The sequence below is a fragment of the Drosophila montana genome, unplaced genomic scaffold (genome assembly GCF_035044405.1).
Source record: "Drosophila montana isolate Dmon_TW-CO22-7 unplaced genomic scaffold, ASM3504440v1 contig_384_1, whole genome shotgun sequence".
In the NCBI taxonomy this organism is placed as follows: domain Eukaryota; kingdom Metazoa; phylum Arthropoda; class Insecta; order Diptera; family Drosophilidae; genus Drosophila; species Drosophila montana.
The window spans coordinates 88,364-217,690 of record NW_026998721.1 but is presented as its reverse complement, the minus strand read 5'-3'; the positions used below and the strand labels follow the sequence as shown (position 1 = coordinate 217,690).

General features: G+C 39.8%; 1 protein-coding gene and 1 long non-coding RNA gene across 5 annotated transcripts; one reads left to right on the top strand and one right to left on the bottom strand.

Moving 5' to 3' along the window:
• Positions 1-7,666: 7,666 nt before the first annotated feature.
• Positions 7,667-120,958, bottom strand: LOC135438812 (uncharacterized). Its single transcript, XR_010437938.1, has 4 exons — positions 120,834-120,958; positions 119,634-119,795; positions 66,808-66,937; positions 7,667-7,924 (listed from the first exon to the last, which is right to left on the bottom strand). It is a non-coding gene; the product is annotated as an uncharacterized LOC135438812 (long non-coding RNA).
• LOC135438811 (uncharacterized) lies at positions 56,046-62,134 on the top strand. 4 transcript variants are annotated; one of them, XM_064697294.1, is made up of 2 exons: positions 56,046-57,622; positions 61,497-61,717. In XM_064697294.1, the coding sequence occupies exons 1-2, from the start codon at positions 56,675-56,677 to the stop codon at positions 61,578-61,580; spliced, it is 1,032 nt and encodes a 343-aa protein (XP_064553364.1). In that variant the 5' UTR covers positions 56,046-56,674; the 3' UTR covers positions 61,581-61,717. The 4 variants fall into 4 exon arrangements, with proteins under 4 accessions (XP_064553364.1, XP_064553363.1, XP_064553360.1 ...); XM_064697293.1 differs by having other exon boundaries at positions 56,046-57,634; XM_064697290.1 differs by lacking the exon at positions 56,046-57,622 and adding an exon at positions 57,641-61,036.
• Positions 120,959-129,327: the final 8,369 nt, after the last annotated feature.

Sequence of the window (129,327 nt, the reverse complement as noted above, 5' to 3'; positions counted from 1 at the left end):
AAAGTGAAAGTGAGTGGACGCGTCTCGATCGTCGCTCCTGCTGTCCTTTGTCGTGGGCCGCTGCGCCGGCAGGGAAAGCAAGGCGATGATGTGCAATCCATTGGCGAAGTGGTTGTGCACACGTGGACACCCACGTTCACCCACGCGCTGCGCAAGCGGCGGATGCCAGGGTGCGCTAAGCCAGAGACGACAACATGAGCACACTGAAAGACGCAGGTGGCACGACTGGTGGTGCACCTGCAAGACCGGGATGGTGAACACGAGAACGGACCGAGCCCGGGCACTCACCTGGATGACGGGGTGACGGCGCGGACCAACTGATCGTATATATCCAATCCTAAGCCTCGTTCAAGTAAGTTGAGCACTTTTTTTTGGTGGATTTAGCATGGCGACACTGTTTATGCTCAAGCACATGAGCAAGACAAAAGTTCTGGACAGCTGGTTGGTTGTACAGAGCTGCCAACTTGAACCGAAGTACAAGCGCCAACATAAAAAGCAAACACGCGCGAAAGTATGCCACGCAGTTGGAGTCCACAGGAAGCCAAAGAAAGATATTGCATGCTTTTAGGCTTTCCCGTGCTTCTCGCATTGCAGCTGCAGATTTGAGGCATGAAATGGTACAGAAGGTCACGGATCCGACCAAGCCAACCTCTGCCGCATAGCGGTGTACCAAAAAGGGGCGCTGGCGGCCGAGTTGGAGCGGTTAAACTCCCATCGGTCAAAAGCCAGTGGGAAACCATTGGCCACCGTTGGAGCCACAAATCAGCCGCGACTAGCGCCACAATTGGCAGCAACTGCAACTGCAAACAATCAAAACCCCACCCCCCACACTGAGCCCAGTAAAGTGTGGAAGCGACCCACTGGACCCCCCTTACGTAACTGGAGACATGGGCTGACGAGTCGGGCATTCTAGGACCTTAATAAGCAAGCCGACACCTTGTCGAAACGGCTCCTAGGCTAATGTTCGCCTCGCCCCCGTCCCGCTAAAACCTTGGCAGGCCTCGTAGAACGCTTGTCGTATGTCGCCATTCAGTTGGCCGTGCAGGCTCAGTTGATATTCCCTGACCAGCACTGATCTGGCTCTGAACTCCGACTCCCATAAGGACCGGAGTCAACCCTCGCGTGGACCTCACTCCATGGAAAGGCAACCACGGGATCGCGAAGGTGACTGCACAATACATACGACAACAACGGCTTCGAGTTGGGACCCAATTAACAATGATGACCCAAAATAACCCAAACACCACCCCACTGGGTGGACAAGAGGAAGAAGGAGTACGCCAGGCCGACCCGTTCGCTAGACGATCACGCCTGGTGAGCACGCCCCCGGCTACGCCAGCTATGGCGCCTCAGCTCACTGCACCATGCAGGGAAATTGAAGAGATGGAGACCCCGAAAAGGCTTAGGGACCCGGCCAGCCCCACGAACAAGCCACGGAGCACACCGCCCAAGAAGAGCAAGGCAAATACACAGGAGATCGAAGAGATCGGTTCGATACTGGACGAGCTGCTGTACATGTACCATGGCAAGCAGCCAGCGATGAGGCACATAAACTTGGCCACCAAGAGCATGCTAGCGAGGCTAAAAGAGCTGCAAGAAGTAGTCAAAACGCAGCTCACGGAAAATCAGTGCAAGCGATGTACCGAAGAGGCCCATAATCAGCCGAGCCATGCTGAAGCAAGCAGCGGAAGCATTCCAAAATGCGACACGGCAACGCAGACGGAAGAAAACGGTGCAGGTACTAAGCCACCGACACTGGCGCAAAAATCGAGAATTGGAGATAAGGCAAAAAATCGGGTTTCGGCCCCAAGCAAAGTCAAGCAGGCAACAACTCACATGCAGCAACGCCTACAGCCGGCAGAGGGCAAAGCACCAACACAGCCGCGGGATGAAAAAACACCGGATAAAAAGAAATGGACTGAGGTGAAAGGCAAGCACACCAGGCGAAAACAGCCCAACCGTCCGGATGCAATCCTGGTCAAGTGCACAGAGAGCATGCCATACGCGGATGTGCTCAAAATTGTGAAAACAGCTCCCTCACTGCAGGCGCTGAAAAACAATGTGCAGGGCATCCGCAAATCAGCAGCAGGAGAACTAATCATCAGGCTCCAGAAGCCATCGGACCCAGCTACCGACCAGCTGCATGTGGCAATCAGCAGCGTACTGTCCGGAAAAGCTGCAGTTAGAACCATGCAGGAAACGGTGCAAATGGAGGTTCTAGATATCGACGAGTCCACGACAGCAGATGAGGTCCTCACAGCTCTTTTTGCCTCGGTGGAAGGAGACATACCAGTCGAAGCGACGCCCACTATGAGAACGGCCTACGGAGGAACGCAAATCGCAACGCTGGCCCTGCAACCGAGTCTAGCCATGAAATTGCTCGAAACCGGCAAGGTCCGCATAGGATGGGTGATATGCCGAATACGTCGAAAGATAGAGCCAAAGAGATGCTACCGATGTATGGGTTTCGGCCACACATCCACCAGGTGCAAGAGCCAGCATCCGGTTGGAAAAGAGATGTGTTTTAAATGCGCAGGTACTGGGCACAAGTCTGGACAGTGCACCCATGAGGCAAAGTGCATCCTCTGCACAAGAATGGGCGCGGGCACTAGGCAAGCCGCGCACTCAACTCTGAGCAGGAACTGCCCAGAGTATAAGAAGGCCTACAAAGCGCTTAAAGATGGTTAAGTTCCTGCAACTTAACCTAAACCACTGCAGAGCAGCCCAGGATCTGCTCGCACAAACGGTCCGGGAGAAGAGAATCGATGTAGCCATCATCAGCGAGCCGTATACACCCAAACATATCGAAGTGTGGCACGAAAGCTCGGACGCTGGAGCAGCACTATGGAGCTGCGGACAGGCACCTTACCAGCTCACACAACGGATTGCTCGCAAAGGGTTTGCTAGGGCAAAATGTGGCCGCATATACGTTTATAGCTGCTACATACCACCAAGCATCCCCCTGGCAGAGTACGCAGCCGTCGTTGAAGAAATCGCACAGGACGCGCACGGCAAATCTCCTGTGATAATCGCCGGAGACTTCAATGCGTGGGCTACAGAATGGGGCAGCAGCAGAACGACACCAAGGGGAACCATTCTGCTGGACACATTTGCCTCGCTGAATGTCTGCCTGCTGAACATCGGCACAAGAAGCACCTACAGCAAAGCGGGTCGTGAGTCGACCATAGACCTGACGTTTGCCAGCCCAGACATTGCCCGAGACGCCCAATGGCATGTATCGGATGTATACACCCACAGCGATCACTTTGCGGTGATAACGGACACCTCTCAATCTGGAAACAGAGGCGTCAGTAGAAGGCTCCAACACACTGGATACAAGATGGACACCATGGACCTGGAAAGATTCCTCCCTATGGTAGAAGGTCTTGGCATAAGAGGCGATGCCAACAGCTCCGCTGACGCGATAGCAGGGACTATCACCAACGCATGTGATGCCATACTGACCAAAGTTCGTAAAGGTGGAAACTCACATAGACCGGTAGCTTGGTGGAACGAGGACGTAGCCAAAGCGCGCAAAGAGTGCTTCGCAGCTAGGCGAAAGAGCCAACGGTCGAGATCGTCGCCCAATTTCGAGCACCATCTGCAGAACTTCAGAGCCAAGCGGAAAGTACTCAAGGAAGCTATCAGGCGCAGCAAAACCCGATACTTCCAAGAGCTCTGCGACGCCGCGGACGCGGAGCCTTTTGGAATGGCTTACAAACTAGTCATGGGAAGGCTATGCAGGCAACCAATGCCAACAAACCCGGATCAGCTGAAACAAATAGTCCAAACGCTCTTTCCCCGGCAGCCATCTGGATTTGCACCACAACTCCCAGCAAGTGGAATAAACGACTGCGCACCCACCGACGACAATGAGGTACTGTGCATTGCTGCGAAGCTAAAGGCCGACAAATCCCCTGGACCAGACGGCATACCGAACGGGGTAATCAAAGCTGTCATCGCTGCACACCCCAGAAGCTTCGTGGAGCTGTACAACCAATGTATAGCGGAATGCACAGTACCACGTAGATGGAAGCTCCAGCGACTTGTGCTCATCCCGAAGCCCGGCAAGGAGCTGGATGATCCCTCCTCATACCGCCCTCTGTGTATGCTGGACACGATGGGGAAAATATTTGAGCGGCTAATTTGCAATCGCCTAGAATGCAAGCTTGCTGAAGTTCATGGGCTGTCTGAACGTCAATTTGGGTTCAGGAAACACAGGAGCACCACGGATGCCATCAGGGCCGTGACTGAACTAGCAGAAGGCGCAATCCAAGGAACAAGATGGGCAGGTGGCACCAAACAGTACTGCCTAGTCTGTACTTTGGATGTCAAAAACGCGTTCAACTCAGCGAATTGGACGAGAATCCTAGAAGCACTAACAGCCAGACACATCCCGAGCCAGCTAATACAGCTAGTGATTAGCTACTTCCAGGACAGAGTGCTAATTTACGACACTGAAGACGGTCAGCGACAGTACACGGTAACTGGAGGCGTTCCCCAGGGCTCTGTTCTCGGGCCGCTACTGTGGAACGTCATGTACGATGGAGTACTGCGCCTTTGCCTACCAGAGGGCAACACAATCATTGGGTTCGCCGATGACATCGCTGTAGTGACTGTGGCGAAGAAACTCGATGAGGTCACTCTTAGGAGCAGCGCGGCTATCGACAGGATAATTGAGTGGCTATCCCAGAACGGACTCGCGCTAGCGGAGCAGAAGTCGGAGGCAGTTTTAATAAGTAGCAGAAAGATAGTTGAGACGGCCTCGTTGCGCGTTGGCAGTGCTATCATTAAGTCCAAGCCCGCCATCAAATACCTGGGCGTCATGATAGACCACAGACTGTCGTACAAACAGCACTTGGAGTATATTAGCCACAAAGCGGCCAGAGTTACAACAGCCATAAGCCGAATGATGGCGAACACCAAAGGCCCAAGGCAGAGGAGCAGAAGGCTAATCGCTGGTGTGGTGACGTCCACAATCCTCTACGGATCTAAAATATGGGCCCCCGCAATGGAGGTTGCATCTTACAGCCGAGGATGCAAGGCCGCATATCGTCGATGTGCATTGCGTGTAGCCACCTGCTTCCGCACAGTATCGGAAGACGCGGCCTTAGTGCTGGCAGGCATGATCCCACTCGGCCTGATGGCGGCCGAAAGGCAAAGCGGGGCAACCACCAACAGGCAACTGAGGGACAACACCATCGAACAATGGCAAAACAAATGGGATGGGAGCTCAAATGGTAGATGGACCCACAGATTGATCCCAAACCTGAAGCCTTGGCTACAGCGGCGACACGGCGAGGTAGACCACTACCTTGCCCAAATATTGACTGGGCATGGCTGTTTTAAGGCGTACCTGCACAGGTTTAAACATGAGGACGACCCCTTTTGCGAGCACTGCGGGCACGGTGTGGTTGAGGACGCGGAGCACGCATTGTTCTACTGCCCACTCCATAGACGCGAACGAAACAAAGCGACGGCGGGCAGAAATGATTTGTCCCCGGAGAATCTCGTGGCGCGGATGACGGCCACTGAAAATGGATGGACAGCCGTTGCTACCATGGCATCGGCTATAATGAAGGAGCTGCGACGACGGGAGAGGATCCGACGCGGCATCGACTGATGAGCGGCTGATATACAGCTGTACCCCGCCCTGCGAAGTAGTACTTTGCGGTTGTCCCGCAGGAGCGGGACTCTTTCTTTCTACTCTCCATAAACTATCCTGTCTTTCTCTGATTGCCCTATTTTCCTCTCTTGTATACATCCTAAAATGTAAAACATGTTTTTCTTTTCACAATAAAATAAAAAAAAAAAAAAACACACACACACACACACACACACACACACACACACACACACACACACACACACACACACACACACACACACACACACACACACACACACACACACACACACACACACACACACACACACACACATACACACACACACACACATACACATACACATACACATACACATACACATACACATACACATACACATACACATACACATACACATACACATACACATACACATACACATACACATACACATACACATACACATACACATACACATACACATACACATACACATACACATACACATACACATACACATACACATACACATACACATACACATACACATACACATACACATACACATACACATACACATACACATACACATACACATACACATACACATACACATACACATACACATACACATACACATACACATACACATACACATACACATACACATACACATACACATACACATACACATACACATACACATACACATACACATACACATACACATACACATACACATACACATACACATACACATACACATACACATACACATACACATACACATACACATACACATACACATACACATACACATACACATACACATACACATACACATACACATACACATACACATACACATACACATACACATACACATACACATACACATACACATACACATACACATACACATACACATACACATACACATACACATACACATACACATACACATACACATACACATACACATACACATACACATACACATACACATACACATACACATACACATACACATACACATACACATACACATACACATACACATACACATACACATACACATACACATACACATACACATACACATACACATACACATACACATACACATACACATACACATACACATACACATACACATACACATACACATACACATACACATACACATACACATACACATACACATACACATACACATACACATACACATACACATACACATACACATACACATACACATACACATACACATACACATACACATACACATACACATACACATACACATACACATACACATACACATTCACATACACATTACACATACACATAAACATTTTACGTTGACATCATTTAGAATTTCTACCACTTTCTAACAAGACAGAATCCGCCGCGTTGTGCTTTCTACCCGCCTGGCAAGGTTACTTGGCAAACCCACATGGCGGACGTGCCTAAAACGAAGGCATTCACCAGATCTCTGAATCCTTGGTCGATCGCGAAATAGGTGATTATTATAAGCGAACCTGATGCAATCTGCGGTGCATAAGTGTATGTTGGTACAATTTGCAATTGGCCGTGCGATGTAGCTACGATAGCTTATAGGCAAATTATAATATTCATAATTGAGAGATTGAACAAAATATTTTTAATTACGTATATGTTTTTAATTAATTAAAAATGTATTTTTAGGTAATGTAGCATTTTTGAAAGTGAAGTAATTTCCAAAATTTAAAAAAAATATAGACTATATTATTGTCCACATACTGCCTAAATTTTAAGTCAAAAAGGGCTGTGATTTAGCTTATATTTCCTAGTCCAATTATGCCCATCTAATCAATCTGAGAAAAATGACCTAAAAATCTTATTCAATTTTTAGCTGTTTTGAGCAATGTTTGCTTATGGAAGTTTTGAGCTTTCATTATTTATTTATTTTTTTCTATTAAAGTATGTGAATATAATTTGAAACCCAGGAGTGAAAAATGATTGAAAAATTTTCACTTATTTCATGACATTCTTTAGCGTTAAAGAATAATATTACATTTGAAAGCTTAAGAAGTTTATTTCAGAAGAATATATTGTTGCACTTACTAATCACATTAAGCATTATGCGGGTGTTATACGTTTGTGCCCTTAAGAAATCCACTCGACACCTATATAGTCCAGAGTCATTAGCATGGACGCTTTCAATGGAAAGTTTTCCAGGCCCATTTTCGAAAGAAAAAAATGCTCTTTCACCGAAGACCACATCGTCGGACCATCGTCTTGGAGCTTTTGACATTCCAGCACGCATATCCACACTATATATTAAATAAAAAGAAGAAAAAATTATATTCTCTAAATACGGTATTATTACAAAATATTTTATTCTGCCTAATTTTACAGGTATTAAGTTATTTACATTAACTTTGTCGAATTTCCAATCTACAAGAAGCATAGCTCTTATTATACTTTGTTAGTATAGGAAACGAACTGAATACAAATAGAGAAAGTAAGGATTTCTTCGACACATCGAAAATAACTTAGGGAAAATCATTAATGCTGAGTTTTATGAAAAGATATTGGAAAACAGAATAGTTTACCATACAAAAACTTATTCCTCGACCGATTATTCCCATAGAGCTGTATTATTTAGCAATGCGATCTTCATAAGACTTGACACAAATAATTAAAATAATAAATGCCATGGTTGGTCAAGATATCTTGGTTAACAAAAAAGTTTTTCGTCAAATAACTTTAATTGTGTGTATGTATGTGCGTGTGTGTGTATGTGCGTGTGTGTGTGTGTGTGTGTGTTTTTTTTTTATTCTATTTATTACATCGCTTAAATTGATAATTACAGTGTATAAATGTAACGTTTTACGCCTAGGTTGTAGTTGGGGGATGCGTGTTGAATAGGTAGCGTAGATTGCCTGCGGAACGGCCGCAAAGCATTGCTTCACAGGCATGTTCTTGCTACCTAGTCTTCTTCCGTTCTCCGTCTGTTGTGCTCAACTCTCCTGAGTTCCAGCATGACTTCTGCTTCAAGGGTATTGGTTGCTTCCCACTTTTGTGCTGTCTCTAGCATGTTCGTGATCATGTTGTCCACCGTGATAGGTCTGCCCATGCTGTCCTCCAGCTCCTGCCTGTTCGATGAAAAACGTCCACACTCGAAGATGATGTGGTTGGCGTCCTGTAAGATTCCTCTGGCGCACCAAGAACACTCGTCTGTTTTGTCGTGGCCGAATCGCTTCAAGTAGCTCCTGAAGCATCCGCGGCCGGATAGAAGCTATGTTAAATAAAAGTTAATATTGCCATACTTGCGGTTTATGCAGACTTCCAAATTTGGGATAAGCCTATGCGTCCAGCGTCCTTTAGATGAGCGATCCCAAAGTGATTGCCATCGTGCTATGCTCTGCATCCTTGCTTCAGTGCGAACCGAGTTTGCAGTGCTGTTTTCATGAGCTCTATAGCAAACTACCGCTTCAGTTGCCAGTTCGTTAAGCGAGAGCATCCCTGCGATAACCAGAGTCGCATCGTCTGATACCGTCCGGAAGGCGCAGCTGACCCGTAGGGCGCTCAGGCGATAGGTTGAGTCTAGTCCCTGGCTATAGCTTGGAACAGCCAATGCTCTGCCCCAGATGGGGGCGCGTACATTATTACCGCTCTGTTTACGGTCATGAGAAGACGGCGTCTCTGCTGTTTCAGTCCTCGAGTGTTCAGCATAATCCTGGGTAGAGCTCGACAGGATTCTGCTGCTTTTTTATGCACATACTCCAAGTGCTCTCTGAATGACATCCCTGTGTCTAGCATGACGCCCAGGTACTTTAACGCCCTCCCTGATTCTATTATCGCACTGCCGACTCATATGTGCTCTGTTTCCACCTTTTTTCGGCTGCTGACTAACACCGCTTCTGTTTTATGAGCAGCCAGCTCAAGTCCAGCTGCTGCCAGCCATTGGTGCACACGGTCAATGCTGTGGTTGCACGATTCCTCTACATCCTTTAATTCCTTGCCGAAGCCGATGATGCTTGTGTCGATCGGGAGTTCCAGTCGGAGGATGCCATCGTACATGATGTTCCAAATAAGGGGTCCCAGAACTGTGCCTTGGGGCACCCCAGCGGACACTTGGTGTGTAGTGGGGCGATCTGCGGTGTCATATTGAAGCAATCTTCCTGCAAAGTAGCTGCGTATCATCTCCTGGAGGTAATATGGGACGCGGAACGTTGACATTGCATCCAAGATTTTGTCCCACCTGGCTGTGTTAAAGGCGTTTTTAACATCCAGCGTGACGATGAGGCAGTACTTCTTAGTGCCGCTTTTCCATCTCGATCCTTGAATGGCGTTTGTTGCTATGCCGACCACTTTTCCAGGGCGTCTATTGTCGACTTTGCCTTGGTGAAACCAAATTGGCTTTGGGACAAGCCACCATTGTTGTCGACAGCTGCTTCAAGCCTGGTGCATAATAGCTTCTCCAGCACTTTGCCCAACGTGTCCAGGAGGCAAATCGGCCTGTATGACGATGGGTCGTCGGGCGGTTTACCTGGCTTCGGTAACAGCACTAGCGTTTGGAGTTTCCATATTGTGGGGAAAGTTCTCTCCATTAGGCACCTGTTAAAAAATGGCCAGCTTCAGCGCTCGGTTGGGGATTCCATCCGGACCCGGTGCCTTATTAGGCTTTAGGCTTCTGGCGATCGTCAGCACCTCTTCGACTGAGAATAGCGTTTCCACAATCAACTTAAGCTCACTCGGATCAGAAGGCTGCGTTTTCTTGCCGGCGTAGAGTCTCTTGACGACGATTTAATATGCCTTGCGCCAAGGATCATATTCGGCTGAGTCGCATAGTTCCGGAAAGCATTCTCGCTTGCTTTCTCGTATAGCCTTCTTTAGTAGTTTTCTTACCCTTTGATATCCTACTTGTTCTTCAGCATAGTTGGGTCTACCTCGGGATCGCTGATATCTTCTTCTGGCTTGGATGCAGTTTCGCCGTGCACAGGCACGAGCTAACTGATTTGCCATTTGGGAGGCTCCACTCTCTGCGTTGCCGGTCGTGGCAAGCGATTGGACTGCGTTCAAAAACCTTAACATTTCATTTAAAGCTTCCTGTAGCGTGGTCCGTTGGTTTTTCTCCTTTCCGTGTGCAAAGGCTACATTTTGGTGGCTTGGAGCAGCTCTTTGCTTCATGGCCTGTATCCCCGCATCTGAAGCATGCGCCTTTTAGATCGTCTCCGCTAATGCAGCTCGCTGCAATGTGCCCGAATCCCTGGCATTTAAAGCACCGCTTTAGTTGGTCTATTGCAAGCATATGAGAGTATATCAGAGAGAGAGTTCTCAGTTGACGGTGATTGACGTGTTTTACTTGTGCTCCAAGATTTTTATATATTTTTGCGCTTAAATCCTGTTTTTTACTTCCAAATTTTGCATTTTTTGTGCTTTATTTAAAAAGCTTTTATAACTTGTGCAAAGTGTTATCTGTTGTGCAGCGTAAGTCTGTTAATTATTGCTTTTATTGAACGCGGCGTCAGTTCCGTATTGTTGTTATTGCCTGTTTTGATTCTTTTGCTTTGGTGCTCCCCTGTGCAAACACTTGTTTGTGCGTGTGTTCGCTGCTGCAAATTTATTCTTGTGCATCGCGCTCTCGCAAATTTTTGCTGTTGCTTTTCGCTCCAAACAATTTGTTTGTGTACGAATAGTTATTTTTTGAGCGTTTACTTGCTCTATTCTTGTGCACTTTTTTTCGTTTCGCTCTGCGCTCTCGCAACTTTTGCTTATTCTTTTAACGCTGGTAGTAATTATGTCGTGCTGTAAGAAACCTTGCACGTTCAAGCAGGCTGATGATTCTGCTTTGCCGCGATTTGTTAATTGCTGGCTGTGTGAGAATATAATGCATGCTAAATGTGCAGGTCTCACTGGGCGTGATTGCGACAAGATCGCTGCAATTGCCAAGAAAGGCTGCGGAGGCTTGCGTTGGTCGTGCCCAGAATGCATCGACAAGCAAATTGATTTCTCCAGAATGTATAAGTCTGTGAGAAATCAATTCTTAAAACTAAATAGCGTGACTAAGCAGCTCTCGAGTAGTTTTGATTCGAGCTGTGAGTTGCTTAGCAAATATAAATTCGAGTCTCCAACCAATCGCCGGTTGGAGCCTCAATTTTTGCAGTTGCCCTCTCCGTCTGTCCAGACACCTTTGCCTGTGTTGTCACTTCCGAGCAACTTGGATTCATCTCCAATGTTGTCATTATCGCCTTCTCCGAGCGACTGCCCAAATATTACCCCAATTTTATCCCGTGAAATAGTCCCATTAGACCCTGTATCTGATCCTGTCCCAGTTAGCCAAACTGCCTCAGCCCCCTCAGCTCCTGGCCGCAAAGGTAGACCTGCGCGCAATCTTGCCCAGATTGTTAAAAACAATCATGGTGCCTCTTTAGCCCCACCAAATCCTGTTCTCCCTGCAGCCCCATCAGCGCCTACGTTAACTGTTGTTGCCCCTCGTAGGCAAGTTTTTGTGTCTCGACTTTCGTCTGACACCACCTTTGAGTCATTGGCAGCCTATATTGCAAGCAAATCTTCTGCTAGCGTGTCAATTACTAAATTTAATTTCTCCACTCCTCGTGAAATATCATCATTCAAAATAAATGTTTCACATGATATGTTCCCAATCATTTGTGATCCCAAATTTTGGTCTCCACACATGATTGTTCACGAGTTCAAGCCAAAAAAGCGTAACCAGCCTGTCACCCTTCCAGTCCCTTCAATACAGGGTACCATTTCTGCCCCAAAAAACAAACTTCTTCTTCTGACCAAGTCTTTATTCATTATCAGAATGTCAGAGGTCTCATTTCAAAACTCAAAAATCTTTTCATGGCCAGCACTTCCTTCGATTCGGATATAATCGCATTTTCAGAAACATGGTTAAATTCAACCATATCTGATTTTGAGGTTTTTTCGAATAATTTTATTTTGCATAGAAATGATCGGCTGACTCGAGGTGGTGGGGTATTAATTGCCGTTAAAGCCACTCTCCAGTCAGAACTTTTCTGTTTTAGTACGCCTACTGACGCTGAGATTGTCTCAGTCAAGGTGTCTTTTCCTACACGGAATATTTATATTACATGCTCTTATGTTCCTCCTTCTTCTGATATTCAAGTTTATATGAAACATATTTCTTGTATTAAAGAAATTTCTTCACACGTGCGTGATAATGACCTATTAATTGTGTTGGGTGATTTTAATTCGCCGAACATCACTTGGTCACTTTTTACTGCCGAAAATTATCTAGTGCCCTCAGCACAGCATGACTTTATAAATTGCATGCTTTCGTTGTTTCAAATCAATTCAATTTCTAATCATTTGAATAGAACACTTGATCTTGTATTTGTTAACGACTACCTTATTTCTAATGTGTTAAGGTCCCCTCCTTTATCTCTTCCTGAGGATGTATATCATCCTACCTTAGAGGTTGCAATGTTCAATTGTAATCCTCTCATTTCGTGCTCATCAGCCAATAAGCCCCGCCGTTGCTTTCGCAAAGGAAATTATTCAATGCTGAATCAGCTTATTTATGCAACCGATTGGTCTTTCTTATATGACTCGGTTGACATGAATACTGCTATTAACTTTTTTTATAACACACTAAACTCCCTCTTAGATATGTGTATTCCCAAGTCAATTCCTTCGACTAATTCTTCAAAGCCCCCTTGGTTTACTCCCATATATAAAATCTAAAAAATATAAAATCTAAATATTTTAAAAAGTTTAATAAGTCTGGTTCGTGTACAGACCTGGCTAAATATTCCATAGCCAAGTCGAGCTTCTTTCTTCTGAATTCTCAATGCTATGAGAATTATCTAACTCGTTGCAAAAGGCAACTTGCCCTAAATCCGAGACAGTTTTACAATTTTGTAAACTTGAAGCGTAAATCTTCAAGTTTGCCATCTTCTTTTTCTCTCGGGATGAATAACGCTAGCAATGACTCTGATTCTGCTAACCTCTTTGCTAATTTTTTCCAATCAACTTACTCTTCAATCTGTCCTAATAATAATTCTTACCCTTATACTATTACTTCCTCTAGTTCTATACCTCCGCCTATTATTTCCCATTCCTCTCTCGTTTTAGCTTTAAATTCCTTAAAATCTTCTTTCTCTCCTGGGCCTGACAATATTCCTAGTTGTCTACTCAAGGAGTGTAGTTCTTCCCTTGTTTATCCATTGCTAAAGCTTTTTAATCTATCCCTTGAATCTTCTGTCTTTCCATCTCTTTGGAAAGAATCTTATATCATTCCTCTCCACAAGAAAGGTGCAAAGTCTGATATACAAAATTACAGGGGCATTGCAAAACTGTCCGCTATTCCTAAATTATTGGAAAAAATAATCACTTCGAATTTGCAGCATTTCTGCAAATCAGTTGTTTCCCCTGTTCAACATGGATTCGTAAAGAATCGGTCTACTACGACCAATCTGCTTGAGTTTACTTCCTTGGTAAATGATGCTTTCCTTTCGAAAATGCAAACTGATGTCATTTACACTGACTTCAGTAAGGCGTTTGACTCCGTGCACCATGACATTTTACTTTTTAAACTTGACCGAATAGGTTTCCCTCCGTCTCTATTGCTTTGGATTAGTTCTTATTTAAAAGGTAGGACCCAAAGAGTAATGCTGAGGCTGACTACCTCTAAACAGGTTCACGTTACTTCTGGTGTTCCTCAAGGTAGTCATCTTGGACCTTTACTCTTTACTCTTTTTATAAATGATCTTCCCTCTGTTATATCTCATGCCCGTGTACTCATGTATGCGGACGACGTGAAACTTATTCTATCATACACTAATCCCCTACATCATTCTCGTCTTCAAGACGATTTGAACGCTATGCAACTTTGGTGCTCGGCCAATCAATTGCATCTGAATTGTTCAAAGTGTATGTTTATGACATTTAATCGTACTACACCTTATCTTGTCAGTTATACAATCGACAATACTCCATTGCAACGTTTACTAACAGTTAAGGATCTAGGCGTTCTTTTTGATTCTAAACTCTGTTTCAATCTTCACATAGATACCATCGTTAATGAGGCAAAAGGTGTACTTGGATTCATTAAACGATGGTCTAAAGAGTTTAACGATCCTTTTATAACGAAACTTCTGTACATCTCTCTTGTTCGCCCTATCCTTGAATACTACTCTTGCATCTGGTCTCCGCAGTATAACAATAGCCAGGATCGTATTGAATCTGTTCAGAAGCAATTTCTGCTTTTTGCCTTACGAGGTTTAAATTGGGACCCTAATATTCGGTTGCCATCCTATTCCAGCAGGCTGCTTCTTCTTAACCTTCCGTCGTTAACCAACCGTAGGACAATTCTCGGTGTTGTCTTTCTACATAAGTTGGTTGTTGGCGATATAGATTCTCCTTTTCTGCTGTTATATATAGTTTGCATCACGTTTTCTCTACCGAACTTTCTCTACCCCTAATAAAATCGTTGCTTTCAGGATACCTTCGGGAAGTCACTGACCATTCGCAGCTATGAGCAGGGGCATAGCTTGCCGGACAGGCTGTAAATTTTCCCCCACCGGGTCGGTGATTTCCCATTACTTTCCCAATACTATCTCTTTATCCTATCTACTTAACACCCTGTATATCTAGCATACAGTTCTTTACTTTATTAACAATCTTTTTACTTTCTTTTCTCCTATTTATGATATATTCTTAAATAATATAGCAAATTAAGATTATTTTTAATTTGACTTAAGAGCACTTTTTCCTACTTACACCCTTCTTCTTAGATGTAGGCTCTAATAGCGTCACTGACAAAATTGGCTGTGAAAAGGGGCACAGCTGGCCGGACTGGCAAATAAAACACCTCCATCGGTCGGTGATGCTATTTGAAATTTGTGTTCTCTATCTAGGCTTTTAGCATCTAAATTTCATAATTGTAAATATAATGTATTGAATAATTAGGAAGACACTCGTTTTGTCGACCACTAATAAATAAATAAATAAATAACTAAATATGGCAGACCACCCATCCGATCCTCACCTTGGCCTTCCCGACAAGCGTCCAGGCTTTTGGCGCTGGGAGAGTAATTGTGGCCCTTTGTTGTCCGCCAAATGCTGGTCGCAGCAATTTGATCACTTCAATCGACAGGAAGTCGTCTTGTAATGCATTTTTAACCGCTTCGAGCACTTTGTAGAAATCGTATTTAGTTTTTACACATAAATATATTTCAATAAGATAATCAGCACGTCAGTGCAGTTTTGTAGGTATATTCTCAATGAATTTATTCGCCTCTTAAATTGTGCGCTTACCCTATGGATATACATATATGTATACTTATGCTGTTATTGGTTAACAGCTACAAAGAGAGGGAGAGTGAGTAGATAGCATATGCCTGTATTAGTGAGCATATATATTGCTCATGGAATGCGCTTAGACGGAGCGTGGGATACGCAGCGTAAGCATAAGCGGTCAGCTAGTGAGGCTAGTGAGCCGCGCTGCGTAATATGATCCAGAGCCAATACATAAAGTGGCTCTGGGCTTGTTTACTGTATAATGGTAATTGTATGCAACAAACTGCCGCATACTTTATATTTAAATACGGGGTGTTTGGTTAGGGCATATACACACTACACCTCCCTTTTTAGAGAAATAACGTAACATTATGAATGTGTAGTTATTAAATGAACTTAATTATTGTAGGTTTTTTTTTTTCGGTTTTTGTTTTTTGTATATATATATTTTTTTTTTGATTTGATTAACATATAAATAATATATAAAAATTGAGAAAATTTTTGGATATAAAAATATATTTAAAAGATAAGTTTTATTATAATAATTCGTTAATTTGTATAAATTTTTTTTCATTTGGCTGATCAGGCCGTCATATTTTTTTTTTGTGTATTTTATTTAGTATTTGAATTCATAAAGAAAATTTAGAATTATTATGCATTAAAAATTTTTAATCGATCCTTATGAACTTTTTGCTCTTTACCCTTTTATCTTTTATTATAACGATATCTCTATCTTCTATTCCTATTACCTCATAGTTTCTAATTGGTTCTAATTGATGGCCAGTATCGTTTCTTAATAAAACCTTATCTCCTACTTTTAAATTAAAATCGATAACCATATTATCATAATATTCTTTATTTTTTGCCTTATGTTTTTCTAACATTATCCTAGCTCTTTTATATGCTAACTCTAACCTGTATTTTGATTCCTTAGCGTAATCATCTATATTATATAGAGGCTTAATGTGCTCATTTATACTATTAAATGCCTTGTTAATATTAGCTTTCTTACTAAAAATTTATTCAAAGGGACAGTAGTCATGCGTTGTGGATGGTGTTGTATTAAAACAATATACAAAGTATTGTAACCAAACATCCCAATCAGTTTTATCAACTGATATATAAGAACGACTGAATTCGTTTAACGTTCTAGGAATTCGTTCCACAGTTCCTAAGGTCTGGTGGTGGTGTGCTGTAGAAGTTATGTTTTTAATACCAAGGGACTTACATAAATCTTCTATAACTGAATTTTTATATTCTGTACCCATGTCAGTAATGAACGTCTTCATTGGACCGTATTTCAGAATAAAATCTTCGAATATAGCTTTAGCTACGACTTTTGCACTTTTGTTTGGAATAGGTATGGAAACTAGATATTTTGTTAAGTCACATATCAGTGTAACTGCATATTCGTTGCCTTGCTCTGATTTTGATAGTGGTTCTATTACTCTATCAACTATTGTCTACTATTACTCTATCAAAAGCATTGATTGGGGTTTCCGTAATTGTTAAAGGATTTTTTGTATGTGTTGTCATTTTTGATTTTTGACATTTTTGACATTTTTGTATATACTCAGTAATATATCGAGTCATACCCTTCCAAAAATAATCTCTTTTGACCTTGGCCAAGGTTTTTGTAATGCCTGTGTGACCTCCTTGTATTGGATCATTATGAAACGTAGACAATATAGCTTCTTTTTCTTTTTCTTCTTTTATTAGGGTCGCCGGGTTGAGTAGCGCTACTCATAATGTTTTCAATATTTTATTGCCCATTTGTTTGAAATTATCAATTGAAACTTGTTCAAAGATATTTTCCCACGGTGCCACTTTGAGTTGGCTGATTTCATTTATACCGGCTTGCGTTTCAAGCCTTTGGAAGAACTGACCTTAGTCAAGAATTCCATTAGTATATAAATCGCTAGCATCATATCTTGCAGTAATTTTCTTCCCATGTTTAAAGAAACATAGCATATTTTTTACATGCAAGGTCACTACTTTACGTACATCGTCATTTTTTATGACTTCATATACGTTGGGCTTTGAAGCTTTTTCTATAGATTGCATAGGCAATTATATTTCTTTATTATCTCCTGCGCAGGATTTCTGTCTACTTTAGTGCCTGGTAGTGACTTTTAGTACTTTTATTTGTATGTCTTTGAGTTCTTGAATGGTTATTCTTGATAACGCATCCGCTACATGATTATCCTTACCCTTTAGATACTCTACCGTAAAATTATATTCCTCTAACTCAAGCCTCATACGTGTTAATTTGGAACTTGGATTGACCATTGAAAATAAATATGTAAGTGGTCTATGATCTGTTTTGACAGTGAAATGTCTACCATAAATATATGGTCTGAAATGTGTTATTGCCCAATGAATTGCTGCTAGTTCCTGTTCCGTCGTACTCTTGTTACTTTCTCCCTTGGTGAATGATCTGGATGCGTATGCAACTGGAGGTTGGAGTCCGTTGTGGTTTTGTGTTAAAACCGCTCCACACGCTTGCTTACTCGCATCCGTTATTATACAAAATTCTTTTGTGAAGTCTGGGTATTGTAACAGAGTCGGTTTAATAAGTTGAGATTTTAGGCATAAAAACGCATTTTGACATTTATCCGTCCATTCAAATGGAACATTCTTTTTATTTAGTCTAGTTATGTGCCGTGCAAAGTTTTTAATAAAACGTCTATAGTAGTTGCAAAATGCAACGAAACGCCTAGCGCTGTCCGCATCAGGTGGGACTGGGTAATTTTGAATGACGTCGTATTTCTTGTCGTCTGGTAAGATTCCTTTGTCTGTGCATTTGTGTCCCAGAAATTTCACTTCATGCATAAAAAATAAACATTTTTCAGGATGTAGCTTTAAGTTGTATTTCCTGCATTTGTCAAAAACATCAGTTAGGTTTTTAACCATATGTTTTTCGGAACAACCAATTACTATTAGGTCATCCATATAAAGGAATGCTTGCGAAGGTTCAAGTCCAGAGAATGCTATAGTCATCATTCTCTGAAATGAATTCGGCGCTATTTTTAAACCAAATGGTAATCGCGTGAAGCGATAGGAGCCATTGCTCGTCGAAAAAGACGTTATATCTCTTGAGTCATTGTCAAGTTCAATTTGGTGAAAACCTGACATTAAGTCTAGGCATGAAAAATATTTCGCTCTACCTAGTTGATACAAAATATCATCAATTCTAGGTAGTGGGAACTTATCAGCTAGCAGCTTTTTGTTGATTTGACGATAGTCAATTACCAATCGCCTTTTTTTCTTATTGGAATCAGAATGAGATTACTTTGGGACTAATAAAAGTGGGCTATTGTATTCTGACACAGATGGTTCGACAATTTTGTCGTCAATTAGTTTTTATACTTGGGCTTGGATTTCTTCTTTTTGGCTTTGAGGACTTCTATAATTTTTAATGTAGACTGGTTCATCATCTTTCAATCTTATCTTTTGTTTATAAAAATTATTCGTTCAAATGGATTCGGTGTCTAGTCCAAATATATCTGTATAATCTGTGCATAATTCAGTTATTTTTGCTTTAAACTGTGGTGGAAAATTTTGGGATAGTCGAGACATGACTTCTTCTCTTCTACTTCCATTGTTTGTTTGAACCACTTCGTAGTTCGAAAGTGACTCATAATTTAGATTATTTATACTTATTAGTATATCGGTACTGGTTGTGTTCAGTAATTGGACAAATGAATTTCGTGCGGTTGCAACGGTGTTTGCAACATAAATACCAGTTTGAATTTCCTGATTGGGAATTAGTACACTTTCTTCACTTGAAGATAGTTCGATTTTTCGGACAACTTGTGATCTTGCTGGTAAAAGTATTGTATTATTACCAGAACTATATGTTATTGGAACATGAATCGGAAAATTTAGATTATTGGGTCTGATTATAAGCCAATCTGTCGGCTTGGCAATTGAATTTTTTAATAAAGTCAATGCCTATTATTCCATCATATGGTATTGCAAATTGCAAGTCTACTATATGAAAACTGTGTGGAATTATGAATCTATCTGTCTGTGTCTCGATAGAGGTTAATCCTTTGGATTGTATAACCCCTTGGTTTATCCCTTGAATATTAATTCTGTTATCTATTTGGATGTCTTGAAAGACGTCGGAATTTTCTTTTAATATAGAAATATCCTCACCAGTGTCTATTAAAAAGATCAATTTTTTTCCTGTTTCTACATTGTTAAATGCTACGAATATATTTAAGTTAAGATTGATAGTATGAACCTTTGTGTTTTTTTCTGTTGTGTATCTAAAGGTTGTTCGGAGTTTCCCGAAGCGTGTTGTGTAACTCGGACATTATTGTTGTGGCCTCGATTCGAGTTGCCACGGCCTCTATTATTGTTGTTGTGGTCACGATAACCATGATTGTGGTTATTACCTCTTGCACGGTAATTTCCACGGTTACCCCTGTTATGTTGTTGCTGATAGAACAGGACAGTGTTCGAATGTCCTGTTTCCTCTGTGCACCTATTGACAAATTTGGATATGGCATCATTCATGTTATTGAACGTGCCTGCCTGCATGATAAGTTTTACCTTATCTATAACGCAGTTCTTAGTCATTGCCTTTACTGCTTGGACTGTACTGTATTTATTGGCCAACTCGGGCGTTAAACCATCGTTTATGAAAGCTCCTTCTAAAGCTTTTGTTAACTGCTCAACCTCTTGAGTGTACTGGTTGGCAGTTTTGCTCTTTTGTTGCAAGTTAAGTAATTTGGGTGACAATACTTCGACTGATTCGCCTTTTACCGTGCTTGATAATTTTGCAATGATTTGCGCGATAGTTTGCTCATTGCTTATCAAGTTTCATGGCCTTTTAGCTGTTGCTTCATGATCTTCTTTTAGTGAGTCTATAGGACTCAAAGCATCTTTGAAGCTTTGTAAGTTTTCTGCCTTTCCATCAAACTCTTGAGAAAACTTATAACGGGTCCGCCAAATAACTGGGCTGTTTGTGCCACTGTGTTGTAAATTGGTTGGGTATTTACTTTAGAATCTGATGGTTTAGTATCAGCTGGCAATGAAAGCAGTTTCTCGTCGAATGATGCTGAAATGTTAAGAGAATTTGGAAGGAATATTGTTATATTATGCCTTTCCGAAATTCGTCTAATGTTTTCTCTTAAACTGCTTAAAGCATCAACTGTCTGTGTTAAATGAAAATCTTTTAGTTTTGTTGCATTGTCACATATAAGTTGACGGCTGGTATTGTAGGAATCTACAAGAATTTTAACGTGTTTTAACTTTGTCTCGTTTGAGACAGGTGCGCTTTATTTAAGGCACTTGAAAGATTTATTAAATTCCTCACGTTGTTCCCTAAAAATGGTAACGATTTGCGTCCATTCCATTTATAGACATTTTTAATTTATCTGTGCAAACGCACAATAATAATGTCAATAGGTCCTAAAATAGGGTGTTTTAATTTTTGAATGCTAGAAAATCTAACGTTCTGTCTACTATTGACTTCTATTGTGTCCATTATCAAGAATATTCTTGCTGTTATTGGTTAACAGCTACAAAGAGAGCGAGAGTGACTAGCTGGCATATACCTGTATTAGTGAGCATATATATTTCTCATGGAATGCGCTCAAACGGAGCGTGGGATATGCAGCGTAACGGTCAGCTAGTGAGGCTAGTGAACCGCGCTGCGTAATATAAGCCAGAGCCAATACATAAAATGGCTCTGGGCTTGTTTACTGTAAAATTGTTATTGTATGCAACAAAGTGCCGCATACTTTATATTTAAATACAGGGTGTTTAGTTAGGGCATATACACACTACAACTTCTTCCTTAGTCGCCAGATCATCAAGGTCCCTGATCTCAACCTGGGGCGTCTCAGCCAACGTTCTCACTATAGCCCAGTCACCCAAGGCCTTTCCCACAGCTTCTTGTAGATCATTTGTGAAGTGCGCCGGCTTCCTATTGAGGCGCAGCAGAAGATCGCCCTTCGCGGTCTTACGAATGCCCTGCACATCTCCACTTACGTGCTTGAGGGCCGGGTCGCCCTGCACGAGCCTGAGCATATCAGCGTACCTGCAATCGCCCACTTCGTGGACTGTATTGGCGTCGGCTCTGGGACGCTTCTGAGATCGCTTGCGTCCGTTGACTGCTGTCCAGCTCTCAGTGTTGCCATTATGACCAGCTGGGCTCCGCCTGCTTCGTTGGGTTTTGACCCTGCCGTGTAGCCTGCGTGTGTGTTTGTGAGTTTTTTCTTTTTGCTTACGGCATGGAGGTAAACATATTCGTAAGATAATGATGGCTCGGGCCAACCGTATGCACAATTCGCTGACTCCGTCAACGCCTACGTACTAAACTCACCCCCACTCACACTCCACATTCCGCGCGGGATCGCCGCAAAGTATTACTTCGCAGGGATGGGTTGGCTATCGCAGTTCTTCGCCGCTCTTTTTGACATCGTCTCAGATCCCTCTGGATGCCTATAATGAGCTGGCTTAGATCTCTCCAGTTATTATCTCCTTCCAGCATGAACGTTAGTAGACCCTCATGTGGGGGCACAAATCCTACTGCATCTCTGTATCTCGGACAGTGGAACAGCACGTGTTCCGGATCCTCGTCTTGATTTGGGCAGTTCGGGCACTCCGGAGTGTCCTGGTGTCTGAACTTGTACAGATACTTCCTGTACCCGCCGTGTCCAGTAAAAAACCACATAAGCATCCTCGACAGGGCCGCCTGCATTTTGGCTGCTTTCTGACTAACGTAGTCTACATGTGGTCGAAAGCTAAGCGTGTTGTCTAGCATGACCCCAGATATTTTATGGAAGCCTTTGACTCAATACTAAAGTTGTCTACCTGAAATCTAGCAAACTTAACTATCTTGCGGCTTGTGATAAGCACAGCTTTTAATCTTTTATCTCTTTTCCCACCACTTCTAGCGCGAGATCGTCTGCGTTCGTCCTGCATCCCTGGGGCAATTGCACTCTAAGCACCTCGTCGTACATTATGTTCCACAGGAGTGGTCCCAGGACCGACCCCTGTGGGACCCCGGCTGAAACCATGTAACTCCTAGCACCGTCTTCCGTGTCATAACTCAAAACCCGATCGGACAAGTAGTTGGATATTATACGGAAAAGGGCGGGCGGTATCCCTATTCGGGCTTAGGCTCCCAGTATGCGAGACCAGCTTGCTGAGTTAAAGGCATTACGGATGTCCAACGTAACCACCGCGCAATATTCCTTATCTACCCACCTTCTGCCGACACCTGCTGCACTTGCTCCGTGGTACGTGAGCAATTTACCGTCTTTAGTTGTGGGTGTCTAGGGAAGAGTTCCTTGACTATGGTTGCGAGTGCAGTCGGGCAGGTGACGCGGACTGTTCCTTGGCTCCGGATCTTTTTTGTAACGACCTTGTAAGTGCAACCGTTACCGTAGGCTGACTGCCGACCGGTCCCCTGATTCTTTTCGTTTGGGGTGTTCGTGCAGTGACCTGCTTCCGTTTGACCCCTTTATTTGTTTTTTATATTGAGAAAACTAGTTTTACAATAGAGTTGCAGAATGAAGATAATAAAACAATCAGAGAAGGACAGGATAGTTTATAGTTATAGGAGAGAAAGTTGTAGTAAGTTGTAGTCCGCTCCGCGTCGGATCCTCTCCCGTCGTCGCAGCTCCTTCATTATAGCCGATGCCATGTTAGGCTGTCCATCCATTTTCGGTGGCCATCATTCATGCCACGAGGTTTTTCGGGGTCAAATCGTTTCTGCCGCCGTCGCTTTTCCCGCTCGCTTCTATGGAGTGGGCAGTAGAACACGGCGTGCTCCGCGTCCTCAACCACACCGTGCCCACAGTGCTCGCAAAAGGAATCGTCCTCATATTTAAACCTGTGCAGGTACGACTTAAAGCAGCCATGCCCAGTCAATATTTGGGCGAGATAGTAGTCTACCTCACCGTGTCGCCGCTGAATCCAAAGCTTCAGGGCTGGGTTTAGTCTGTGGGTCCATCTGCCATTTAAGCTCGCATCCCATTTGTTTTGCCATTTTTCGATGTTGCCTATTGATAGTTGCCCCCGCAATGACCCACCTGCTTCCGCACAGTATCTGAAGACACGACCTATTGATAGTTGCCCCACTCTGCCTTTCGGCCGCCATCAGACCAAGTGGGATCGTGCCTGCTAGGATCCCCCCACAGCAGGTGGCCCATTGCGGGGGCCCAAATGTTGGAGCCGTATTGTGCGATTAGCTTTCTGGTCCTCTGCCTTGGGCCTTTGGTATTCGCCATCATTTGGCTAATGGCTGATGTAACCCCGGCCGCTTTGTGGCTAACGTACTCCAGGTGTTGTTTGTCGGACAGTCTGTTTTCTATCATGACGCCAAGGTATTTGATGGCGGGCTAGGACTTGATGATTGCACCACCAACGAGCAACGACGCCGTCTCAACTATCTTTCTGCTACTTATTAAAACTGCCTCCGATTTCTGCTCCGCCAGTGTGAGTCCGTTCTGGGATAAACACTCAATTATCCTGTCGATAGCCGCACTGCTCCTATGAGTGGCCTCATCGAGTTTCTTCGCCACAGTCACAACAGCGATGTCATCGGCGAACCCAATAATTGTGTTTCCCTCTGGTAGGCAAAGGCGCCGTCCCTGTCATCTTGTGCCTCGGATTGCGTGTGTTTCCTGAAGCCAAATTCACGTTCAGACAGCCCGTGCACTTCAGCAAGCTTGCATTCTTTGCGTTCTTCGCTCGAGTATTTTCCCCATCGTGTCCAGCATACACAGGGGGCGGTAAGCGTTCCGTGCCGTGTCCCTACCAGTTTGATCGCTTCAACAGTGCTCCTCTGTTTACGGAAGCCGAAATGCTGGTCAGGGAGTCCGTGGCGATCTGCGATCTCTTTCTCTAATCGATCGCAGATTATGCGTTTAAAGACCTTTCCCGTGGCGTCTAGCATGCAGAGTGGCCTGTATGCTGAAGGGTCCTGCGGGTCCTTTCCGGCTTTTGAGATAAGGATCAGTCTCTGCAACTTCCAGCTCGTCGGAAAGGATCTCTGTCTCTGTAATGCATCGGTTAAACACAATTAGTTCTGTGTCTGGGTGGGCGCTAGCGATGGTCTTCAGCACCGCGTTGGGGATGCCGTCGGGTCCTGGTGCTCTATTTGATTTGATACGCTTTAGCGCGGCAGTTATGTCGTCTGTGTCGATTGGAGGCGCCACCGATGTGTCTACAGCTGGCTGATGGTGGCGTAACTCTGTCTGGTGCGGGATCAGTGTCTCCACTATCTGTTTGAGATGTGCTGGACAGGTCGGTATGAGGCATCTTGCGAGTTTGGCCATTACCATGTTGTAGGCCTGAACGAAGGACTGGGTGTCGGCTTCGTCGCAGAGGTGTATGGGTGTCTCTGTGTGTGTGTGTTAAATGCACACATGCCAACGCTTAGGTACCCTTACCGAAAATAACTAGCTAAAATGCAAGAATTTCGCATCGGCGTGGCAAGCCCTTCCATTATTTTATGTTACTCGTCTCTTCAAAAGGGAAGAAATGCGTCCGCAATTTAGGAGAAATCCAATTTTTGCGCATTGTTGCTTATGCGGACACATACACACACATACATTTATACGATCCCATTGAGTAATAAACAGATAGAGGAGGAATTTGGATCAAAAGCTCTTTTTCAAAATACTTCATGAGCGATACCGAGTTTGTAAACACAATTTGCAAACAGAACATCTGTCTGTCTACAGCTACTTCTGCCGTTGCCCAAAAAATCAAAAACAACTTCAGAACATTTTCCATATGAACCAACAACAACCATAATCAAAACAAACGACTCAACAATGAAAAAAGCACACCACAAATTCAGTCCTTGCTATCCCTTTTTGGTTTGAGGCAAAAGCCTATTATCTTAGCTTCTGCACTCTTCTAACTCATTGTTGTGGTTTCTAAGCACTGCTATGCCTATTATTTGCAAAGACACCAAGTCATGTCTTCTTCTTCTCCACTCGCTTTCAACTTAGAAGCAGCCCGGCAGATTTGCATAATTTGTCATTTTTGGACCAGCAAAGCACTCTTTCTCTAATTAGGGTATTTTGACTATTGATCAGTTCTGTAACCAAATACCACTAACCTTCTTTATTACAATTTTTGATCCAATGTCTGAGAAAAACATAATTTCGTATTCAGTGTGCAACTATTAGTACAATCAATAATAATTATTTTCTTTAAACATTATATACTATTTCTATAAATAAGGGTATCAAATGCTCGACGCGCCAAATAGTTGTTGGTATGTGTGTCTTAACTCACACATTTTGGTGCAAAACTGCATTGTAAAGTATTTTAATTGTTGTAGATTGATCCTTACATTTATATATATATACATTCTGTCAAAAAAGTACCCGGAAATTTGAAATAAAACACAAACAACTTATCAATCATCTAAATTTATTATATCCCCTTCAAAATAGGCCCCTTCTGAGGCAATACACTTCTTCCAACGAACAATCCAATCATCGAAACACTTTTTAAAGCTATTTTCCGGGATGGCCTTCAGTTTTCGTTGCGAATTAGTTTTGATGTCTTCAATGCTCTCAAAACGGGTTCCACGAAGTGGAAACAGGAAAAAGTCACACGGGGCCATATCTGGAGAGTACGGTGGTTGTTCGATGACATTACGATAATTTACGCGTTCAAGCATGTCTTCAGCCACCTTACTGTGATTCACTTTTTGAAGAAAATTCAGATCTTTTGGCACCAATCGCGCTGCGACTTTCCGCATACCCAAAACATCAACTAAAATATGACGAGCGGTCTCATGAGACATGTTCATTTCTTGGGCTATCTCTCGCAAACTATAATGACGATTGTCGAGCACCATTTCCTTTATTTTGTCGACATTTTCTGCAGTTGAAGAGGTCGAAAGCCGTCCTGAACGTGGCAAATCGTTCACTTCTTCTCGCCCCTCTTTGAACGATTTATACCAATCGTAAACTTGAGTTTTCGGCATGGTTGAATCACCAAATGTTTTTTTCAACATTTCCAACGTTTTGGCACAAGAAATTTCGTTTGAAACACAAAATTTCACACAAACTCTTGTAGTAGGACAAATACATGCATGTACATACACAAACAGATAGACACATTCTCAAGGCCATTTAGGCAACAATCTCCCGTTTGTTTTAAGCGCTAACATTCCTCATGCACTCTAATTCTTGCAAGAGCTCGACAAGTCGAATCACGCCTTGTCTCGCTTACACACACACATAGACTTATTGTCAATTCTCCTTTAGTCTGTAAGCATAAAACGAACGCGAAGGCAGTAGCGATCGAACAGTCGAATAAAGAAGATGTATCAAGATTACTCGTGTGTTTTACTTTGAAAGCGGCATTTGTCTTCTACAAATTCAGAAGTGGTCCAACCTAGCAAAAAATAGATTTGAACATTTGCACGGTCATCCAATTGAAAAATTGGCAATCTGGCTTAGGAGCACCGACGACAGGAAGCAAGGCGGAATTGATTGCTCGTCTAAACACATTCGCACCGAGTGTACGCGGCAGTGCCCCGGGTTTAGACGCTGACGATGTGGACATGCTGGAATCAGCTAGCTTGGGGAACATACAGGCACGACCAAGGAGCAACATCATAGATGTCGTGCAGCAGCAGAATATGGAAAGCAGCCAGATCGGAGCATTGACAGAGCAGCAACAAGCAGAAGCCCAAAATAATTTACACATAGGCGAACTAATGGAAGTAATTAGGCAATTACAAAGTGAAGCAAATGCGAGCAAAATTGCGCTACAGCAAATTCAGCAGCAAAATGTAACGGCAAACGGCAGCGGTGGCGACAGCGGCGGCGCCAGCAGCGAAAGCCAAAGCAGAGACAACGATAACGGCGTTGCCAACAACGAATGTCGAGACAGAGACGGAGGCGCTGGCATTGAAACAGCTGCAGAAACTCTACAAACTCGTGAAAGAGATAAAACTACATCGAATCGCTCAGCTGCAACAATCACAATCGCGAAAGAGGCGACGTTAGAATTCGATGGAAGCGGTAGCGCACGCATGTGGGTCAATCATATTAAAAACATTGCACAAATCTATGATTTAGACGACAATTACTTGCGCATGCTGTTTACGACAAAGCTGAAAGGAAAAGCGCAACACTGGTTGCATTCCAATCCAACGCGCATTCTGGAGCCAATAGGAACATTGAGCAACCAGCTGATCGCGGCTTTCGAAGAAAAAATTTCAAAATCAGACATGCGACGCAAGTTCGAACAACGCAAGTGGCAAATACACGAAAAATTTGCGATGTATTTTGAAGACAAGATGATGCTAGCTAGATACCATCAACATGGACGAAGACGAACTCTTAGAACAAATCATCGAGGGAGTTCCCTCCGAGACGTTGCGCGACCAAGCCCGGATTCGATGTTTCGATAATCCTGAGCAGATGCATCATGCGTTTGCCAACATAGTTCTTCGAAGGCAAGAGCGAGTAACCCAGGGATTTCATGAATGCATGTGGTCTGAGCATATTTCTAGACACCCTAAGCTTGATTGAGGCTAAGGAAACCGAAGACATAAATGACGAAATACAGGAAGGGGGCAATAAATAGAAACTGTTAAGAGACCAGACTGTTAGTGAGCAACTGTTAAGAGACCAGACTGTTAGTGAGCAACTGTTAAGAGACCAGACTGTTAGTGAGCAACTGTTAAGAGACCAGACTGTTAGTGAGCAACTGTTAAGAGACCAGACTGTTAGTGAGCAACTGTTAAGAGACCAGATTGTTAATGAGCAACTGTTAAGTGATCAAACTGCAGCTGTTAGTGAGTGACTGTTAGACGATCAGAAAATTATGAAGAAAACCATGCACAACGAAACGGGTTCTTCAAATAAGTCATCAAATAATGCGACCGACGAACGAGAATATTTTAATGACAACTTTAGAAGAAAAGCTAAGAACGACCATATTTTAGATGATGTTATGAAAGAGAATTTTGACAAAGCTTTGGAATAAAATGTCGGTTCATAAAAATGTTTGAGGAAACGTATATGCACGCAAAAAAGCCAAATGATCCAATCGTTAAATGTGAAATGAAAATATCCTTAGAAAACTATATATAGGAAAACGAACGACGGCAGGTTACGGTTTTGCGTGCCAGCGGCTAAGGAAAACCAATTACAAGCACAATCTTATAATTAATCATATTCAAACAAAAAGTAACTGAGATCAGGGGATCTTGATCGCAGGATGGCCGAGTTGTAGTAGGACAAATACATACATGTACATACACAAACAGATAGACACATTCTCAAGGCCATTTAGGCAACAATCTCCCGTTTGTTTTAAGCGCTAACATTCCTCATGCACTCTAATTCTTGCAAGAGCTCGACAAGTCGAATCACGCCTTGTCTCGCTTACACACACACATAGACTTATTGTCAATTCTTCTTTAGGCTGTAAGCATAAAACGAACGCGAAGGCAGTCGCGATCGAACAGTCGAATAAAGAAGACGTATCAAGATAACTCGTGTGTTTTACTTTGAAAGCGGCATTTGTCTTCTACACTCTTTGTTCGATATTTTTATCCATAGTAAAAATCGCAACGCACACAAAAGGTTGACTTGTTCCTAATGACGCCGTAACCAAACTAAATGACACATAGTAATAAAAATTCACAGGAAAGTGGCTGACAGTTGTGCCAACCTAGGAAAAACATTTTTTTGAAATATTCTCAGAAGGAAAATTTAAAACGAGAATTTCCGGGTACTTATTTGACAGAATGTATATTCAACTTGATTTATTCTGCTCCGTCAATAACTTAATTGGTTTACTGTGGGTAGGTAGATTGTAGTGTGTGTGCCTTAAATAAACACCGTGTATATATATAGTATCCGGCACTTTGTTGCATACAATAACAATTATACACTAAATAGCCCAGAGCCACTTGAATGTATTGGCTCTGGCTTATATTACGCAGCGCGGTTCACTAGCCCTCTAGCTGACCGTTTATGCTTACGCTGCATATGCCACGCTCCGTCTGACATAGGCATATGCAAGCTACACACTCTTTCTCTCTCTTTGTAGCTGTAAACCGATAACAGCCTAAGTTTATATATGCTATCCATAGGGTAAGAACATTCCTGAACACAATAAATTCATTTTTAACATCAAAGACAAACAGCACTGACGTGATACTGTATTTATTCAAAACTTTTGTCAAAGAGAATACATTACATGTATTACAGAATATCTTCACAATCTTTTACTTAGGTACTACTTAGCTTAGATCGCGCGAACTGCGCTGCCAGCGACGCCAGCAGCGGAGCGGTTATGTTATATACTTATACATATGTAGGCAGCGTTGAGAGCTGCGCTGGGGGGGAAAGAATGTTTATGTACACTTATTTATGTATTGTATTGCGCAGACGGCTTGCGTGGGAAACGCTGACGCTGCGTTGTTGCATAGTCACATATATGTGTGGTCATATTACATATGCACTTGAAATGTGCTTAATAATTCTTTATGTAAACACTGCAACAAAGTGTAACAGTGTGACATTTTGATATATATTGAGTACAGTGTGTACTCTTTATCATCGCATATCACATCTCCCTCCTTTTGAAATATAAAGTAATATAATGAAGTTTTTTATAGTATTAATAAATGTGTATATGTATATTTAAAATAAAAAAGTTTTATTTTTCTTTTGCGAATATATATTTGCATGTAATAATAATTAAAAAGTTGTTCCTTTTTATACCCTGAACCCAGTGAAAATGGGTAAAAAGGGTATAATGTTTTCGTGCAAATGTATGTAACAGGCAGAAGGAAGCATCTCCGACCCCATAAAGTATAAATATTCTTGATCAGCATCAATAACCGAGTCGACCTAGCCATGTCTGTCTGTCTGTCAGTTTGTATGAACGCAAAGATCTCAGAACCTATAAGAACTAGAGACTTGATCTGTAGGTCCTCCTAGTGCCCGCGCAGATCGAGTTTGTTTCCGATATTCGATAACTTGCCCCGCTTCCAAGTAATCGATAAAAATCGATATCGAAATCCTGTTTTTTGAGCAATTTTGGTAAATAATATGAACTAGAGTCACCAAACTTGACATGTAGTTTCTAGAATAGTATATATATATCAAGTACCTTTCATTTTAAATCTATCGCCACCTCCCCTTTTTCACCTTAAAGCTATAAATCAACTAAATTATCCAACTTGTATTGCCCATATTTAAGCTACAATTAATATGCAATTGACTTTTTGAGAATATTCTATATTCTATTCTATAATAAGATGTACTGTCGAAAATTTCATTAAGATCGGTTAAGAAACACAAAAGTGGAGGCGGCGGCAAGTGGTGTGGTTAGTTGCGAGTTCTGCTAGGGGAACAATATTTTTTATATTTTAATTTTTCTTTATTACTACGAAAGCAAACGAGCGCGTAGCTCGAGCTGCTTTGGTGTTGAAAGAAGAGGGTTGAGGGAGCTCCCGACTAGAACCTCTTACTTTATTTTGATTTGAATAAAGGAACATTTTTGAAAGTAATAAATGTTTTATCTAAAAATGTTATATTTTTATGGTTATAAATTTGTATATATAAATATATTTTTTTTCGTGATTTTTGTTTGGCTATTCTACAGAAATGATTATGTATTAAAAAATTTTAACCTATCCTTATGTACTTTTTGTTTATTTATTTATTTTTAGAATCTGATATTACTATATTTTTTATAACACCCTAAACTTCTCGCTATTAAGTGCTAATAAAAAGGCTTGTTAGCCCAACAAATGTGATTGCGTATTTGTAACCATTTTCTGATTTGGTTAGCGGACCTATAGTATCCACTATCACTCTATCAAATGCAAATATTGGGGTGTCTGTAATGGTTAAGGGTGTCTTAGTGTATTTTGTTGTTTTTGACTTTTGACATTTCGGACAACTACGTATGTATTTGGTTATATGACGTGTCATATTTTTGTAGTAGTAGTGTCTTTTATTTTAGCTAGCGTTCTTAAAAAGCCAGTATGACCTCCTTGTATGGGATCGTCATGATATGTAAACAGTATCGCTTCTTGATCTTTTTCATTTTCTTTTATGGTCACTGGCTGAGTAGCGCTACTCGTAATGATTTTAATATTTTGTTGCCCATATTTTTAAAAGATTCAATGGAAATTAATTCTTATATCTCTTCGCTCGGTGCCAGTTTGAGTTGGCTGATCTCATGTATACAGGCTACTTTTTCAAGCCTTTGGAAAAACTGACCTAAGTCAAATGTTCCATTGGTGTACAGATCGCTAACATCTATTCCTGCTTAATCTTTTTCCATGTTTAAAAATCTACATGATCTGTTCCTGCGCAGGAGTTTTTCTGTTTACTTGATGCCTGGTAGTGACTTTCAGGACTTTAACTTGTAAATCTTTGAGCTCGGATATTGTTATCCTAGATAGGGCATCTGCCACGAAATTGTCTTTACCCTTTAGATACTCGACTGTAAAGTCGTATTCTTTTAATTCGAGCCGCATGCGTGTCAATGTAGAACTTGGATTGACCATTGAAAATTTATATGTTAAGGGTCTGTGGTCTGTTTTAACTGTAAAATGTTTGCCATAAATATATGGTCGAAAGTGAGTAATTGCCCAGTGAATTGCGGCTAGTTCTTGCTCCTTAGTGCCTTTGTTGCTTTCACCTTTTGTGAATGCTCTTGATGCATATGCAACAGGAAGTTGGAGTCCATTGTAGTTTTGAGTTAAAACTGCTCCACATGCTTGCTTGCTTGCATCTGTGATTATGCAAAATTCTTTGCTGAAATCGGGGTATTGTAGCAGAGTTGGTTCCATGAGTTTATTTTTTAGGTATTTAAATGAGTTTGGCATTCATCTGTCCATTCAAAAAAAACATTCTTTTTACATAATCTTGTTATTATCGGCGAAGTTTCGGATAAAACGTCGATAGTAATTGCAAAATGCAACGAATCGTCTAGCGCTGTCCGCATCATGTGGGACTGGATAATTTTGTATGACATCGAATTTTTTGTCATCTGGCAAGATTCATTTATCTGTTTATTTATGACCGAGGAAGGTCACTTCATGCATAAAAAATGAACATTTTATGGATGTAGTTTTAGGTTGTGTTTTCTACAAAGTTCAAACACATTTGTTAAATTTTTAATCATGTGTTTTTCTGAACATCCAACAACGATTAAATCGTCTATGTAAAGGAATGCTTGTGAAGGCTCTAGACCTGAGAATGCTATCGTCATCATTCTCTGGAATGAGTTTGCGCTATTTTTAAACCAAATGGTAGTCGCGTGAAGCGACATGAGCCATTGCTTGTTCAAAACGACGTTATATTTCTTGAACTTTTTTCAAGTTCAATTTGATGAAAACCTGACATTAAGTCAAGGCATGAAAAGTATTTTTCTCTACCTAGTTGACCTAAAATATCATCAATTCTAGGGAGTGGGAACTTGTCGGACAGTAACTTTTTATTAATTTGACGATAGTCAATGACTTATCTCCATTTATTCTCATTAAGAACCTGGGAGCGATTTCTTTGGTACTAATAAAAGTGGGCTATTATATTCAGACCCAGACGGTTCAACAATATATTTTTTTCTATTAATTTTCCAACTTGTTTTTGGATTTCATCAAGATGGCTACGCGGGCTTCGTTAGTTCTTTATGTACACTGGTTCATCATCCTTTAGTCTCAATTTTTGTTTGTACAAATTATTTGTTGTGTCTGGTTCGGTTTCAAATCGGAATACATCACTATATTTGGTGCACAGCTCAACTAATTATGATTTGAAATATTGTGGAAAAATTGTTGCTAATTGAGCTAATGTTTTAACTCTTCTTGAACCATGGTTTGATTGGATGACTTCGTTATTCGAAAGTGGTTTATATATTAGGTTATTTCTGTTAACTAATTGATTGGTACTTGTTGTATTCAGTAAACGGACAAATGTATTTTTGGATGTTACTACCTGAACTGAATGTTATTGGAACATAAATTGGGTTCTTTAAGTTATTCGGTTTAATTATGAACCAATCATTCGATGGGTTCTAATGGATGGTAGTCTAATTTGCAATTGAAATTTTTTATGAAGTCAATACCTATTATTCCATCCCACGGTATTGCAAAACTAGAAATAACTAAATAGAGTTGTTATAAAATATATAAATAGATATAGATATAAAATATCTATCTGTCTGTAGCTCAATTTTTACTAGGCCACTGGACTTGGTGACACCTTGTCCAGTGCTTTGTACTTTCTTTTTTCTGTTTGTATGTCATCAAAGACATCTGATTTTTCTTTAATTATAGAAATGTCTGCTCCAGTATCAAGCAGAAATGTAAGCTTCGTATTAGTTGCTACATTTTGAGACTAAGGTTTATCGTGTGTACTTTTTGATTGTTGTTTAATTTTGAGTATCTAATGGCGTTTGGGAGTTACCTGAGTTACTTTGAGTAACCCAAACATTGTTGTTGTTACTGTTGTGGCGTCGATTCGAGTAGCCACGGCCTCTAGAGTTTCCTCTATATCGGCCTCGTCTCCTATTATTATACCCTGAACCCATTAAGAATGGGTAAAAAGGGTATAATGCATTTGTGCAAATGTATGTAACAGGCAGAAGGAAGCATCTCCGACCCCATAAAGTATATATATTCTTGATCAGCATCAACACTCGAGTCGATCTAGCCGTGTCCGTCCGTCTGTCCGTCCGTATGTATGAACGCAAGGATCTCAGAACCTATAAGAGCTAGAGACTTGAAATTTTAGCTGTAGGTTCTCCAAGTGTGCAGATCGAGTTTGTTTCCGATATTCGATATCTTGGTTTTTTGAGCAGTTGTGGTAAATAATAAGAGCTAGAGTCACCAAAGTTGACTTATTACTTCTAGAATAGTATATATATATATCAAGTATCTTTAATTTTATAGCTATCACTACCTCCCCGCTACTACCTCATAGCTATAAATCAAGATTATAATCCAACTTGTATTGCCTACCAATTTAAGCCACAATTTAAATGCAATAGACTTTTTGAGAATACACAAATATTTAATGGGATAAGATCTGTCGAAAATTTTATTAAGATCGGTTAAGAAACACAAAAGTTATATGTTTTGGTTGCGCACGTGTCAGCGAAAGCTAGCGCAAATTCCAAGAATTTCTGTATACATGTACACACACACACATTCATGCGCGTCTGCTTTGAATTCTATCAACAGCATTGCAGTTGCGGTTGCATTGTTTTCTATGCTGCTATTATCATCCGATTTTTTCTCATTGAGACTGAATTCTGTGACTGTTGAGTAGGCGGCAAGTGGTTATTACCTCTTCCACGTTAATTTCCACGGTTACCCCTGGTATGTTGTTGCTGATAGAACAGGACAGTGTTCGAATGTCCTGCTGCCTCTGTGCAACTATTGACAATTTCGACATAGCCTCATTCATGTCACTAAATGTACGTTTAACCTTATCAATGAAACAGTTTTATGTCATTGCCTTGACAGCAAGCGTTGTGCTGTACTTAGTGGCTAGATCTTATGATAAGCTATCATTGATATATACTCCTTCCAGAGTCTTTGTCAACTTTTCTATTTCCTGGACGTATTGATTTGCTGTTTCATTTTTTTGTTGGCGATTTAGTAATTTAGTAATAGCTGAAATTTCGTCTACTGATTCTCCTTTGACTTTGTCTGTTAATTTTTCCAATATTTTAACAATTGTTTGTTCTTGCATTGCCCTTCAGCTTAATCTTTATTATGCTGATTGCTACCATTTCATGCGCGCCTTTTAGGGCATCAATTAGATGCAATGCGTCTTTGAAACTTTGTAGATTCTCAGCTTTTCCATCGAACTCAGGTACGAGTGATGAGGTTAATTTAAGAAATTCTACTAGTGTTTGTGATATCAGGATTCTCTTGATCCGATAGTTCAGGTAATGTTATTACCGCTTGAACTGTAAGATTAAATAAATCTTCTTCTGACAATTGTTGCTTCGATTCTTCCTTAGTGTCAGAATCTAAATTTTCGTATTCCTTCAACTCAGATTTTTCGTCTGTTACAAACGTCAAAGGTGTCCTCAAGACGGTTGGGATTGATATTGTGAGCTTATGCCTTTCTTTGATGGTTAGAAAGTTTTCTCTAAACTTGCATGTGACTTTAGATACTTGAGACCAATGTTTGCTGGTTAATACTTCTCTATTGTCATAAATTAGTTGACGTGCTTCATTAAAGCATTCAACTAATACGTTGACATGTTTGTTTATTGTCGTAGTTTGAATAATCCTGTTTTGGATTGGGCGTTTGTACGATTTATCGAAATTATTTCGAACTTCTCTGATATGATTAGCAATATCATTCCATTCCATTTGGATTTATCATTTATTTATTTAATACAACGAAGTCTAATGTTCTTCCTAGTATTGGATGCTCTTTAATGATTGACCAACCTTGTGTACCCGGAAGGGTTGTCAATACTATTGCTTTTTTAGTTTTCGTGCAATGTATTAACGGTGAATGTTTTAAACTGAAATCATGCATATACGAGTTTTCAAATTCTGGTACACTTATAGGGGTTGTTGAGACCACTTGTTGAACTCTAACGTTAAAGTGAGTGTCCCTGACACAGACCTGTCTTATTATTATACAAATTTCTCTAATTCTTTTGAGATTACTTTCAGAAACTTTCTTAAAGTTTGTCAAGATTATTTGCCCTGCTAATATAGCGTTTTTTTATAATTTTATTGTGTTTGACGTACAGTGTTAACAAAAACTGTGTGACGCTCACGATTGCTATAATTAGGAGCAATATCCACAGTGAGCGGATATCGTCTGTGTGGTCTACAATCTTGACGTTATTAACTACGTTGGCTGTATTATATTTTGTCTGACTGTCGTCAGAACAAATCTATTGTGACCTACATGCAATTATATATTCATTCGGTATAAAGGAAAAAGTCGTGTTAGTTTTACTTACGATTGGCTTAAAAGTTGTTCGTTATATAATTCTATGCGAATTATATGGTTTAAGTATACAGCCTAGCAGAGGTTAATAGTTTCCAAGTTGCACTTTGAGGGTGCTTCAACTTGAGGTTGAGAATTTAAACTAAAGGCAAAGTGGGTCATTCGCATTTCTGCAGCCCTTTTTTGCGTTACTTCGCACCAGTGCGAAGTTGTTTATTTAAATCGTCGATACGCTCTTGGCAGCGTTGTCGGTCTTCCTCATTGGTGTAGGTTTTTCGAAGATCCAGTTCCAGTCTTCTTTGCTGGAGAAGTTTCCTTATGCGTCCACCACGCTTTCTCCTTTTAGGTGGTTTCTTCTGTTGCCTTGCCCTGTACTCAGCTAATGTGAGGGGGCGGGGTCCATCGTTTGCATACACTTCTAAAGCCTCAGCCACGCTCGGTGCATCCCTTTGCTCAACAGGTGCAATATCCTCGAGGTTGACGGACCTTGCCATCGCACAGGTCAATTCCATTCTGCTGCTCGCAACTATTATTTATTGCAAAGTTGATTTAATTTATTATTTCTCTTCAATCAATCAATACCTATTCTTCCATCCCACAGTATTGCAAAACTAATATATCTATCTGTCTGTAACTCAATTTGTACTAGGCCACTGGACTTGGTGACACCTTGTCCAATGCTTTGTATACTTATTCTTTTTTTTTGTTTGTATATCATCAAAGACACCTGTTTTTTTTTCTTTAATTAGAGAAATGTCTGCTCCAGTATCAAGCAGAAATGTAAGCTACGTATTAGTTGCTACATTTTGAGACGGAGCCACAATTTATATGCAATTGACTTTTTGAGAATACACAAATATTCTATATTCTACTCTACAATAAGATGTACTGTCTGAAATTTCATTAAGATCGGTTAAGAAACACAAAAGTTATGTGCGCACGTGTTAGCAGCAGCTAGCGCAATTTACATGCAAGAATTTCTGTATACATGTACACACACACAGTCATTCGCGCCTACTTTGAATTCTATCAACAGCATTGCAATTGCGATTGTATTGTTTTCTGTGCTGCTATTTTAGTTGGCTTTTTTCTCATTAAAACTCAATTATTGGTGTGGCTCTTGAGTGGAGGCAGCGGCAAGTGTTGTGGTTAGTTGCGAGTTCAAGCCCTGCCAGGGGAACAATTTTTTTTTATATTTTAATTTTTCTTTATTGCTACGAAAGCAAACGAGCGCGTAGCTCGAGCTGCTTTGGTGTTGAAAGAAGAGGGTTGAGGGTATCCTTTATTCGGGAGCTCCCGACTAGAGCCTCTTACTTTATTTTGATTTGAATAAAGGAACATTTTTGAAAGTAATAAATGTTTTATCTAAAAATTTTTATTTTTATTTGGTTATAAATTTGTATGTATATATATTTTCTTTTTCGTGATTTTTGTTTGTCCATACTACAGAAATTATTATGTATTAAAAAGTTTTAACCTATCCTTATGTTCTTTTTGTTTATTTATTTATTTTTAGAATCTGATATTACTATATTTTCTCTATCTTATATACCAGTGACCTTATATGGTCCAAAATAATCAAAATCTAGCTTATAACCTGTTTCGTTTCTTAGTAGGACCTTATCTCCTATTGATATTTCTATATCATTTATATTTAAGTCGTATGCCTGCTTATTCCTCCTTTTATTTTCATTCTTGTCTCGAATGTTCGCTATACCGGATTTCCTATCGATCGCTTCGTTAAAAATTGTACATTTCGCAGAACTTCAATATGCTCGCTATAAGCATATTAATAAATCAAACTGTTGCATGAATTTATAAGAAAAATACGTATTTTTATAACACCCTAAACTTCCCGTTATTAAGTGATTGCGTATTTGTTACCATTTTCTGATTTGGTTAGCGGACCTATAGTATCCACTATCACTCTATCAAATGCAAATATTGGGGTGTCTGTAATGGTTAAGGGTGTCTTAGTGTATTTTGTTGTTTTTGACTTTTGACATTTCGAACAACTACGTATGTATTTGGTTATATGACGTGTCATATTTTTGTAGTAGTAGTGTCTTTTATTTTAGCTAGCGTTCTTAAAAAGCCAGTATGACCTCCTTGTATGGGATCGTCATGATATGTAAACAGTATCGCTTCTTGATCTTTTTCATTTTCTTTTATGGTCACTGGCTTGAGTAGCGCTACTCGTAATGATTTTAATATTTTGTTGCCCATATTTTTAAAAGATGGAAATTAATTCTTATATCTCTTCGCTCGGTGCCAGTTTGAGTTGGCTGATCTCATGTATACAGGCTACTTTTTCAAGCCTTTGGAAAAACTGACCTAAATCAAATGTTCCATTGGTGTACAGATCGCTAACATCTATTCCTGCTATAATTTTTTTTCCATGTTTAAAAATCTGTTTTCTTTGGAGCCTGGTAGTGACTTTCAGGACTTTAACTTGTAAATATTTTAGCTCGGATATTGCATCTGCCACGAAATTGTCTTTACCCTTTAGATACTCGACTGTAAAGTCGTATTCTTTTAATTCGAGCCGCATGCGTGTCAATGTAGAACTTGGATTGACCATTGAAAATTTATATGTTAAGGGTCTGTGGTCTGTTTTAACTGTAAAATGTTTGCCATAAATATATGGTCGAAGGTGAGTAATTGCCCAGTGAATTGCGGCTAGTTCTTGCTCCTTAGTGCCTTTGTTGCTTTCACCTTTTGTGAATGCTCTTGATGCATATGCAACAGGAAGTTGGAGTCCATTGTAGTTTTGAGTTAAAACTGCTCCACATGCTTGCTTGCTTGCATCTGTGATTATGCAAAATTCTTTGCTGAAATCGGGGTATTGTAGCAGAGTTGGTTCCATGAGTTTATTTTTTAGGTATGAGTTTGGCATTCATCTGTCCATTCAAAAAAAACATTCTTTTTACATAATCTTGTTATGTGCCGTGAATTATCGGCGAAGTTTCGGATAAAACGTCGATAGTAATTGCAAAATGCAACGAATCGTCTAGCGCTGTCCGCATCATGTGGGACTGGATAATTTTGTATGACATCGAATTTTTTGTCATCTGGCAAGATTCATTTATCTGTTTATTTATGGCCGAGGAAGGTCACTTGAAAAATGAACATTTTATGGATGTAGTTTTAGGTTGTGTTTTCTACAAAGTTCAAACACATTTGTTAAATTTTTAATCATGTGTTTTTCTGACGATTAAATCGTCTATGTAAAGGAATGCTTGTGAAGACTCTAGACCTGAGAATGCTATCGTCATCATTCTCTGGAATGAGTTTGCGCTATTTTTAAACCAAATGGTAGTCGCGTGAAGCGACATGAGCCATTGCTTGTTCAAAACGACGTTATATTTCTTGAACTTTTTTCAAGTTCAATTTGATGAAAACCTGACATTAAGTCAAGGCATGAAAAGTATTTTTCTCTACCTAGTTGACCTAAAATATCATCAATTCTAGGGAGTAGGAACTTGTCGGACAGTAACTTTTTATTAATTTGACGATAGTCAATGACTTATCTCCATTTATTCTCATTAAGAACCTGGGAGCGATTTCTTTGGTACTAATAAAAGTGGGCTATTATATTCAGACCCAGACGGTTCAACAATATTATTTTCTATTATTTTCCAACTTGTTTTTGGATTTCATCAAGATGGCTACGCGGGCTTCGATAGTTCTTTATGTACACTGGTTCATCATCCTTAAATCTCAATTTTTGTTTGTACAAATTTTTGTTGTGTCTGATTCGGTTTCAAATCGGAATACATCACTATATTTGGTGCACAGCTCAACTTGTTCAATTGAAATTAATTCTAATATCTCTTCGCTCGGTGCCAGTTTGAGTTGGCTGATCTCATGTATACCGGCTTCTTTTTCAAGCCTTTGGAAAAACTGACCTAAGTCAAGTGTTCCATTGGTGTACAGATCGCTAACATCTATTCATGTTATAATTTTTTTCCATGTTTAAAGAAACATATATTATTTAATATCAGCAAGGCCACTACTTTTCTTACCTTATCATTACAAGTGACTCCATATACGTTGGGCTTAGAAGCGTTGTCAAGAGTTTGTATAGGCAAATCTACTTGATCTTTTCCTGCGCAGGAGTTTTTCTGTTTACTTTGATGCCTGGTAGTGACTCAGGACTTTAACTTGTAAATCTTTGAGCTCGGATATTGTTATCCTAGATAGGGCATCTGCCACGAAATTGTCTTTACCCTTTAGTCGACTGTAAAGTCGTATTCTTTTAATTCGAGCCGCATGCGTGTCAATGTAGAACTTGGATTGACCATTGAAAATTTATATGTTAAGGGTCTGTGGTCTGTTTTAACTGTAAAATGTTTGCCATAAATATATGGTCGAAAGTGAGTAATTGCCCAGTGAATTGCGGCTAGTTCTTGCTCCTTAGTGCCTTTGTTGCTTTCACCTTTTGTGAATGCTCTTGATGCATATGCAACAGGAAGTTGGAGTCCATTGTAGTTTTGAGTTAAAACTGCTCCACATGCTTGCTTGCTTGCATCTGTGATTATGCAAAATTCTTTGCTGAAATCGGGGTATTGTAGCAGAGTTGGTTCCATGAGTTTATTTTTTAGGTATTTAAATGAGTTTGGCATTCATCTGTCCATTCAAAAAAAACATTCTTTTTACATAATCTTGTGCCGTGAATTATCGGCGAAGTTTCGGATAAAACGTCGATAGTAATTGCAAAATGCAACGAATCGTCTAGCGCTGTCCGCATCATGTCGGACTGGATAATTTTGTATGACATCGAATTTTTTGTCATCTGACAAGATTCATTTATCTGTACATTTATGGCCGAGGGAGGTCACTTCATGCATAAAAAATGAACATTTTTGTGGATGTAGTTTTAGGTTGTGTTTTCTACAAAGTTCAAACACATTTGTTAAATTTTTAATCATGTGTTTTTCTGAACATCCAACAACGATTAAATCGTCTATGTAAAGGAATGCTTGTGAAGCTCTAGACCTGAGAATGCTATCGTCATCATTCTCTGGAATGAGTTTGCGCTATTTTTAAACCAAATGGTAGTCGCGTGAAGCGACATGAGCCATTGCTCGCTTAAAACGAAGTTATATTTCTTGAACTTTTTTATAATTCAATTTGATGAAAACGTGACATTAAGTCAAGGCCTGAAAAGTATTTTTCTCTACGTAGTTGACCTAAAATATCATCAATTCTAGGGAGTGGGAACTTTTCGGACAGTAATTTTTTGTTAATTTGACGATAGTCAATGACTTATCTCCATTTATTCTCATTTGAACCTGGGAGCGATTTCTTTGGTACTAATAAAAGTGGGCTATTATATTCAGACACAGACGGTTCAACAATATATTTTTTTCTATTAATATTCCAACTTGTTTTTGGATTTCATCAAGATGGCTACGCGGGCTTCGATAGTTCTTTATGTACACTGGTTCATCATCCTTAAGTCTCAATTTTTGTTTGTACAAATTATTTGTTGTGTCTGGTTCGGTTTCAAATCGGAATACATCACTATATTTGGTGCACAGCTCAACTAATTGTGATTTGAATTGTTGTGGAAAATTTTTTGCAAATTGAGCTATGATTTTAACTGTTCTTGAACCTTGGTTTGATTGGATGACTTATCTCCATTTATTCTCATTTGAACCTGGGAGCGATTTTATATATACGAGTTTTCAAATTCTGGTACACTTATAGGGGTTGACCACTTGTTGAACTCTAACGTTAAAGTGAGTGTCCCTGACACAGACCTGTCTTATTATTATACAAATTTCTCTAATTCTTTTGAGATTACTTTCAGAAACTTTCTTAAATTTTGTCAAGATTATTTACCCTGCTAATATAGCGTTTCTTTATAATTTTATTGTGATTGACGTACAGTGTTAACAAAAACTGTGTGACGCTCACGATTGCTATAATTAGGAGCAATATCCACAGTGAGCGGATATCGTCTGTGTGGTCTACAATCTTGACGTTATTAACTACGTTGGCTGTATTATATTTTGTCTGACTGTCGTCAGAACAAATCTATTGTGACCTACATGCAATTATATATTCATTCGGTATAAAGGAAAAAGTCGTGTTAGTTTTACTTACGATTGGCTTAAAAGTTGTTCGTTATATAATTCTATGCGAATTATATGGTTTAATTATACAGCCTAGCAGAGGTTAATAGTTTCCAAGTTGCACTTTGAGGGTGCTTCAACTTGAGGTTGAGAATTTAAACTAAAGGCAAAGTGGGTCATTCGCATTTCTGCAGCCCTTTTTTGCGTTACTTCGCACCAGTGCGAAGTTGTTTATTTAAATCGTCGATACGCTCTTGGCAGCGTTGTCGGTCTTCCTCATTGGTGTAGGTTTTTCGAAGATCCAGTTCCAGTCTTCTTTGCTGGAGAAGTTTCCTTATGCGTCCACCACGCTTTCTCCTTTTAGGTGGTTTCTTCTGTTGCCTTGCCCTGTACTCAGCTAATGTGAGGGGGCGGGGTCCATCGTTTGCATACACTTCTAAAGCCTCAGCCACGCTCGGTGCATCCCTTTGCTCAACAGGTGCAATATCCTCGAGGTTGACGGACCTTGTTATCGCACAGGTCAATTCCATTCTGCTGCTCGCAACTATTTTATCAATTTGTACTAGGCCACTGGACTTGGTGACACCTTGTCCAATGCTTTGTATACTTATTCTTTTTTCTGTTTGTATGCAAAGACATCTGATTTTTCTTTAATTAGAGAAATGTCTGCTCCAGTATCAAGCAGAAATGTAAGCTACGTATTAGTTGCTACATTTTGAGACGGAGCCACAATTTATATGCAATTGACTTTTTGAGAATACACAAATATTATATATTCTACTCTACAATAAGATGTACTGTCTGAAATTTCATTAAGATCGGTTAAGAAACACAAAAGTTATGTGCGCACGTGTTAGCAGCAGCTAGCGCAATTTACATGCAAGAATTTCTGTATACATGTACACACACACAGTCATTCGCGCCTACTTTGAATTCTATCAACAGCATTGCAATTGCGATTGTATTGTTTTCTGTGCTGCTATTATCATCCGTTTTTTTCTCATTGAGACTGAATTCTTGGTGTGACTGTTGAGTAGAGGCGGCGGCAAGTGGTTATTACCTCTTCCACGTTAATTTCCACGGTTATCCCTGTTATGTTGTTGCTGATAGAACAGGACAGTGTTCGAATGTCCTGCTGCCTCTGTGCAACTATTGACAATTTCGACATAGCCTTATTCATGTCACTAAATGTACGTTTAACCTTATCAATGAAACAGTTTTATGTCATTGCCTTGACAGCAAGCGTTGTGCTGTACTTAGTGGCTAGATCTTATGATAAGCTATCATTGATATATACTCTTTCCAGAGTCTTTGTCAACTGTTCTATTTCCTGGACGTATTGATTTGCTGTTTTATTTTTTGTTGGCGATTTAGTAATTTAGTAATAGCTGAAATTTCGTCTACTGATTCTCCTTTGACTTTGTCTGTTAATTTTTCCATTATTTTAACAATTGTTTGTTCATGGCTTATTAGAATTCTTGCATTGCCCTTCAGCTTAGTCCTTATTAGGTTGACTGCTACTGTTTCATGCGCGCCTTTTAGGGCATCAATTAGATGCAATGCGTCTTTGAAACTTTGTAGATTCTCAGCCTTTCCATCGAACTCAGGTACGAGTGATGAGGTTAATTTAAGAAATTCTACTAGTGTTTGTGATATCAGGATTGTCTTGATCCGATAGTTCGGGTAATGTAATTACCTGCTTGGACTGTAAGATTAAATATATCTTCTTCTGACAATTGTTGCTTTGATTCTTCCTTAGTGTCAGAATCTAAATCTTCGTCTTCCTTCAACTCAAATTTTTCGTCTGTTACAAACGTCAAAGTTGTACTCAAGACTTTTGGGATAGATATTGTGAGCTTATGCCTTTCTTTGATGGTTAGAAAGTTTTCTCTAAACTTGCAAGTGACTTTAGATACTTGAGACCAATGTTTGCTGGTTAATCCTTCTCTATTGTCATAAATTAGTTGACGTGTTGACATGTTTGTTTATTGTCGTAGTTTGAATAATCCTGTTTTGGATTGGGCGTTTGTACGAATTATCGAAATTATTTCGAACTTCTCTGATATGATTAGCAATATCATACTATTCCATTTGGATTTATCCTTTATTTTTTTAATACAACGAAGTCTAATGTTCTTCCTAGTATTGGATGCTCTTTAATGATTGACCAAACTTGTATACCCGGAAGGGTTGTCAATACTATTGCTTTTTGAGTTTTCGTGCAATATATTAACGGTGAATGTTTTAAACTGAAATCATCCATATACGAGTTTTCAAATTCTGATACACTTACAATTTTCTCCAATTCTTTTGAGATTACTTTCAGAGACTTTTTTTTTTTATTTATTTCTATTCAGTGTAGAACCTGTACAAGCATAATTTAGTACCTTAACAACACATGGATGGCAAATGTAATTAAAAACCGAACCCCATACCGCTGTATGAAGATTTTAGATGCAGGTAGTCTTACTGTCGTCCAATCGTGCTGGCAAAACCTTGCCGTTTAAGTCGCCTTAAAGGTCGGACAGGGAGTAGTCCTCTTGCGAGCAGGGAGCGGTGTCTCAGCAATCTTTCGCTGTATCTGCTTGTGTGCCTTCCAATCTGTTCCTCGACTGTATGCAGTTTGAGGTCTTTTATTGTTGAGCCACCGCAGTTGTTGCAATCTGTGACGACATTTTTTTACCGTAGCTTTGAGGTGTGGTCCAAAGGTAAGGCGCTTGTCCAAGGTGATGCCGAGATACTTGGCTTGTGACGGCTGCTCCAGGGTAACTCCCTCTAGCTGGATTGGAGGGGTATGCATCAGCCTTTTGAGAGTGAAACATGGGCTTATTGTTTTGAGCGGGTTAACCTTCAAATTCCATCGTTTGCACCAAGCTGCGAGATTATCAAGATATCCCTGTAGTCCATTACTTGCTTCTACGCGACTTTTGGAATTATAAATGACTGCGATGTCATCAGCATATGTCGCAATAATAGCCTTAGAGGGAGCTTCCATATGTTGAGAGGTGGGGCTGGGTATATCTGAAGTATACAAGGAGAAGAGCAGCGGACCAAGAACACTGCCCTGCGGCACTCCTGCTCGCATAGTATAAGTGGACGAGTATGTGTCCCTTACCTTGACCTTAAACTCTCGTCCTTCCAGATATGACCTTAAAAGACCATAGTACGGTGCAGGTAAAAGGTTTTTTATTTTGCACAGTAATCCATCGTGCCACACCTTGTCGAACGCTTGTTGCATGTCAATGAAGACAGCGTTGGAGAATTCTAGGTCGTCAAAAGCCTGCATGATGTGTTTCACCAATCTATGGACCTGTTCCACAGTGCCGTGTCCCTCTCGAAAGCCGAATTGGTGATCCGGCAAGATATTGCATTGGCTTATTATGGCAGCAATCCGATTAGCAATAGTCCTCTCCCATAATTTAGACAGGGAGGGTAAGAGACTTATTGGCCGATACGACTCAGGATCAACTTCTGGTTTCCCTGGCTTGTGAATCATCAGAATCGCTGCTAATTTCCATTGCTTTGGGAACACTTGGAGCCTGATAATAGCATTAAAAATTAATACAATATAGAGGAGCGCTCTTGTAGGCAGGGCTTTCAACGTAGCATTACAAATCCTATCGATACCCGGAGTCTTATATTTCGGCAATAACTGGATCGCTTCAGTTATTTCTTCAATCCTTATAGGATCAATAGGCAGGGACATCTGCACTGGGGTCTGGAGATTCTGATGGGTCTCCCTAGTCTGCTCTATCGTAGCAAAGTCGTAAGGAGTGAAACGAGCCTCTAGATGGTATTCGAAAGCATTAGCCTGTTCCCTTTCGTTTTTAGCAAGTTCGCCACCAGGACATCGGACAGGAACCTGTCTAAAGGGTTGTCGTTTAAGCGATTTTGTGCATTTCCATAGAGAGTAGTTCGCATCGACGGAGTAGTCCATGGTAGCCAGTTTTTGCTCGAAGAAATCACTTCTGAGTTCCCTTAAGAGGAGACGTAGCTGTTGTGCTGCTCGATTCCATAAAATTCGGTCCCAAGGATCTTGAGATCGAATTGCCCTTCTTCGGAGGCGCCTCTTTGTTCTAATTAGATCTTTAGCTTCCCTCGTGAGAACAATGCCATAACTAATGCGGCGTTACTCAGGATTGGGTGGGGTTGTGGCAGTAGCAGCTCTATGTATATTTTCTGTTAGAAAATCTACCGCGTTCTCAATGTCTTCTCCAGAGTCCAGAGTCGAATTTAATTGAATGGAGTATTCAAGATGTTGTCTGAAAGCCATGATGTCAGTACGGTTGGTGATTAACCGAGGGGTTGGCCTGACATTGGAACCATCTGTTTGCAAATTTACAACAAGGGCTATATGGTCAGAGTCCAAGTCCCAGCTTTGGCAGATATTTGCTTGAGAATCCAGTACACCATGGTATAATGCGAAATCAATGCAAGTAGGTGTGTATCTGGACACATATGGATATCTAGTTGGTGATCCTGTTGCAAGAATTTTAGCTCCTCTGGCTGTAATGGCTTCGGCTAGTTCCCGGCCCCTGGGTGAATTGTAGGTATCTCCCCACAGCCAATGTCGCGCATTCCAGTCTCCACCAATCAGATACCTTTGGCCGCAAGAAGCGAGTATGTCACTGAAGTGCCTCTCTTCAATTCTATTCCTTGGTGGACAGTATATGGCACTATATACCATGTCTCCCAAACCTGTGGCAACTTTTATTGAAGACATTTGGCAACTTTTATTGAAGACATTTGTATGGTTCGCGTTTCAATGACCCTTTGTGGAAAAAGGTGGAGAAAACTCCTCACGAATACCGCCGATCCTCCGCCGCCGTGATTGTGACTTGCTGGCTTGTAAGCTGGATAGAAGGTATACCCGAATATATAGACTGTTTCCCCTCCGTTTAGTCTGACCTCATTTAAGAGGAGAATATCGACGTTGTTGTTGTGCGCGAAGAGCTCAACTTCTCTGGCTTTTCTTGCAATGCCATTGACATTCCAGATAAGGATCTTGAGTGAACTCATTGTGAGGCTGAGGCGTTTTTATAGAGCTGGCGAGTCGATGTATCCCCAGTCCATTGCTTTATCATGTTGGCCATTTCATGAACCATTTTCTCGAGCCGTTCTAGTCGTTGACTGTTTTGCTTGTTTTGTTGTTGTTGTTCCCGTTGCTGCTCCTGAAGCCATAAGAGGAATTGCTGCTGCTGCTGTATTTGCAGCTGTTGTTGCCATTTCAAAAATTGCTGTTGCTGTTGTTCCAATAGTGACTGAACGTCAACTGGATGCTGCTGCTGCATAATATTTTCTTTTGGTAGTTGCGCTTGAAGATCATGTAGACGGCGCTGGGCAGGGTGGTTGCCGTTTCTTGCTATTGAGGCATAGGACTTGCCTCCATTATTGACGCTTGAATTGTTAGAAATTTTTGGTGTTTGTTGCTGTCGAGTTGGTTGTTGCTGCTGCTGTTTACGTTGCGGTTGTATCTGCTTTGCTTATACAGGTAGGCTGCTCATCTTGGGAACGTGCGCATAGCTTGGTGCGATGATCTTCACCACATCGTGCACAATTGGGATGACGACGGCAGTATTTGGCTGTGTGACCGTATTCCTGGCATCGTGTGCATTGGGCGATTTCAGATGTTTTGCGCATCCTTTCTGTACTCACTTTTTGTCGGCAAAGTGTTTTGATATCATATATTTCATTAATTTTAGCGCATGGCCTAATCTTTGTTAATCCTTGATCTTGGGTTATGTACCTGCAGAGCATCAAATCCATTTCTTTTAAAATTGGAAATAATTTCATGGCTTAAAGTGCTATGGTGACGCCCCCTAACTACAATTCTGTAGGGTTTCTCTTCCTTCAATTGGTATGTATGAAACTCAATACCAATACCATCAAAATGCTTAACAATAGCTCTGTAAGTGTCACTGTCTTTAGGAAATATTCTGGCTGTTTCTCCTTGGCTGACTTTGACTGCCACATTATCTAGGCTAGTGACCTCAATAATGAGTTCAAAGAGATCATTAAGGTCAGCAATACTCACAACTATTTGCGGTGGCTTTGGGGTATTGTTAAGATGATTGTTCGTATTGGATACGTTGTGTTGTGGGTTGTTGGCTGTGTCACTTGCATCAGTGCTATCATTAGTAATATTCTGATGAGCAGCCTCAGAAGCTCTAGAGGACCTTCATTTCTAACTCTAAAACCTTCGTCAACATGGCTTCCACTGGTAACTTCCATGTCCATATCCATGTCTAGCAAGACAAACCTGTTGCTAGAGTTTGCCATGCTAGTTGATGCTGAGGGTGCGACCAGCTTCAAATCTTTGTTCAGCCTCGTAACGGTTGTATTGGGAGATAAAGATTTCTTCCTCTTAATTTTCTATTTTTTTTGGTCTTCCACCAATTTTGTAGCAGCTCCACTGAGTGTAGGAGCGGCAATGTCTGAGGAGTGTTGGGTGCCACAAGCTCCATGGTTATCCATGGCTCATACTGCTGATTGCAGCAGTTGCCACAGTTGCCGTGGTGTATGCAGGATTACTAGTAGCACTAGTAAATGTTAGTGTTGTGGTTACTGTGCTGGTGTTCTGAGTATCAGTACATAGAAGGCGGTTAAAAAACTCTGACCTGATCTCCAATGGTGATTTCCCAGCTACTTGGCGCATTAATTCATAATCAATCTGCTTATTACTAAGCTGAGAGTTAGAAAAAAGGTTATCATCCATTTTAATTTGATTTGTGTTACTGAGCTGATAAGCGCGGCGTTTATTGCCCCTCTTGTGCGGCTGCGCGCAGAGAGAGGGGTAATGTTTTGCCCAAACGGGCAGCGAGTGCAGTCTTGTCCCACTACACGTTTGGTTTGTTGTTGTCAAACTGCCGACACTGCACGTGGCAGCGTCCGAAATTTACGGTTTGTGCTATTTTAGCACACTTATGTAGGTTGCACGATAGATCAACACTTGCTTTGTCTATGCACGACTTAACGACTCGTTGAGAGTAGATTAGCGGCATTTAATTAAATAAAAACAAATTCGCTATGCGAAAAGCACGTTTTTGGTATTCACTTGTCAACGCGGACCAGTGTTGTCTCATTCTTTCAGAAACTTTCTTAAATTTTGTCAAGATTATTTGCCCTGCTAATATAGCGTTTCTTTATAATTTTATTGTGCTTGACGTACAGTGTCCACAAAAACTGTGTGACGCTCATGATTGCTATAATTAGGAGCAATATTCACAATGAGCGGATATCGTCTGTGTGGTCTACAATCTTGACGTTATTAACTACGTTGGCTGTATTGCCTTTGGTCTGACTGTCGTCAGAACCAAACGAACCCATTTTGAAATTTTTGTTAAAAATGAATCTATTGTGACCTACATGCAATTATATATTCATTCGGTATAAAGGAAAAAGTCGTGTTAGTTTTACTTACGATTGGCTTAAAAGTTGTTCGTTATATAATTCTATGCGAATTATATGGTTTAAGTATACAGCCTAGCAGAGGTTAATAGTTTCCAAGTTGCACTTTGAGGGTGCTTCAACTTGAGGTTGAGAATTTAAACTAAAGGCAAACTAAAGGGTCATTCGCATTTCTGCAGCCCTTTTTTGCGTTACTTCGCACCAGTGCGAAGTTGTTTATTTAAATCGTCGATACGCTCTTGGCAGCGTTGTCGGTCTTCCTCATTGGTGTAGGTTTTTCGAAGATCCAGTTCCAGTCTTCTTTGCTGGAGAAGTTTCCTTATGCGTCCACCACGCTTTCTCCTTTTAGGTGGTTTCTTCTGTTGCCTTGCCCTGTACTCAGCTAATGTGAGGGGGCGGGGTCCATCGTTTGGATACACTTCTAAAGCCTCAGCCACGCTCGGTGCATCCCTTTGCTCAACAGGTGCAGTATCCTCGAGGTTTACGGACCTTGTCATCGCACAGGTCAATTCCATTCTGCTGCTCGCAACTATTATTTATTGCAAAGTTGATTTAATTTATTATTTCTCTTCAATCAATCAATACCTATTCTTCCATCCCACAGAATAATATATCTATCTGTCTGTAACTCAATTTGTACTAGGCCACTGGACTTGGTGACACCTTGTCCAATGCTTTGTATACTTATTCTTTTTTCTGTTTGTATATCATCAAAGACATCTGATTTTTCTTTAATTAGAGAAATGTCTGCTCCAGGATCAAGCAGAAATGTAAGCTTCGTATTAGTTGCTACATTTTGAGACTAAGGTTTATCGTGTGTACTTTTTGATTGTTGTTTAATTTTAAGTATCTAATGGTGTTTGGGAGTTACCCGAGTTACTTTGAGTAACCCGAACATTGTTGTTGTTACTGTTGTGGCGGCGATTCGAGTAGCCACGGCCTCTAGAGTTTCCTTTATATCGGCCTCGTCTCCTATTATTATACCCTGAACCCATTAAGAATGGGTAAAAAGGGTATAATGCATTTGTGCAAATGTATGTGACAGGCAGAAGGAAGCATCTCCGACCCCCTTAAGTATAAACATATATTCTTGATCAGCATCAACAGCCGAGTCGATCTAGCCATGGCCGTCCGTCTGTTCGTCTGTCCGTCCGTCCGTCCGTCCGTCCATACGTCCGTATGTATGAACGCAAGTATGTCAGAACCTATAAGAGCTAGAGACTTGAAATTTTAGCTGTAGGTTCTCCAAGTGTGCAGATCGAGTTTGTTTCCGATATTCGATATCTTGCCCCGTTTCCAAGTAATCGATAAAAATCGATATCGAAATCCTGTTTTTTGAGCTATTTTGGTAAATAATAAGAGCTAGGGTCACCAAACTTGACTTGTAACTTCTAGAATAGTATATATATATATCAAGTATCTTTCATTTTATAGCTATCACTACCTCCCCGCTACTACCTCATAGCTGTAAATCAAGATTATAATCCAACTTGTATTGCCCACCAATTTAAGCCACAATTTAAATGCAATAGACTTTTTGAGAATACACAAATATTTAATGGGATAAGATCTGTCGAAAATTTTATTAAGATCGGTTAAGAAACACAAAAGTTATATGTTTTGGTTGTGCAAGTGACAACGAAAGCTAATTCCAAGAATTTCTGTATACATGTACACACACACATTCATGCGCGTCTGCTTTGAATTCTATCAACAGCATTGCAATTGCGGTTGCATTGTTTTCTATGCTGCTATTTTCATCTGTTTTTTTTTTTTTCATTGAGACTGAATTCTTGGTGTGACTGTTGAGTAGAGGCGGCGGCAAGTGTTTATTACCTCTTCTACGGTAATTTCCACGGTTACCCCTGTTATGTTGTTGCTGATAGAACAGGACAGAGTTCGAATGTCCTGTTGCCTCTGTGCAACTATCGACAAGTTTCGACATAGCCTCATACATGTCACTAATCAATGAAACAGTTTTAAGTCATTGCCTTGACAGCAAGCTTTGTACTGTACTTAGTGGCTAGATCTGATGATAAGCTATCATTGATATATACTCCTTCCAGAGTCTTTGTCAACTTTTCTATTTCCTGGACGTATTGATTTGCTGTTTTATTTTTTTGATGGCGATTTAGAAATTTAGTAATAGATGAAATTTCGCCTACTGATTCTCCTTTGACTTTGTCTGTTAATTTTTCCATTATTTTAACAATTGTTTGTTCATGGCTTATTAGATTTCTTGCATTGCCCTTCAGCTTAGTCTTTATTAGGTTGATTGCTACTGTTTCATGCGCGCCTTTTAGGGCATCAATTAGATGCAATGCGTCTTTGAAACTTTGTCGATTCTCAGCCTTTCCATCGAACTCAGGTATGAGTGATGAAGTTAATTTAAGAAATTCTACTAGTGTTTGTGATATCAGGATTGTCTTGATCCGATAGTTCGGGTAATGTAATTACCGCTTGGACTGTAAGATTATATATATCTTCGTCAGAATCTAAATCTTCGTCGTCCTTCAACTCAGATTTTTCGTCTGTTACAAACGTCAAAGTTGTACTCAAGATTGTTGGGATTGATATTGTGAGCTTATGTCTTTCTTTGATGGTTAGAAAGTTTTCTCTAAACTTGCATGTGACTTTAGATACTTGAGACCAATGTTTGCTGGTTAATCCTTCTCTATTGTCATAAATTAGTTGACGTGCTTAATTAAAGCATTCAACTAATACGTTGACATGTTTGTTTATTGTCGTAGTTTGAATAATCCTGTTTTGGATTGGGCGTTTGTACGATTTATCGAAATTATTTCGAACTTCTCTGATATGATTAGCAATATCATTCCATTCCATTTGGATTTATCATTTATTTATTTAATACAACGAAGTCTAATGTTCTTCCTAGTATTGGATGCTCTTTAATGATTGACCAACCTTGTGTACCCGGAAGGGCTGTCAATACTATTGCTTTTTTAGTTTTCGTGCAATGTATTAACGGTGAATGTTTTAAACTGAAATCATCCATATACGAGTTTTCAAATTCTGATACATTTATAGGGGTTGTTGAGACCAATTGTTAAACTCTAACGTTAAAGTGAGTGTCCCTGACACAGACCTGTCTTATTATTATACAAATTTCTCTAATTCTTTTGAGATTACTTTCAGAAACTTTCTTAAATTTTGTCAAGATTATTTGCCCTGCTAATATAGCGTTTCTTTATAATTTTATTGTGTTTGACGTACAGTGTTAACAAAAACTGTGTGACGCTCACGATTGCTATAATTAGGAGCAATATCCACAATGAGCGGATATCGTCTGTGTGGTCTACAATCTTGACGTTATTAACTACGTTGGCTGTATTACCTTTGGTCTGACTGTCGTCAGAACCAAACGAACCCATTTTGAAATTGTTGTTAAAAATGAGTCTATTTTGACCTACATGAAATTATATATTCATTCGGTATAAAGGAAAAAGTCGTGTTATTTTTACATACGATTGGCTTAAAAGTTGTTCGTTATATAATTCTATGCGAGTTATATGGTTTAAGCACAGCCTAGCAGAGGTTAATAGTTTCCAAGTTTCACTTTGATGGTGCTTCAACTTGAGGGTGAGAATTCAAACTAAAGGCACCAGTGCGAAGTTGTTTATTTAAATCGTCGATACGCTCTTGGCAGCGTTGTCGGTCGTCCTCATTGGTGTAGGTTTTTGGAAGATCTAGTTCCAGTCTTCTTTGCTGGAGGAGTTTCCTTATGCGTCAACCACGCTTTCTACTTTTAGGTGGTTTCTTCTGTTGCCTTGCCCTGTACTCAACTAATGTGAGGGGGCGGGGTCCATCGTTTGGATACACTTCTAAAGCCTCAGCCACGCTCGGTGCATCCCTTTGCTCAACAGGTGCAGTATCCTCGAGGTTGACGGACTTTGTCATCGCACAGGTCAATTCCATTCTGCTGCTCGCAACTATTATTTATTACATAGTTGATTTTATTTATTATTTCTCTTCTTTTTTCACTTGTCTTTTGTTTCAGTTATTAATGTAGCCGTTGTTTGTTTCTGCATATTGTTTGCACACACATTTTCTATTTCTGTTTATTATACTTTATTTTTTCACTGCTGTGACACTTGTCACGGTCGCCATGTAAAGTTTTTTAATTGTTGTAGAGTGATCCATACATTTATATATACTATATATTCAACTTGATTTATTCAGCGGATCTTCTGCTCCGTCAAGAACTTTATTGGTTTACTGTGGGTCAGCGAATATCTTCACAATCTTTTACCTAGGTACTACTTAGCTAAGACCGCGCGAACTGCGCTGCCAGCGACGCCAGCAGCGGAGCGGTTATGCTATATGTATACTTATACATATGCCGCGTTGAGAGCTGCGCGGAGGGATATAATGTTTATGTGCACTTATGTATGTATTGTATTGCGCAGACGGCTTGCGTGGAAAACGCTGACGCTGCGTTGTTGCATAGACACATATATGTGTGGTCATATTACATATGCAGTTTAAATGTGCTTAATAATTCTTTATGTAAACACTGCAACAAAGTGTAACAGTGTGACAGTTTAATATATATTGAATACAGTGTGTACTCTATAAGTGCGCATATCACAGCATGTATGTGTGTCTGCCAAGCAAAGGGAAGTATATGAATTTAAAAGATTGCAACATTCTTTTGCGCATGTTTTTTGCGTACAGTAAATTAATACATTTTTAAATAATTTCATTATTATAAAAGACCCTATTAATAAATTACTGAAGTGCACGTAATAAAATATATTCTAAGCATCACAAGAAATAAAATTCTATGAAATGTGACGTAACAATTTTTGCAATTTTTGATGTTCACGTAACCCTTTGTTGTTTTGCAAGTGATTTATTGCTGTTACCGCTCATGAGCTTTAAAACGGTAAAAAAAAGCTCAGAATGACTCTCCATTTCTGTCACTTGATTAATCAATGATACGATCCCATTGAGTAATAAAGAGACAGAGGTGGCTTTTGGATCAAAAGCTCTTTTTCGAAACACTTCACGAGCGATAGCGAGGTTGCAAACACAATTGAGTATTACTCAATGACATTGAGTAATAAAGAGACAGAGGAGGCTTTTGGATCAAAAGCTCTTTTTCGAAACACTTCACGAGCGATAGCGAGGTTGCAAACACAATTGAGTATTACTCAATGACAAATGGCAAACACAACACCCGGCTGTCTACAGCTACTTCTGCCGTTGCCCAAAAATCAAAGACAACTTCAGAACATTTCCCATATGAACCAACAACAACCATAATTAAAACACACGATTCGACAATGAGAAAAGAACACCACAAATGCTGTCCCTGCTATCCCTTTTTGGTTTGAAGATACAGCCTATGATCTAAGCTTCTACACTCTTCTAACTCTTTGTTGTGGTTTCTAAGCACTTCTATGCCTTTAATTCGCAAAGTTATGTTTTCTTCTTCTCCACTTGCTTTCAACTTGCAAGCAGCCCGGCAGATTTTATCATATTTCATTTTTCGATCAGCAAGGCACTCTTTCTCAAAATAGGGTATGTTCGCAGCAGAACGCCCTCTGAATAATATTATATCTGAATTACAATATATCTTTACTTCTCAAATCACGATATTGAAGTCACATACTATTATTTTTAAACCACCATAAAATACCATTGTAAATTGCTCACCACTAATCTATCGATAGTTATTGTTGAAAGTTCGAGAAGTAAATCACGCATTACAAGCAGTCTAAAGGCTCCTTTGATTTTTATTAAAATTTATAAAACATAAAAGGGGCCGAAGTGGGGTGCAAACTAGCATCTCCTCAAAACATTGGTGACCCCGACGTGATTTTTATTTCTTGCTTCTCGTCTTGCCGCAAATCTCACTTTCGTTGTTCATCGCTCTTTTGCTGCTGCAGCATAGGCACTAAACTCAAGTACAGACATATGTACATATGTATGTACATATTTCGCACACCGGCTCGAGTGCGCGCTTCTCTCTAACGATCTTATCGCGTTATTTAGCAGATCGGCTATTATAACCAAGCTGTTTGGTGCATATCAGTGCCAAGCACAACCCTTTGCTTAGAAAAGAAGCCGTCGAGCAGATACCTACATACTTACATACATACATATGAATGTGAATGCAAGTGCCGCTACAATTGATCTCGCAATACATACACATACACAAGCCGCTGCACACATAAAACGGTAATCGCATTCTCGCATTGCTCACTCTGTGACATTCGCAGTGGTCAAGGGCAAAGCTCTTCTCCATAAGTGGACTTTGGTGACAGGCCGGAGTACAGTGAGCACTCAACAAAACGTACCAACCGAACATAACCTCGCCAACAACAGAATGGAAAATTCGACAAGTGAAAAAGACTTTTGCAAAGCCAAATGCGCTTCTGTTCAACGCCAACTATTAGCAATGAACGAATTCTTCAGCGCTGGTGAGATGATCAGCTTTGACGAGGCCGATCTGATGGTGCGTATAGAATCTGCGGAGAGCTTGAAGGCCGAGTTTGATATCAGCCAGTCAAGGCTAGAAAAATTAGATTTGCTCGAGCTTTCAACGGACGCACGCTCAGACTTCGAGAAGGTTTACTGGAAGATCAAATCCACTCTCGCTCGTCAAATGGACGTAGTCACTAAGGGACGTATGACTGACGCCAATTCAACAACTATCCCACGCTTTGCTGAAAGTACGCACACATTTGCTCACTTGTTCAACCGTAAGTCTCGCCTACCGGAATTGCAGCTGCCCAGGTTCAGCGGCTCCTACGAGGATTGGCCGGATTTTTACGCCATGTACAAGACTGTCATTGGCAGCAATGAGGACCTGAGTAAGATTGAGAAATTACAACATTTACGTGCGTGCTTGGATGGTGCTGCTCTCAACACAATCAAATCGTTAGAGCCTGTCGACGTGAATTACGACAAGGCGTTGGAGTTACTCATAAAGCGTTTTGATAATAAGTTGCTACATTTTCAGGGCCACGTGCGGGCTATAGTCGGGCTGCCAGGTGTTGAAAAGGGATCAGCAGAGGCGTTGCGTGAGTTGAGTGACAAAATTAACTCTCATCTTCGGGCGCTTAGCACCATGTCAACAACTGAGGAGCTGGCTGACGGATTACTCATACACACAATATCGCACAAGCTCGATCACCACACCCAGGAAAAGTGGCAGGAAGCGCTTGCAACGGATAAGCTACCCAGGTGGACGGATATGTCGGCGTTCTTAGAGAAGAGATGCCGCATGATGGAAAACTTGAAAGGCGCTACGGCACCTACGCCTAGCCACCAGGTTACCAGAAATGTACAAAAATTGAATCGTAACACATTCATTGCATCCTCATCTAACAATTACCAGCAAAATTGTAATTTTTGCGACTCAAAAGAGCATTTTCTTGTTAAATGCCCGTTGTTTTTGAATCTGTCCCCAAGTTTGCGCCACAAGGAGGCCAAGCGATTGCATCTTTGCCTAAACTGCTTGCGCAAAGGCCATGGCTTGCAGCAATGTCGCTCAGGTCACTGCAGGCATTGTCAACAAAAACATCATTCGTTGCTGCACATGAGCCCCATCACAACTCAATCATCTGCCCTGTGTACACCAAGCTTGCAGGCTGCAGCCACGATCCAGCCTCACGCATCGTCTTCAAGTAATCCACCATCTTCAACTCTCGTCAGCACTGCTCTTGAATTCGCACCTGAAGCCACGAATGCCCAGCCTGTAGACTATGTGGTGCTTCCAACCGCCATCTTATATGCCAAGAGCCACTCAGGTGTATTCATACCCTGTCGTGCATTACTGGATTCTGGATCTCAACTCAACTTTATCACTGCTCGTCTAGTAAAGCAGCTCCAACTCAAAACTCATCATGCTGCCGTATCAATATCTGGTATAGGCGAATCAACCCTATCTTCTAACATGTCCACTGACATATCAGCGCAGTCACGTGATAGGAGCTTCAGCACATCATTTTCAGCAGTCGTTACTCGCACTATAACGGATTATCAGCCCCACTTTGGGTTAGACATCTCTGGGTGGAATATCCCCAAAAACATCTCGCTCGCGGATCCAACGTTTTTCAAATCTCAAAGAATAGATTTATTACTTGGTGCCGGACTATTTTTCGATCTCATTTGCATCGGCCAAATTCGAATGGCGGATAACCTACCAACGCTCCAAAAGACCAAGCTCGGATGGATTGCGTCTGGCGGACTCTCTCGCGTACACAACAAACACACATCCCTTTCAGCCCTTTACAAGGAACCTAATCCATGGGAGGATCCACTGTCGGATATTGTAAAACGATTCTGGGAAGTCGACAATTGCTGCGGTACAACCCCTGCGCTCTCTGATGAAGACGCACTATGTGAGCAGCTATTTCTCCAAGGCTACACGCGACTAAAGTCAGGGCAGTATTCAGTTAGGCTTCCAGCAAAGCTCAGCTTCGACACGCTAGGAGACTCATATCAACGTGCTCTACGACGTTTCAAGTCGCTCGAAAACAAATTGGACAAAAATCACCAGCTGAAGGAGAGCTACTCTGCATTCATGCGCGAATACATCGACTTGGGCCACATGTCTTTGGCTTCCAAGCAGCAGCTTGTCCCACAATTCTATTTACCCCACCACTGCGTAGAAAAGCCAGATAGCTCAACCACCAAATTGCGCGTCGTTTTTGATGGATCAGCCAAATCCACATCAGGCGCATCTCTGAATGATCTTTTGCATACAGGCCCAGCAATTCAACCCAAATTATTCAACATTCTAATTCAGTTTCGTTTTTTAAAGGTTGCCATGTGCGGTGACATCTGTAAGATGTACCGCTGTGTCCGAATAACGCATCCAGATCAATTTCTGCAATGCATCTTATGGCGTGATCACCAAAATGAAAGCATAAGGACGTACACCCTGGATACAGTAACGTATGGAACCAAACCCGCTGCGTTTCTAGCAATTCGAGCGATGCAGCAGCTGGCCCACGACGAAGAGCCTACCTTTCCACTAGCTGCAAAGATAGTTTGTCGCGACTTCTACGTAGACGATTTAATTTCTGGAGGGGACTCTATAGAAGAAGCCATTCAGATCCGACAGCAAGTAAAACTGCTACTGGCTAAAGGTCACTTTCCAATCAGAAAGTGGTGCTCAAACGAGCCTGATGCATTAAAAGGAGAAAGCGAATCCGATTGTGAGAAGCTAATGGAGTTCAAGGATGGCACCAACATTGCAAAGACGCTTGGTTTAGCTTGGAGCCCTAGCTCTGATAGCCTGCTTTTCAACTTTGCGGAGATCGTACCCGAAGGACCAGTCACAAAGCGGAGCATATTATCAATGATAGCGAGATTTTACGATCCGCTCGGATTGATCGCGCCCATCGTTACCAGGTTAAAGGTATTTCTCCAAGCACTGTGGAAGGAAAGGGTCAATTGGGACGAATGCCTGTCGCAGTCGCTACACTTCGAATGGATCAAACTCATATCGCAACTCTCATTTGTCAGCAGCTTGAAATTCTCCCGTTTTGTATTGATGCCGCTAGCTACGTATGAGCTGCATGGATTTTGCGACGCCAGCACAGCCGCTTATGGTGCTTGCGTATTTGTCAGATCCGAAATGCAAGGGGTATTTTCATCACATTTGCTATGCTCTAAATCAAGGGTCGCCCCATTAAAGACGCTGACAATCCCAAAGCTTGAGCTGGCAGCTGCACTTTTATTATCAGAGCTCATAGGAAACATTGCCAAGTGCATTCAGTTCGAATGCAGATATCATTGCTGGACCGACTCAACAGTAGCGCTTGCATGGATTCGTGAATCACCTTCAAAGTTTAACGTCTTTGTATCCAACAGGGTATCACAAATACAGGAGCGGACCAAGGGCATGACCTGGCATCATGTACCCTCTCAGCTGAACCCTGCGGACATTTTATCACGTGGATGCACACCTTTGGAACTTTTAGACTCACAGCTATGGCATAATGGACCCCCATTTATACAGGCCGCTAGCTCGACTTGGCCTCAAAACGTCGCCTATCCCTTTGAGCTTCCAGAACGACGCCAGAAAGTGCTGGTACTATCAACGAAGACGGACCTATCGGCATCTTGTAAATTCAACAACACATTTGCCAAGTTACAGCGCACTTTCGCATACGTGTATCGATTTATAGCGCTAAAAAGATCTGATTCGACGAGTTCAAAAGGTCCACTCACTCCAGATGATATCAAGTGCGGAACGCATTTACTTATAAAAAACATTCAACTTACGCACTTCGCCGAAGAGTACAAAGCACTCAGCTTAAAAAGGCCGCTTCCAACAAGAAGCAAACTTCGTTCATTGTGCCCACTGTTGGACGCTGAGGGACTCTTGCGCATCGGCGGGCGCCTTCAGAACTCAAACTTGGAATATGAAGCAAAGCATCCGTTATTGTTGCCTAAACGCCACCCAGTCACCGCAGCTATGATCACATATTATCATTTGGAATTTCTTCATGCTGGTCCGCAATTCCTTCTAGCAACACTCCGCCAGCGATACTGGCCCATCGGAGGTCTCAAGGCTGTCTCAAATATCATCAACAGGTGCGTGCGCTGCTTTCGAATGCGACCTAAACTTCTGGAGCAAGTCATGGCCCCGCTACCAGCTGAGCGTGTGCAGCCAAGTCCGACGTTTCACGTAACTGGCATCGACTTTTGCGGTCCTTTCTACGTCAAATCAGAGGTCAGGAATCGCTCACCAACGAAATGCTACATCTCAATTTTTATATGCTTTGCAACGAAAGCAACGCATTTAGAGTTGGTAGAGGACCTGTCCACGTCATCGTTTATCGCTGCCTTGAAGAGATTCATCAGCCTTCGAGGGAAACCGCATACAATATGGACAGACAACGCCACAAATTTCGTGGGTGCTCGAAATGAGCTGAAGGAACTGCGCGACCTGTTTATAAGCGATCCCCAGCGCAATGAGATTGTTCGCAACTGCCTAGCTCTGGGAATCAACTGGAAATTCATTCCGCCCCGTTCGCCACATTTTGGAGGATTGTGGGAGGCCGCTGTCAAGTCAGCAAAATATCATTTTTACCGCGTCGTTGGAAATTCTCTTCTCTCATTCCACGAATTCCGAACTCTCATCTGTCAAATATCCGCAATGCTTAACTCAAGACCGCTTTGCTCTATTACAGAAAACCCGAATGACTTGGAGATACTCACGCCTGGGCACTTCATCTGGGGCAAAGCCAATGCCACTATCGACGAGCCAGACATAACTCACCTAAGCATAGGTCGCCTCAGCCGTTGGCAGCGAATATGTCACATGCAGCAATCATTTTGGAAGAAATGGAGTACATCGTATTTGTCGTTGCTCCAAGAGCGCGGGAAATGGCGATCGTCCAAGCAAAATCTTCAGGCCGGCAGCATCGTGCTGCTCAAGGAGGACAATGCACCACCACTCAGGTGGCCGCTTGGTCGAGTCGGCAGCGTCATCACGGGTGACGACGGCATTGTGAGAGTAGCAGTCATTCGTACACAAAATGGTCTGGTCAAGAGAGCCATTGCCAAAATCGCCGTTCTGCCAATCGAGACCACATCGGTTGAAAGCTTGTATCTTCCAACGGGGGGAGCATGTTCGCAGCAGAACGCCCTCTGAATAATATTATATCTGAATTACAATATATCTTTACTTCTCAAATCACGATATTGAAGTCACATACTATTATTTTTAAACCACCATAAAATACCATTGTAAATTGCTCACCACTAATCTATCGATAGTTATTGTTGAAAGTTCGAGAAGTAAATCACGCATTACAAGCAGTCTAAAGGCTCCTTTGATTTTTATTAAAATTTATAAAACATAAAAGGGGCCGAAGTGGGGTGCAAACTAGCATCTCCTCAAAACAGGGTATTCTAACTATTCAGAAGTTCTGTAACCAAATACCACTAACCTTCTCATATACACATTTTTATCTAATCTATGAGAAATATATAATATCGTATTTAGTATGCAACTATTAGTACAATCAATAATAATTGTTTTCTTTAAACATTCTATACCATTTCTATAAATAAGGGTATCAATGCCTCGACGCGCCAAATAGTTGTTGGCATGTGTGTCTCATCTCACACACATAGGCAAAAAATATGCATGTATGTGTTTTCCAAGCCAAGGGAAGTATATAAATTTAAGAAGATTGCAACATGCTGTTGCGCATGTGACGTCACAAGCTAGGGCTTTTTGTATGCGACCGTTGCGTACAATAAAGTAATACATTATTAAATACATGCATTTTTATAAAAGACCCCATTAATATATTACTTTAATGTACGTAATAAAGATAGAAATATATTCTAAGCATCACAAGAAATGAAATTCTTTAAAATGTGATGTCATAGTATATGATGTTGACGCGCCGTATGCGTAACCCTTTGATTTGAATGGCATGGCATTCAAATTTTCTACCTACTTGTGCCGAACCTCGGCTATGCAACAACAACATTAGAACCCAAATAGTTGTTGTTGTTGTTACTACGCGCCGCCTTGTTGGAACGACAGAGAAACCAGCAACAAACACAGTGGCAATATTTGTCCCTTTTCTTTGCACTGAGTTTCCTATGTCCTTATCTTCGCTCACAAACTCTTGATGATCAAGACGGACGACGGAAAAAAAATGGGTTTTCGTGCGCACTGTTGTTGTTTTGCGAGTGATTTGTTGTTGCAATGAGTAAATGAGTAAATGAGCTCTATTTTTGAATTGGATTTTGCGTTTGCGGACCAACCCGATCTACCTCTCGGGATTTTCAAAACGGTAAAAAAAGCTCGGAGTGAGCCTTCAGCTCTGTCTCTTTATTACTCAATGTGCATGACCTATCCCAAATTTGTATTCACATACGAATTCATGTTGTGTACTGAGGTTGGCTCCATAGAAAATCTGTTTTTTAAAGTCGATGCAAATATTTATATAATTTCTTTAAATAAATGATAAATTATTTATTATTATTTTTATTTTATTAAAAATAAAATAGTGCAAAATATACAACACAACAAATATACGTCGGCAGCTATAATATATGTTTATATTGTCTTTGGTTGGACCATCTATTTCTGAATATAATAGCCCACATCTATTGGTACCCAAGAAATCTCTCCCACACTCTTATGAGAGAAAATGGCGTTTTGTAGTTGATTAACGCCAAATAAATAAAAAACTTTTAACAGACAAATACCCACTGCCAAGAATCAAAGAAATCCTAGACCAATTAGGTCGAACAAAAAATTTTTATCTCTCAATTTTATGTCTGGATTCCACCAAATAGAATTAGATGAGAAATCTTGAAATATATAACATCATTTTCCATGAGCTCCGGTTCTTATCGCTTCACGCGACTATCCTACGGCTTAAAAGTAGCCCTAAGCTTGTTTATGCGAATGATGACACTCGCATTTACCGGTCTTGAACCATCACAAGCATTTCTCTACATGGATAACTTGGTAGCCATTGGCCGTTCTGAACAGCACATGTTTAGAAATTTGTCTAATATTTTTTATCTGTGTAGAAAGCATAAATATTTAAAAATATTTTATTAATCTGTTTGCCTTCTCGGCTTATTTTCTTTTATCGCAAGTGCCTACTTATGGCCTCTGTATTTAAACATATGAATATTGTTAGTTTTAAACTTGTGTTTTTGTGCATTTTTGTTTGTGCGCTTGCTCTGTTAGCTCTGTGGGTAAGCTGCGTGTTGTCGTTTATGTATAACTGCATATCGGCTCTCTTGCAGGACCTTGTGAGCAAGCAAGTAATCTATAAATAGATCACTCGCTCGCGCAATCGCGCCTTTTTTCAACTTCTGCTTTGATCTATTTCTATTTTCAAACTAACTCTCTTGAAACATTGGGCTGCGTTGTTACAGTATAAACCCATAATAATGGATCATACAATTGTCTGCTTCAAAAAAGCTTGTCAAAAGCAAATTGCGGCAAGTCAATCGAACCTTGCATAATGTCGTGCATTCTAAATGTGCGGATTCTTTGGCCTAGTGGGGGATGCTATAGCACAACGAAATGGTTTGCACTTTAGTTGCGAATCGTATAGAGAGATTGATGGCAAAATGCGGGCGTTTATGCGGCAGACCAGGACTGGATTTAGAGGGCTGATTGTTGGATTTCGCAAACTAAACGATCAGCTCACAGCCCAGGATACCCAATTCAATAGCCTAAAACTGTTGGATAAGACTCCAGGGTATAAAAAGTTCACTCCTCGTGACTTGCCGTTGCCAAATACCCTTCAGCCTCCGACGGCAATTCAGCAACCTTCTACCTCGATCACATAGCAGCTCATCTTTTTTGTTACTGCGGTATCTGTAAGGTCTGCTGTGGCACTAGTTCTGTTTCGAAATATGTGATCGGTATGAGAAAAACGAATTGACTTACCCGAGTCGTCCGCTGTCGTAGAAATTGCTGCAGAGCGACAGCAACTATTAAATTTACAGCGGCCGCTAGAAGGCTCGTCGTCCGGACTACCGTCTGTTTTAGGTACCATAGCTAATAGTGTTCCCACTGTCCCACCTGTGGCCCCTAAGCCTCTAGTGGGCGTCCCCTCAATTCACATCGGATGGTGTAAAAGCTTTTTTACAGGCAATAATTCAAGCCCCAGACATAACTGTAGGAAAACTTCAAGCTTACCTATGAGAGGGACATTTCATCCTTGTAAATAAATGTTCCACCAGAAATATTTACAAGAATCTGATAGGGACCTCCCAGATGTTGATTGGTCATCGCCATTGAATTGAAACTATCTGTTTCCCTCCTCAAAGGAATTTATTGCTGGCCTACATGAAATGTCCCTACGGCAGGTTAATCGGATGCGTAATTCATGAAATATGTCTATTGATCTGATCTTAATGTTGGATTCGTTCGACAGTGTTGTACACAGGATTGACCCACTTACACTTCCTGAAGACCCTTTTCATCCAACTCTGGATATAGCCCGAGTGCCTATCAAGGGTTCGGAATTAGCTGATCGTGTAGATTGTTTTCGTAAGGCTGATCTTGATAAGCTAATTGATCTTATTCTGAAAGTCGATTGATCACAACTGTACAATTGTGCAGATATTGGTGTTTAAATAAATTATTTTATGATACCTTGTACTCGATCTTCGTTATCTGCGTCCCTCTTGATCACCCAGCGAGGTCTGATAGGCCTCTCTGGTTCTCAACTAATGAGATTAAAAAATGGGAAGTTTAAGAAATCGGGAAATCACTATAATTGCTCCCGCTATGCAGTTTCCCGATTAAACTTTTCGACGCGAAATTCCATAAAGATTACCTTCGCCGTTGTTGCCTTCAGTTTGCAAATAATCCCAAGATACTTTTTAACTATTTTTAACTCCGATCTTAACCGATCTTAAAACTTTTTGAATTTTCTGTGAACACCTCATCTTTTCCTACCATTTGGAAAAAATCGTTTATTATCTGCAACTGCAACGTTTATGTAGGTCTATTATTTCACCTTCCCACCCTTCCCTGCTTGAGTAAAGTTTGCTAGCGATTGATGGGTATAAGAAAATAATTCAGACTGACGTCACTCCTTAATGGTTCATATATTATGCCTTATCGGATTCCCAGTCAATCTTTTAAACTCGATTTCAGAGAATTTACGTGACGATCCGTACACGACAAAGTCCCTTTATATATCTTTGGTACGACCCATACTAAAGAACGGCTCATATATCTGGTCGTTATAATATTCTATTCATCAATATAGAATTGAATCTGTACAGAAACAATTATTGTTGTTTGCCCTTCGTGGCTTTAAACTTAGATACCACAGTCTTTCCTCCTACGCCCTTCAAACTCCTGACAGTAATGAGCTTAAGATTTAAGTAGTAGCGGCAGCAATCCATGCTTTTTAAATATACTTTAACTAAACAGTCGATAGGTTTAATCGCCGCACAACAATTAGCTTTCAGGAATCATTAAGTTTTTTAAAATCAGCAATGAGCTCTGCGATAATGAGCTTTTCTTATTTAAATTCGGAGGATCACCTCTGAAAAAAATACCAGATGATAAAATATTAAAAAATACTGACCACAGTAAAATATTTGTTCCTTACCTGGCGACCCATATGTATCTATTAGTGTATGATATTTGTATACGTTTGTTCATATTATATGTATTCATTTGTATATTTGTATTGTGAGATGGCACAGCCAACCTGCTCTAGAAGTAACGCTAATACAGAAGTTACAGAATTTTCAAAAATGCGTCATTCTAATCATAGTGATTACACTATGAGTGCATGGAACTACCACAAGCTTTAGTTTAGTGCCATCCAAATGGCTTTTTACAGCGAAAGGAAACATTTTAAAAAAGTGCGTATCCGCATACTCTTAAGGTCTTTCCTAACTTATATATTTAAGTATTTAAGCTTTACTGAAAAATTTTTAGATTTGGTTTGAATATTACGATACATCGAGGCATCCATAAATAATATTCACCTGTATATTGGAGTAGCTTTGTCATCTCGGTACCACAGAACTAATATAGCTTCATCACCGTCGTTAGTTGTTACATTACATGGAAGGTAAACATTTTCAGCAGTCAAAGAATCTATCGTCTGAATGAAAGCTAGAATTTATAAAATATTAAAATTTAATTTAATTGATAAATTCATTCATTCAGCAGTTTTAGGCTGAGTTAAATATAGCACTATTAATAAAACGGGTAAATTCTTTTATTCCCTGAACTCATTGGCAATGGAAAAAATCCGTCCGCCCGTTTGAATGAACGCAAGGATCTCGGAACCTATAAGAGCTAGAGACTTGAACATAGGTCCTCCTAGTGCCCCAGCAGTACGAGTTTACGAGTACGAGCCCCGATAGTCGATAAACAATCGATAAAAATCAATATCGAAATCCTTTTCTTTCAGCAAATCTCGTAAGTTGACATGTAGCTTCTTGAAAAGTATATAGATATCAAGTATCTTTAATTTTATAGCTATTGATACCGCTCCGCCTACACAACAAAGATATAAATCAAATAAATAAATCAATTGGAACTACTCACCAATTTAAGCCACAACTTTAATGCAATTGTCTTTTTGGATTATACGAATATTCTATACCATAATAAGATCAACTGATGAAAATTTCTTTAAGATCGGTTGGGAAACACAAAAGTTATTTGAAAACAAGTAAGAGGTTCTAGTCGGGAGCTCCCGACTAGGGGATACCCTGAACCCTCTTATTCCAACACCAAATGCAGCTCGCGCTACGCGTTTTTTTGATTTAGTAGTAATAAAGAAAAATGAAAATAAAATAAAAAATCAGTTGCGAGTTCGAACCCTGCCAAGGGAACTTTTTTTTTAAAGCGAACGGGCGCGTTGGTGTTGGAATAAGAGGGTTCAGGGAATCCCCTAGTCAGGAGACCACCGCCTAGAACCTCTTACTTGTTTTTGCATATACTTATTACTGCTATCCTCCTCAATGACTTTTGCTGCAACGCATTTGCATATGAATCAAGTGCTAAGCGAAAAAATCATTCTTGCCATTGCAAGGTTACAAGTGCGAGATTTAACAATTGCGTATATAAACTAAGTATTCCTGTCCGCGATGCTACAGTTATTGGTGTCGAACTTCCTTCTTATATGGTTACCGGTGATGCGCTCTCAATGGACATCGAAGTTTGATTTCACTTTGGAAGACACTGACCTTGTGACTCAGCAATAAAAGGAATATATTTAAGGCGATGGCCGCAGCAATGTTTATTAGTCGAGTGTCGACTTTAGCAATCTTACCAGAACTGAATCTAGGGCCCTAAGCTACAAAGCTATAGCCAGCAAGCCGACTCAACCTAAGCGATAACGTTGATCTTGCGACACATGCAAGATATCAGGCTACCGCTGCTGACTGTTGCGATCAGGGCACTGAACCGGATCATACGCTGCGTCAGCACCATGCGCGCAGTTATTAGGGTTGCTTACACAATACTAAAAAGCAATGTACGAGGGGCACTCGTTTAGTACTCTCCCCTCAGTACCGGGTCGTGACCAATTCTATGAGAAATCAATTTTTAAAACTTAATGCAGCTAAGCTGCTCTCGAGTAACTTTGACTCGAGTTTCGAGTTGCTTAGCAAATACAAATTCGAGCCTCCACCCAATCGCTGGTTAGAGCCTCAATTTTTGCATTTGCCCTCCGTCGGTCCATACACCTACTCCTCTTTTGTCCCTGCCTAACAACTTGAATTTATCTCCAATGTTGTCTTTATCGCCTTCTCCTAGCGTTTGTCCCTTATTGTATCCCCTGTAGTAGTCCCAGTAGTCCCTGCAGTTGCACCTGCGCAAGTGAGCGAAACTGCTTCAGTACCGTCCACTTTTGGCCGCAAAGGTAGACCTGAGCGAAATCTAGCCCAGATTGTAAAAAGCAAACTCGGTGCCTATTTGGCCCCACCAACTCAAGTGTTACCTTCAGCCCAATCAGCTCCTACCTTAACTGTTGTTGCCACCCGGAGGCAAGTTTTTGTGTCCCGACTTTCGTCTGACACAACTTGTGAGTCATTGGGTGCCTATATTGCTAGCAAATCTTTTGCTAGCATGTCAATTACCAAATTTAATTTCTCCACCCCTCGTGATATAGCATCATTTAAAATTAATGTTTCACATGATATCTTCCCAATCATTTGTGATTTTAAATTTCGGCCTCCGCTCATAATTGTTCACAAGTTTAAGCAAAAACAGCGAAACCCAGTCACCCTTTCGGTCCCCTCGATACAAGGTACCGTTACTGACCCAAAAAACTAAATTCGTCTTCCGACTTAGTTTCCATTCATTATCAGAATTTCAGAGGCCCATTTCCAAACTTAAACATCTTTTTATGGCTACCGCTTCAGAAGCATGGTTAAATTCAACCATATCTGATTTTGAAGTTTTTCCCAACAATTTTATTGGGGTATTAATTTTTTTGGTGGGGTATTAATTGCCGTTAAAGACACTCTCCAGTCAGAACTTTTCTGTTTTAGTACCCCTACTGACGCTGAGATTATCTCAGTTAAGATTTCTTTTCCTACACGGAATATCTATATTACATGCTCCAAAGCTCCAACTTCTTCTGATATTCAAGTTTATATGAAACATATTACTTGAATTAAAGAAGTTTCTACACACGTGCGTGATAATGACAAACTTATAGTGTTAGGTGATTTTAATTTACCGACCATTTTTATTTTTTTGGTTATTATATACTGGTGAAAATTATGTAGTACCCTCAACCCAGCATGACTTTTTAGATTGCATGCTAGACCTTTCGTTGCCTCAAATCAATTCAATTTCTAATCATTTGAATAGAACAATTGATCTTGTATTTGTAAACGACTACCCTATTGCTTATGTTTCCAGTTCCCCTCCTTTATCTCTTCCTGAGGATGTATATCATCCAACTTTGAAAATTGCAACTCTCTCATTTCGTGCTCATCAGCTATCAATATGCCCCGCCGTTGCTTTTGCAAAGGAAACTACTCCTTGCATAATCAACGTATTCATGCAACTGATTGGTCTTTTTTACATGACACCCTAAACTCCCTCCTAGTTATGTGTATTACCAAGACAATTCCTTCGACTACTTCTTCAAAACCATCCTGGTCCACTTCCAGATTATCTAACCTAAAAAATATAAAATCTAAATTAAAAAAAAATTTAAAAAGTTTAATAAGTCTGGTTCGAGTACTGACTTGGCTAAATATTCCATAGCCAAGTCGAACTTATTTCTTCTGAATTCTCAATGCTATGAATTGCAAAGTGCAATTTGCCATCTTCTTTTTCTCTCGGGATGGATAAAGCTAGCAATGACTCTGATTCTGCTAACCTCTTTGCTAATTTTTTCCAATCAACCTACTCTTCAGTCTGTCCTAAAAATAATTCTTACCCTTATACTATTACTTCCTCTAGTTCTATACCTGTTCCTATTATTTCCCACTCCTCTCTCCTTTTAGCGATAAATTCTTTAAAATCTTCTTACTCTCCTGGGCCTGACAATATTCCTAGTTGTCTACTCAAGGAGTGTAGTTCTTCCCTTGCTTATCCATTTCTTAGGCTTTTTAATATATCCCTTGAGTCTTCTGTCTTTCCATCTCTTTGGAAAGAATCTTATATCATTCCTCTCCACAAGAAAGGTGGAAAGTCTGATATACAAAATTACAGGGGCATTGCAAAACTGTCCGCTATTCCTAAGCAAATCAATTGTCACCCCTGTGCAACATGGATTCGTAAAGAATCGGTCAACTACGACCAAACTGTTAGAATTTACTTCCTTGGTAAATGATACTTTCCTTTCTAAAATGCAAACTGGTGTCAGTTACACTGACTTCAGTAAGGCGTTTGACTATTACTCTTTAAACTTGACCGATTAGGTTTCCCTCCGTTTCTTTTGCTTTGGATTAGTTCTTATTTAAAAGGTAGGACCCAAAGAGTAATGCTGAGGCTGACAACCTCAAAACAGGTTCACGTTACTTCTGATGTTCCTCATGGTAGTCATCTTGGACCTTTACTCTTTACCCTTTTTATAAATGATCTCCCCTCGGCTATATCACATGCCCGTGTACTTATGTATGTGTACGATGTGAAACTTATTCTCTCATACATTAATACCCTACATTATTCTCGTCTACAAGATGATTTGAACGCTATGCAACTTTGGTGGTCTTCCTTGTTAATTGTTATCTTGTTAATTATACAATTGACAATACCCCATTGCAACGTATACTAACCGTTAAGGATCTATGCGTTCTTTTTGATTCTAAACTCAGCTTCAATCTGCATATAGATACCATCGTTAATGAGGCAACAGGTGTTGTAATATCTTTTTATATGTCGGTAGATATTATCGGATTTATTTGAGTTGATAAGTAAAACACATGCACGTCAGTGCGATCTGAAGTTCATATTGATAATGATTTTATTTTCTTCAGAAATGTTCTTTGCCTATGGATAACATATATAAATTTATGCTGTTATCGGTTAACAGCTACAAAGGGAGAGAGAGAAGAGCGAGTGTAGTCATACATATGTGCGCTCACTCTCGGAGCAGTTAAAGTGCAAGCTCAGCGTTCCCACGCTAGCTTGGCCTGCTCAAGTGGCTTCATGTTACTCATGTGCGCAGCACTGTATGTATATATGTATGTGCATACATATATACGATTATACTTATGCTATGCGCTTGAATTGATTTTTTATATTTTTTTTATACTTGCAACAAAATGTTACAAGTTGAGTTATGTATGAATACACTACACCTCCCTTTTTAAAGAAATAACGTAACATTATAAATGTGTTATTTAATTAAATTAATTATAACCTTTTTTTTTTGAAGCTTTTGTATATTTTTTGTTTTATAAAATTGTAAAATGTAATAACATTTTTTGAATTTAAAAATTGATTAAAATATATTGATGTAAAAATTGAAAAATTTTGATTATAAAAATTTAAGAATATAAATGGTTCCAATTTATGACCAGTACCTTATCTCCTACTTTTAATTTAAAGTTGACAATCTTATTGTCATAATATCTTCTATTTCTTGCCTTATGTTTTTCTAACATTATCCTAGCTCTTTAATATGCCTGTTCTAGTCTTTACTTGGTTTCCTTAGCGTAATCATCTATATTATATATAGGGTCAATATTATCTATTTTATTTAAATATTTTGGCAAGTTGCTCTGTTTGCCGAAAACTAACTCATATGGACAATAATTCTGTGCCATAGAGGGGGTCGTGTTGAAACAGTAAACAAAATATTGGAGCCATACATCCCAATCAGTTTTATCAACCGATATGTAAGAACGTATGTATTCGTTGAAAGCTCTATGACTTCTTTCTACTATTATACTATCTATCCTTAAGTATTTGAACAGGTCATTCATAACAGAATTTTTATATTCAGTTCATCGGACCAAACTTCAGTATAAAAAAATTCAAATATTGCTTTTGCAACAGTCTTAGCAGATTTGTTTGGTACTGGAATAGCTACAAGATATTTCGTGAGATCACATTTCAATGTAATTGCGTATTCGTCACCATTTTCAGATTTTGGTAGTGGACCTATAGTATCCACTATCACTCTGTCGAACGCATTTATCGGCTTTTCTGTAATGGTCATAGGTGTTTTTGTGTGAGTCGTTGTTTTTGACTTTTGGCATTTTGGACATCTACGTATGTACTCTTTTATATGACGCGTCATATTTTTCCAATAGTAGTGTCTTTTGATTTTATTTGAAGTCTTTGTTATGCCATTGTGTCCTCCTTGTACGGGATCGTCATGAAATGTAGACATTATTGCTTTTTTTTCTTTATCTATTAGCACTAACCAAATAACATATAGACTGGACAAACCGTACTTTTGAGGGTGACATTCGATATTTCTGCGGCTGGTCCAAACTCGCCTTCGTTTTTGTTCGGGTTCGAGACATGCCCGCATGCTCTCAGAAGCAAGAGAGTAAGAATACATATGGCCTGTGTCGGGGAACGGCAACGCTGTCTTTTTACTCGCTCACTCTACAAGAAACTGCTGTGGCTTACTCTCATCCATATGATTTGTGCGATAGAACGGCATCGCTGTTTTTTATCTCGCTCCCACTACAGGAAACTGCTTTGGCTTACTCTCAATGCTCTTTCAATTTGTCTATGTACCGTTTAAATGTTTGTGTGTGTATGTGTCCGCACAAGCAAAAATGCCCACAAATTCAATTTTTCTCAAAAGTCGGTGGCATATCTTCCCTTTTGAGGGGACGAGTAATATGAAATAATGAAAGGGTTTGCCAAGTCGATGCGAAATTCTTTCATTTTAGCTCGGTATTGCTGGAAAGGGTACCTAAGCGTTGGCATGTGTGCATTTAAAAGTTTTTGGACTTGCTATTCACGCATACTTGCATATTTTGTATATGAATAGAAGCATTTATGCGCTTGTGTGCCTGTTGGTCCCTGCCTGCCTGTCCGATGCAAATTTGGCAATATTTTTGGACTTCTGAATTTCGAGCTCTGCGCACACACACACAGAGACACAAATGTGTGTGAATGGGCTGATCATGGGCGCAAAATTTAAAAATATCATTATTGGCACGCGTTTGACGCGCGCCCTTCTTTTTTATGATTTAGGGCTTGAATTGATGAATGAATGTTGACCCCTTATTACCTGGAGATCAAATTCATACATATATGAAAAAGCTAAATATTTTAAGACAATAAAATTATTAATACTATTAACATATAATGGCTCCTTTTTTGTATTTGGTATATTTGAATATTTTAAAGAGTTTATTTTTAACACAAATTTCCTAAAATTAGTTAAGTGATCAGTCACTTGACCTACATATGCAGGTGCAGGTGTTTGCCAAAAGTTGACCCTTTCGGCCCAACGGGCTGCTGCAGGTAATGAGGGGTCAACATTCATTCATCAATTCAAGCCCTAAATCATAAAAAAGAAGGGCGCGCGTCAAACGCGTGCCAATAATGATATTTTTAAATTTTGCGCCCATGATCAGCCCATTCACACACATTTGTGTCTCTGTGTGTGTGTGCGCAGAGCTCGAAATTCAGAAGTCCAAAAATATTGCCAAATTTGCATCGGACAGGCAGGCAGGGACCAACAGGCACACAAGCGCATAAATGCTTCTATTCATATACAAAATATGCAAGTATGCGTGAATAGCAAGTCCAAAAACTTTTAAATGCACACATGCCAACGCTTAGGTACCCTTTCCAGCAATACCGAGCTAAAATGAAAGAATTTCGCATCGACTTGGCAAACCCTTTCATTATTTCATATTACTCGTCCCCTCAAAAGGGAAGATATGCCACCGACTTTTGAGAAAAATTGAATTTGTGGGCATTTTTGCTTGTGCGGACACATACACACACAAACATTTAAACGGTACATAGACAAATTGAAAGAGCATTGAGAGTAAGCCAAAGCAGTTTCCTGTAGTAGCGAGATAAAAAACAGCGATGCCGTTCTATCGCACAAATCATATGGATGAGAGTAAGCCACAGCAGTTTCTTGTAGAGTGAGCGAGTAAAAAGACAGCGTTGCCGTTCCCCGACACAGGCCATATGTATTCTTACTCTCTTGCTTCTGAGAGCATGCGGGCATGTCTCGAACCCGAACAAAAACGAAGGCGAGTTTGGACCAGCCGCAGAAATATCGAATGTCACCCTCAAAAGTACGGTTTGTCCAGTCTATATGTTATTTGGTTAGTGCTATTAGGGTCACCGGCCTCAGTAGCGCTACTCTACGTTTTTTAAAGATTTTTATTGCCCATTTTTTTAAAAGTATCAATTGAAATGAATTCAAAGATCTTTTCGCTCGGCGCCACTTTGAGTTGGCTGATTCCAAATATACCGGCTTCTTTTTCAAGCCTTTGAAAAATTTGACCTAAGTCGAGAGTTCAATTAGTATAAAGGTCGCTAATCTTAATTCTTGCAACAATCTTTTTATCATGCTTCAAAATACATAGCGTATTTGTTATGTGCAAGGTCACTATTTTTCATATATCGTCGTTTTTAATGACGTCGTATACGTTGGGCTTAGAAGCTTTATCAAGTTTTTGCCTTGTCAAAATTTCTTGTTCTTTTCCTGTGCAGGATTTATTTTGTCTACTTTGTTGTCTTGTAGTGATTTTCAAGACATTTGTGTTAGTACTTTTTAATTCTTTGATGGTTATTCTTGATAACGCATCTGCAACAAAATTGTCTTTTCCCTTTAGATATTCTACAGTGAACTCATACTCTTCTAAATCTAATCTCATTCTAGTAATTTTAAACTGGGATTTACCATTGAAAATAAATAAGTAATGTTGACCATATATGTATGGTCGAAAATGGGATATTGCCGAATGACTTGCTGCTAACTCTTGTTCTGTGGTATTTTTGTTGGATTCTCCTTTTGTGAATGAACGTGAAGCGTGTGCAACTGCAATTACTGCTTATCACCATAAGTTTGAGTTAGAACTGATCCGCAAGCTTGTTTACTTGCATCCGTTATTATACAAAATTCTTTTCTAAAATTGGGATTCTTTAGTAAAGAAGGATTCATTAGAGCTTTCTTTAAGTATTCGAATGCGTTTTGACACTCGGTAGACCATTAAAATTTTACATTCTTTTTGCAAAGTCTTGTTATATGACATTTTTGATAAAACGTCTGTAATAATTACAAAATGCAACTAATCGCTATCAGCGTCCGTAGGGACTGGGTATTTTTCAATGACATTATACTTTTTGTCATCTGGTATGACCTAGGAAAGTCACTTCGTGCATGAAGAAAGAGCATTTTTCTGGATGTAATTTAAGGTTGTGTTTCCTGCATAAGTCAAAAACGCTTGTTAAGTTATTGATCATATGGTTTTCGGAAGAACCGATGACTATTAGGTCATCCATGTACAAGAAAGCTTGTGAAGGATCTAATCCAGAAAAAGCGATGGTCGTCATTCTTTGAAAAGAATGAGGCGCTATTTTTAGACCATATGGTAATCGTGTAAAACGATAGGAGCCATTGCTCGTTGAAAAAGACGTTATGTTTCTAGAATTTTCTATTTGTGAAAACCGGACATTAAATCTAAGCATGAGAAATATTTTCCTCTGCCTAGCTGGTCAAGAATATCATCTATTCTTGGAAGTGGAAATTTATCGGACAAAAGTTTTTTGTTGATTTGACGATAGTCTATAACTAATCGCCATCTCTTAGTGTCGGACCCTGGTAGTCCTTTCTTGGGTACTAGAAGTATAGGACTATTGTTTTCTGATACAGATGGCTCTACTATTTTACCTAGAATGAGTTTATCTACTTGCTTAACTACTTATTCTTTGTGAGTATGAGGTATTCTGTAGTTTTCTATGTACACTGGTTCTTTATCTTTTAATCTCAGATCTTCTTTATAAAAATTGTTTGTTGTTATTGATTTGGTTTCTAATCCGAATATGTCTGTTTACTTGGTGCATAGTTCTCTCAACTTTGTTTTGAATAATATTGGGAAGTTCTTGTTTAGCTTTTTACTACTAAGTTGTCTCTTTCTTTGTTAATTTCGTTAACGATTTCATAGTTATTTAATGTTTTGTACTTTATTTGGTCTAGGCTAACAATTTTAATTGAATTTGTTGATTCGGAAATTGTGTTTTCAACAAAAATTGCTTCCACAATTTCTTGATTGGGAATTAGAATGTGATCTGTTATAAAGAATATTTTAATTTGTCGGATGACTTCGGAAAGGGCTAGTAGTAATGTGGCATTATTGTCACAAGTGTGAACTATTGATAATTTTATCGGATAGTTTAGGTTATTTGGTCGAAGTATTAGCCAATCACTACTTTGATTAACATCTAATTGACAATTGAATTTTTTTATGAAGTCTATTCCTATAATACCATCACTACGTATTGGAAAATCTTGTTCACTAAATGGAACTTATGCGGAATTTTGAAAATCCTTGATTTGTAATTTTTGTATTAATATTGTCAATTGAATCGACATTTTCCTTGAGTATTTAAATATCTGCACCAGTATCTATTAATAAGGTGTATTCTTTATTTGTATGTTCATTCTTAATTTTCATAAATATACTGAGGTTGACATTAATTGTGTATACAGGCATTAGTTGGGATCTGGCGATCTGCTGGTCTATTGCCGTTGGATTGGTTATTGCCTCGGTTGGAATTGTTCCTTCCTCTGTTGTAACCACGGGCATTTCCTCTGAAATGTCCTCTGTCATTGTTATTATGGTTTTGGTAATTTTGGTTATAATTACCATTGCCATTGCCTCTACCTCTTTGGTAATTGCGATTATTATTGCCTCTATTATATCTGCCTCGTTGACATAATACAGTACTGGTACTTCCAGTCATTTCAGTGCTACAATGAATATATTTACCCATTGCATCATTAAATGTATTAAGTTTCCTGCATCCAGTATTATGCGAAGTTTTTCATGTTTGCAATTTTTAGTCATTGCAGATATTGATTCTTTAGTTGAGAATTTGTCTGCTTTGTCAGGGTCTAGGCCATCGTCAATATAAGCTGCCTCGAGTTGCTTACGCAAGTTATCGATTTCAACTGTATATTGTGCTGCTGTTTTGCCTTTTTGTTGTACGTTTAGCAGCCTGGCCTTGATTACGTCGGTTGATTCACCTTTGACGTTAAATTTTAATTTATTAATAATGCCAGTGATTGTTGTTTCATTTTGGCATTTGTGTAGTATTGGGCCAGTTATTTTTGATTTGATCACTTCAACGGCCAAATCTTCTAGGTTGCCTTTTGTTCGTTCTACGAGCCTTAAAGCTGTTAAGAAATGATTTAATGACAGTTTTTTACCGTCAAATTCTTGGACCTTAGACGCAATTTGTCTTACGTATTGCCTGTCTAGGGCTACTTTATCTGGCATGGTAGACTCTGTACTTTCTTCCAGTGTCTCAATGTCGCCATCACTATTTGTATCTATGATAAGCTTCGACTCATTCAAACCCTGACTGGTTCAAACCCTTCTGGTGAAAATAGATCTTCTGGTACATTGACTTCAATGTTGTGTCTATTGCCAATATTTATTTTTCTTTTGTTAAGGGATTTTATAATATCAGACAATGTTTAAGATGTTGGTTCGTTAGCCTATCTTTGAAAACATTTACAGTCCGTAATATATTGTTGTACTCTGTGATTATTATGGTTATATGGTGAATAGCGTTTCGACTTTGATTGTTGCGTCTTGTTGACACATTTGTAAGACTTTTCAAATTTGTCTTAAAGTTCTATTACAAGCCTGAAAAGAAAATATAATGCGTGTATTTTTTCTATCGGTTTCTTGCCCGTCACGAAGTGCATTGATCGATTATACTTTAAGGTAGCGTGTAAGATTAGTTCGACAGTGTCATCGATTATCTTCTCAAGCTTAATGCATCGTGCGATTTCCAGCAAGGAGCTTTAAAAACGTTCTACCTGGCCGTTAGAGGAACTGTGGAGTGGTGGCCCGTTTACAACATTTACTCCGTATCTGTTTTTTTAACAAAGAGGTAATAATTTTGGTGTTAAAGGATGCCTTAGTATCGTAGTATATTATTTTAGTTTCGGAAAAAAAGTTCATAAGCTGGATAATAGGGGTTTTTGTCGTCAGAAATTGTTTCTTATCGGTCGAAAAGATGTTTGTGAAACATTTCTCTGGGAACTTTCATTTTAGCATCACACAGGCCCTTCAGAGCCCAGTTGATGTGCGTAACATGATCCCTTTCATTTTTAGAGAATATTATAACGTCGTTCACGTAAACATAGCACGTTTTGCCGATCTTTTCACGACGGCGATACCTCTTTGGAAAATGTTTCCCGCATTCTTCAATCCAAACGGTAGTCGACAGAACTCATTATTCCCGCCGTTTGCGGAGAAGGAAGTCTTCCTCTAATGATAACCGGACTTTACCAAATTGGCCAAACTCATAGGAATGTTGGACATTGGATATTTGTCGGCAATAGTTTGGTCATTTAGCTTCTTAAATTCAACGGCAAGGCGAATATTTTCGTTACCTTCTTCTTTTGTCGCAACCCTTTTTATCAACAACTCAAGTCGGGTTATTGTACGGGGACTTTGAAGGCCTGTCGCAGTTAATATTTGATTTATTTTTTTGACGAAATCCGCCACTCCCATGGGGTGAGGGTATAACTTCAAGTAGATTGGGTTAACGTCTTCCGTGCGGATTGTGGACACAGCAAACGTGTTAAATTCTGGCAGCGTTAGTGAAATTTACCTTTTCGCAATAGTAGCCTTTCGGACACAGACCCATAGTTCAAGGTTCCTGTCTCAGTATCCATGGTCGCTCCAACCTGCGCTAGCAAGACAAAACCGATGATACCATCGAACGATGTTAGTGAGTCTAGATAAAAAAAAGGGGAAGCGCTCCCTAAAAAATTTACCAAATCGTTTCAAAATGCTGAGTCAAAATCATCTTGAACCTCGGCTACCGCGGCCATGGCGTTATTGTAGTCTTGATTTTTTGTCTTGAGAGGCATGATGATATATTACGAATATGTGCACTCAAGTTTTAATCGACCCACCGGACTAAAGATATCAATATGTATTCTAGAGTACATCTCTTTGTCTCTTTAACTGACAGACTTAAGTACGGAAGGGCCTCGATACCATACTTAGCGGTTCGGAGTTTGTAGTACCTATCAGACTTGTATGTGAACAAATTTCCCATTTACGCATTAATTGTGATATCATCGATTTTTACCGTTGATTTTATCGCATTGTAGAACATCGAGCATGAAGTCTTTTAGATTCTTCACCGAAGACAGTTTCTGTTGGTTAAATGTGATTCCAATCATCCCGATGCCAGAGTCGGATAATCTGTCAAGGATCTTAATTTGGATGAAAAAGCCGCCACTAGCGTTCCCGGCACAGCCACATCCACATCGTGGTACCTTGGGCTTTGGATGAATCCGTTTCACAATCACTGCAACCACAATGGATAAAATTTATATGATCCCTCAAATCATTGTCGTCGATTGCAGTACCCCGCTTTTGTTTCCAAGCTGAGCTGACAGATATGCAACTGTATAAATTCTCTGACGCGTCAATATGTGCTTTCGGCAATTAAGTGCATGTGCCCTCGAAATTCGAAATTGATACATATTTTTTGCGCTTTTAACCTGCTTTTGTTTGTACATTTTACATTTCTTGTTATTTATTTCATAATTTTTTATTACTTTTTCAAAGTGCTATCTGTTGTGCAGCGTAAGTATATTAATTATTGCATTTATCAACCGCAGCCTCGGTCCGTTGTTGCGAGTGTTCATATGTGTGGTCACTTGTGCATATTCAGCTTTTGCATCGCGCTCTCATAAATTTTTGGTGTATTGATCCATTTATAAAATTGGTTGTGGATGAATATTTTTTGAGCGTTTGATTGCTCTACTTTTGTGCGCTGTTTTTCGTTCTCTCTGCGCTATCGCAACTTTATTCTGTTTAACCTTGACCCTAGAAGTCAGTATGTCGTACTGTAAGAAACCTGCCTGCTCAAGCAGGACTAAAAATTCAGTACATTCGCAATTTCTTGATTGCTGGTTATGTTATATTACAATGCATGCTAAGTGTGCAGGTCTCGATGGTCGTGCCCGGTACGCACCGACACTCAAATTAATTTCTCTAGAATGTATAATTCTGTGCGAAATCAATTTTTAAAACTAAAAAATGTGGCTTAGCAGCTCTTAAGTAACTTCGACTCAAGCTTCGAGCTGTTTCGCAAATATTAATTTAGGTCTCAAACTAATCGCCGATTATAGTCTCAATGTTTGAATTTGCCATCTTCTCAAAAACCGTCACCACTTTTGTCTGTTACTATAAACTTTGATTTATCGCTTTCTCCAACCGATCCGAATATCACCCCTGTGGTATCCCCTAGAGTAATCCTTGTAAGCCCTATCTTAGAAAACCAATTTTTGGTGTATTGATCCATTTATAAAATTGGTTGTGGATGAATATTTTTTGAGCGTTTGATTGCTCTACTTTTGTGCGCTGTTTTTCGTTCTCTCTGCGCTATCGCAACTTTATTCTGTTTAACCTTGACCCTAGATGTCAGTATGTCGTACTGTAAGAAACCTGCCTGCTCAAGCAGGACTAAAAATTCAGTACATTCGCAATTTCTTGATTGCTGGTTATGTTATATTATAATGCATGCTAAGTGTGCAGGTCTCGATGGTCGTGCCCGGTACGCACCGCCACTCAAATTAATTTCTCTAGAATGTATAATTCTGTGCGAAATCAATTTTTAAAACTAAAAAATGTGGCTTAGCAGCTCTTAAGTAACTTCGACTCAAGCTTCGAGCTGTTTCGCAAATATTAATTTAGGTCTCAAACTAATCGCCGGTTATAGTCTCAATGTTTGAATTTGCCATCTTCTCAAAAACCGTCACCACTTTTGTCTGTTACTATAAACTTTATTTATCGCTTTCTCCAACCGATCCGAATATCACCCCTGTGGTATCCCCTGGAATAATCCTTGTAAGCCCTATCTTAGAAACTGCCCTTTCAGCGAAACTACTCTAGCCCTTTAGACCGTTCAAAATTAGCGGACTGGACTTTTGTAGTCCAATATGTGGCACATTGGGCATCACGGCAGAGATATAATGAAAATGTCCATTGAAAGAAACAGTTTGCTTACTGACCAAGCTAAGGCCTAACAAATGAACACAGAAGAACTTTAAATTACAAAACAATATTTCAGTTAACTAATGCCGAATTCCATTTCGCACAACATTTATTTATTTGTTTTAAATTCGGTTTTAAACTCGTTCGGTTTGAGCAGCTCATAGTAAATGACGCCCAGCTGATCCCACCAAATATAGAGCATTAGCTTGGATCCATAGATATTTGGTCTTGGCGTTGATGACGATGTGTGGCCGGAGTATCCATACGATTTTTTACGTTTGGGGTTATCGTAATGGATTCACTTTTCTTCGGCAGTGACGATGCGATGCAAAAACCTTTCCTCTTTTGACGCGCGAGCAGCTGTTCGCACGTCATAAGCCGCCTCTCCACGTGTCGCCACGTTTGCCGACTGCTGACAAGTCAACTCCCAATGATGCGGACAATTCTTGGAGCGTTTGACACGGATCTTCGTCGAGTAACGTCTCCAATTCTTCGTCTTCGAACTTTTTCAACTGACCGGGACGTTCCTTGTCTTCGTTGTCAAAATCACCAATTTTGAAGCGTCGAAACCAGTACTGACATGTTGATATCGATGGAGTATAACACCCGTAAGCGAACTCGAGCAGCAAACGACTCGCAGCAGCAGTTTTCTTCAAATGGAAGCAGAACAATGAAGTTTCCCACAAATTGCTTTTATTCGGCCCGAAAGTCGACATATTGAATGATCTTGTAATGTATGTTGCTTACACTTGTGCAAGATGACACATACTGACAATCCAAGCTATAATATAGTGTTTTGGAGCGAATATAGTTTTGGGTGCCCACATGCAACATACGTTTATAAAACCTTTAAAATGAATTCCAACTCCTAATAGATGTCTAGTACCGACAAAGATACGAGCAGTAACGCATCCACTAAACAGATAGTGAGAGGGGGAGCCGATAAACTTATCAGCAGCAAGCAATCCGTCCGCGCAGTTAGCAGCCGCACAAAATAGAGCAGCAACAAAATTAGGCGCTTTTCATAGAGCAAAAAGCGATGAGATCACAGCTGCAACGCAGATTGAAATCGGTTTCACCGCAGTGGAGCAGCAATTTTGCAAACGCTCCTCCACGAGCCACCCACACGATGAGACGTTATAAGTCCATGAAGCCTATCATACCTGGTACCTTTCCGATTCTGACGCGGTTTTTTATTAAAAAAGGTAAGTTTAATTAAAAACCCTTCTAGTATTAAAATAAATTAAATTAAGCAATTTAAAACATACATTATTTAACACGTCTAAGTTCTTTGCCAAAGAGGTCGACCGTGCAATATGTAAAGACTCCTATTAACCGGTCAACCTTCACGGCAAAAGGTACAAATGAGCGGTGTCTGCTTTGTAGTTTAGTCGTTGTTGTTTGGTGTCTTAATTATGTGTAACATTTCGAATGTATGACCTTTGTTGTAGTGTTATTCCTGCTTTAGGATTGTTGTCGCATAAAAGTTTCAGGTATCTTCAGGGTATCTTTTGATAAAACTATGGATCAGATCAACGCTCTACGATCAACCTTCTTAAAATTGTGATACTGTAAACAAATATTTAGGATAAGTATATTGATTTTCTGACAAATCGGCGGCCGGTATCCTCCTTCAGTATAATTTAATGTCAGTGATACAATTTAATTGTCGACCTTTGACGTTCTGAGCCACAGCCAAAAAACTTTTAACTAATATAATTTGATAAATAAACACATTATAACGAGTTCTTGTGAAAAGTCGAAATCGACTTTAATTCTTGGGTCAGTTTCAAAACAGTTGCTCAAAAACATTGGCAACTCAACAGTTGGAGTCCCCGGCGAGGTTTATTTTACAGTGCATATAAGCAAAATCAATCTGCAACTGCCATTATAAAAGTCAAACAAGAATTATTCTGACTTGTTATAATGAGGCAGTTGCAAAACACTTGTGTGTGCTGACAATATACAACTCTCAAAATTTGCTTATACATAGACGCTGCAAGTTGACTTTCGCGCTCTCCCTTTTGTGCGGTCATTCGCTGGCTTAGATTATATACATACCCTTGTACATAAGCAATTGCACAATTTGTCGCGTTTTTTGGATGCGTTGCATGCGCTTACCGTTCTTTAGCTTAACAATTTAGTGTTCTGACTTACCGTTTGTGAAAAATAAATCATGCAAGGCGAAAACACAAATGATATGCAGGCAAACAAGGTGCTTTTTCAAAAACGGAAGGCAGCTGCATTGTTTGAGCGAGCCAAGGGTATTGAATGGGACTTATCTGAGGAGATAATTAATACCTCTTGTGCCGTAAAATGAACATACTAAGTCTGAAATTGAATTTGTATGAAATTGCCATCAAATTACGCGTTCATTTCGATTAGGTGATAGCCATGATTGAAGTCCGCGTTCGGGTAAATATTCAGCAAAGTCAGCTTAACGTCCCGTCTCAGTCTACTTTTGGTCGTGGTTTTGTTAAACCAAACTGCAATCCTTGCCAACAAAACGAGCTTGCCCGAGCTCATTATTACCATATTTTCCGGTAGCTATACCAAATATTCGGATGTCATCGCAATGTTTGAGCCGGTCGTCGACAGGGATACTGAACTGTCGAATATTGAAAAGTTGCAGCATCTCCGCTCATGTTTGTCTGGACTCGATTCGGTTCGATCGTTGGAGTTTTCAGGTGCCAATTATCGTGTGGCACTGGATATTCTAAATAAAAAATGTAGTAATAACCGTCTTGTTTTCCAGGCATACATCAATGAGATTTTTGGGCTCAAGAGGGTAGATTCGGAGTCGGCTTCAAAACTGCGTGATTTCTCCGACATGGTCAATTTACATATGCGTGCCATGCAAACTTTGGGCAGTTTGGAGCAAATCTCAGGATGCACAATAGTGCATACGCTAATACGCAAATACTTTAACCCAGTAAAAGGGAGCTTGTAGCCGAGACTAACCAAAATGTCTGAAAATTTTGTGATGCATCCGGTCATGGGATCTACAGTAAATTTGGAAATTCGTCTCCATCCCTTCGGCATGAGAAAGTTATTAAGCATGCCCTTTGTTATAACTTCCTAAAGAAGCGACATTAAACTCGGTCTTGTAGTAGTAGTCATTGTCGTACTTGTAGAGGAGAGCATCATACCCTGCTTTTTTTTTTTTACTACATCACAAGAAATTAAAGCATCGACACCATCACTTACATTTTCCACTTCGAGCGCTGCCACTTCGAGTCACTCTCACTCCACTACATCTCTTGCTGTCCAAGTTCTTCAGTCTGGAGTTGTGCTCTTGGCCACTGCAGTGGTAATGGTAAAGAATAATTTTGATTCCTTGGTTCCCTATAGGGTCCTATTAGACTCAGGCTCTCAATTCTAGTTTTGCATAGATGCCTCAGTTAAAGAAAACCAGATCGTCGGCAATTGTCACGGGTCTCTGAGACACAAGCGTCTCTACTGAAGGATCGGCTGTTAGGATTTATATGAAGTCACAAGATTCAGACTATTCAGCCACCTTTGATGCTCTTGTGGCTTCAACAATTACCAATAGTCAGCCTAGCTCCATCATCGATACATCGGAATGGAAAATCCCCTCGAACATAGGGTCGGCTGATCCTGCGTTCAACAAACCACAGCGGGTCAATCTTATAATTAGAGAGAGCCTCTTCTACGAGCTTTTGTCTGTTGGGGAAATAATGCATTTGCCAGGAATATCTTCTGCAAAAGACTCGTCTTGGCTGGGTCGTGACCGGTGGTTTTTGAGAGAATGCGCAGTACCTAGTTGTTGGCTGCCGGCCTCACTCCTGCTAACGATGCTGTTTACTTTGACGTTCGTCTGGATGATTTGGTTCAGCGTTTTTGGGAAGTTAAAATCTTGGAAGAGCCCCATGGTATACGCCAGCTAGGATGAGTTGGAGTGTGAGCAGCACTTTGCCAATAACTTTGAAGTTGAGTTCAGAGTTGCTAGGTCGATTTCTCAATTTTGAGCGAAAATTGAGTCGGCATTGGCATCTGAAGAAGCACTACTCCGTACCGCCTTGTACGGACCAATTTACTTGCGATGAAAGATCGGCGATTGCACGTGATACGGCCTGGAGGGAGCTATACAGCAGCTTTCGGAACGTTCGACATTTTTCATTTTCCAGAGTGGTGTTCTTCGAAGAAGCTGAAGTTAAAATCCATGGATTTTGCGATGCCAGTGTGGAGCCCTATGGAGCCTGCATCTACTTGGTGGTCAGAAGTTCTCTAGCCACAAGTCGTCTCCCCTGCTCCATGTCTCGAGTTCCGCCATTAAAAACATTGACTGTCCCAAAGCTGGAATTATGTGGAGCGAAGCTGTTGGCTAATCTGATGCATGAAGTCAAGCGCACAGGCATCTTCGTCAGCCAGTTCTATTGCTGGTGCGACTCGTCCGTTGTGTTATTTTGAATTAGAGATGAGCCCTTCAAATTCAATGTTTTCGTGGCAAATGGTGTGGCTGCCATACACAAACTTACCGCCAGTATAAGTATAGTATGGAATGGCGATATGTTCTGACGGACAGCAATCCAGCTGTGATCCTTTCTAGAGGAACATTTCCTGACGTCCTAGCTCAATCGGAGCTCTGGTTGCATGGCCCGTCATATCTATTAGATGGTCGCCAAAATTGGATGGCGTCTTGTCTTTCTGAAATACAAACAATTGAATTGAGGAAAAGAATGCTGCTACTCGTGGCAAACCCAGTCAGATTTGATCCGACAACGCAACAAACTTCGTTGGAGCGAAGAATGAGCTGATATATTTAAAACGCCTTTTGCTTAGTGATCCCCACGTGGAAGCAGTTCTGTCTTGCCGATGACATAGAGTGGAATATCATACCACTTTAATTAGGATATGACAGGTTTCTCAAAGGAAATAATCGTACGCCTATTAACAATTTTTAGATATCCCGCGATAACCATCGGGCGATCCCGATTGACAGCACTTAATAAGGAGATAAGATAAGACAGGTTTCTTAGAGAAAACGATTTTATGCCCATTAAAATTTCTATGAATTCTTCGATAGCCAACGATACCCAGAATAATCATTATATTGTTGACAAGGTCAATTAGCTGTCACAGATTGGTAGCACAGATAAATGGCGGAGAGTATAGTCCAAATATTTTCGGACTGGCTGGTGGAAATGCCATGACCTAGAGACTCGGCGAAACTAGTAGGAGAGTGTGATGACACTGGCCTCTTAAATGATGCTTATTTGGCCGCCTGACGAAAGGCATTAATGACAAGACATAACAGTCGAGCAGAAAAAAAAGTGACGTCCTTATCGCTTTCACTGTTAACTACTCCAGATTTGGCCCTAAACTTCTTCTTTCCTTATTATTCCAAATAAAAGGCATTAGGTCATTATGCTGAGACATAGCTATAGCTTAAACTGCCATTGGAATTATCGGTCGAAAATCGGATCTTGAATGGATAATTTCTTTGTTTATCAAGTTATATTGACCTTACTAGGAAGTAATTAGTTTTACTAAGCTCCACATATATGTGCAAAATCTTAACAATATTTAATAGTTAAGCTTTATAAATGAGCCAAAGAGCCAACATTGCCCTAATATATTATATAGCTCAATGGGAAAAATCGGTCAAAAAATTAGTTTTTGAAGGGCAAAATATTCTGGATGTCAGATATTTTTTTTTAAATTCAGCATTTGTGGATTAGATAAGATAAGACAGGTTTTTGAGAGAAAACCATTTTATGCCCATTACAAATTAATATATATATCGATAGCCACTTCGTGATAAACGGCGGAGAGTACAGTCCAGATTTTTGCGGACTGGCTGGGGGAAAGGTCTTACGCATGACCTAGAGACTTGGTGAAAATAGTGGGAGGAGGTGATGGCACAAGCCTCTTAGATGGTGCTTATTTGGCAGCCTAACGAAAGTCATTAATGACAAGACATAAAAAAAGTGACGTCCTCATCGCTTTCACTGGTAGCTACTCCAGAATTGGGCGCTAAAATTCTTCCTTTCCTGATTATTCAAAAATAAAACGCTTTGGTCATGAATATCCCGTCTTTCTTATTAGGGGATGTTAATAGCGTAAGTACTAAAGAAGCAAAACAGAAAATCATCCTCAATAACATTAAATATGTAAAATGAGGCCAAGCAAGAAGAAGCAACATTCGTACCCAACTAGAATGGCGACATCCGTCCAGCCAACGGCCAATATCCTAATGAACAACAAGAACATACAAATAAGACTCTCGTCGGGAGTTCCCGACTAGGAGATACCCTGAACCCTCTTCTACCAACACCAAATGTAACTCGCGCTACGAGCTCGTTTGGTTTAGCAGTACAAAAAAAATTTAAAATAAAAAGTTTCCTTTTTAGGACACGAATTCGTAAAACTCAACAACAGAACCAACATTAATTAATTGAAAATAAAAAAAACGAATTCGAATAGAAGCACATACACACAGCACAGAAAACAATACAATCGCAATTGCAATTGTTACGGGGCGAAGTGCACATAGCTGTTGTCAATAAGTTCTACTGAGTCTCGCATTTTTTTGTAAGCAGCGCTCGCTTCATACACTGGAAGAGCACCATTAGAATTAGTTTTTACATACAAAAGTCGGTCGCACGCAGCTGCGCAGAAGTGAAAGAGAACAGAAGCGCGTGCGAATGTAAGTCTCATAAGCTTTTAAAATATATGGTGTTAAATAATAGAAAGATAATAAAGATTTCAGCGCACATCGTACAGTGTACAGAATACAGCGAACAACGAATCGAACCGTTTCGAATCGTATCGTATAGTATCGAATCGTACCATACACCATCGAAATAATTGTTTCCCTTGGACGCTTGAAATCCCTGCCAAATACGCTTGCGAAGCAAGCAACTTGCGAACTCGAAACCTGAGCTGCGTATAGAGAGATACGTGGTACAAGAGTTAAACTCAAAAACTCAATCACACAAAGCTGCCATAACCACATAGTGAAACTCGTAGTGTTGGTGTGGCGAGATGCCAGAGGGTGATGAACAAGATGCAATTTCGCGAAGGACGACAAGAGGTATTCAACCTGTAGAACTGCATCGTAACGGCATGGTCAACGGGAAAGGCTATCGGATCGCCTGTTCCTACTGGAGTATAAGTTAAAGTCGCCGGTGTAGAAAAAGCTAGCGGAGCAGCAAACACGGAAATTTATAGTGGCTGTCCGTCTACGTCGTCTGCATCTACTGGCCCAAGTAAAAGTTCAACAGCGATGCAGCAAAGAACCGGGCAAAATGGAGCATTCTTCGACCCTTTGGGATGCCAAGCGTGATCTGCAAGCAGAAACAGGTTACGGCAAATTGGAGTGTACACCCCAGTTTACCATATCAAGCAAATACGGCGGTGTTTAACCAGGCTACGTAGCCCAGTACTGTCGCGTACACAAAACACGGTAGAAAACCCTGAGGCTCTCAGCAAAAACATTATCAACAAGAACAGGAGAGGGTGTTACGTGCGAAGTTCGCCGGTAACCACCGTCTATCAGATTGCGACGACTTTAGATCCAATAGTAAAAAGCAGCGCTGGGAACGTGTTAAAGAACAGCCGCTCTGTTTTTGCTGCTTTATGCGACATCGCACAAAACAGTGTAAATCAAAGGAGAAATGTCACGAAGATGGTTGTGAGTCAAAACACCATGTGCTGCTACATACGCCTACCGCCAAGGTAGAAACAATCGGGTTAAGTCAATGAAGTCGTAATGCCGTTATGTTTCATGGCAGGTCCAGAAGTAAAACACTGTTTCGATATGTTCCAATCACACTCTATAGTAAATCAAAAAACGTGCACACATATGCATTAGTGGTTGGAGGGTTCGCTAATGGAAAGCGCGCTTGCAGACGAGCTGGAACTAGTTCGTCCTGCGACCCAGCTGGACAGGACAGGCGACATAACCAAGAACGAGCCCGAGTCTATGTCTGTGGTTGTGGGCATTTCAGCTCCAGAACATAATGCGCTCCAGTAAGCGTTAAAAAACGTGTGAACTGTAACGAACTTGGACTAACCAGAGCAAAGTATCGGGCCACAGTTAATTAAGTCTCGGAAGCATTTATCTACGCTTCCTATCCTACCGTATAACAACGTAAAGGCTAAGCTTATAATTGGTTTAGACAATATCAAATTAACTGTATGTCTGGAGATACGAGTAAAGCAAAGCAGACTACAATGGGCCGTAGATGGCCGCCATATTGTGAGTGACAGCACCACGCCTCGGCTGCTACATAATAGCCAGTCCAGCTCGGCGCGTCGGATGGATGAGGCTCTGAAGAACTATTTTTCACTGGAGTCACTAGGTGTGAGCGCCTCCTCACATCTGCTGAGATCCGAAGAGGACGAACTCTCAGTGGTGGCATCAACAACCTATCTGGAAGAGGAAAAGTGCTGGCAGACTAGCCTGCTCTGGAGGTTCGATCGAATGCATCTGCCAGAATCTCGTAAGATGGCTGTTAAGCGCTTTAAATGGTTAGAGGCAAAGATGTCAAAAGATCCACCACTGAAAGATCTCATGATAAACACGATGCATGCCTACAAACAGATTGGATATATCCGCCAGGTGAAGAATATTGAGTTAGTAGCTGACACATCTTTACAGTCACCATCCGAGCAAGAAAAGGATGCGCCTGGTATCGGATGCGGTCGTCAAAATTAGTAGCATGTTGCTGATCGATTGTTTGCTGATAGGTCCAGATACACTAGCATCCTTGCTGGGCGTGCTCATACGGTTCAGAGAGCGCTCTATCGCCGTATTCAGCGTCATACGGGAAATGTTTCACCGGCGCAGAAGTTTCACTGGTGTGATGAAGATTCCTCACGCTTCCCCGAAACGTAAGTCATGCAAATCATGACGTTCGAAGCATCCTGTTCGCCAGCCCTAGCAAATCACGTCAAGAATCGCAATGTCGAGCGGCTTGTAGCGGAGCATCCGGATGCCGTAAAGGCGATTTGCGATAACACATTTGTAGACGACTGTCAGCAGTCGGTGGATGCAGCAGCCCATATGATACAGTTAGCTGAGACAGTAAAGAGGATTCATGCTAGTGGCGGATTCGAGATGCGCACCTGGACATAAATTTCGAAGCAAGTTATACAGGCGCTAGAAGACGACTGTAAAGATTTGGACATTTCAAATTCGCATTTCAATTGCGATTAAATTGTTTTCTGTGCTGCTCTTTTAATCCGTTTTTTCTCATTAAGAGTGTTCAGGGTATTCCCTAGTCGTGAGCTCCCGACTAGAGACTCTTACTTGTTAAACTTATATTTTGCTGACTATTTTTTCTTAACTCTCTTTTGCATATAATTATTATTCTAAGTATCCTTTATAGATATAAGCCACAAAAAATAATAATAAAATTGAAAACATAAAAGTAAAAAAAAAAAGACAAAACTAAAATTCGGCAAATATTGCGCTGTCAATTAATTCTTTTCAAAATGCAAAAACAAGCCGAAGCTATCTAACGGTGCTTCCAATTCGAAGAAAATTGAATGAGTGAGTCATTTCTATGCATTGTGCGAATGCCTTCTAAACAATTTTGCGTTTTGAATAGTAGACATCTTGTCTAATTTAGTGTTTTTGCAATGCCTGGCTAACGAGTTAATGAAAGCATAATTCAATTAGTTTATTTCCACTGCAAAGGAAAGGCGGAAATGTTCTCAATTAAGTTAAGTACTTTTTATGACATTATTAACGGCGCCGAAAAAGAAAAGAGGTTGGAATTAAAGCACTCCGGAGGCAGACCACCGTAGCTCTCTAGCCGCGGTCATTGTATTATCGATCAACGATAATCCTCAAACTACCCTCAGACAGTTGGCATCGGAATTAAAAGTTACTGCAAAAAGACAGTAAGCCACGAGACAGTTCATAAACTTTTAAAAATGCAATAATGCTCCTCGCAAAAAGCTAGAAAGAAGCCATATTAACAAGCCCGCGGAGTACTGGGATGACGTTATTTTTTGTGACGGACCCAGCTTAGTTTGGAGAAAGCCCAATACAGCTCTGGAACGGAAAAAATATAAAACCAACAGTAAAATTTGGCAAGCTTTTTGTAATGGTGTGGGGCTGTATGTCGTCGAAAGGTGTTGTAATGACGAAAGAGTTTTACGTGAATGAATTGTCAAGTAGCGCAATAAACTTTGGTTTCGTAGATCCCCAAAACCCCAACAATCATATGTACAGGCTTTATCAGGACAACGACAAATCGTTTCTGTGCAGGAGTTGGCTGCTGTAAAATTTCAGCGAAGTCATTGACACCCTTGTCTAGAGTCCTGACGTTCGAAGCATCCTGTTCGCCAGCCCTAGCAAATCACGTCAAGAATCGCAATGTCGAGCGGCTTGTAGCGGAGCATCCGGATGCCGTAAAGGCGATTTGCGATAACACATTTGTAGACGACTGTCAGCAGTCGGTGGATGCAGCAGCCCATATGATACAGTTAGCTGAGACAGTAAAGAGGATTCATGCTAGTGGCGGATTCGAGATGCGCACCTGGACATAAATTTCGAAGCAAGTTATACAGGCGCTAGAAGACGACTGTAAAGATTTGGACATTTCAAATTCGCATTTCAATTGCGATTAAATTGTTTTCTGTGCTGCTCTTTTAATCCGTTTTTTCTCATTAAGAGTGTTCAGGGTATTCCCTAGTCGTGAGCTCCCGACTAGAGACTCTTACTTGTTAAACTTATATTTTGCTGACTATTTTTTCTTAACTCTCTTTTGCATATAATTATTATTCTAAGTATCCTTTATAGATATAAGCCACAAAAAAATAATAATAAAATTGAAAACATAAAAGTAAAAAAAAAAAAGACAAAACTAAAATTCGGCAAATATTGCGCTGTCAATTAATTCTTTTCAAAATGCAAAAACAAGCCGAAGCTATCTAACGGTGCTTCCAATTCGAAGAAAATTGAATGAGTGAGTCATTTCTATGCATTGTGCGAATGCCTTCTAAACAATTTTGCGTTTTGAATAGTAGACATCTTGTCTAATTTAGTGTTTTTGCAATGCCTGGCTAACGAGTTAACGAAAGCCTAATTCAATTAGTTTATTTCCACTGCAAAGGAAAGGCGGAAATGTTCTCAATTAAGTTAAGTACTTTTTATTACATTATAAACGGCGCCGAAAAAGAAAAGAGGTTGGAATTAAAGCACTCCGGAGGCAGACCACCGTAGCTCTCTAGCCGCGGTCATTGTATTATCGATCAACGATAATCCTCAAACTACCCTCAGACAGTTGGCATCGGAATTAAAAGTTACTGCAAAAAGACAGTAAGCCACGAGACAGTTCATAAACTTTTAAAAATGCAATAATACTCCTCGCAAAAAGCTAGAAAGAAGCCATATTAACAAGCCCGCGGAGTACTGGGATGCCGTTATTTTTTGTGACGGACCCAGCTTAGTTTGGAGAAAGCCCAATACAGCTCTGGAACGGAAAAAATATAAAACCAACAGTAAAATTTGGCAAGCTTTTTGTAATGGTGTGGGGCTGTATGTCGTCGAAAGGTGATGTAATGACGAAAGAGTTTTACGTGAATGAATTGTCAAGTAGCGCAATAAACTTTGCTTTCGTAGATCCCCAAAACCCCAACAATCATATGTACAAGCTTTATCAGGACAACGACAAATCGTTTCTGTGCAGGAGTTGGCTGCTGTAAAATTTCAGCGAAGTCATTGACACCCTTGCCTAGAGTCCTGACTTAAACCCAATTGAAAATTTGTTGGCTTTCTTAAAGAAGCGCGTGGGAAACGGAGCCCAACTTACAAAAACGCTCTCATCAAGGCCATTCAAGAAGAATAAATCAAAATACCCGGAATGTATAACCTTATTCAGTCTATGTCTTGTCGTCTCGGGCTGTAAGCGATACTAATGGCCATTGTAGTGACACTTGAAGTGAAAGAACATTTATTTTGTGTATATAAATACATAAAATATATATGAATATATGAAACTCTCCATTTTGTTCACTACTGCATTGTTCACTACTATTGTATTTGGCCTCTCGGCCAGTTATATTCTTAATATTAGCTTTATTTGTGAAGAACTATTATAATTGAGAAATAGTTCGTCTTCTGTCCTCTTGTCGGTGTTAGCTCTGATTGGCAACGTCTTGTCTGCTCCTCGTGAATGGCAGGTTAGAGATCGGCCCGATATATATTGGCCGATAGATCGTGGCTAGGGCTGCCACAGTACTCCCCCTAGACAAGTAATAAATTGTAAGGGCGAGTCCTATGCTGCTTGTCATGGAACATTGAATCGTGGATCTCCGTCATCCATGCTGTTTCTTTGCCATTGCTCCGCACGACGAAGACCCGGTCTGATGGCTTGGATATCACCTCATACGGTCCTGAGTATGGAGGCTGCAACGGCTGCTTTACCGCGTCAGTCCTGACGAATACATGAGAGCATTCATGTATGGCTTTGTGCAGAAAGAGTTTCGATTTGCTATGATGCGAAGCAGGCGTCGGCCTTACCGCCTGCATGTTGGTACGAAAGTGACTGACATGGATTCGAGGGTGCGTCCAGGTCATAGAAATATTCGTTGGGGAGGCGAAGTGTGCACCCTTACAACATTTCGGCAGTTGACGCTTGGAGATCTTCCTTGAAGCACGTTCGAAGGCCAAGCATTACAGTTTGAAGTAGTTTGGTCCATGGGGTCTGCGGGTTGCACATTAAAGCGGCTTTCATAGACCTATGTCAACGCTCGACCATGCCGTTTGACTGTGGGTGGTAGGGTGTCGTGTGGATGTGTTCACTTTCCAATAAATTGGCTAATGATTTGAACAGTGCAGACTCGAATTGCGCCCCTTGGTCGGTGGTGATTATCAAGGGACACCCAAACCGTGATATTCAGCCTGACCAAATTGCATCGCAGACCGTCTGTGCTGTCATATCCTGCAGAGGTACTGCCTCCGGCCAGCGAGAGAACCGGTTGATCATCGTCAGGCAATACCTGTATTCACCTGCCAAAGGCATCACGATAATGTCGAGGTGTATGTGGTCAAATCTGCGGTCAGGGACAGTGATTTTGGTACTTACTTCGAGTTGTGTTTATTTATTTTTGCTCTCTGACATGGCAAGAAATTTCGTGACCACTCCTTACGCATCGACGGCCAAACATATTTAGTACAAATTTGTTTGATTGTAGACCTGCCACTAGGAAGAGAGAGTCGGTGAATATTTGAAAATATGTTGTATCTCAAATTCTATGGAATATATGGTCTAGGAATTATTGTTGATACGTCGCAGTACAGAAAATGCTTTTTGTATCGATAGTCGTCGGCATCGTTATGGCATTGATCCTGGAGAGCGTGTCTGCTACTACGTTTGCCGTTTACATGTAGGATCTTTGTGGAGTACTGGCAAATGAATCCTAATTGGCGAAGTTTTCAGGTTTTTGGGCGAATGCGTTTATCAGCGGCTTGTGATCAGTTTTTATTACGAAAACCCTTGCTTCTAGCATGTGCTTGAAATACTTGATCGCTTCATAGATTGCTAGTAGCTCCCTGTCATATGTGCTGTACCTGCCTTCCGTTTCACTAAGCCTTTTCGAAAAGAAACCTAGGGGCTCTAGTGTACCTCTGTTGTATTGCTCCAGTACCGCACCGATGGCTGTGTCGGAGGCATCACAAGTCAGGCTCAGATCTGCGCGTGGAGAAGGATGAGAGAGAGTGGCTGCATTTGCAATGCTGGCTTTGCAATTTACAAATGCCCTGATTGTCTTCGCCGTCCACTCTATAGGTCGTTTGTCATTCTTTTTCATGTTGCGCGTCAATCATTGAGTGGTGCCTGAGTTTCTGATGCATGTGGTATACAGCGGCGATAGAAGTTCACTTTACCCAGGAAGCGGCCCAGTTCGCATATTGTTTGTGGCCGACCGTACTCTGCGGTCGCCTTGACGCGTTCCTCTGGAGGTTTAATACCGTGGCCATTAACTGTGTAGCTTAAAAACAAAACATCCGTTTTTTGAAAAATGCATTTTTTGTCGTTAATCCTGAGGCCGTTTGCTTGCAGGAAAAGGAGGACATTGTTCACGTGTTGCTTATGCTCCTCCACTAAGTTTGACATTATCAGGATGTCATCTATGTAGCAGAACACATAGTCGACACCTCGGAAAAGTTAGTCCATGAAACGTTGGAAAGTTTGCGTTGCATTTTTGAGTCCAAATGGCATACAAATGGTATACAAATTCTATCCAACCAAACGGAGTGCATACTGCAGTTTTCGGCGATAAAGAGTGTGCGTATAACGGCTTCGCAGCCATTAGCGGGTGCTAAACGACGCATGTGTGTAAGGTCTTGCCGGTCATGTCGCGACCGTGCAGAAGTCTTTTTCATTTTGAGTCCTCTGATTCCGCAAATGTTTCGAGATGCCGTTGCTTCAATGCGCCGTATCTGTTATTCATAGGTAATTTTGTGATGAGATCCTCGATGGTAAGAGCGACATCCTCCTCCAAGTGTACCGACACCAAGTCGAACTTGCGATCATCAGCTACAACATTCTGCAAAAGAAACAGGCGTTCCAATTATGCAAACCATAGTTGAGGATTTCATTTTTTGGACGTGGACCTCAGAAAATAGTGCTCGTTATGCAGGTAATGTCCTATTTATCGTTCGGGGTCACCACATGTTAATAGTTTTCGTTTAGCCGAACTATGCTCTAGCACCCATTTTATATTCTGTTCGTCAGTTAAGACAGTTGTGCTCGCGAAAGCAAGCGCGAAAAACTTTAAATCGCTACGTCTATAGACAATTGTTTGTTTCAGATTACGGCAAATAAATTTGGTTGTAAAATATTAAAAAAGTGTCAAACCCAAAGAGCGGTAAGTTGGCCAAGGTTTTTTTTGGGTCTGAGAAAGACTGGCATTCCTGTCTAATTACAGGATCGGCCCTTAGTATGAGCTAGAAATATACTATGATTTCAGAACGTAATACGAGATGAAAAATAAGTACTAGACTAACGCCTGCTACCCGCCTAGATTTAGTACCAGGCTAACTTAAGCACCAGTCGAACGTAGTGCAGACTGATCACGCCAAAAACTTTTAAAAGTGTCTTAAATTCAATAATTTTACTATCTCCAAAAGTCTACATGCAATTTTTTCTTTTCTTGTTATCTTTTTTTTCTCTCCGCTGTGATGATCGCCATGTTGGTCAAGAGAGCAACTTTTCGAAGAGTGCAAAATAAACAAATATTTAAGAGAGTAACTAGAGCGAGAGAAAAGATAGCTCAGCCACATAGGACCAGTGCTTTTTTTATATTTCTTTCGGTGCCCTTTCGTGCAATTTTTTTATTACAGCAAGACGTCGCCGTACATCAACGAAAGCGCTTTTGGAGATGGATGGTATGTACGTAATCGATATAATTATTTATTCTAAATTAAAGACTCTTTAATGAAGACTAAGTGAGACTAAATTAACAAAAAAAAAAAACACAACACTCAGCACAGAAATGGAGTAAACGAGATAAAAAAACGAATAAAATTTGAAAACTAAAGTTTGAAAATGATTAAAAGAACTTGAAAAGGAATGGGCTTTTAAAATTAATGTCACTTTTCCTTTGGCTACGTTTGCACTTTTTGATTATTTTTCGCAAGTTTTAAACTGTTTAAAATATACACTTTTTACTTATTATAAGAAGATAATTATCAATTTCCGAATTGGAGCCACTATTACAAGTGTTTTTAGCATGCATTTTAAATTTCTTCATATTTAACTTAAGGTTTTAATCAACCTTACAGCCGACCATTTTTATACGATTTTACTTCTAAGTGATATTCTTAGTTCTCTTGAACTTGATGTGGATTCTAGTAGGACCAATGAAATCTTGTGTTATAATAAATAAGTAAGAGTTAAATTTTAACATGTACTAATTTGTTATCCATGTGTCGCCGAAGTATCAAAGTAGTGTAACTTTTGTTGTTAAAGGTATCACCGACCAATTGTCTGGTCATTTTTTTTTGTCCCTGTTCTGTGATTTTCCCAATCTTTCCTATTTCATTTAAGTACAATCGAACTTCTCAACAGCACGCGAATTTTTATGTAATTATGCATACATGCGAGCGGGTAGTAAAGTGATACCATATAGAACCCACCCCAGCCGACGTCCCAGAGCCGGTACCAGCGCGTGCATCGCTAACAACTACACGACCATCAACTCGCTAATATATGTGATACACCATTATACAAAATATTAGTACCACCACAGCTACAGTTTCCTAGATTTAGTTATATATACAGTAATAGTTTTCATTTTGCTTAGTTTTAATTGACAGCGTAATATTTGCCGAATTTTAGTATTGTCTGTATTTTTTACTTTTGTGTTTTGAATTTTGTTAAGTCGGTAAAATATAAGTTTTCATTTTGCAAACAATTACTTGACATACTGTTTATGCAAAGTCTTAACAACATTTAATAGTTAAGCTTTATAAATGAGCCAAAGAGCCAACATTTCCCTACTATATTATATAGCTCAATAGCAGTAATCGGTCAAAAAATTAGTATTTGAATAGCATAATATTCTCTTTTTCAGATATTTTTGATCAAACTAAGCATTTGTGGACTTTACACTTTACACACTTTTCACTTTACAGCTCACTAGGAGAACATTTTATGTCCAAGCACAGCACAGCTCATCCAAGCTAAACGCCATCAATGCTGGAGTGCCACAAGGAAGTGTGCTAGGACCAGTCCTACACATTATTTTCCCCACTGACAGTCAAAACTTTGAGGCAGCTACATACGCTAATGATACTGCCATCATCGCAAGGGGCACGTCTCCAGCCCTTGCATCCCAGTACTTGCAGGAGGAACTCTGCTTGACCGAAAATTGGTTGACTAAATAGAGAATAGTGGTCAATGCCCAGAAATCGGACCAAGGTACCAGTTAATGACCCTAAGAACTAATACAGGTGCTCCTTGGTATATGAGCAACTATGATATACATAAAGACCTAAACACGCCTTTTGTCAGAAGTAGATGTGCTGTGAGCTGTGTAAATAGGTTACACAATCACAAAAATAACTTGGCTCTGAATCTTAGACAATAGTATGGACACAAGACGCTTAAACAGATTACGCGTGCTGGATCTACCACATATCGTCAAAAATGAGGTTAAATAAACAAACTATAATGCAATATAGATTTTGTTTGAACTCATTGGATTCTGGTAAAATTCGAACTTTGTGTGTATGAATTGACAAAAGCGACACAGACACACGGAAAGAGAAGAGATAAGTGCAATGTAAAAGAAGGCAGAAGCAGAGTTGGCGTTTTGCGGTTACGCGGGCAGATGAACCGGTGCGTAAGGAAACACGACCAACACGATCGGAACTGATCATCTATGAGGAACGGAGGCAAGATGGGCCAGGTGTGTAATAGACAGCAACAAATTCTTGGTACGCAGGCAAGGTGCGTAAAAGAAGGCTAGAACAGAGTAAATGTTTGCGGTTACGCAGGCTGAAGAGTCGGTGCGTAGCGACAAAGTGCTTCGAGCGAGTGTTGAACAATTGTTCATTGCCGCAGCTGCACTGCCAAATAAAACAAGCAAGAGACTCAAGTCGGGAGTTCTCGACTAGGGTATACCCTCAACCCTTTTCTACCAACTCGATACTCGTTTGCTTAAGCAGTGATAAAAATAAATTTAAAAAAAAAAAAAATAGTTTCCTCATTTTTAATGGAAAAAACAAGTAAGAGGCTCTAGTCGGGAGCTCCCGACTAGGGGATACCATGAACCCTATACCTAATGCAGCCCACGATACGCGCTCGTTAGCTTCAGCAGTAATAACAATTAATTCAAGAAAAAAAAGTGTTTCCTCGAAAGGACGCGAACTCGTAACAGACCACACTATTTGCAACAGGCACACCAACAATTGAATCCGAATGAGACAAAAATGGATTAAAATAGCAGCACAGAATAAAATATAACCGCAAAAGAAATGGTGCTGTTAAAATTCAAAGAAGACGCGCATGAATGTGTGTGTGTACACTCATACAGAAGTTCTTGCAATTTGCACTTGCTGCCCCAAAGTCGTGGCTTGCCAAAACACGCTTTCTTTAACAACTCTTGATAAAATGTGTAACAGAAGATCTTATTGGGCTATAGAAGATTTGTATATTCTCAAACAGTCTATTGCATTAAAATTGGCCAGAGTCCACCGACTACCCCAGTGACGATGCAGCCTTATTTAAAAAAGCCGCTTTTGACGTTTGTCCACGATAAAGCCTGAGGACTCAAACATGCTTGGCGAAACATTAACTAAGCCAACTGTGTTGTAATAAAAATGTATGCTATTTTTGATCCAATAAATTAAACAAAACAAAAAAAAAAAAAAATTAAAATTGTGGCTCAAATTGGCTCAAATATTTGGTGGTAGCGGGGAGGTGGCGATAGCTATAAAATGAAAGATACTTTATATACAGATACTATTCTACAAGCTACATGTCAAGTTTGGTGACGCTAGCTCTAAAAACCTTAGGGGATTGCTCAAATCACATGATTTCGATATCGTTTTGTTTCGATTACTTGGAAACGGGGTAAGTTTTCGAATTTCGGAAACAAACTCGTACTGTGCGGGCACTAGGAGAACCCACGTTCCAAACTTCTCTATCTCTTATTGGTTCTGAGATCCTCGCATTCATACATACGGACGGACGGACGGACAGACAGACGGACATGGCTAGATCGACTCGGCTGTTGATGCTGATCAAGAATATATACACTTTATGGGTTCGGAGATGCTTCCATCTGCCTGTTACATACATTTGCACAAATACATTATAGCCCTTTTGACATGTCGGTTAACACTGCACCGTTGATACAGAGTCCTGAAACAGGCAGGTCGTGGATTACTCTGAAAGATGTTGAGGGTAGCGTGTATAAATTTGATGGGTCGAGCTCGAGAGATATTGAACAGTGGGAAGAAGAAGAATACGCTTTATCGGTACAGTGGAGCGGCTTACAGTTATTTATGTATGCCAAGCAGTTGCTTGAGGATGTTGCTATATGATTTATTCGTAGCCAACGGGGTATTAATAACTAGGAGATGCTTAAAAACGCATTAAAAGTGCATTTGAGGTAGTATTGTTATCAGCAGAAATTCGTAGAAGATTGGGAAATCGGCAGCAGAAAAAGGCTGAGTCGTTATTAGAATTTGTATATGCGTTCATGGAAATAGCAAAATCAATTGATCTCGAGGATGAGAGTTTGATTGACTATTTTATATAACGTATACCAGATTCTAGAGCAACCAAGTCGCTATTGTATCATGCTCGATCAACCAAATAGTTCAAACTTCAGATAGAAACCTATCAGAAAGTTCGTGGTTCATGCGCATCGCCAGTAAACTTGGATTATGAAATGTGGTGCAGTCTAGTTGCCTCTGCCCACTGGCTTAAGAAATGTCACATTTTCAAATTTCACATATTGGTGTCCCACCGGTTGTCGGTAACATATGAGTGGCAAAGGTACTGTTTCTTTAAATAAACAGCTGATCGGGTTGCTTTAACTTACATAAGCGCCGCACAGATTTCCTTCTAAAAGTCAAATAACACGGCCCCGAAGTAGGGGCTCCGTTTAAATAACTCTTTGCGGGATTTGGCCAACTTTAAATGTTAAAAACTGTGGGATTATTAAAATTTAAAATTATAATTTAAAGTTACCGCTTGCCTTCGTTGCAATATCAGCTGGTTTATGTTTACATTTTTCACAACATCGATAGAAATCTCTATTAATCATCGCAAAATACACGAAATGTTCGGGGTGAATTTACACATTTTGCAAAAATGTGACATTTTCAGAAATGTGTAAGAAATGTGTTCAGTGGGCAGAGGCTATTACATGTAATAAATGACTGTCCTAAAAACAATTTTTCATGATTTAAATGTGGTAAGCCAGGACACCGAGCGTGCAGTGTAATGGCGAAAGCCAATATAAACAAGAATAAGCCATTGAGCACATTCACTTCTTCTTGCTTAGAATTGAAAGACGTAGTTTGTCACTATCAAGATCAAGATTGACAATATTCAGATGAAAGTCGAGCTTCATGTTGTGCCGGATGAGGACATAAGCTTCGAAGCAATTCTTATATATATATATACGCATTAAAACACAAAGTTGATCCTTTTGTAGTAATTAAAATGATCCGCGCTGACAATAGTTTCTGTTTCGAACTATTTATATTACCGAATTGGATTTTTCACATTTGAAAAAGTTGCAGCAAAAATTGGTTGGGCTTTTATTCTTTATACCTTAAATTCTTTTATTCTTTAAAACCAATTAGAAATCCTAGCTCTTCAATTCAGAAGAAAATATTTTTAAAAGATGAAGTGGTGGAAGTGTCAACTGTTGCAAGGGAAAGTTACCCTCTTCGGGCATATAGTGCAAAAGGGCTCTATAGCTCCGAGCAAGGAAAAGACTTTATTATTGTGATAATTTTCCGATACCACAGGATAAACAAGTAAGAGGTTCTAATCGGGAGCTCCCGACTAGGGGATACCCTGAAGCCTCATCTTCCGACAGGCGATTGGTATAAAATGAAAAATACTTGATATATATATACTATTCTAGAAGCTACATGTCAAGTTTGGTGATTCTAGCTCATATTATTTGCCGAAATTTCTCAAATATCAGCAGGATTTCGATATCGATTTTAATCGATTACTTGGAAACGGGTTAAGTTATCGACTATCGGAAACAAACTCGATATGTGCGGGGACTAGGAGGACCTACAGCTAAAATTTCAAGTCTCTAGTTCTCATAGGTGCTGAGATCCCTGCGTTCATACATACGGACGGACGGACAGACAGACGGACATGGCTAGATCCACTCGGCTATTGATGCTGATCAAGAAGATATATAGTTTATGGGGTCGGAGATGCTTCCTTCTGCCTGTTACATACCTTTGCACAAATACATATTACCCCTTTTATTCATTTTCAATGGGTTCAGGGTATATAAAGATATTCGGCGATTTTTGTGGCTGACATCTTACTATCAAAGGTTTGTAGAGAGGTATGCAGGAATTGCAAAACCGTTGTCCGACATTTTGCGAAAGGATGCAACGATTGATTTTAAAGAGTTGCAGCATGTTGCATTTGCACAAGTAAAGCAGCATTGACCAGTGTACCTGTACACTGATGCTAACAAGTTGGGTTTTGGTGTATTATTGCAGAATCCTGTTCAGTCGTAAGACAAATGCAGCAATTCATACAAATTAGAAGTTCTTGCTGTCATATCTGCTTTAATTAAATGGCGTGTATACATATTGAGCATAAAGCTTAAAATCATAACTGACTGCAATGCCTTTACAATGACGATGAAGAAAATATAAGTTTCTTTGCGTGTAGCTAGATAACCAATCTACTTGCAAGACTTAAACTATCAAATTAGGCATCGTTCAGGTTCCAAACGTTGACGCGTTAAACAGTGTTTCGTGCTATGTGTTGACTGGTAGCTTAGTACATCGTTTGAAAGAGTAAAGTTGGGGGATAAGAGCGGAAGGATAGTGCTCAGCATTGTTGAGGAAAAGATTTCTACATTAAAAAAGAAAATCTTGTATAAAGATCCGAATCGTGAGATAATTGTTGTGCCGTGTCAAATGGAAATGGAGTTCATTCGTATTGCACACAAGCAAGGTCTTTTTTCTGATAAGAAGATTCAGGATCTCGTTGAGAAAAATTTTTTTATTCCGAAAATAAAGGAAAAGATGGCCAGAGTCATAAATAGTTGAGTATAATGCATTATTATGAATTCTACAAGTGGGAAGAGGGCAGGATTTCTGACCCCGAGTAATACGGGAGACAGACCATTGTGTTCTTATCATATCGATCACGTAAGGCCAATGGAGCTAACCAGCAAACGTCTTAACCACATTTTACTGGTGGTAGATAGGTAAACGTCTTAACCACATTTTACTGGTGGTAGATAGGTACACCGGCGTTAATGAAGTTTTAAATTGCTTAGAAAGGCAATCTGTTCTGTTTGGAAACCAAGCGCGAATCGTTTCTGATAACTGAAATTACCTCAAATCTATTATGGAATAGCACATCTGCTAATAGCTACCAGAGTACAGCGCGGAAATGGTCAAGTGGAACAGATGCATAGCACAATCGTGCATAACACACTTAAGTTATGAGAGCCCTTACAGTTGGTATAAGCATTTGGGAAGTAATTAATTATACTTTACCAAGGAGTTAAAAAAATCTAGTTAAGAAAAGTTTAATTGATGAGTTGGAAGACGAAGAAACGATAGTGCATGAACAGGCGCGTGAAAATATCCAAACAATAGAAGAATTAATTTAAAACGAGAAAGAAGGGCTATGTTCGGCACGCCGAAGATTTAATACCTTTGCAGAACCAACCTTTTTATAATGCTCATAGAGCTTTGCCCGCATCTAAGAAGCACAGGGAAAATAGTTAATGCCGTATGGTTAAGATATCTTGAAATAAAGAATTTTCGACCGATCGTTCCTATGGCAGCTATATATACAGTAGTCCGATGTAAATAAGATTTTGCATAATTGGAGGGAGCATAGTAAAACTAATAAATGCCAAGTTTGGTCAAGCTATCTTGAAAAACAAAAAAATTGGCCATGCAACAACTTAATTTTCGACCGATTGTTCCTATGGCAGCTATATGATATAGTGGTGCGATGTTGATAGGATTTTGCATATATATGAGAAGCATAGTAAAACTAATAAATGCCGAGCTTGGTCATGATATCTTGAAAAACAAAAGAATTTTTCATACATCAATTTAATTTTCGTCCGATCGTTCCTATAGCAGCTATATAATATGGTGGTCCGATCCAGCTGGCTCCGACACTGTACTGCGTGCAACAGAAAATGGGACTTCTGCAAAGTCTTATGATGATAACTTTAAAACTGACGGACATGGCTATATCGACTCGGCAGTTGATACTGATCAAAATTATACTTTATGGGGTCGGAGATGTCTCCTTCTATGCGTTACACATTTCACGACAAAATTATAATACCCTGTGCAAGGGTATAATAAAAAACAAGTAAGAGGCTCTAGTCGGAAGCTCCCGACTAGGGAATACCCTGAACCCTCTTCTTCCAAAACCAAATGCAGCTGGCGCTACGCGCTCGTTTGCTTTAGTAGCAATAAAGAAAAACGAAAATAAAAAAAAAATTGTTCCCTTGGCAGGGTTCGATCTCGCAACTAACCGCACTATTTGCCGCTGCCTCTACTCAAGAGCCACACCAATTATTTAGTTTCAATGAGAAAAAAACCAATTAAAATAGCAGCACAGAAAACAATACAATCGCAATTGCAATGCTGTTGATAGAATTCAAAGCAAAAGCGCATCAATGTGTGTGTGTGTACATGTATACAGAAATTCTTGGAATTTGCGCAGCAGCTATGCTGCTAACACGTGCTCACATAACTTTTGTGTTTCTTAACCGATCATAATGAAATTTTCGACAGCACATCTTATTGTAGAATAGAATAAAGATGAAAAATACTTGATATATATATACTATTCTAGAAGCTGCATGTCAAGTTTGGTGACTTTAGCTCATATTATTTGCCGAAATTTCTCAAATATCAGCAGGATTTCGATATCGATTTTAATCGATTACTTGGAAATGGAGCAAGTTATCGACTATCGGACTATCAAACTCGATCTGCGCGGGGACTAGGAGGCCCTACAGCTAAAATATCAAGTCTCTAGCTATTATTGGTGATGAGATCCTTGCGTTCATACATACGGACGAAAGGACATGACGGCTGTCATGTCTGCTTTAATTAAATGGCGTGTGTACGTTTTGAGCATAAAGCTTAAAATCATAACTGACTGCAATGCCTTTACAATGACGATGAAGAAAAAATAAGTTTCTTTGCGTGTAGCTAGATGGCCAATCTACTTGCAAGACTTAAACTATCAAATTAGGCATCGTTCAGGTTCCAAACGTTGACGCGTTAAACAGTGTTTCGTGCTATGTGTTGACAGGTACCTTAGTACATCGTTTGAAAGAGTAAAGTTGGGGGATAAGTGCGGAAAGATAGTGCTCAGCATTGTTGAGGAAAAGATTTCTACATTAAAAAAGAAAATCTTGTATAAAGATCCGAATCGTGAGATAATTGTTGTGCCGTGTCAAATGGAAATGGAGTTCATTCGTATTGCACACAAGCAAGGTCTTTTTTCTGATAAGAAGATTCAGGATCTCGTTGAGAAAAATTTTTTTATTCCGAAAATAAAGGAAAAGATGGCCAGAGTCATAAATAGTTGAGTATAATGCATTATTATGAATTCTACAAGTGGGAAGAGGGCAGGATTTCTGACCCCGAGTAATACGGGAGACAGACCATTGTGTTCTTATCATATCGATCACGTAAGGCCAATGGAGCTAACCAGCAAACGTCTTAACCACATTTTACTGGTGGTAGATAGGTACACCGGCGTTAATGAAGTTTTAAATTGCTTAGAAAGGCAATCTGTTCTGTTTGGAAACCAAGCGCGAATCGTTTCTGATAACTGAAATTACCTCAAATCTATTATGGAATAGCACATCTGCTAATAGCTACCAGAGTACAGCGCGGAAATGGTCAAGTGGAACAGATGCATAGCACAATCGTGCATAACACACTTAAGTTATGAGAGCCCTTACAGTTGGTATAAGCATTTGGGAAGTAATTAATTATACTTTACCAAGGAGTTAAAAAAATCTAGTTAAGAAAAGTTTAATTGATGAGTTGGAAGACGAAGAAACGATAGTGCATGAACAGGCGCGTGAAAATATCCAAACAATAGAAGAATTAATTTAAAACGAGAAAGAAGGGCTATGTTCGGCACGCCGAAGATTTAATACCTTTGCAGAACCAACCTTTTTATAATGCTCATAGAGCTTTGCCCGCATCTAAGAAGCACAGGGAAAATAGTTAATGCCGTATGGTTAAGATATCTTGAAATAAAGAATTTTCGACCGATCGTTCCTATGGCAGCTATATATACAGTAGTCCGATGTAAATAAGATTTTGCATAATTGGAGGGAGCATAGTAAAACTAATAAATGCCAAGTTTGGTCAAGCTATCTTGAAAAACAAAAAAATTGGCCATGCAACAACTTAATTTTCGACCGATTGTTCCTATGGCAGCTATATGATATAGTGGTGCGATGTTGATAGGATTTTGCATATATATGAGAAGCATAGTAAAACTAATAAATGCCGAGCTTGGTCATGATATCTTGAAAAACAAAAGAATTTTTCATACATCAATTTAATTTTCGTCCGATCGTTCCTATAGCAGCTATATAATATGGTGGTCCGATCCAGCTGGCTCCGACACTGTACTGCGTGCAACAGAAAATGGGACTTCTGCAAAGTCTTATGATGATAACTTTAAAACTGACGGACATGGCTATATCGACTCGGCAGTTGATACTGATCAAAATTATACTTTATGGGGTCGGAGATGTCTCCTTCTATGCGTTACACATTTCACGACAAAATTATAATACCCTGTGCAAGGGTATAATAAAAAACAAGTAAGAGGCTCTAGTCGGAAGCTCCCGACTAGGGAATACCCTGAACCCTCTTCTTCCAAAACCAAATGCAGCTGGCGCTACGCGCTCGTTTGCTTTAGTAGCAATAAAGAAAAACGAAAATAAAAAAAAAATTGTTCCCTTAGCAGGGTTCGATCTCGCAACTAACCGCACTATTTGCCGCTGCCTCTACTCAAGAGCCACACCAATTATTTAGTTTCAATGAGAAAAAAACCAATTAAAATAGCAGCACAGAAAACAATACAATCGCAATTGCAATGCTGTTGATAGAATTCAAAGCAAAAGCGCATCAATGTGTGTGTGTGTACATGTATACAGAAATTCTTGGAATTTGCGCAGCAGCTATGCTGCTAACACGTGCTCACATAACTTTTGTGTTTCTTAACCGATCATAATGAAATTTTCGACAGCACATCTTATTGTAGAATAGAATAAAGATGAAAAATACTTGATATATATATACTATTCTAGAAGCTGCATGTCAAGTTTGGTGACTTTAGCTCATATTATTTGCCGAAATTTCTCAAATATCAGCAGGATTTCGATATCGATTTTAATCGATTACTTGGAAACGGAGCAAGTTATCGACTATCGGACTATCAAACTCGATCTGCGCGGGGACTAGGAGGCCCTACAGCTAAAATATCAAGTCTCTAGCTATTATTGGTGCTGAGATCCTTGCGTTCATACATACGGACGGACGGACATGTCGGCTGTCATGTCTGCTTTAATTAAATGGCGTGTATACATATTGAGCATAAAGCTTAAAATCATAACTGACTGCAATGCCTTTACAATGACGATGAAGAAAATATAAGTTTCTTTGCGTGTAGCTAGATAACCAATCTACTTGCAAGACTTAAACTATCAAATTAGGCATCGTTCAGGTTCCAAACGTTGACGCGTTAAACAGTGTTTCGTGCTATGTGTTGACTGGTAGCTTAGTACATCGTTTGAAAGAGTAAAGTTGGGGGATAAGAGCGGAAGGATAGTGCTCAGCATTGTTGAGGAAAAGATTTCTACATTAAAAAAGAAAATCTTGTATAAAGATCCGAATCGTGAGATAATTGTTGTGCCGTGTCAAATGGAAATGGAGTTCATTCGTATTGCACACAAGCAAGGTCTTTTTTCTGATAAGAAGATTCAGGATCTCGTTGAGAAAAATTTTTTTATTCCGAAAATAAAGGAAAAGATGGCCAGAGTCATAAATAGTTGAGTATAATGCATTATTATGAATTCTACAAGTGGGAAGAGGGCAGGATTTCTGACCCCGAGTAATACGGGAGACAGACCATTGTGTTCTTATCATATCGATCACGTAAGGCCAATGGAGCTAACCAGCAAACGTCTTAACCACATTTTACTGGTGGTAGATAGGTAAACGTCTTAACCACATTTTACTGGTGGTAGATAGGTACACCGGCGTTAATGAAGTTTTAAATTGCTTAGAAAGGCAATCTGTTCTGTTTGTTAACTAAGCGGGAATCGTTGCTGATAACTGAAATTACCTCAAATCTATTATGGAATAGCACATCTGCTAATAGCTACCAGAGAACAGTGCGGAAATGGTCAAGTGGAACGGATGCATAACACACTTAAGTTATGAGAGTCCTTACAGTTGGTATAAGCATTTGGGAAGAGTTCAGCAAGTAATTAATCATACTTTACCAAGGAGTTAAAAAAATCTAGTTAAGAAAAGTTTAATTGATGAGTTGGAAGACGAAGAAACGATAGTGCATGAACAGGCGCGTGAAAATATCCAAAAGCTGCAAGATGGAACAAAAGAAGATTTTATTTAAGACTGGAAGGAGGGGCTATCTTCGGCACGCCGAAAATTTAATACCTTTGCAGAACCAACCTTTTCATAAGGCTCATAGTGCTTTGCCCGTATCTAAGAAGCACAGGGAAAATAGTTAATGCCGAATATGGTTAAGATATCTTGAAAAACAAAGAATTTTCGACCGATCGTTCCTATGGCAGCTATTTGGTATAGTAGTCCGATGTACAAAAGATTTTGCATACATGGAGGGAGCATAGTAAAATTAATAAATGCCGAGTTTGTTCAAGATATCATGAAAAACAATAAAAATTTCCATACAATAACTTAATTTTCGACCGATCGTTCCTATGTCAGCTATATGATAAAGTGGTCCGATGTTGATAGTGTAAAGTGTATATATTCTGGATCAGCATCAATAGCCGAGTCGATCTAGCCATGTCCGTCTGAGCTAGAGACTTGAAATTTGAGCTGTAGGTCCTCCTAGTGCCCGCGCAGATCGAGTTTGTTTCCGATATTCTTCCCCTTATAACTTCTTATAACTTCCTCTTTTTCCAAGTAATCGATAAAAATGATATAGGAATCCTGTTTTTTTTTGGCAATTTTGCTAAATAATAACAGCTAGTCACCAAACTTGACATGTAGCTTCTAGAACAGTATATATATTTCAATTATTTTTCATTTTATAGATTTCGCCACCTCCCCGCCACTACCTCATAACTATAAATCAAGTTAAAACACCAACTTATGCTGACCACAAATATAAGCCACAATTAAATGCAAATGACTTTTTAGTACAATAAGATGTACTTTAGAAAATTTCATCAAGATCGGTTAAGAAACACAGAAATGATTAAAGAAAACGTGTTTTGACATTTCTCCATCAGCGGCAGCAAGCACAGATTCCAAGAATTTCTGTATAATGTACACACACACATTCATGCGCGTCTGCTTTGAATCTATCAACAGCATTGCAATTGCGATTCTATTGTTTTCTGTGCTGCTATTTTAATTCGTTTTTTTTCTCATTAAGACTCAATTATTGGTGTGGTTGTTGAGTAGAGGCAGAGGTACGTAGTGTGGTCTGTTGCGAGTTCGAACCATATCAAGGAAACTATTTTTTTTTTTTGGCGTGGCTGTTAATTAGCGGCGGCAGCAAGACGGACGGAGGGACAGACAGACGGACATGGCTAGATCCACTCGGCTATTGATGCTGATCAAGAAGATATATAGTTTATGGCGTCGGAGATGCTTCCTTCTGCCTGTTACATACCTTTGCACAAATACATATTACCCCTTTTATTCATTTTCAATGGGTTCAGGGTATATAAAGATATTCGGCGATTTTTGTGGCTGACCTATCGCCTGTCGGAAGAAGAGGGTTCAGGGTATCCCCTAGTCGGGAGCTCCCGACCAGAACCTCTTACTTGTTTTTATTAATTTATATTTATTACTACTAAAACAAAGTAACGCGTAGCGCGAGCTGCATGTGGTGTTGGAATAAGAGGGTTCAGGGTATCCCCTAGTCCCCTTCTTCGAAAAGCTGACGATTAATCAGAGTTCAGTTCTTTCAGAATGTTATGTTACTTAAGAAAACCGGTACTTTAAATTTGAAGACAAAATATATACACAATTGAAAGGAATGCCAATGGGATCAGCGGCCTCTTCAGTATTCGCAGACACAATAATGGAAAAACTGTTGGACAACATTACTGGAAAATTTGACGAAATATGTAGATGTTCTTTTTTGTCGTAACGGACAAAACAGATATACATAAAAGCTGGAATGAACTGAACTAAAAAATTCGAGAAGTTGTAATATTTTGACTTTATAGTAAGCAGTCTTGAAAATTCACTCAAAATTAGGTGTTAATAAGAAACCCATAACCTCTGGACGAATATTTAACTTTAACTTAAACCACCCCAGAAGTATAATAATAAGTGCAACACTAAGCTGTAAGAGAAGGATGATCAACGAATCGCACACGATATATCACAAAGAAATTGGACACGAAATTTAAAAACTCTTGATCAAAAATGACTTCCCACAGAATGTAATTAAAACATTATTAAAAAGACATCAAATCAGAACACAAAAGCCAACAGAACCTACCAAAATATACAAATCTCTAACATGTGTACCACGATTATCAGAAGCCCTGAAGAACTCAGACAAAAAATACAAAAAATAAGAAATATAAGTAGCTTACAAGCCTACGAATACTTTACAAGCATATTTCAGCACTACAAAGGCAAAGATTCCAATGATGGACAAAAATAATGTTATTCACAAATTATCATGTTGCGATATTTTAATTCATTATAATGTTTATTGTTTTTTATACCCTTGCAGAGGGTATTATAATTTTGTCGTGAAATGTATAATGCATAGACATCTCCGACCCATAAAGTATATAAGTTAACCACTGACTATTGGTATGTGCTGACCCAGCGTTCTGTTTAAGCCAATGACCAGAGTCATGTGGCGACGGATATGTCGCAACTACGTGCCGGCTGCGGCGGTCATCCGATACCGCACACGAGGCGCTAACGCTGCACTTTGCGATTTTGGCGGCGGCGGCTCTGCGGCAGCGACGGCGACTCTGGGGCAGCGACGGCGTCTCTGCAGGCATTGCATATATTGAGGGAGCAAGAAGAGCGATCTCGTCCAGAGCAGCGCCCACAAGGGCGCCAGCAACAACAACAGCAAGAAAAAAGCAATTCTCTCAGGGTGGCCAGGGCAAGAATCCTCATTTCAAGAAGTAGAACGGCCAATCCACAGACAAAGCCCAGAATAGGGCTGGGCCGATAATGCCCCATGGAAGTCGACCCTTCTTCTTCCCGTTTTAGGCAACCCACAAACTTTTCGAATTCCCATGGCTCGGCTAAGTTTAACGCCAGCGAAGGTCAGGGAAATAAACGCCCTGCCGGATAGGAACGCGCGACAGGCCAAAGGAGGCAAGGGGTAGACCACGTCCATGCAAGCGAGGCCGAGAGCGCAGGGTACACCGACGCGGCACAAGAGGCGTCAGACGAACAACAAGACGAACATAACCCTGATTATAATAGCGATAGCGCTAATTTTTTAGGGGAAGGTCCCTGCTACCGTTCATTCGACGGAGAATAGCGGGGAAAGATATGAGATTTTTAATCGACACGGGTGCGGCAATAAATTCCATCAGGCCGCACAAACGCCTTAAAGGCGTCGTCCCTGTCGAGTCCCCTTACGTTGTCCACTTCGTTCTTGGGTCCAACAACATCGCCGAAAAATGCAAATTATGTATGCTTGGGTGCGACACATATTTTTTCCTACTAGATTCTTTATCCACTTTTGATGGAATTATAGGGCTGGACCTGCTAAAGCAGGTGGGAACGGTTTTATGCCTAAAAAAAGGTATGTTTAAATTTGGTGCGACTTCGGAAGCGTTGCAGTACCACAAATGTGTGAGCGTTTATCACACGAAGAATAAAGAAGTCGAGGCACCACCTGCGGTGAAGGCAGATTTCCTGCGAGTACTTCATCGAAACACCAAGGCTTTTGCGGACTCTAACGAGGCGCTGCCTTATAACACGGCTGTTGTGGCCACGATCCGTACGACCGTCGAAAATGTGGTCTACTCAAAGCTATACCCCTATCCTAGGGGTGTAGAGGATTTTGTCGCGAACTACTTAAAAACGGCATAATTAGAAAGTCGAAATCGAGCAAAATCGTGAGAAGACGGCCTTTTCGATCAATGGCGGGAAGTACTAGTTTTGTCGACTTCCCTTTGGTTTGAAGAATGCAGCGAGCATTTTTCAGAGAACCAAGGATGACGTCCTGCGGGAGCAGATTGGAAAATCTTGTTACGTTTATGTAGATGACGTCATCGTCTTTTCGAAAAACGAGTCGGACCATGTCAGGCATGTCGACTGGGTATTAGGGAGCCTTTTGAATGCGAACATGCGTGTAGCGCACGAGAAGTCACAGTTTTTTAAAGAGAGCGTCGAGTACCTCGGCTTTATAGTAACTAAAGACGGTGCAAAGTCAGATCCAGAAAAGGTAAAAGCCATTCGGGAATACGCTGAGCCGACTACGGTGTTTGAAGTATGATCCTTTTTGGGATTGGAAAGCTATTACCGCTGCTTTATCAAAGACTTAGCAGCAATAGCGAAACCAATCTCCGACATCCTAAAAGGGGAAAACGGATCCATTAGCAAGTACAGGTCTAGAAAGGTCCCTATACAATTCAACGATGCTCAACGCAACGCGTTCCAGAAGCTTAGGAACATATTAGCGTCGGAAGACGTTATACTGATGTACCCGGACTATAAAAAACCATTTGACTTGACACAGACGCCTCAGCCTATGGCATAGGTGCTGTCTTGTCGCAAAATGGTCGCCCCATTACTATGATATCCCGGTCCTTAAAAGATAGGGAAGCAAACTTCGCTACCAACGAGCGGGAGTTGCTTGCCATCGTCTGGGCATTGGGTAAGTCACTGCACTTTCATTACGGGGTTAGGGACATAAATATCTTCACCAGCCTCTCACGTTCTCGGTATCCGAGAGCAATCCCAATTCAAAAATAATGCGCTGGAAAGCGCGCATTGATGAAACAGGGGCCAAGCTTTTCTATAAGCGTGGTAAAGAAAAAGTAGCGGACGCGCTGTCGCGCTAGAACGTGAACACGCTTTCCTCTAAAAAGAAATTTCATACTTTTCCGCGAAAAAACTCGCCATTTGATAAACTTTACCGATAGGGTCGCCCTCATCGAAACGATAAAGGCCATCATTAACCCAAACGTGGTTAATGCGTTTCAGTGTACTCTCCCAATCTTGGCCAGTTTCCAGCACGAGTTGGTAAGAGCCTTTCCGACTACGAAGTTTTGGTATAGCAAAAACTTCGTGGCCGACGTGTTTGACGTCAGTGATAGAAGAGACATCATCACTAGGGAACACAATTGAGCCCATAGGGCGGCTCAGGAGAATGTGAAACAGGTCATGACGGAATACTATTTTCCTAAAATGACCAAATTAGCTAATGAGGTGGTCCTTAACTGTAAGATTTGCACGAAAGCAAAATACGACAGACACCCAAAGAAGCAGGAACTTGGCCAGACGCCACTTCCCTCACAGACTGGAGAAATGTTGCACATTGACATTTTCTCCACGGACAAAAGGTTCTTCCTTACTTGTGTTGACAAGTTCTCGAAGTTTGCGGTAGTCCAGCCTATCGCGTCTCGAACGATAGAAGACACGAGACCACCTCTGCTGGTCTTAATGAATATTTTCTCTTCGGCTAAGCAAGTATGTTGCGACAATGAGCTTGCATTCAAGTCAGAGACTATCAGGTCTCTGCTACTGAATAATTACGGCGTAAGCGTGGCAAATGCGCCTCCCCTTCATAGCACGTCTAATGGTCAGGTAGAGCGCTTTCACATCACTCTTCTGGAGATAGCTAGGTGCTTAAAGCTCCAAAGGGGTATAGTTGACACAGTCGACCTTATCTTGCAGGCCACTATTGAGTATAACAATTCCATTCACTCAGTGGTTGAGAAGAAGCCTAAGGACATCTTGCTTAACTCTCTGCCGGAATCCACCCGCGAGGTTAGAGGTAAGATAGAAAGGGCCCAAATCCAGCAGAACGGTAGGGTTAATAAAATGCGTCGGTACAGAGTCTTCGAGGTAGGAGAAAAGGTCCTCGTAAAGACGAACCGCAGACTAGGCAACAATTTATCGCCTTTGTGCATTGAAAAAAAGGTTGAAGCGGACTTGGGGACAACGGTCCTCATTGAGGGGAGGGTGGTCCACAAGGACAACCTCCGTTGAATTTAAAGCACAATTTTTTCATTACCATTTTCACAACAGTAGTTTTAACATTTAAGGATTACGTTCAGCATACTTTCAATCATGTCCATGACAACGGCACGGGTGACGGACTACTCGCACTCGCACAGATTATGGACGGGGACATTCTACTTTGGGATAGTTACGGATACTAACGTCACACTACCAATCTCACGGACTATAGGACAATCACTGAGGAGACCATGAAACTGACGGGAATGTTTCCACAATCCCATATGAGGAAATTGCTGCAAATTGACACTGGACATGCTGCCCGCTCTCGATGTGCACCATCGCAAGGTAAGAAGCCTTGACTTCTTGGGTACATCCTTTAATGTTGTAGCGGGCACCCCGGACGCAAACGTCTTCAGGAAAACTGAACTGACTCAGATGCAGCTGGTCACTGCAACGAGTAGACAAATTTCTATAAATTCGAGGATGCAGAAAAAGATTAATCAACTGACCGAAACCGTTAACAGAATTATTAAGTCCTCAAAAGAAAAGCAGGCCGATACCGGCCACCTCTTCGAAACCTTAAGCACACGCAATAGAATGATGATAACAGAAATAGGGAACCTTATGCTTACTTTAACCTTAGAAAATATAAACGTAATAAACCCAACAATAACAGATCATTCTGATCTTATGAATATTCTCACTGACCAAATCACAGGGACCCCTATTACTGACATTTTGAAAGTATCTAATATTAAGGTAGAACATAAGGATAATGTAATAAGTTTTATAATCGAGTTCCCTTTAATACGTAAGCAATGCAGAAAGATAATAATTTTCCCAGTCGCCCACAACGGTTCTGTACTTCAACTCCACGACAATCTGGTGGCCGATTGCGACGGGCAGATGTTGGCCGTAGCCAATTGTTCACAAGCTGCAACTGCCACATTCTGCAGGCGTTCCAAGAGCATCAGTTGCGCACAAGGCCTCCATGCAGGGGGTACAGCCCATTGCCAAACGCAGCCGAGTCATCTTATCCCTGTCACCATAGTGGACGACCGCATCATCATCATTAACGATCGTAGCGCAATACCCACCTACGACGATTGCACTGCGATGAAGATAGATGGGACAAACCTCGTCGCCTTCTCGGCCCATGCCACCGTAAATGGCACGCGATACTTCAATCGTAAGAGCGTGCAAAATCGGTTCCCGGTAGTACCGGCATCACCGTTGCTAAACATCAGCGGCCATGACTCGATACTCAGCCTTCCCTAAATTCACCGCCTAAGTGAAAATAACCTTAACTACATCAAAGAGGTCAGAGACAGTATTGCAGTCGGAAATACATTGGCGATTTCCTTCGGCATAATGCTGTTGGCCTGTGCTGTGGGAGATGGAGTCTACTGACTCCATAGGCTGACAATCAAGCGTAGAAACTCCCGGAAGATCTCGAAGATATTGGAAAACTTAAACGCGACCGAGGACGGTCGGTCTTCGAGAGGGGGAGTAGTTAACCACTAACTATTGGTATGTGCTGACCCAGCGTTCTGGTTAAGCCAATGACCAGAGTCAAGTGGCGACGGATATGTCGCAACTATGTTGCCGGCCGCGGCGGTCATCCGATACCGCACACGAGGCGCTAACGCTGCACTTTTGCGAGAGCGGCGGTGGCGGCTCTGCGGCAGCGACGGCGACTCTGGGGCAGCGACGGCGTCTCTGCAGGCATTACATATATTGATAAAGATTGTACTTTTTAGTCTAAGTTTGGAAACAATAAAAGTGCGACGTACCGTCCCTTAAGTCTCCGTTAGTTAACTCATTTTTATATGCATTTTTAAATGCAACTGGCAAAATCCAAAGATGCAGACATAGATGTACTAATTTATATATCCATGATCAGTATCATCAGTCGAGTCGATATAGCCATGTCCGTCTGTCCGGCTGTTCGTCTGTCCGTCTGTCTGTTTCTATGCGAACTAGTCCCTCAGTTTTAAAGCTATCTTTATGAAACTTTGCAGAAGTCCCTGTTTCTGCTGCACGCAGTTCATATGTCAAAACCAGCTGGATCGGACCGCTATATCATATAGCTGCCATAGGAACGATCTGTCGAAAAGTAGGTTCTTATATGAGAAACATTTTTGTTTATAAAGATATCTTGATCAAACTTGGCATTTATTAGTTTTACTATGCTCCTTATATAAATGCAAAATCCTATTAAGATCGGAACACTATATCATATAGCTGCCATAGGAACGATCGGTCGAAAATTAAGTTGTTGTATGGAAAATTTGTTTGTTCTTCACGATATTTTGACCAAACTCAGCATTTATTTGTTTTACTATGCTCCCCGTATATATGCAAAATCCTATTAAGAACGTACCACTATATCATATAGGTGCCATAGGAACGATCAGTCGAAAATTAAGTTGTGTGAAAAACCTTTTTTGTTTTTCAAGACATCTTAACCATACTCGGCATTAACTTTTTTCTTGTGCTTCTTAGATATGAACATTATGAAAAGGTTGGGTCTGATAGGGGATTATATATTCGGCGTGCCGAAGATAGCCCTTCCTTCTCGTCTCATTTAAACTCAATTATCAATGGGGCTGTTTGTAGCGAGTTCGAACCCTACCGAGGAAACTTTTTTTTTTTTTCGATGTCGCCATGTCCGTCTGGCCGTCTGTCCGTCTGTCTGTTTCTATGCGAACTTGTCTCTAAAGTCTTTAAAGCTATATTTATAAAACTTTGCTGAAGTGCCTCTTTCTGTTGCACGCAGTACAAATGTCAAAACCAGCTGGATCGGACCGCTATATCATATAGCTGCCATAGGAACGAAATGTCGAAAAGTAGGTTCTTATATGAAAAACATTTTTGTTTATAAAGATATCTTGATCAAACTCGGCATTTATTAGTTTTACTATGCTCCTCATATATATGCAAAACCCTATTAAGATCGGACTACTATATCATATAGCTTCCATAGGAACGATCTGTCGAAAAGTAGGTTCTTATATGACAAACATTTTTGTTTATAAAGATATCTTGATCAAACTCGGAATTTATTAGCTTTCTATACTCCTAATATACATGCACTATATCAAAATCTTATTTACATCGGTCAGTTGTCCGATAGTAGTAGTAGTCAGCTGTCATATAGCTGCCATAGGAACGATCGGTCGAAAATTGGTCGAACCCATTGGAGATGGGTAAAAAGGATATAATATATTTGTGCAAATGTATGTAACAGGCAGAAGGAAGCATCTCCGACCCCATAAAGTATATATATTCTTGATCAGCATCAATAGCCGAGTCGATCTATCCATGTCCGTCTGTCTGTCTGTCCGTCTGTCCGTCCGTCCGTCGCCCGTATGTATGAACGAAACGATCTCAGAATAAGAGCTAGAGACTTGAAATTTAAGCTGTAGGTCCCCCTAGTCCCCGCGCATATCGAGTTTGTTTCCGATATTCGATAACTTTCCCCGCTTCCAAGTAATTGATAAAAATCGATATCGAAATCCTGTTTTTTTGAGCAATTTTGGCAAATAATATGAGCTAGAGTCACCAACCTTGACATGTAGCTTCTAGAATATATATATATATATATATATATATTTTTCATTTTATACCTATCGCCTTTCGGAAGAAGAGGGTTCAGGGTATCCCTTAGTCGGGAGCTCCCGACCAGAATCTCTTACTTGTTTTTATTAATTTATCTTTATTACTACTAAAACAAACTAACGCGTAGCGCGAGCTGCATGTGGTTTTGGAATAAGGTTCAGGGTATCCCCTAGTCGGGAGCTCCCGACTAGAACCTCTTACTTGTTTACTATTTAGTTGGTACCAGTTATAACTTAATTATTTTTGAAAATTTAATATGTTCTAATTCATACAAGTAAACGTAAGAGAAGACATACTCTCAGAGCTCTCATTGATACAATATTGCCGAAGTTAATGTTTGTATGTGTGTGCACAAAAAGAATTGGGAACTTTAAATTTGTGGTTTTTTTCAGAATTCTTCGACAAGCCGATGATTAATTCAGAGTTCAGTTCTTTCAGAATGTTATGTTACTTAAGAAAACCGGTACTTTAAATTTGAAGACAAAATATATACACAATTGATAGGAATGCCAATGGGATCAGCGGCCTCTTCAGTATTCGCAGACACAATAATGGAAAAACTGTTGGACAACATTACTGGAAAATTTGACGAAATATGTAGATTTTCTTTTTTGTCGTAACGGACAAAACAGATATACATAAAAGCTGGAATGAACTGAACTAAAAAATTCGAGAAGTTGTAATATTTTGACTTTATAGTAAGCAGTCTTGAAAATTCACTCAAATTAGGTGTTAATAAGAAACCCATAGCCTCTGGACGAATACTTAACTTTAACTTTAACCACCCAAGAAGTATAATAATAAATGCATCACTAAGCTGTAAGAGAAGGATGATCAACGAATCGCACACAATATATCACAAAGAAATTGGACACGAAATTTAAAAACTCTTGACCAAAAATGACTTCCCACAGAATGTAATTAAAACATTATTAAAAAGACATCAAATCAGAACACAAAAGCCAACAGAACCAACCAAAATATACAAATCTCTAACATATGTACCACGATTATCAGAAGCCCTGAAGAACTCAGACTGATACAAAAAATAAGAAATATAAGTAGCTTACAAGCCTATACTTTACAAACATATTCCAGCACTACAAAGGCATAGATTCCAATGATGGACAATTATAATGTTATTCACAAAATATCATGTTGCGGGGACAATATTTTAATCTATTTTAATGTTTATTGTTTTTTGTCTCTTGGTGTTAACGCGCCTAAGACAGTTGCCGATGTGCAGCCAAAATATATCAGAAAAATTTGAATTAAATCAAAATTGTCTTTTATTCTTGGTTTTAATAAACCAAGGACCTCGAGCCAGCTAAATTATGATTTGTTAAACGGAAAGGTCGACAAAATCAGCATTATGTCATAAATCTCATAATATTCATAATGTAAATATATTCGTTAAACTTACCTTCTTTCATTCCAACAATTGATTTTATGAAACAAATGAATAATATGCACTGGAAAGGCTTCTCCATTGATTTCTTATTTTTTTTTTAATTTAAATATTAATGTGTTAGTTTGCACATTCAATACGCCGAAGTTTAAAAATGTTAAAATTTTTTTAGGTTATCTGTTAGGGGTTCACATATGTATACATTTGTATATTATATTTCATATTATTAGAATTTAAATATGACAATTATTGTACATAACTTTACGAAAAAGTTAACGATTCTTATTTTTACATAGGCAAATCAGAAGCAAGACATGAAACCGCCGCTCTAAAAGTAAGATTTTCTTCATGATTTAAATTAACCTATATGGGTGGAATGGGAAATTCTAAAAGCTTGGCTGCTTAATTAGCCCTATTCCGATTGTTTAGTAACTGTGTAAGAGAAAATTAAAGACTTCATGTGCGAAAATTCAGGATTCGAGAAGTGCCTATTATAACTTGGTTATAACCCAGAAGTGCATCTAAATTTTAATAAAAATTAAAGATTTAATTAATAATAATTAAATAATGATTATAATTTAAAAATAGAATTCGTAAGTTAAGATTTTTTTTAAAAACAATGCACAAGTTTTCTAACCATCTTTTATTATTTAAAGTTTGACAATTTTACAAATTAATCATGCCATTTGTTACGTTTTCAGGCCACAGCCGTGGCCATGCGTTTATCCTTCTAATTGGCTTCTAGGATGTTGTTTTTATATGTCCAGGTTACTAGGATTATTAAATTGATTAATCATTTTTGATCGAATCCTTAAACTTACCATCATTACTCACCACTTTTTGAAATTAAGTTATTAAGAAATTAAGTAAAATGAACACTTGTAGAATTAAAAAAAAAATGAGTGTACACCCTTAATGGCAACACCAAAAAATAAAAGGCAGAGAAACAGGCGCACATTTTCACCATTAATATATACTTTGTATACACTTTGCGTTTTGCTTTTTGATAGCCAACAGATGAATTTAAAAGAGAAGGTTTCATGAATTGAACATTCTACTTCGGTATGCTTTTGTCTTTTTGGCTCGCACTTATTTAGCCGAAGTTAAAGTCATGAAAATATCTGACATAGCGGCGACGTTTGCATGTCTTGCTGCTGCTTTGCCCTCCGAAATGGTAAAAATATCATGTGTTTATTTTTTCATGTAGTTACTTACAACTTTATCCTATTGAAATTCCAAATACATGAGTTCGTGCATGAGAAAATGTATAACCGTATAGACTTTGTTATTCGACCACTATAATATTATAATTGTAATCAAATAATATTGCTTTCATATTTAAGTCAATAATATGAATTTGGAACACTGATTAAACCGGTAAATACGTACACATGACTTGGCACAGCATCTCAAAGTACAATTGAATGTACTTAATGAAAATAATAATAAAATATTAGAATAGAAGATTAGGAATATTTTATTTATATATGAATAACGGATTATATGGATTACACCTTAATTAAATGGAAAATCACATTTACTTCTCTGTAATTATTTATACATATAAACTTTTGATGAATTTAAATACTTAAATTTGTTGTTTCGAAATTGCGATGATTAACTTTTCTGCTAATGCATAAGTCATGTATAGTTAATAAAAGTTGTAAGTATATAGATGGAAAGTATTTTTATATTGCTATAGCAACCTCTTAATAATAATTTTTACAGCCTCTAAGCTGCGCAAATAAATTCCCCGAACACTAGACAAATTTTGTGAAAATACTGTTAAACTGGCGCATGCGCCGTTGCGGACTGATGGAAACATCAGAAAATATGACCTTTGTGTATATACGAGTACAACGGTACACATGTCACGTATATTTGCATACTTTTTTGGTTTTTTCATTTTAGAGCTCAGGTCATTATTTCCAAATCACATTTAAAGATTAAGTTAAAACATTTTAATTATTGAAATCATATTGAAAGCATATGCTGGTAATGATATTAGTTTGTTTTATTTAATAAATAAGAAAAAAAACGTTGTCTTTGAGGTGGCAAAGAAGACAGAACTATTGGAGTTTTAGAAATTATTCAAATTTCGTCCTTATATATGCATATGTAAGATACAATGGTGTCCAACAATTTTTTGACAAAGCTCCAAGCAATATACCATCGAGTGTCACTCTTTACTCGTAGAAGTAACGGTATTCACAATACTTTCAAGAGAGAGTGGCTATTGACAGCTTTAAGAGAGCAATAGATCAAACTGATAAGTTAATCCATTTCTTTGCTATGACATGTTATGTGAGAGATTATGCATTATTGGCTGGACAAAACTATTATGACATTCCATACTTTTAGTTCTTATTTGTGGCGCGTGCGATAAGCACAACTTTTCGCAATTTGTAAACCTATTATTCATTAATTTGTTTACCGTTTTTTCTTTAAAATATGGGTTAAACACGTGAACTATACCAAATCCAGCTTTACAAAATGGTTATAAATTAGAACGCTGGTATTTCGGTACAAAGCCTCAGCCAATTCTATAAAGTACCGCGGAAAACTATTTACTACCAAATCAACAAGCATAAACAAACAAATTCATCAGATAATTTAGCCAGAGCAAGCAGATCACTCAAAACTACACCAAGACAGGATCGTATAATTCTTTGAAAAAAATATAGTTTATCACACAAAATTTGCGATTTTTTTTATGTCAAAATACTTATAGCTTTTGCATACCCATTTCTACAATTTTTCCTGGTATCTAATCTATTATGCCTGTTGATCAGGTTGTATAAAAAGATGTATTGGTTTCCTGCAATGTCTTTTTATCTGTCCCTCAATATGAACAAAATTCTAACGGGATGTAGTCTAGTGTTGTGTATTCGTACAGACACATTGTAACACTTTTTTGACCACATACACATAAAAATAACAAATAAATATATTAAAACAGAAGTGCAAGTCAGTGAGACGATCAAATTTAATATGAACGGCATGTTATCGGTTGCCCGTCTTACGGCATAAGTGCTGAGCATGCATCCCAGAGGCGAATGAACGAGAAGTATATAGCTGCACGCGAACTAATACATTAATGTAATCATATATGCATATGTAAGTACGCTCTCCCTCACAGAGCATTAAAATAATTATGCTAAGTTAGAATTGTAAGCTACGAAAAGTTCTGTCAGAATTTAATGAAACGATTCTAAAAACCGACAACAAACAAGCACGATGTTTTTTATATAACATGGCTACCGTTTCAGGACCAATTCCTACAAATTCTTCGAATTTATTTGAAAAGATATTCAATAAATGATAAATAAATAAATAAATTAGATATATATACATATTGGGCATTGATCTTTCAGGTTTTTATCCGGACGCACTACACTAGCATTAACCTGTGGTTGTAGAGTATCTAGCATAACCAATTTGAAAAAATCACACGATTTCGTATTTATGAGATTTTGAAACTAAGCACGTCACTATAGAAGATGCAACTGCCAGCTCTTGTGAAAGTCTCTCGATCTGAGATCTTAAAGCCTAGGCGATGTGCGTGCTGCCAATCGGATCGGCTGTTTTTGGCTACAGTAAATTTAAATAAAATAAAATAATCTTAAATTCCTTGACCTCGAGTACTTGGTGCAGATCAAATTAAATCTCATTAAATAGTAGCCATAAGAGCTAAGAACGAGTAAGAGGTTCTAGTCGGGAGCTCCCGACTAAGGGATACCCTGAACCCTCTTATTCCAACACCAAATGCAGCTCGCGCCCGCGCTCGTTTGATTTAGTAGTAAGAAAGAAAAATGAAAAAAAAAAAATGTTCCCTTGGCAGGGTTCGAGCTCGCAACTAACCGCACCACTTGCCGCTGCTCCAAGTCAACAACCACACCAATAATTGAGTTTTAATGAGAAAAAAACCAATAAAATAGCAGCACAGAAAACAATACAATCGCAATTGCAATGCTGTTGATAGAATTCAAAGTAGGCGCGAATGACTGTGTGTGTGTACATGTATACAGAAATTCTTGCATGTAAATTGCGCTAGCTGCCGCTGATAGGAGTAAAGTCAAAACACGTTTTCTTTAATCATTTCTGTATTTCTTAACCGATCTTGATGAAATTTTCTAAAGTACATCTTATTGTACCATAGAATATTCTTTTATTATCAAAAAGTCATTTATATTTAAATTGTTACTTTTATTTTTGGGCAGCATAAATTGGTGTTTTTACTTGATTTATAGCTATGAGGTAGTAGCGGGGAGGTGGCGATAGCTATAAAATGAAAGATACTTGATATATATATACTATTCTAGAAGCTACATATCAAGTTTGGTGGCTAGCTGTTATTATTTAGCAAAATTACCAAAAATAGCCGAGATCTTATAGGTTCTGAGATCCTGGCGTTCATACATACGGACAGACGGGCAGACGGACGGACGGACCGACAGACGGACATGGCTAGATCGACTCGGCTATTGATGCTGATCAAGAATATATATACTTTATGGGGTCGGAGATGCTTCCTTCTGCCTGTTACATACATTTGCACAAATACAATATACCCTGTTTATCCATTTTTAATGGGTTCAGGGTATAAAAAATACTTTTAAAACAAGTAAGAGACTCTAGTCGGTAGTTCCCGACTAGGGGATACCTGAACCCTATTCTATCAACACCTAATGCAGCTCACGCTCGTTTACTTCAGCAGTAATAAAAATAAATTTGAGAAAAAACGAGAAAGACGGGCTATCTGCGGCGCGCCGAAGATTTAATATCCTTGCAGAGCTTATCTTTACATAATGCTCATAGTGGTTTGCCCATATCTAAGAAGCATAGGAAAAGTAGTTAATGCCGAGTATGGTTAGGATATCTTGAAAAACAAAAAAGTTTTCCATACAACTTAATTTTCGATCGATCGTTCCTATGTCAGATATATGATATAGTAGTCCGATGTATATAAGATTTTTCATAAATGGACGGAGCATTGTGAAACTAATAAATGCCGAGTTTGGTCAAGATATCTTGAAAAACAACAAAAATTTTCCTACAACAACTTAATCTTCGACCGATCGTTCCTATGTCAGCTATATGATAAAGTGGTCCGATGTTGAAAGGATCTTGCATATACATATATGAGGAGTATAGTAAAACTAATAAATGCCGAGTTTGGTCAAGTTATCTTGATAAAAAAAAAAATTTTCATGCAGCAACTTAACTTTCGACCGATCGTTCCTTTGGCAGCTACATGATATAGTGGTCCGATCCAGCTGGTTTTGGCATATGTACTGCGTGCAACAGAAAGAGCTTTAAAACTGAGAGACTAGTTCGCATAGAAACAGACAGACAGACGGACATGGCTATATCGACTCGGCTGTTGATGCTGATCAAGAATATATATACTATATGGGTTCGGAGATGCTTCTATCTGCCTGTTACATACATTTGCACAAATACATTATAACCCTTTTGACATGTCGGTTAACACTGCACCGTTGATACAGAGTCCTGAAAGAGGCAGGTCGTGGATTACTCTGAAAGATGTTGAGGCTAGCGTGTATTAATTTGATGGGTCGAGCTTGAGAGATATTGAACAGTGGGTGAGTGAGTTAGAAGGATACGCTTTATCGGTACAGTGGAGTTACTTACAGTTATTTATTTATGCCAACCAGTTGCTTGAGGATGTTGCTATATGATTTATTCGTAGCCAACGTGGTATTAATAACTAGGAGATGCTTAAAAACGCATTGAAAGTGCATTTGAGGTAATATTGTTATTATCAGAAATTCGGAGAAGATTGGGAAATCGGCAGCAGAAAAAGGCTGAGTCGTTATTAGAATTTGTATATGCGTTCATGGAAATAGCAAAATCAATTGATCTCGAGGATGAGAGTTTGATTGACTATTTTATATAACGTATACCAGACTCTAGAGCAAACAAGTCGCTTTTTTATCATGCTCGAACAATCAAATAGCTTAAACTTCAGATAGAAACCTATCAGAAAGTTCGTGGTTCATGCGCATCGCCTGTAAACTTGGATCAACAAATGTGATGCAGTCTAACATGTAATAAATAACTGTCCTAAAAACAATTTTTATTGATTTAAATGTGGTAAGCCAGGACACCGAGCGTGCAGTGTAATGGCGAAAGCCAATATAAACAAGAATAAGCCATTGAGCACATTCACTTCTTCTTGCTTAGAATTGAAAGACCTAGTTTGTCACTATCAAGATCAAGATTGACAATATTCAGATGAAAGTCGAGCTTCATGTTGTGCCGGATGAGGACATAAGCTTCGAAGCAATTCTTATATATATATATACGCATTAAAACACAAAGTTGATCCTTTTGTAGTAATTAAAATGATCCGCGCTGACAATAGTTTCTGTTTCGAACTATTTATATTACCGAATTGGATTTTTCACATTTGAAAAAGTTGCAGCAAAAATTGGTTGGGCAACTAGTTTATTCTTAAAAACCAATTAGAAATCCTAGCTCTTCAATTCAGAAGAAAATATTTCTAACAGATGAAGTGGTGGAAGTGTCAACCGTTGCGAGGGAAAGTTACCCTCTTAGGGTATATAGTGCAAAAGGGCACTATAAATCCGAGTAAGGAAAAGACTAAATTATTGTGATAATTTTCCGATACCACAGGATAAACAAGTAAGGGGTTCTAATCGGGAGCTCCCGACTAGGGGATAACGTGAACCCTCATCTTCCGACAGGCGATTGGTATAAAATGAAAAATACTTGATATATATATACTATTCTAGAAGCTACATGTCAAGTTTGGTGACTTTAGCTCATATTATTTGCCGAAATTTCTCAAATATCAGCAGGATTTCGATATCGATTTTAATCGATTACTTGGAAATGGAGCAAGTTATCGACTATCGGACTATCAAACTCGATCTGCGCGGGGACTAGGAGGCCCTACAGCTAAAATATCAAGTCTCTAGCTATTATTGGTGATGAGATCCTTGCGTTCATACATACGGACGAAAGGACATGACGGCTGTCATGTCTGCTTTAATTAAATGGCGTGTGTACGTTTTGAGCATAAAGCTTAAAATCATAACTGACTGCAATGCCTTTACAATGACGATGAAGAAAAAATAAGTTTCTTTGCGTGTAGCTAGATGGCCAATCTACTTGCAAGACTTAAACTATCAAATTAGGCATCGTTCAGGTTCCAAACGTTGACGCGTTAAACAGTGTTTCGTGCTATGTGTTGACAGGTACCTTAGTACATCGTTTGAAAGAGTAAAGTTGGGGGATAAGTGCGGAAAGATAGTGCTCAGCATTGTTGAGGAAAAGATTTCTACATTAAAAAAGAAAATCTTGTATAAAGATCCGAATCGTGAGATAATTGTTGTGCCGTGTCAAATGGAAATGGAGTTCATTCGTATTGCACACAAGCAAGGTCTTTTTTCTGATAAGAAGATTCAGGATCTCGTTGAGAAAAATTTTTTTATTCCGAAAATAAAGGAAAAGATGGCCAGAGTCATAAATAGTTGAGTATAATGCATTATTATGAATTCTACAAGTGGGAAGAGGGCAGGATTTCTGACCCCGAGTAATACGGGAGACAGACCATTGTGTTCTTATCATATCGATCACGTAAGGCCAATGGAGCTAACCAGCAAACGTCTTAACCACATTTTACTGGTGGTAGATAGGTACACCGGCGTTAATGAAGTTTTAAATTGCTTAGAAAGGCAATCTGTTCTGTTTGGAAACCAAGCGCGAATCGTTTCTGATAACTGAAATTACCTCAAATCTATTATGGAATAGCACATCTGCTAATAGCTACCAGAGTACAGCGCGGAAATGGTCAAGTGGAACAGATGCATAGCACAATCGTGCATAACACACTTAAGTTATGAGAGCCCTTACAGTTGGTATAAGCATTTGGGAAGTAATTAATTATACTTTACCAAGGAGTTAAAAAAATCTAGTTAAGAAAAGTTTAATTGATGAGTTGGAAGACGAAGAAACGATAGTGCATGAACAGGCGCGTGAAAATATCCAAACAATAGAAGAATTAATTTAAAACGAGAAAGAAGGGCTATGTTCGGCACGCCGAAGATTTAATACCTTTGCAGAACCAACCTTTTTATAATGCTCATAGAGCTTTGCCCGCATCTAAGAAGCACAGGGAAAATAGTTAATGCCGTATGGTTAAGATATCTTGAAATAAAGAATTTTCGACCGATCGTTCCTATGGCAGCTATATATACAGTAGTCCGATGTAAATAAGATTTTGCATAATTGGAGGGAGCATAGTAAAACTAATAAATGCCAAGTTTGGTCAAGCTATCTTGAAAAACAAAAAAATTGGCCATGCAACAACTTAATTTTCGACCGATTGTTCCTATGGCAGCTATATGATATAGTGGTGCGATGTTGATAGGATTTTGCATATATATGAGAAGCATAGTAAAACTAATAAATGCCGAGCTTGGTCATGATATCTTGAAAAACAAAAGAATTTTTCATACATCAATTTAATTTTCGTCCGATCGTTCCTATAGCAGCTATATAATATGGTGGTCCGATCCAGCTGGCTCCGACACTGTACTGCGTGCAACAGAAAATGGGACTTCTGCAAAGTCTTATGATGATAACTTTAAAACTGACGGACATGGCTATATCGACTCGGCAGTTGATACTGATCAAAATTATACTTTATGGGGTCGGAGATGTCTCCTTCTATGCGTTACACATTTCACGACAAAATTATAATACCCTGTGCAAGGGTATAATAAAAAACAAGTAAGAGGCTCTAGTCGGAAGCTCCCGACTAGGGAATACCCTGAACCCTCTTCTTCCAAAACCAAATGCAGCTGGCGCTACGCGCTCGTTTGCTTTAGTAGCAATAAAGAAAAACGAAAATAAAAAAAAAATTGTTCCCTTGGCAGGGTTCGATCTCGCAACTAACCGCACTATTTGCCGCTGCCTCTACTCAAGAGCCACACCAATTATTTAGTTTCAATGAGAAAAAAACCAATTAAAATAGCAGCACAGAAAACAATACAATCGCAATTGCAATGCTGTTGATAGAATTCAAAGCAAAAGCGCATCAATGTGTGTGTGTGTACATGTATACAGAAATTCTTGGAATTTGCGCAGCAGCTATGCTGCTAACACGTGCTCACATAACTTTTGTGTTTCTTAACCGATCATAATGAAATTTTCGACAGCACATCTTATTGTAGAATAGAATAAAGATGAAAAATACTTGATATATATATACTATTCTAGAAGCTGCATGTCAAGTTTGGTGACTTTAGCTCATATTATTTGCCGAAATTTCTCAAATATCAGCAGGATTTCGATATCGATTTTAATCGATTACTTGGAAACGGAGCAAGTTATCGACTATCGGACTATCAAACTCGATCTGCGCGGGGACTAGGAGGCCCTACAGCTAAAATATCAAGTCTCTAGCTATTATTGGTGCTGAGATCCTTGCGTTCATACATACGGACGGACGGACATGACGGCTGTCATGTCTGCTTTAATTAAATGGCGTGTATACATATTGAGCATAAAGCTTAAAATCATAACTGACTGCAATGCCTTTACAATGACGATGAAGAAAATATAAGTTTCTTTGCGTGTAGCTAGATAACCAATCTACTTGCAAGACTTAAACTATCAAATTAGGCATCGTTCAGGTTCCAAACGTTGACGCGTTAAA

Bases quoted from the DNA above. Each gene is read 5' to 3' on its own strand.
- LOC135438811 (XM_064697290.1), top strand. From the start codon at position 57,890: ATGAGCCCCATCACAACTCAATCATCTGCCCTGTGTACACCAAGCTTG. The intron at 61,037-61,496 runs GTCAGGAATCGC...GCTCTATTACAG, and splicing joins CTTTCTACGTCAAATCAGAG to AAAACCCGAATGACTTGGAG.